Raw genomic sequence first — 144,179 nt, forward strand, 5'->3', positions numbered from 1 at the left:
GTCATGTCCGTGCTACTATACAATACTCCACTAGGAGCAAGGAAACTTTTGAAATGGGTATAGGTTGGACCATACTAAATTGAGAAGTGTATTGATAATAGACTACCATCTCGGAAGACCTTGAAGGGAATGAAGATCTAACATGAATTAGTGGAATTAATATCAAGTTATTTTGTCCACAACCACAATTTTCTGAGGTAGCCATGATGACCCACCAAATGGGCACAAATTCCAAACATGTTTAACATTTAAATTAAGGAAAAACATGATTTGATGAAGTGCCAAATCGGGCCACAGATTACCAAAAGCATGCATGATTAAATGGCCGTGAGTCCGCAAAGCAAGAGAATCTCATGAAATGAAGACATGACTAAAGGAGGCCATGAGCTAGCAATTAGTACGAAGATGCAAGAAGGAACCCTAAGCACCTTGCTACATAAGCCCTCCTAACTTTTTGGACCTCTTTTTGGCTTGGCTCAAGAGGGGAAGGGCTTAGTGATGATTTTCTTCTCAAATTGAATTGCATCCATCGGTTGATGCTCAACTTACTATTTTCATTCCCAATTTTTTTGCCCTCTCTCTCTCTCTCTCTCTCTCTCTCTCAAGCGGAGTATGTAATCCATGGGATTAATGCCTTAGATTTTGTTCTTTCCCGTCTCTTCAATGAGTCTGTTTGTACAGGCCTACCACAGTCCTGGCTAGGCAATACCATAGTACCTATCCACAAGTCGGGGGACCCTATGGAGCCGTCGAATCACAGGACCATCATGATTGGCCACGTTATGGCCAAGATCTATGCATCAGTTTTGGAAAGCTGTATAAATGACCATGCCGAGATGACAGGACTCAGAGCCAGAGGGCAGGCTGGATTTCGCAGGGATCATTCGACACTTGACCACATCCTCACACTCAGGGCACTGGTAGAGGAGGCGAAGTCACGAAGGCAACGGCTTTATTGTTGCTTCGTGGACTTCAGGAAGGCATTTGACACAGTTCCGCGATTCAGATTGTTTCAGAGGATTCGCTAGATGGGCTTCAGTGGAGAGATACAGTGGGCTATCATGGCTTTGTATGAGAGGGTCACTGGTCGGGTTCGGACACGTGAGGGGCTCTCAGAGGAGATATGCAGCACGATTGGGGTGAAGCAGGGTTGCCCGCTCTCTCCTACTCTCTTTGGATTATATATTGATGAGCTAGAGATGTTTATACAGATGACAGGCGGTGTGGGCTCTACTCTCTCAGGATCCTCCATTCCTATCCTCCTGTATGCGGACGATGTGGTTCTCATTTCCTCTACTGCTCAGGGCCTCCAGGCACATATTGAGGCACTCCACAGGTTTTGCCAGGACAGGGGGTTGACCGTAAACCTTGGCAAGACCAAGGTTATGGTTTTCAACACCTCTGATCGTATTTATAGCACGGATGAGTTTTGCTTCACATATGACGGACAGCCCATTGAGCTTGTTAGAGAGTACACTTATTTGGGGGCAGTTTTCAGGGGACCGGTTTTGACCATGACATATGCAGCACGAGATAGGATTAGTAAAGGGTATGCTTCGTTGGCTCATCTTGAGCGTCAAGTGTTTTCAGTCCCACTTTCAGCATCCCGATACGAAATCCTTGCTTTTTGATACATTGGTGAGACCTGCTGCGATGTATGCAGCTCCTTTCTGGGCAGGAGACCTCGGCGCTGCAGATTGGAGACGAGTAGAGAGGTTACAGATCATCATGTTCTCTCGGCTCATTAGGGCCAAGGCTACAGTTCCGCACGAGATCATGCTAGCAGAGTTTGGAGCTACTCCCCTTGCATTGGATGCAGCGTTTCAGTCGGTCATGTATTTGCATAGGGTTAGGGAGTTTGGAGACTCAGCAGCAGAGCTTGGTTGCCATGGTTAGCACTTGCATCTTCTATGGAGTTGGCACGATCTGGGGCCCGATACTGCTGGTACTTCAGACTCACTAGGTGGCTCACATCTCTTGGACTAGACATGGATAGACTGCCTCCCTTCCGATACAGCATAGATGCCCCTCATCTCGAGTTGACTCGCCACGAGCTTAGCCAGGTCACGAGAGCAGACTTGCTGCAGCTTCATACGTATCGCACTTGGATTTATCCCACGCACCTTCCGACGAAGATGGCCACATATCGTGACCACTTCCTTCGGATCTCAGAGCATGGATTTGTCATTCCACCAGGCTATACAGGTATCCACATGTCCCACTCACTGAGGATTGCCCTTGGCCAGCTTAGAGTCTCTTCGCATCAGCTCGAGATAGAGGCTGGTAGGATGCGACGCATGGAGGATGGACGGCGACCAGGCCGAGAGACCAGGATCTGCCCTTGTTGCACCATGGGAGAGGTGGAGTCAGAGGAGCACTTCATTTACAGATGCCCGCTATATTATGAGCTCAGAGGTAGATTCCACTGTCTCTCTACGGATGGCTTTGGACCTCTCTCACGAGTGATGGACTACGAGGATCAGCATTGCCTAGCTCTTTATGTCAGGGAGGCCACTATGCTTCGACGAGACTACCTCAGAGACCATCAGCACAGACCGGAGCGTGATAGAGCCCAGCCTGATAGAGCTCAGGCACACGCTATACCAGAGGACAGAGACCAGGAGGAGCACGAGGAGGTCAGAGCTCACACAGGACACATGCCTCCACCCTATGGATGTACATATGAGATGGTTTGTAGACGCCGCAGGATCTTGTTACATAGGGGACGTACTCGTCGCTTCATCTCCAGACGATCCAGGATGATGGCAGCTTTTCGGAGGAGACTTACTCATGGAGATCTCGCCCCACCAGCCGCTCACCTCACCTTTGCTCAGATTTGTACTCTCATAGCAGGAGGCAGAGTCGATGGACAGGATTTCCAGTATTATTTTGGTTCTCAGACTCCGTGACACCTGGACCTGTATCTTTGCATTGGCATATTGTACTCATCCCCCCATTTTGCACCCAGGGGCGGTTTCCTTGCATCTAGTTTACTTTGTATTTAGGCTCAGATTTGACATTATGTACTTTCACTTGCATTGTATTGCGTAGCACTTAGATGATATTCGACGATGCCTCTTCTTTGTGGCACGTTGATTTTGTGCTATCTTGTATGCAGAGTTCTTGATGTCCCATGGGCCCATTTTGGCCTTTAGTGGACAATAATACACTTTCTTTCTTTCTTTCTTTCTCTCTCTCTCTCTCTCTCTCTCTCTCTCGCTTCCCCTAGTCTCTACCTCCATGATCGCATTTTTTGTGATACATCTTTGAAAAATCCTCTGCTAACCTTTTGAGCAACCACGAGTACAACCAGCCAACATTCTACTTTGTGCTAAAGTTCTTGCATTTGGAGTGCCTTGCATTCAATTTTTTGGTCATCATGCCTATTGAATGTACATTCATCTTGTTCTCATTCAGGTAGTCTCAATTCCCAAAAGCTTTCTCATCTCCACGATGCTTGAACTTCCTATCAAAAAAATCTCCCAATATCCCATGTCACTGAAACAAAGCATCCCTCCCAAATTAACGTGAGTAGATAAGACCAAAGCACTGAACAAGAGAAGGGACCAAAGGCCAACAAGACCAAGGGAATCGATATCCATCCACCCTCGAAATGAAGTTGGCCACCTAAAGTAACCATCAAAATTGGCTACATCTCAAGCCTCATGTTGGTTTGAGTGATGGTAGTGGAAGCAATCCACACCTATGTCATAGCTACCAAGACCTTCCAAGAAAGGGGATTATGATTAGCAAGGCCATAGTAGCCTCAACCTATATAATATAATCTCTCTCTCTCTCTCTCTCTCTCTCTCTCTCTCTCTCTCTCTCTCTCTCTCTCTCTATTTTAGGTAATCCTTGATACTTATCACCTCTAAGTGATCTTTGATGTATTCAAACACTCTTCCCAGAGGGAGCCCTGTTGCCAAGCAAAGGGTATGTCACAAGTAAATCCAATGATTTGGAAGAAAACAAATTATTATTTTTCCTCTCCTCTCAAGACAAATCCAACTAAAGACCCTAGACACTTGCATGCCCAGGATACTGGTAATAAATCCTTTGACAGGGGCTACAAGAGCACAATCAACTAGGGGAAGCTCTTAACTTTGCAAATTCAAGACCAAGTGGAGAAGATTAAGGAAACAAAGTAGAAATCTGTTAAGTAAGAGTGCACCTATGCCTTCTCGCACAAAGGGATGACGAGTTTCGAGTTCATCATGTGACCGTCAGTTTTGCACTTGTGGCACTAGGCCTCCCCCTTTTCTTGGTTGCCTCTAAAGCCCATCTCTTTTCAAGGATTCTTGAGCATAACTTTCTTGTCCTTTTCAATTAATACCTCTTCTTCTGTCTCTTCATTACTATCCATCTCTCATACCAACACCTTTTTTGTCTTCTAGGATTCCATGTTTTTCTTCTCAACTACAATTGCTCTATTGAGAAATCCATCCTATGTCCTTATTGGGTACATAATCTCCATGTTATGTAGCTATGCTCCTTGAGTGACACCATTCATCAACCAAAATTGCAGTGTCATTTTATCTTTCACATTGTTGATCCAATTGGTCAACATCATCATTCGTGCTACAAAGTCATACACCAGATTGAATTTGCTTAAGTAGAAACACTAGTAGCCAATTGAGTAGGCATAATAGTAGGAAGCCAAGCATACACATCCATAGCCATAGTAGCAACAACCCTCCCACAAATAGGAAAAGCCACCAAAAGTGGATGAATGGATGAACCAAGTAGAAGAGCAAGTTGAAGCAAGCATCTCCCCATCACACATTGACCAATCTATGTACATACAAACCTTGCCAACCTTGTGATGAATTGATGTCAAATATTTCAACAAAATGATGTCAAAGGAATATGGAGTTTGTAAGATGACCATCAATGTATTGTTCCATGCCTAGGAGAACTTCAAGCCTCCAAACACAGTAGAGTTTCAAGGACACTATGCCAACCAAGAGAGGAAAGACTCCAATTTATGTTCACATCTCTATTGATCAAGAAGATGAGATGGTAGCTAAAAGGAGCACATGCAATCAAAAAAAGTGCTCAAGCCATTTGCTAAGTGGGAAGGGAGTAGGTGAAGTTAAGGTGCTTTTTAAGGAAACGATGAAAAAGCTAAAGCATGCAAGCTGATGAAGAAAGAAATACCAAAGTTGAACAACAAACCTAGACAAAGTAGAACTAGAAAATATCAACCTCAAGGCATGATTCCAAATTCTAGAATCCCAAGTCGACTAGGCTTGAACAAAGTGTTTGACTTAAGCTAATCAAAGTAGGGGCCAAGTTTTCTTTTGAGGCATCAACAATCTTTGAAGTAACTTATCAACAAGAAGATGATGGCAAGCGATGGTGGAGGAATTATTACAACTTTTGTTGAAGTGAGTAGAGTGCTCTAGATTGAAGTCCAAAAGAGAGGAAGATCTCAAATCCAATGTAGGATAGGCATCCATCATGATGACCCCAACAACCTCAACAATCAAGGCCACCACCACCAAGAAAGCATCCGTGAGCACAAGGCACATCCAAGGGGAGGGGAAAGAGCAAACGAAGGTGACTGAAGAACCAATTTAGGGGTTGCTCCTCAGACAATAACAAATGAAGGAATTGAGGAAGCAAGATTAAATTCAAGTAGTCAACCTCACAAAGGTTGATCCCAAATAATTCGCCAAAGAGACACCAGCCCATCAACCCATGAATTGATAGAAAACCTAATCTCACAAGGCATCAATACGGGCATCGCAAAAAGTGCAATGAGTGAATTGGTATCATCAATTTCCCTTCCCATTCCTTTGAATCCCGAGTAGGTGTGGGTGGCAAAGGGAAAGATGAGTGCAAATAAACAACACATGAAAGCTTTGAGAAGCACCATCAAACCATTGAGCTAGGTTACTAGACACAATTGAGATGAACCAAGTTTGCAAATTGAATGAGACATCCTTGTGAGCTCAAATACTACATAGGATTAGTATTACAAAATGTATAACATCTCCTAAGGTGAGGCAAAATAGATATATAACCTATTTCAAGATTGTTGTGAGCCGCCAATGCCCCACAAAGTGAGAGCACTAAGATCAAGTACATGTTGCAACAATGAGACATCAAGGCAATCGACATGTCTAGAATGACAATTGGGGGGGACTTTTGAACACCTTGAATGAAGGGTTCAACCATATGAATTAAATGTGAAGATGAGTAAAGGGCCGAAGCCAAACAACAAAGGCGCTAGAAAAACCAAGTGCAAAACAAAGAGGGCATTGCGTGAAGCAAGAGAGATCCACTTGCTGAGGTCGACATAGTGTTCAATGAAGCAAGATGAACATTGCTAGAACATCCCAAGATGAGTATATGGGGATACTAGTGTCATAAGCATTTTGGTGACAACTTTAATGGTAGCTACCCCATTGATAGTTAGGTGTGAATAAGCCCAAATGCAGATCTGTGACACCCACCATGCCCTATGATAAGGGAATATATATAAGGGAGTGGACAAGAGGTAAATAAGAGTCTCCTTATTGCTATTGCAAGTATTGGGTCTATTGTGTTCGATCAAAGAGGCAGCCTCCATCATAGAGAAGGATTTCTTAAGTAAAACAAAGAAATATTCTATCATCCCATCTATTTCTCTTTCCATTCATTTCGAGCAACACTTGTTTACTTGCCTTGCATTTAACTATTTGTCTATTTGTTGCTGCAACAAAATCGCGACACGTGCTTTCCATCGACTCACCTTGGCAATTTGGAAACCAAAATTTTCCTTGCAACATGTAGAACAAACATAAACCACAATAGGATGTCCAGACAAATGAATCTTCTTGTTGACCATGATTCATAGTTAATACCCTCTCTGCTTCCCTGTCCATCTTTTTTAGATGCCACGTTCAATCTACCTTTATGACTTCTGCATTTGGATTCGGCTCCTGATCCTTACATAGTCACAAAAGTTGAAGTTGCAGCATTTGTAATCATTCTTAATGGATACCTTGTCACTTGAGTCCATGACTTGATCTACTAGCATTGTTATTAGTCATCCATTTCCTTGGTGATATCTTCCACCTCCTGGGGCTCTATGCGTTGGGCTTGGTACTACTTGATTTTCTCCATATGGGCATCACTTTCTTGATCTCTAGTTTGTTGCCACTTTTGGATTGTCTTCTATGTGAGCTACTAGAGGGGCATCCACTCATCACATATTTCACATTGCAAGTTTATAGATTTGTGCATTTTGACTACTATTATGCCCAATGATGCTCGCCTTCCTCCAAGGTGTGAATTTAAAGAATCTGGAGAAACTTTTCTAGCTTGAGTTCTTAAAGGACATGTTGGTTGGGATAGTCTTCTTTGCATCTGGGTGCTTGTATCCACTTGATATCTTCACTTTTTAAGATTGGCTCATCTATTTTTTGCATTGCTATACTCACCTTGATTTTCTTCATTGCTATCCTCCTAGGTAATAGATGGCTCAATTTTTTCCTCCTTATCTATGATATCTATTATTGTCATGTATTTTCTTTCTAGCTCATACCGTGCTAAACAATCAATGGTAGAGAAAAGAATAAAAGATTAACTTTGTATGAAGAGGGAAGATTTGAGGAAAAAACAAGAGGTAGAGCAAAGAGTGACTCTTTATGGAGAGGTAGAGCAAAGGGTCTCTTTGTATGAAGAGGGAGACATAGAGGTTAAAACAAGAGGGAGATAACTTACGACGTAACAACCTCATCAACTATGTAGATTAGTCACCTCTCGCCACAATTTCCAAATCCCCACCTATAAAGTACCTCCATTTAGGACAATGGCCAACTGATCCATCATAGTACATTCCAATCAAAATTTGGCATGTTCTATGGCCTCCTCGATCTCCTACATATTGTTGTTGTTGGTGTGCTCGAGTTAGAAAGTGTAGTCGGACTCTCATCGAGTTGGTGGTGTAGCCAACTCCATACTCCTAGGAGTCTCACTAGCCCACTATTCCATTGTGCCCAAACAATCTGCATGCATTGCTCCAACATAAGACCATCTTGGTCTCAAATGCTTAAGTGCCCAATGAGGGGCTAATGCTCGATCTCATCCTTGCTCTTGTGGATGGCTTGAATGAGGGTACTCAAGAGATGCCACCACCCTCTCATAAAGCTCCACATCAATGGCGATCCCTCTACTATGAGAGGAGCCACTATGAAGATCCCTCGATGAGAGTGCTATCACTATCCTTGTGTGAAGGGTGTGTCCCTTAGAAGCATGTACTCAAAGCAAGAGCTTCCAAGGTTCAGAGCCTAGAGCCAGACCCCTGACAATAACCTTCACCAACATGGCTATGCTCTACATCTCTACATTAGTTAATACCCATGCCTCCCTTTGCCTAGGGGAGAAACAATGCCTTCTAGGTTACCATGGCCCATGTGTTTCGTGTGCCATACGAGCTTGCCCAAAGAAAATTGTGCATCAAGTGCCTCATCTGCCCCATGCATGCCCGGTGAAAGCACTAGCACGAGGCAATGAACCAAGACATCACCAATAGGACTCCTTCACCACTTGACCAAGGTCCAATAGAGTGCTTGCAATGAACACTCTAGCATGAGATAAATCTATTGCTCCAATGCAATATCCAATCACACTTGACAGCCCATGTATCTTGTCATCTGCCCCCCAAGAATCCAATGGTAGCTAAGGTCAGCACCCCAGGATTAGATCTCCTCAGAGCCTATGCTAAAATTGATTGACTTATTCCAGTTGGTCGTAGCTTTCGATACACCTCTAGGAAGAGGGAACCCTCTCTATGCTCTCAGGTTAGCCCTATATGAACAAAGCTATATCATATGTGAACAATGAGTCAAGAACCTCCTCCTCTAGCCAAGTCCAAAGCCACAAATCCACCAAGCCGGCTAACTTAGAATAGAAGCACCCTAACGCCCCCGCCACAAAAAGTAGGAAGGGGGATGGGGGGTAGCCTTGTCATACTAATTGGAACAGTGAGAAAGCCTCCCCAATGTGCCCCCTATGAGGACTTGGCTAGAGCTACCTACATAAAGGGAAAATTTTCCCCGCACCCACTCATCCAAGAAGCCCAGCCTCCACATGATGCCAATGTTGTAGAGATATGGATGGAGCGTGAAGCTCAAGACAAAAGCTATGTCCAAAAGTGAGATCGGGTGCCATTGACAGAGATCTACTCAATCGCCCTTTTTGGGCTCAAGCATATCCAGCCTTGGGCTAGCAATTGGGGGGAGCAGCCCAAAGTTGAAAATCTCCTAGAAAGCTAATCATAAGGGAGTGCTGATGTGCCCCCCAAAGCAGCGAAGTAATGTTGAGGGACAAACCATCCTCCCCTATATTCTTCATATAGGAGGGTGGCCTCCAACTGTGCCATGATGTCTAGGATGACCACCAAGGGGGTGTGGGCCTAGCTCTCCGCCCATGCTGCCACAACCTTTGGTGTGTCCTCCTCTACCTGAAAGCATTGCCAATAAAAGGAGGTAGTCATCTCCAAGATGTCCTATGGGTCAAAGTGCATTTGGCCTCCCTCCTCTCTCAATCGTTGGAGCTGAACAAATGGATACATAATGTTAAGGATCCCTATACTGGTATCCTGTATCGCCAAGCCCATCCACACTAGACATCCCACTCTGCATTTACCTTATCATACACCTTCGGGGCTAGGGCCTACCCCACTGAGATGGAGAGTAATTCAAATATGTGCAACGTTGCAAAAGGGGCATCACTATACTGAGTGAGTGAACTTCATTGATTAACTTAGATGAAAAGTAGTCTAGATCCATGCAACGCCACATAAGAGGCATGACCAACTTCAAGCATACCTTCAAGGTCCAAATCCTAAGGAAAGAGGTTGCAACTCCCAACTCATTTGCACACTAGTTTAGGGACCCCTGTGATACTTAGTTGAGCTTCTTGCTCCTCTCTAAACAAATCACTACAACCACGTATGTTACTAGGGAAAACAATCTCAAAAATGGCATTCTGACCATGTGCTAGCAATAGCTCCGGACCTATCCATCCCAATCATTCCTCATCTCCATCATCTAGACCTTCTCAAAGAGAGTCGAAGCCCACTGCTCATGGCTTGTGGCTGCAAAGCTAAAATCCTAGAACGAGCAAGTGGAGATACCCACTATTCCCAATGATTGCCCCTCTTTAAGAGTTGCAAGATTAGTACTGCGACTAGCATTGATAGATTGCTTTAGCTAGATGCGACGGCATGGACTCCCTCATGAGAGCGGCATTGGCTATAGCAATAGGTCCTTACTAGGTTTTAAAACTGCTAGCTCTGCCCCATAAAGATTTCCTAATTCTTCTAGCTAGCAGCTCATGGCTGGAGTAAATTAAAGTAGAGGGGACTCGTCATTACGTGATGTTGGGGACCTCAAGATAATAGCTCACTACTTATGGAGTTCTCCAAGAGCTCAGAGAATCTAGTAGTGCTCCCTCATAAAGGTGGCCAAGATGTGATATACCCACTGGGACTTCACTTGGGACATTGTAGCTTGGTTGACAAAGGGACAACACACTTTCTCCATAGAGATGGTCTCTCCAACCCACAAAATTGAAACATAACATTGACATCAGTAAACAGCATACAAATGTGACAAGTTTCAAATCAAGTTTTAAAGAAATACCAAATCAAGCAAAAATAAAATTCCAATTGCATACAAAATCTAATGATTGAAATCCATAGATTCAAAAACACATATACTTGGCAAAACGTAATGGAAAATGTCAAAGAAATAGGAATTAAAATAGTTCATAACTAGCATTAACCAAATCAACCCATGCTAATATTAAATATAAATGTGAATACATTAGCACATATAACATGGTAAAATGATAATAGACAAAACTAATATCACATACACAAACCGGTGACAAAAATGCCACATATAAAAATCGGTGCAAACATACATAACAAATAAAAGGACATTGCATTAAAAACATTTAGTCCTTCCCTCTTGCCAAAGACCTATGTTCTCTCCGGAGGATGGCGTCTAGGAAATGGTGGCCAGCATCACAGCCTGGAATATGTAGCACACTGCGGTATAGTAGTGGGGGGGCAGCAGTTTTGCTTGCCAGCCACCCTCGTCAACGTATGGCATGATATCATCTACACCCTGTAGGCCACATGGGAGCAGGGCAAGGATGGATCTAGGAAAACTCCCAAAAGGCAGGGGCAGCTCTACAAGACATGACATGTCAGCAGTTTTTACATTCTCGCGGATCAAGGAATCTGCTGATTGTACAGCCCGCACACCCTGGTTTTTGGCACCTGTTTCCGTATTGAGAAGCAAGTAGCATAGCAGCCAAGCTTTCCCTTTTGATTGATAATAAATTTTTCTTAACTGTATCGTTTTCAATGGACAGGTCTTTGCTCCTCTCTTTTTTTTGGCTTTCGGAGGCCGGCCGGTCATAGTTCAGCAAGGGATTATTTCTTTCTTTATTATTTGCTTGGCAATTCCAACTTCATGTTGGGCACCACATGTAACCTTAAAAAGGTCACTCTTGCATCCTGTCTCCTGCTTCTTGCTGCAAGAGCCGCAGCATGATGCTGTGTTTCTGGACATGCACAGACAATTAAAATTGCAAACCTCAGGCATGCACCCCTCTTTCATAAGGCATTGTCTCTGCAAGCATTTCTTGACTTTCTGTTATTAATAAAATGTTCCTGCACACAATGCAATATTACAAGATTGATTCCATTATTCACTCTGTGCACTTGAGCATAAGCTTCAAGAAAATTCAAAAGAGAAGATTTTCACAAATACATGCTCATACCAAACTGTGAGAGAGTGTGATCGACTTCACATATATTTCAAGTCCCTGCTTCATGGATTTTTCGGTAAGATATTATTCCACTCAAGTATAAAAGAGATGAAATGAAAACCCAACACCAACGTAGATCAACCACATGTGACATGTGACATGTTCCTGGATGTATTTTTATCGGAATGATCATGAACTTGGAACTTTTCAGTTCTCATTCTGACAGGAAAGGCAGAATCAAAGAGGTAGACATCGAGCCTGCTCAGATCAAAGAGCATGGACATGAGAAAAAATATGTGCATAGGAACTTTGTATCATGACAGGTCTTTTTGAGGGAGAGAAACTTCCCCCACCCAAAAATTTCCACCATTTGTGTCCTGCTTGTCCTATCAAGAGATTTGGTGTTCCCCTTTTCACATTCTTACAGGTGCACGTCCTTTCCTTTCAAACATTGCCCGGCATGACATAGAGGTTTGAGCAAAGTAAATCCTTTTAGACCACAAAAGTGAAGTCCCTGTGTTGCAATTTCTCACACTGCTCCAAGCCTTCATAATAGTGAAGATACATTTCTCCTTTGGGAGCAAACATTTGTCATTTGTACTTAAAACTGATCTGCATGTACTCATGTCGAAGAACAAGAGCCCAGTTCTAATAGAGCCAAACCTCTCATATTAGAAAGGCTAACAAGCAGCAACATGCACCTGGTCTTGTCCTCTTTCATTAAATTATTAGACTAAAGGGCTCTCAATTTCAGAAATCTTTCCTACGTTGTTTTTCCCATTTACAGACAACGTATGACCTTTTCGGCTTTTCTCATCTCAGCCTCATTGCAATGATGGTAATCGTTCGTACGAACAACAAAGAACAAAATGATGTAAAGAGAGAATATAATTCTAACAGATGAACACTGAGATAAGGACAAAATAAAACATCTTGGACAGTAGCCTTCTAATACCAGAAAGTAGTGAGTAATGTTTGCTGGAATCACAATACAGGCTTTGTTGTAGTAGACTACACATATTCTCTCTATCACAAATTTGAAAACTCTTTGTGGTCCCAAATATGAACCTTGATGGTAAAACCCTTACAGATAAGAATGGTTTAGCATGACTGACAATGCAAAATCGTCCTAGAGTCATCAGCAACCCAATTTAATGGCTAATTTGGAGAAATTTTTGAGGGACATGTGTACAACCCACAAAACCAATTCAGGGCATCTGGAGTCAGTACATCTCCTTAAACCTTACAGTTGCTGACTGCAAATGTTTCTGGAGGCATCCAGTGTGGCCTTGTTTGATGCTGCATATCACTGATGGAGCCAAATGCTTGCCAAGAGATGATGAGATCTTTCTCCAGCTACAGAACCAAGCAATTAGTCCTCATATTTGTCATTTATGACCCTCATGACTTGGTAACTTGCCAACATCAAGTCTATTGAACAGCGCAAGGCTATTGAACAGCGCATACTCCTTACAATAGCGATTCAAGGAGAATCATCTAATCAGCTTGCATTAACACAAACTGTTGCAAAGATTTTTGACTCAGTATATCCATGTCAACCATTCTTTTTCTTCTGTTGCAAATCTTTCAATGTGGTTGCCTCTCCAATGGGCGGCAATACAGAGGAATAGTCTCCAATCTGAGTTGACTTAGCAGCACCAAGCAAGCTTAATTGTGATGACAGAGGCTTCGCTGTGCCTGAGGAAGCCTGCTTTGATTGCTTCAAGGACCTAGGTGGGGTCTCTGAAGACTTTATCGACCTACAATCACATATAGTTTTCATCTGGACATGGTCTGACAACGATTTCCCTGTGATGAATAGTCAACCTCCTGACGTTTGATGCCTTCTTGAAAATAAAATGAAATGAATGCTGCAAAAGGACCTCCACCCACAATCTCAAGGATGAAAAAGAAGTAGACCCTACCTTCTTTTGCTGTTGTCCTGGTTTGCAGGACGCAGAGGTGTCCTTGGCATTGTGGCAGGCAAGTCCTGTAAACAAAAAGAAAAGATGATTCCTGTAAACAAAGAAAAGAAGAGAATTAAGGTGAGGCTTAGCATTGTATGATGAGCTGGTTTTGGAAAGTACTATTATCCAAGGATGTTGCAGCAACTCAGCGGGAGCTGCTCTTTGATTCTTGTCCCACCGTAAACAGCACTCCAAAAAGCTAACAAAAAGAGTGTCATTGCATCCCGTAGCTGTTCCCAGGTCTTTAGTCCCAGGCCAATGTTTCTTTCCCCATGAATTGGGAACGATTCTGGGATTGCTGTTGCCATCTGTGTTTCATTGCTAGAGTCAGGAAGATCACAAAGAAGTATTAAATTGAATAATTGCATAAAGCAATCTTTGTTGGTGAAGATGTGCCTAACCAAAGAACATTTTTTTGCGGGTTGCCTGCTCAAGGACTGAACGAGGTGGTACCCCTAGAACCTCCATCATGCATGCTAACTGCTCCACTTCATTTTCCCCTGGGAACAACGGGTAGCCTGCACTTTCATTGAGGCAATCATCCAGAAATCTTCCAGTAAGTATTAACCCTTGCCATAGCCCAGAGCCAAACATGGCCCAAATTGTTGCAAATGTCATCAAAGCTAAGTCAACAGATGCAATATATTGTTTAGAACACAAGGTTACCACGAGATACCATCATACCTGTGTAGAGTTCAGCCAGGATGCATCCAAAGCTCCAAATATCAATCATTGTATCATAGGGTATGCCTGTACGTTTGAAATCATTCACAGAGCTCTCTCTCTCTCTCTCTCTCTCTCTCTCTCTCTCTCTCTATATATATATATATGACAATTCACGAAAGAAGCCAGTCATCATCAATTTCGAATATGTTCAGACAAGAGACAGGATGTCTTAAAACAAAGAGCCAACCTGAAAGGTACCAAGGTCTACATTAATGAGGAGCTTATTGCTTACATTATGCAAATTGAGCAAAGGAAAGAAGGCATAAAGAGGGTCATGGAATCCAAGGAGAAGGGAAAGTGGCCAGTGTACAGAGACGTGAGAGTCATTATCCAAGATAGGAACCCCAACCCCTTCCAAATAGGATACACATCCTGTTGTCACTTGCCCTTTGGAACGGGAATTATACATTGTGGTTCTTGCCAGGCCATTTTGCCAAGACTTTCCAAGGGAAAGATCTCGTTGTATACACTGAGACGCACCAAAGCCCAGAAAGGGGACTACCCATGGTACATGGGTGGGACGTGGCAGTCCAGATAACAACTGGAGACTCATTTGGATGGACTACGAGGGTCTAGAGGAGTAGCAGTCCTTTTCCACTCTCATTCCAGGCACAAATCACAGTCACTAGTATAGATGACCATCCCTGTTACATGTTGGATGCAACTCAGGAGATCATAGACCACGGATGTGTACATAGCAGCATGGTATTTTCCCCAACAGACATCTCACTATGCCAGACTGCCTCCAGGGGTGGAAAGATCTCACCATTCCTAGCACTGTATGAGGATATCCAGAGATACAAGCAACTGGGTGAGGTTCTACGTGTTGGGGACTTGAATGACAGGACCAGGAATTGGCTCGCAGAGATCCCAGATTTCCATGAGGATGTGATCATGCTCCCATCTACACTGGGAGAGCTCAGCTTTGGTTGCAGATCAGAGCATTTACATACCGGGGCCACTGTCACATAGAATGGGAGGTACCTACTGGACATGTGCAACACCCATGAGTTGCTCATTAGAATGGGTCACAGCGACGGCCAGGATCAGAGGGATATACATGCTGCCCTCATGGGGGTGGCCACAATGTGGTGGACTACATCATCGAATCCGTGGCCTTCACTTCACAGATATCTGATCTCAAAGTCCACACCCTCATGCCAGGAGCAGACCACTACAACTTATCCTTCAACCTGTCACTCCCCAGCCTATTTAGAACATTCACAATGCCGCCTTATCTACATACTACCAATATGACTTTGACTACTCACTAGATCACATATATGATAGCTATCTTGCCACTCTCTAAGAGCACATAGATGAGCAACCAGAAAGATGTCAAAGCTCTTCTCCTTCCTAACTGCCTCCAACATCACTGCACGGCATTCCTTTCGTTACACACAGGAAAGCCATCAGAAGGATCTGTACCTCAAAATAATTTTTATGATGAGTGCAAAGTGCTTAGGCATCGGCATGCTCAAACCAAACAAGGACACCCTGATCAAGAATAGACTGGAAAAGAGTGTCGACGGGTCTATGCATCTTGGGAGAACAAATGTGATTCATCAAAAGTAGCCTGAGACTTTTTCTGCCATATTTGGATCGCCAGAAAACTTCCATAAAGACAGACATGAAAGATGTAAGATCTGCCTTAGTGAACATGATCAATGGTAAGTAAAATTGAATGTATGCCACAAGGATGGACTGCACTATTCGAAGACGAACGTGCAAAGGCCAGGTTGCCAGTTTCCAATACTCAAGCTTTTTCCGAAGCTTAGCCAAAACCCAATCAGTTTGTTGTCCGCGAGTGAGTTCCCACCCCAAAGGGTAACCAAGATGACGAACAAACTGAGTGGGTGGAATGATATCCCCGGGCCATAATAGACTATGCCAGTCCTTGGAATGCAAAGGGAGCAGCTTAAACTTCTAAAAATTAACATGAAGACCAGCTGCCAAACCATAAATAGAGAGGGCCTGCATCAAGGCACCAAGATCATGGGGCGTATTCTTCGGGGTAAAGAAAGAGTCATCAGCATAAGCTTGAGCAACCATGCTGGAAAAGAGTGTCGACGGGTCTATGCATCTATCTCGGTGGCGAGTCATCTCATGTAAGAAAGCGGCTAGGCATCGCTGATTCGGGAACTGCAGCATGTGTGGGAGGGGGCCGAATCCATCGCGGAAGAGGCAATGGTACCGGCCTCAAATAGCATAATAGATAGGACATCTGAAAGCAAAGTGCTCCTCCGACTCGATCTCCTGCAAGTCGCAAAGTGGGCAAAGGCGGCCCTCTCGTGGGATACCCTCTGCGCGTCCGCTCTCGATCCGTAATCGGTGTGACGAAACCCTAAACTGACCGAGGGAGATCCAGAGCGCATGTGGTAGATGAAGCTGTGTGTAACCCGGAGGTGTGATGAAGCCCTCCAGTGAGATCTGGAGGCAGTGTCGGCGCTAGAAGTCAAGCTTCACAGGAAGCTCAGGGTGAAGAAACCATGTCCGCCAGGTGTGGAGTTGGAGCAGATCCGCTCGAATGAGCCGGTTGACCTCCTGGTCAGTGGGGGTGAGGGGAGATGGTGGAGCGTCGAGGCTGTACTGAAAAGGAGGCAACCGGTCTAAGTCGAGGCCCAATCGGGTGAACCAACTGGAAAGACGACTATACCAGCATCTCTAGTCCCCATCAACGGATAAGGCCATAGAGGAGGATAGGGCTAGCCAAGGTAGGCGGAGACGACCGTCGGAGGAGGAGCTGAAATCCCTGACTCTGTGTAGATAAGTGATAGCCTGAAAAGCCGCATCGAGCTGTAGGGGTGAGGCGCTGAACTCTGCTAGAATGATCTGGTGTGGTACCGATGGTTTGCTGCGGATCATCCGAGCAAACATCAGTATCTGTAGGCGCTCGACTCGAGCCCACTCTGTGTCTAAAAGGTCGGCTCCCCACCACGGGCTACTGTACATGCCTGCTGGGTGGACCAAAGAATCAAAAAGGAGAGACTTGGTCCGCGGGTCCTAGAAGTAGGGGTGGTAGCACTGTCGCTCCAGCCTGGCAAGAGCGGCGTAGCCCCGACTGATCCTGGCCTACATGGCCCAGCGCAACGTGAAGATCGGGCCTGACAAGACAACGCCCAAGTATGTGTAAGAGTCAACTATCTCAACAGGGTCGCCGGCGAAGAGGAACTGCTCTCGGTGCATAGCGGGTCTGAAAGTGTTGAAGATCATCACCTTGGTTTTCCCAAGGTTGACCTTCAAGTCATGTGTATCACAGAAGACCTGAAGTCCATTCAGGTGTCGTTGAAGACCAGTAGCAGAAGAGGATAGTAGTACTACATCGTCTGCGTATAGGAGAATCTGGATGACAGCGTCCGCAAGAAAGCAGCCTGCACCTCCGAGTGCCCTGATGGTGGTCTCGATCTCGTCGATGTAGAGGCCAAATAGAGTCGGTGACAAGGGACATCCTTGTTTGACTCTGATAGTGCTCATGATCTCTGGGGTCCAGCTGGTGCCAATCCTGACCTAGCCCGTAACCCGCTCATAGAGAGCTACTACTGCCCAGATAACTTCTGAGTCGTAGCCTAACTCCTGCACGCGTCTGACGAGTCGGGCGCGGGAAACGGTGTCGAATGCCTTGCGGAAATCCACAAAGCAACAATATACTCTCTGTCTCCTGTGTCTGGCCTCCTCAATGATCCCTCTGAGTGTAAAAATGTGATCGTAAGTCGAGTGATCCGGCCTGTCCGGATGCCCTGAGCCCCTCTACCTCTGCGCGAGCCCTCTGCGCGAGCACTGACCTCGCCATCTAACACTGATGCATAGATCTTGGACATAACATGTCCAATCATGATGGTCCTGTAATTCCCTGGATCCATGGGATCCCCTGCTTTGTGGATGGGTGTGATAGTGTTCAAGGTCCAGGCTCTGGGGAACCCGTGGCAGACAGCTTCATTGAACATCGTTGCCAGGATAGGGGCTAGAGTTTTGATGCCATAGGCAACAAACTCTGTGCATAGGCCCTCATGATCCTTAGCTTGGCCGTTGTGAAGCTTAAGCGCTGCATGGGTGACTCCCTGGGTTGTGAAGAGGGTGCAAGAAGTGGGGCGGGGGGTGGCTGAGAGGTCGGGAGGAGGCTGATCAGGGATATCATAGAGTGTACGTGCGTAGGAGTGCCAAAGGGAAGTGTCTGTGAGGGGGGAGGGGGATCGGCGTTCTAGGAATTTCCTCCAGAAATCCTTGGAGTTGCTACTAAACAAAATGTTCAGTAGCGTATTCTCATTCTGGCGCAGGAAGGCTAGCTTCTTGCGATGGACTAGTCGACGATAATCCCTGGTGAGATGTGGGTTGGCCCTAGCGTTTCGCTGGGTCGTGAGTCAGAGTGTGCGGCATAATGCTTTACACTCGTCATCATACCAGCTATTGCAAGGGGTGGAGCCAGCGGGTGGAGGGCGGGTGGACCAAGTAGTGGAAGGAAAAATGTGGCGGGCTGCATTGTGAAGGGAGTGGGTGATAAGGACGGCTCGGTGATCTAGAGAGGGTATGGTGTCTATGTGTCTGAGGAGGGAGGCTAGGTGGGCTGAGTAATCAGGTGAGAGGTTATGATCAAAGTGTATATCATGATAGGTAGTGTAGTGCGGGGTGTGGCTGGGAGGGGCTTGAGGCGCAAGGATATGAAAGAACAAGTAAGTGTGGTCGGCTCCTGGGGGTAAGGGTGCAGTACGGAAGTCAGTGATCTGTGGGGCTAAAGCAGGAGATCCCAGAATGTAGTCGACAACACTGGCTCCTCCGCCATGTGGGAAACATGTGAAACCAGAGGAGGCATGCCACCGGTCTAGTTCATTGTAGATGACCAAGTCATGTATATGTCCAAGGTCCAAAAGAGCCTGCCCATACGCAGTAACGGGAGCGCGACTGTCAGCCGAGGAGCGGGGGAAGCCCGAGTCCTCTGTGTCCATCTCAAGTAATAGGACCGGATCTGAGTGGAAGTCCAGGAGTGACGTCTGATGTGCACCTGTCCTTGCGTTGAAATCCCCAACTAGGAGGACCTCTCCGCGTCTGAAGAACTCCACAATGTCTGAGTAGAGATCTAAATAGGGGGATACCCCCGTATCCTCACGTAGCATCCGTGCGAAATGTGACGTCTCAGGAGGAAAGTAGCAGACTGCAATAAAGAGGTCGCGTGTGGAGGGGCGTCGAAATCGGAGCCATAGGTAACGGGCATGGACATCCCGTCTAACCACGGATATCAAGCTCGTGAGTGCTGAACGAAAGAGTACTGCAACTCCGCCTGATCCTCAGACCCCCCCAGTATATCTGGTCTCCTCGCGGAATACTGACTCCCAGGTATAGCCACTGACCGAGGGGAGAGGGCGCTCGGGGCTCTGATGTGTCTCTGTATAGAAAACAATGTCGCGTCCAGTGTATGACTCTGAGAAGTTCCCAGGGTCAGACCATAGGGTACCATTACAGTTCCATATGGTGCATGCCAAGGGTACTGTGTGCTGAGTCTGAATCTCATAGACCATGTCTCCCTATTTGGAGGGGGAATCTGCTACCGTGTCTGAAGTACCTGGTGGGGCTCGACGACGAGGGCCAACTAATAGGCAGCCATCTCGAACGACAGCCCACTTCCCCTCCTGACGGACTACATCTCGCTAATGAAGCAGGGTGCGCCGCTCTTCCACCTGCATAGGTGTGAGATCCTCATCCATGAAGATAGTAGGGTGGTCTCGTAGTGTAGCACGCTGCTCGAGTGCTGCAAGTCGAGCCTGAGTATCCCTCAATCGGATGATGAGTGGATGTGGGCACGTGGGGTCCCATCCTGTGCGCCATGCATGCTCGATCCCATGCTCGACGAGGCCGAGGGTAGAGGTCACGAAAGCAGTCGCGTCCGCTAAGGGGGTGAGTGAATCTGCGCGGGGGATACCTCGTAATCAGATGTTGAGAGCCTTATTGGCCCTCTGTTCCTGCTCGGCGATGGTGGCTCAGACTGCTGCTTTGGGTGCCCGTCTCGCAACGTCCACCAATCTGGTAGTCTCCGCAATAGCAGTCTGGATGGTAGCGATCCGCTCCTCCACCTCTGGTGGTGCGTGGGGCCGCTGTGACTGTAGCAGTGAGAGAGACAACCTCCTGACGGAGGTGAGTGATCTCCTAGCGCATGCTCTGAATAAGCTGATCTTGTGCATCAGACAATTCCCTTTCAGTGAAGGGATGTTCAAGTTCCAAAGCCTGAGCATCAGACAAAATTGGATGAACATGCTGCAAAAGAAGCTGACGTGCAGACACGACCCGAGGAGAAAGAGTATCCAGATGCCCAAAATGAGTGGAGAAGTGCTGCACACATAAATCAGCAAGCTCTGAACGAGATGTTGACCAAGAACCATTAGGCATCCGGATCCGACAGATATTGGCAGCCTATCTTTTGTAGTGTAAACTCTTAAAAAATTGCTTGGAAGAGCAGCCTTTATCCAAAAATGCCCGTTCTCTGGATCAAGTTTCCCGTTTAGCAAGCTTTCTACGATCAGTAGATTGAAGAGAGAATTAAGCCTGACATAAGAGCATGCTTTCCTCTGAAGACAAAGGGCGAAGATGAGCAAGCTCAATCAAACTCTGACATGTAAATTTGGCATGCGCTACAGCCTCCCTTGTGGCTTGCATATAGGATTTGCCATAATCTCGAATAACTTCTTGCATCCGAGCAACAAAAGCCTGCCAGGCATTATCCAAACCAATGCGTATCTGACGAGAGAGAGGCTGAATAGCATCAGAGACCAAGGCTTTAAAGTCAGCATGCTCCAGATAACTATTATTAATTAGCAAAAGCCTTCGGCAAGGCAATCTGTCAGTGGGAAATTCGTTAAGGAAAGCCTCAACCAAAGAGGAGCATGATCCGAATGTGTGAAAGCATGATCAACCCAAATTTGACAAGTAAAGGCATCACAATGATGTGAATCAATCTGATACCATCTGTCCAAGCGTGCCCGATAAGAAGATTGAGCACTATGCTGAAAGGTATAACTCGGAAGCATGGGCCGTAATTCCTTCCAGGCGCAACTGAAGCAAAAAATCAGACCATGCCTGTGTTTCAGAAGCCAACATATGAATGTGGCCTGAGGTGTTGTCACCCGATTGAGGGGCATTATTAAAGTCACCACAAATGAAGGCATGTTGTCGCCATGGATAAGTATGCATGGCAGCCCAAATCAAAGCTCTATCACGAGAAGACTGGGGGGCATAAACCGATGCAAATTCAAAAATTTCCCCTTGAACGAGGCATTGAACAATAATCCATCTACCATGGCGATCATTGAGAGCCACAACAGGTTGAAAGTCATGCTTTACCAAAAAAGCCACACCAAAAAAGGAGTGCTCTCCAGCATAGAAGATATCATAACCAGCAAAATGGCCTATTTGACCAGCATACATATGCTGATTATGCTCTTGCAAAGCAATTATATCAAGCTGCAATTGCCTGATATACATCTAGACCAGTTTCCATTTGCGACCATCACACATTCCCTGTACATTGAGAGTAACACACTTCAGATGATCAAGCATATTTACAGTTATGGGCAGGTATGTACAGCAACTAACGGGCTGTCTATGTCTGCATTTCCACCTCAATGTCCACGCCTCTGCCCTGGGATGAAGCATCAACCTGAGGAGAGGACAAAAGTGCAGCAACTTCTTCTTCAGGAAACAAGGTCCGATTTGCAGTCACAGCAACCCAGGTCAAGCCAACACCAGAGTTTTCAGCAGGTGTTTTCCCATGAGAGGATACACCACTCCAAGTCCGAGAAGGCAAAGGTCGCCTGGGGGAGATCACTTTGCGAGGAGTTTGCCATCCATCAGTCAAAATTTTTTCCCCCTTCCCCTGAGGTGGAGAGGACAAAGGCATAGGAAAAGAAGCATTACCATGTGAGACAGCCGGGGGTTTGCCTTTGTCTTGAACAAAGAAAAATTGTTTGACCCCTTTGTTTTTTACCACAGAAGAGGCATTTGCATTCTTATTCAAAGGCTGAACCATTTCAGCTTGCACTGGCATCCGTGGAGCTCGGGAAGGGCATTGTGAAGCCATGTGCCCAAATTGCTTGCATTCAAACCAAGCACCTGCAAACAGCCCCCACTTGAGCTTGTAAAAGGCACTCCCAATGGAAACATTATTCACAGTGACCGAATATGAAGCTCGAGTGGGATGATCTGTATCCCACAAAATGCAGAAGCAATTCGAATCGTGGTGGACATACCACCTTACCGAGGGAAGCTGCAATTTTAGGTAGAAGAGAAGACAAGCATTGAGGAAAATCCACAACTTCTACCTGAATGCCTGGTAATCCCGGGTGGGAAACCAAGGCAGAACATGGACCATCTGCTGGCCATAGAAAAGAGGAGAGTGCTCTAGCAAAACCTGACGGTGCTCCTCATCAGCCATGATGATCTCAAAAAAGCCCCTCGCTGCATAATGAACTTTTTTGACATAAGAACCACCCAGGGTTCGAGTCAACCAATTCCCAACATCTGCAGCAGCAGGCATCCGTCCTGGGAAGAAAATTATAATGGCATGCTTTGCATACTCCTTAATTGGATCAAATATATCATCCACTTCCACCATAATGCCAGTGGTGGGAAGTGATCTTTCCAACCTTTGCAGGTGTCTTCAAACCCTTCATGCATAACCTCATAAACAAGCTGAGCCTCAGCACAGTCATGAAGGGAATCATCTGAATCCATCACCTGTTTTTGTTTCTTGTTGGAAACCGACTTGTCTTTGTGAAAGGTTTTCTCATAGGAATAATCCGCCATTCGAGTTAAGGAAAAAACTTGGAAGCAGCAATGCTTTACAAGGAGGAAAGCACAGCAGGTACAAAACTGTACAGTGTTTTCTGACTATATGGATGAAATCGTATGGATTTTTGACAGTACGAAAAAAAAAATTTTCCCCCTGACAGGCAAACTGTACGGCCTCCCCAGACTGTACGCACTGTACTGACAAACTGTACGGAATTTTCTAACTGTACAGACAAAATCGTATGGATTTCTGACTGTACGGATTTTCGAAAAAATAATTTTTCTGACAAGCAAACTGTACGGAGTTCCTCGATTGTACGGACTGTACGGACGAAATCGTACGGATTTTTGACAGTACGAAAAAAAAATTATTTTCTGACAGAGCGTACAAGACAGAAAACAGACATCAAAAGGAACCTCGAGGGTGTCAAACTGAGGGAGAAACAAGCAGCTGTAGCATGGGAGCACGAGGGCTAGCACGGAATCTCACTCTCTCTCACACACACACAGTACACAGACACACACATATACCTATACACACACACATACATATATATACCACACACACTTTTTTTTTTTTTGGGTGAAATCATTGATTGATTATATTATGTGTGTGTGTGTGTTGTGTATGTATGTATGTGTGTGTGTGTGTTCACACACATACACACACACACACACTCTTGTTTTTTTTGGTAATATCCAGTGCAGTATATTTATATGTTCATAAATTTACAAGATGGAAAGTCTCCGAAATGGAGAGGATCTCAAAGATCAGAAACATAAAAAGAAAAGCTCTATGCAACAAGTATCCATATCCCCCTCATGGCAGGCATGATATAAGGATTGCCGCAATGAGGCTCGGAAAGATTCATATGACTTGTGAATCTACCAACCTAAGTATGCCAAATTATGCTCACTCCAGATTGTCCAAAGAGCCCAATATCTCACCCAAGAGAGAAATAGTGAGTGTTGAGACAAAGACCTCATAAATCTGCCAAAGAGCCAGAAATGTTTCCCAAAAATGTGACTCGGGAAACGGAGCCAAAGATGATCTGAAATTTTCCCGAGGAGGTTCCTAGAACACGAGCAGTGCCAAAGCAAATGAGGGACAGTCTCTGAAGGAGCCTGACATCTTAAACATGTGGATGGTACAATGCGACGTTTAGCAAGCGTGACTCCCACTGACAATGTGCCTATCATGCATCTCCAAAGAAAAAGTCTTTGTTTCAATGGCATTTTACACTTCCATAATATCCAAAGATTCTTCCGCCACCATGAGAGGGGCTTCCTTATATGCCACAAAGTATTAGCATATTGCTGAATCCATGGAGCAAGCTGAAGAAGGCTGTAGACTTTGATGGAGGTCAAGGCAAGAAGAGGAACAGATGCGTGCATGTAGCAGAGGGTTGCAATTGCCAATCCATAAGCCTGTCTGTGTCAGCCATAGGAGGAACAGGTAGAAAAGGAAGTAATAGATCAGCAATTTTCTTCCATATGGACCTATGGTGCATTCCCAATGCATAGGAAGCAGTGGCCTGGGGAAAAGATAAGACATAGCCCTGATTATCTACCACATCATTTATGTATCTAATTCCCAATTTCATGAGATTGTATGCCCGAACAGGTTCCTGTAAAGCGAGTGGAATGTCAAAGATGGCACTCCAATGAATACTTTCTTTCCTCATTGAATTTGTCCCCGAGCAATTATCAAGAGCCCATTTGACCTTAGAAAGTACTTGCTTCCAGTGAAGTATCAGAGCAGTAGAGAAAGGACAGCCTGGTATCTTCCCTACAAATCTCCCAATGACAACCTCCCAATGATCAGTAGTCCAATGACCATAAGCACAAGTCCTCATGTTGACACACATGGATGCTATCATACAAGTCCATGGCTGTTGTTGGCAGAAAAAAGTATGGAGCATAGTCGCCTTCCTGGCAAGTACATGATATCTTATATTGAGGACATTGAGTCCACCATGCATCCTAGGAGAGCACGCCATTTCCATCTTCATCAGTCTCAATGCTTTCACAGCAATTTTTGTCCTCCATAACATCTCCATTGCTTGAGACATAAAAGCTGAAATATCTCTGGAGGACCAATGCAGTAAATGCAAAAAGAGCTGGACATAGGACATTACAATGGACTGTACTATTCTGAGCCTGACATGAAGTGGCCAAGTAGAAATTTTCCAGTAGTCCAGTTTATGTTGAAGTCTTTGGAAGATCCATTTTAACTACTGCTTCCTGGTGATATGCCATCCAATAGGATATCCCAAATGCCTGACTACATCTTTGGAATGCACCACCTGACCTGGCCAGAGAATAGAATGCCAGTCACATTGTTTCAGGGGAAGCAATTTAGATTTGTCAAAATTGACATGCAATCCCGCTGCCAAACCATACAATGATAGGGCGCTCATCAGCATGTGAACTTCCCGGGGAGAATTATGTGGCATAAAGAAGGAATCATCAGCATATGCTTGTGCCAAAAAAGATGCAGCCCTAGGGATTTTAAGACCAGTCATCTGTCCTGTGTTTGTAAGATGATCAAGATACATTAAGAGGGGATGGGTCGCAATGGCATAAAAGAGAGCACTAAGAGGGCAGCCCTGTCTAACTAATCTGCCCAATGTCCATGACCGAGATAGATGACCCCCAAGAATGCACTGAGAAGTAGAGCCAGAATAAAGCCAGTAAACTGCATTTGCTACCTTGGAACCAAAGCCCATCTTTGTCATGATTTGAGAGATAAAATCCCATTGAACAGTGTCAAATGCCTTAGCAATATCTACCTGCAATATGAGCACATCTTGATGTGAATACTTAGCATATTCAATTGCAGTCAAGGCATTGGAGATATTATCATGGATTTGTCTGCGCGGCACAAACCCATATTGATGAGAATGAAGTCCCGCATTCAGTAGCCCGTGAAGCCTATACACAAGCATTTTGGCAATGAGTTTGTAAACTACAGGCATCAAAGTAATAGGCCTCCAATCTGAAATATGGTCACACAGATGTTTTTTGGGCACAAGTTTGACTATGCCATGCTTCCAAGAGTTCAGCAACTGATTTTCTTGCCAAGCAACATTGATCATTTGCAAGAGGATGTCTTTCAAATCATCCCAAAAGGAAATATAAAATTCCACCGTAAGGCCATCCCAGCCAGGGGACTTGTATTTACTGAGGTGGAACAATGCATTATCAAGTTCTGTGTTAGTAAAAGGTCTCTCCAAGATAAGAACATCATCCATTTCCACTATTTCAGAAACATATTGGAGGAATTCAGTCCTAGCATCAGTCATTTGATTGGATGGGGAACCAGGAGCAGAGAACAATTTTTGGAAGTAATTTTGGCATTCATCTTGGAGATCAGAGAAAGAGTGTGTCCAAGAGCCATCAAGCTTCCTTACCCTTAGACATGAGTTTTTCTTTCGAGTAGCATGTAACCCCTGTTAAAAAGCTTTTGATGAGCAGCCCTTATCCATGAGGGGTTTCATTCTTGCCCTGATCTGCCATTTATGCAATTTCCTCTGATCATTAGCAGTCAATTTAATCTGAGCATGTGATAGGGTATCATTTTCTGAATCAGAGAGAGGCCGCAACTGATAAAATTTAGTCAATTGTTGTGCTGTCCTTTTTGCCCAGTTCACCTCATTCCTCAATTCAGTCATGTGCCATTTGCCATACTCCCTAATGACATTCTGCATACGAGAGACAAAACTGTCCCAAGCATAATTCATGTCCTCCTGGGCATGCAAAGGCTAGGGATGAATTGCAAGTCTGATCATTTGCTGGAAATAGTGATGTCGGAAATGATTGACATTCAATAATTTACTGGAAAGAGGTGGCAAATCATCTAGAGGCATGCCAAGCTGCAAATTCATCCACAATGGGGCATGATCTGACAAGCCCAATGAGAAATCTATAAAGAGATGAGGGCTAAAATCTGTAAATTGTTGTGGGCAAAACAAATACCATCTGTCAAGCCTTGCCCAATATGTTGTAAGTCCATTATGATGAAAAGTATATCCATGCACTGACCCTTGGAGTAGTAGCCATAAATCTTCAGCCTGCACGGAAACAAGCATGCTATCCCATTTCTGCCTTTCCAATGATAGCATATGAGATCTTGAAGCGGTGTTATCTCTTGATAGGGGGAATTATTGAAATCTCCACAGATGAATGCATTGGATCTCCATAGATATCTACATAAAGAATCCCATAATGAAGCCCTCATGGCAAAGGTTTGGGAAGCATAAACTGATGCAAACTCAAGAATATCACCATTAACATTACATTGTATGACCATCCATCTGCCACTGCTGTCATTGAAGGCCAACTGGGGTTCCAGCTCATGTCTAACCAGTATGCATACACCTGAGTAGGTAGTGGTACCAGCATAATATATATCATAACCGCCAAAATAATCATGATGACCAACCTTGGAGTGTTGATTATGTTCTTGCAAACAAACAATATCTGGCTGCATTCTATGTACATAATTCCAAAAAATCCTCCACTTGGAGACATTGCAGAGGCTCTGTACATTATACGTAAAGCACTTTAGTGTTTGGAGCATGAGAGAGGTATATACAGGAAAGTATCAAAATAAAACAAGACATCAGAGAGGCAAAGCCTCTGCCTGCATGGACTGCATTCCTTCATGATCCATGAAAGACACAGCATTTTCTCCTCCTTCTGAATCACATATAGGGATGCCCTTCTTCAATACCCCCACCCAATTTTGAAGGATAGGAGCTGAAGTAGAAGCCTGTCCGGGTGAGGGAGAAGAAGCATCCCATTGACGAGATTGAAGGGGGCATTGCTTCAATACAACCACCTTCTTAGGTTGTTGAAAACCATCCTGATCAATCCCTACAGAGTCTTTCATCTTCTCTTTTTCTTTATCTTTTCCTTTTCCAGCAAGTGGCTGCACCTGATTGATTGGTTTGGCATTCTTTGCTCCATTTCTATTTGCTGTCTTAGCCTGCAAATTCTCTTTTTTTTCCCGTGTTTAGGGTGGCAAAGCATTGGGAGGGGGCTGATGCAGAACCATCGGGCATTCAGAGGCTAGATGCCCAAACTTGTGGCAGGCAAAGCAAGCTCCTGCAAACACACCCCACTTTAATTCAAAATACTTTTTCCCCAATTGTACTCCCTCAACTTCAACTGCAATAGAAGGAGGGGTAGATGTGTCAGTGTCCCAAAGAATGCAGAACCTGTTACGGTTTCCCATGGGCCGTGGAGGGCAAATGACCTGTCCCAAAGAAACAGCCAGGGCAGGCAACTCTTCACGCATATAATCCGGGAAGTTAACAACTTCAACCCATACATGACAATGATGTCGTATAATACTTTGGTAATCCTTGTTTGGGGACCAGGGCATAGCATGTACCATCTGCTTCCCATAAAACAGGGGAGAGAACTCAAGTAGCCTCTGCTTGCACGAAGCATCAGATAAATGCACTTCATAGAAGCCTCTGGAAGCAAAATACACTCCCTCTACAAAGCATCCTCCAAGGATGGACTTAATCCACTATGCAACATCACTAGCCGCTGGGATTCTTCTTGGAAAGAAAATTATGACAGCAGTTTGAGACAACTTCCGGAGAGGATTGACAAGGGATGGCAATTTCAATTTGTACGTGACCTCTGGAACCGGTCTGCCCCATTCCTGTCGTGACTGCTGAAAGTCATCCTTAAGGGTGTCAAACATGTACTGGGCTTCCACACTAAATTCATCATCTTGCGATGCAGGCTCTGAAAGGCGACGCTTAGCATCTACAGGTCTTTCTTTTCGAGCATATGTACAAACTTCCGAATCTGAAGCCATAAGGGAACTGTGGCAAGACAAGAAGGAAGAAAGGAGCTAGCAGACACGGGACTGTATGGGGAAGTACAGGAACAGCAGATGTACGGACCTGTGGACAGGATTGTACGGAAATTCGGAGAAGGGACTATACAGAGAAACCGGGCAGCAACCGTACAGTTGTACGGAAACTGTACGACAGACAGGACAGCAACGTACGAGAAAAAAACTGTACGGCAAACAGCGTACGGGGCTGTACGGAAAGCAGACGGGACGTCAACGTACGGAATCTGTACAGCGACCGTACAGATGTGCGGAATCTGTACGGCTGAAAAACAGAGATCGCACCACAACACACACACAAAAGACGAGGAGCTGCAGGAGGCTGAAGACAAGGCGAAAAAGAAACCAGATGGAGCGATAGAGAGGCAGCTGATAACAGCGGACCATAGGCAGCAGTAGGGGCAGGTCAAGATCACCAACAGAGCCAAGTGAGGGCTGGAATCGGTGCCATGGCTAGAGCTCCTCTCTCTCACACACACACACCTCTTTTAGATGCACACACACAGACACACACACACACACTACACACACTTTTTTTTTTTTAAGTGAAATCTTTATATTTCTGTGTGGGAAACCTCAAAAAGAGGTAAAAACCCACCAATAAGTACAAGGAAAAAGTTTTTACAAGTAAAACCTCAGAGCAAAAGTCATGAGGTAACCAAGTAAAAAGTTACATATCAAGCTGGAGGAGAATCAAACACAGCATCCTCCAGCTTCAAATTGTTGCTCTGTAAAAACTGATGCAGTGATGAAACTACACCATCAATAAAAACAAGCTTTTTTTTGCCCTTATGATTCTTCTTGATATAGGTTGAATCAAAGGGTCAAAAACCTGTTGTAGCATAGGATGGAAAGATTCCAATAAAAAAGGTACTTCTGCATCCCTGACAGAAGAAAACTCTGGCACAGGCATCAAAGCCATAGAAGCTAACTCAACATCTGTGTCTTTCGATAAAGAAGCTACATCTGATGAAATAAGATTTTGCATTTGAGCTTCATTCGGAGGATCAATCTGAATAGGAGCAGGGGCAGTATCCTGAGAAATAACATGCGTATCATCCTGTAACTTGCCCTCTGCAATGGTTACATCCATATCCTGAGTAGAAGAAAACTGATGGTGCTCAAACAGAGTGCAATCCTGAGCTTCTTCAGCAAGAGGAAGATTTGCCTGTGATTTATCAACCTTCCTCCAGTAGTGCTTCGGAGCAGTAGAGGACTTCACCAAAGAAGTCATAGCAGAAACCAGAGGAGAAGGGAGAGTAACCTTGACAACTGAAGAAGGAGCAGGTGGTATGGGCCTGGATATGGAAGGGCAAGCGCGTGCAAAATGGCCAACCTGTCGGCACCGATAACATGCAGTGGGGAAAGATGCAAAATGGAGCCCGATGCGCAACGGATGAGCAAATCCCAAATCAAGATCCAGAGTGGATGGCACGGGCTGCATCATATCCCACAGAATGCAAAGATGAACATCACGAGAGGCTTGCAAGAACTCCTGTCTCGGAATATGGAGAGGCCTTCTCAAAAAAGCTGCAAGATTGGAAGATGCTGAAAAAAAGGCACAGGCAGCACTTTGAGAGTGATCCAAACCAGACAGTGAGTCAGAAGTGTTGCAGAAGGATCAAAAAGTGGATCCCAGGGCATAACATAAGCAAAGAAACCCCCTCCAAGGACACCAGCATCATTAACAAGATGCTCTACCACCTCAGTCGAAGAGCATTGGGCATAGTAAAATCCTTTGCCTAGAAAGACAAAGGAAGAAATAGAATCCAGACCCACTGCAACATCAGCCCAATGACAGAGCTGAGCTGAAGATAAAACCCTACCCATGAAGTAGAGGCAGACTCCAAATTGTTGAGCCTGTCGAAGACCAGAGACCAAAAGGGCAGAATCCATGGAGCAAACAAGCAGGGAACTCGATGAAGGAACTTCTGTGACAGAGGCAGAGCACAATTGGCGAAGAAGATCCAACCGGAGTGAAGAAGAAGGGCCATCAGATCCATCCAGCTTTGCCGATTTGATAAGAGGAGAGGCAGGCAGACCACCATGCTTTCGGCAAAGAAACACACGAGTAGGAGCAGGGGCAGAAGGAGGTGTCAAAGCGGAAAAGACAAAAGGGGGAGGTGGCTGCGCAAAAGACTGTACGGTCATCCGTACATGCTGAACGGTCGACCATACAGTCTGTACGGAAGGCCATACAATAGGGACAACGGACTGTACGGGAGGGTCTGCAAAACACGCAGAAGATACGGGAGACTATACGGGCGATGGTACGGAAGGCAAATCGAGCGAAGATTGTACGGATATCCGTACAACTGACGGCAGCTGTACAAAAGACGGACCAGATAGTAGGGGTGTAGCGAGGGACTGTACGGACGAGGACTGTACGGGTAGAATCAGGGATGAAGACGGGGCTGGCTGCGCAAAGGCGGATAGCTCCATCGCACTCTCTCACACACCTACACTACACACACACACACACACACACACACACAACACACACACACACACACACAATACACATAAGCACGCACACACACACATATATACACATATGCACACACACTTTTTTTTTTTTAAGTGAAATCTTTATAATTCTGTGTGGGAAACCTCAAAAGAGGTAAAAACCCACCAATAAGTACAAGGAAAAAAATTTACAAGTAAAACCTCAGAGCAAAAGGCATGAGGTAGCCAAGTAAAAAGTGACATATCAAGCTGGAGGAGGATCAAACACAGCATCCTCCAGCTTCAAATTGTTGCTTTGTAAAAACTGATGCAGTGATGAAACCACACCATCAATAAAAACAAGCTGTTTTTTGCCCTTGTGATTCTTCTTGATATAGACTGGTACCCGAAATTTTTGAATCAGAGGGTCAAAAACCTGTTGGAGAAAAGGTACTTCTGCATCCCGGACAGAAGAAACTCTGACACATGCATCAAAGGCAAAGAAGCTAAATCAACATCCGTATCTTCCGATGAAAAAGCTGCATCTAATAGAGCAGGGTTTCGCATTTGAGCTTTATTCTAAGGATCAACCTGAGTAAGAGCAGAGGCAGCATCCTAAGAGAGAGCATGCATATCATCCTGTAAAATGCCCTCTACAAGGGGTACATCCATATCCTGAGTAGAAGAAAATTGATGGTGCTCAACAAGGGTGCAATCCTGAGCTTCTTCAGCAAGAGGAAGATTTGCCTGTGATTTATCAACCTTCCTCCAGTAGTGCTTCCGAGCAGTAGAAGGCTTCGCCAAAGAAGCCATAGCAGAAACCAGAGGAGAAGGGAGAGTAACCTTGATAGCTGAAGAAGGAGCAGGAGGAACGGGCCTGGATGTAGAAGGGCAATCACGTGCAAAATGACCAACCTATCGGCACCGATAACATGCAGTGGAAAAAGATGCAAAATGCAGCCTGATGTGCATCGGATGGGTAAATCCCAAATCAAGATCTAGAGTAGATGGCACGGGCTGCGTCATATCCCACAAAATGCAAAGACGAATATCACGGGAGGCTTGCAAGAACTCTGGTCGCAGAACATGAAGAGGCCTTCCCAAAAAAGCTGCAAGAGTTGGAAGATGCTGAAGAAGAGGCACAGGCAGCGCTTTGAGAGTAATCCAAACCGGACAGTGAGTCAGAAGGGTAGCAAAAGGATCAAAAAGTGGATCCCAGGGCATGACATAAGCGAAGAAACCAGCCCCAGGAACACCAGCACGACTGACTAGCCGCTCCACCACATCAGTCGAAGAAGCGTGGGCATGATAAAATCCTTTGCCCAGAAAGACAAAGGATGAAATACAATCCGGACCCATTGCAGCTTCAGCCAACCGACGAAGCAGTTAAGGATTATGCAAAGCGTGCCATTATAATTTTCTTCCCAGGACGGATGCCTGCTGCAACAGATGTTGCGAATTGGTTGACTCGAACCCTGGGTGGTTCTTATGTCAAAAAAGTTCATTATGCAGCTAGGGGCTTTTTTAAGATCATCATGGGTGCTGAGGAGCACCATCAAGTTTTGCTGGAGCCCTCTCCTCTCTTCTATGGCCAGTAGATGATCCATATCCTGCCCTGGTCTCCCACCCGGGATTATCAGGCATTGATTCGGCATCGTTACCCTGTTTGGGTAGAAGTTGTGGATTTTCCTCAATGCTTGTCTTCTCTTCTACCTAAAATTGCAGCTTCTCTCGGTAAGGTGGTATGTCCACCGCGACCCAATGGAAATTCGAATCGCTTCTGCATTTTGTGGGATACAGATCATCCCACTCTAGCGTCATATTCGGTTACTGTGAATAATGTTTCCATGGGGAGTGCCTTTTACAAGCTCAAGTGGGGGCTGTTTGCAGATGCTTGCTTTGAATGCAAGCAATTTGGGCACATGGCTTCACAATGCCCTTCCCGAGCTCCACGGATGCCAGTGCAAGCTGAAATGGTTCAGCCTTTGAATAAGAATGCAAATGCCTCTTCTGTGGTCAAAAACAAAGGGGTCAAACAGTTTTTCTCTGATCAAGACAAAGGCAAAGCCCCGGTTGTCTCAAATGGTAATGCTTCTTTTCCTGTGCCTTTGTCCTCTCCACCTCAGGGGAAGGAAAAAAAATTTTTGACTGATGATGGCAAACTCCTCGCAAAGTGATCTCCCCCAAGCGACCTTTGCCATCTCGGACTTGGAGTGGTGCATCCTCTCATGGGAAAACACCTGCTGAAAACTCTGGTGTTGGCTTGACCTAGGCTGCTGGGACTGCAAATCGGACCTTGTTTCCTGAAGAAGAAATTGCTGCACTTTTGTCCTCTCAGGTTGATGCTTCATCCCAAGGCAGAGGCCTGGACATTGAGGTGGAAATGCAGACGTAGACAGCCCGTTAGTTGTTGTACATACCTGTCCCATAACTATACATATGCTTGAACATCTGAAGTGTGTTACTCTCAATATACAGGGAATGTGTGATGGTCGCAAATGGAAACTGGCCTGGATGTGTATCAGGCAATTGCAGCCTGATATAGTTGCTTTGCAAGAGCATAATCAGCATATGTATGCTGGTCAGATAGGCCATTTTTGTAGGCCATCTTCTAGTGGTTCTAGTGATGCCCTATAGGCCATGGTATGTGCCTTGTACGCATAAATGTAGGCACTTGTAGTGTTAGTGCCTTTTAGGCCACATAGGACACTTAGTTCTGTGTGACACCTAGGACACTTAGTCCTAGGTCTAGGTACAAGTACCTTGTACTCCTATTTTTCATTATCCTAGTTGACGTGACGGCTGATTATCATCGACTCCTTGTATTCTCTCTTTTGCCTATCAATCCTACAGTGGTATCAAAGCCACGTTTGACTCGTCTCCTGCTCCTAGACGTGCACCAACTCCTCTCAGCCTACCTGCTCCTCCATCCGTACAGTCCGTACGACTATACGGACGCTCGTACACACAGCCCACACAAACAACGTACTTGCACCATACATCTACGTACCTGCGTTCCATACTTCGCCGTACTGCATTTCGTACCCGCACCAACATACAGACGTATACTCAGCTCCATACATGAATCACCGTGCATCCGTACATTGTACCTACATCCATGCATTGTACTTGCACCCGTACATTGTACCAAATCCATACGATTGTACTTACACCGTACACTGGACTTGCTCCGTACATCTGTACAACTACACCATACATGTCCCGTACAAAATAGTTGTCCGTACAACTCGTACTTGTCTCGAGAGTTCTGTACAGGTTTGGCACGTGTGAAGTCTTTTGTAGGACATTGGCAAATTTAGGGCTTTCAATACCTTTCATCTCCTCTAGTTGCAACTTCTTGCAAGAACACTAGAGATTCGGGAGTTGGTCTGCAACTTCTTTTTGATTGCAGTAGATTGAGTCACATTTGCAGAACATTGAGCCAGATTTGCAGGACATTGAGTCACTTTTGCAGGACATTGAGTCAGATTTGCATACATTGGTTCACATTTGCAAAAATTTCAGCAAAATTTGGGGCTTTTCTGCATTTGCCCTCTTTTTGGCCTATTTGCCCTCAATAAATTTGGGGCTTTTGCCAAATTTGCTGTTTTTGCAGTGAACATTGCCTGCCACAATCACATTTGGGTCAGATCTACATTTGCCCTTTGATTTGGGTCAGAAATTTCCAGATATTTGCTGTCATTTTTTGGACAGCCAGCTTTTTGCAGTGAAAGCCTTGAGGCTATCACATTTGCTATGGCTAGGAACAATCAAGATTTATTCGGAGTTCTTCGTGAAGATGATAAGTTGGATGGCACCAACTATCCGATGTGGTCTTATCTCATGAAACATTCTTGTTGCAAAGCATTTGTGGAATATTGTTTCTGGGGCTGATCTGAGGCCAGCCAATGCTACAGTGGTTGCCTCTACTGCTGGTCCTTCTGCAGGGGGTACTCCTCCTGATGCCTCTTCCTCTAGCACTCCTGCTGCTGCTGCTCTTCCAACTCAAGAACAGTCAAGATGGGATGCAAGAGATGCAAATGCACATTCATGCATTGCTTTATCATGCAAGAGAATCATTATTCCACACATCTGGTCTTGCAGGACAGCAAAGGATGCTTGGGATAAATTGGCTTCTCTCTATCAGATTCGCAATGAAGCTTGTGTTGCATATTTGAGAAGGCAATTACAGGAAGTCGTTATGAATGAAGGTGAGTCAATGGATGCATACTTGACAAAGGTCAAGGTCCTCATGGAACAACTTGCCAACATTGATGAGGTGGTGCCAAATTCACAGCTTGTTAGTACCACATTGAATGGACTGCCAGATACATATCAAGGGTTTGCTACAACCCTTCGATTAGTAGCCATCGGTAATCCAGACACTATTCTTTTGATCAGCTAGTTACTTTGCTTTTGCAGGAAGAGCAAAGTATAGCTAATAGACAAGCCATTATTCCTGATCATGCATTTGCTTCACAGCGAACAAGAAGAGGCAAGGCTTCCAAGCCTATGGGCAAGCCAAAATCTGCGCATAGCAGCTGCAATTCCTCCCATGCATCTAAAAATACAGCAGATAAGGCAAAGAAGAAAAGATGCAACTATTGTCGCGAGCCTGGACATGACATTTCAGAATGCACGAAGCGCATTGCTTCAGAGAAAAAGAAAGCAGGATTGACAGTTAATGCCTCTCATGCTATTGAATCCCATGAGCCAGAAGATGCTTCACATGCACATGCTCTTCAGGATGATTGGGCATGGGCTGTCCATTGCTCATTTGATCCATCCAAAGCTGATGCATTCTTTACTGCTAATGATGCTCAGTCCTGGTACTTTGATAGTGGTGCTTCCAAGCATGTCACATCTTGCAGACAGTTGTTTCATTCTTTAGCTGATGCACCTCGAGGGGGGACTGTTACATGTGCTAATAATGCTTCATATGCTGTAAAAGGAGTTGGAGATGTGCAGCTCACATCCATTTCAAGCCATCATGTCACTCTGACAAATGTTCTTTTTGTGCCTGGCATTGAAGTCAACTTGATTTCAATTTCAGCAATTGCTACTTCAGGTTTCAGAGTGATTTTTGATGGCTACAGATGTCTAGTTTATGATCTTCGTAATGACAATGCCATAGTTCTCACTGGCACTTTGAAAAAAGGGCTTTATCACCTTGATCATCATTCAGCTGCACTTTCTATTGAAGCATTGGCTATTTCGGATTCACAGCTTGCTGAAAGTCATCTTTGGCATGAGAGAATGGGCCATCTCAATTATAGAGCTCTTGCAAAGCTACATTCACAGCAGATGGCAAATGATGTACCTCAGACTCACACAGTTTCCAAACATGTGTGTGAGGGTTGTCTTTTGGGTAAGATGCATCAATTTCCTTTTCAAAAGAATTGTCCAAAACTCTCACAAAGGAAATTGCAGCTAGTACACAGTGATGTCTGTGGCCCAATGAGGGCAAATGCCTTTGGGGGGTATAAGTATTTCATGACTCTCATTGATGATTTCACAAGATATTGCTGGTTATATCCTTTAAAGGCCAAATCTAAAGTTTTCTTATTCTTTCAGAGATGGCTGAATATGGTTGAGAATGAATCAGGATGCAAGCTTGTCACCCTCAACACAGATAGGGGGGGAGAGTATATGTCAAAGGAGTTTGATGCATTTCTGTCTTCACGGGGCATTATTCACTCATGCACTACTCCTTACACTCCTTGGCAGAATCCTGTTTCTGAAAGGAAAAACAGGTCCACAATGGAGATGGCCAAATGCATGCTTAAGGCCAAGTCTTTGCCCAATAAATTTTGGCTTGATGCAGTAATGTGTGCCAACTATGTGCTGAATAGATCACCTACACGGGCATTGAAGACTATTACACCTTATGAAGCATGGAAAGGCAGGAAGCCTTCACTTTCACACATGAGAGTTTTTGGGTCTCTTGCATATCTCAGCTAAGACATAAGCTTGATGACAAGGCAATCAAATGCATATTTATTGGTTACAGCCAAGAGAGCAGAGGGTATCGGTTATATCAACCAAATACTGGGAAGATTATTGTCAATAGAGATGTAATCTTTGCTGAACATTCAGCTTCTCCTCTTGTGGACTGCAAAGCAAAGCCAGATGTTGACATGTTTGATGCCTTTGAATCCTGGTTACCTCTGCCATCATCAGAAGAGGATTTTCACCAGCAACATGAGCCTCTTGCAGGCCCTCCACTAAGCAGCAATAATCAGCCACAACCTCATGCTGATTTGCAGGTTTCTCTTCCGGCACAAAATGATCCCACTACTCATGATGCAATCATTGAAGAAAGAGCTGTCAATAGACAGCAAAGACAAGTTCCCAGATGGCTTCTTGATACATTGAGGGACAGCAAACAAGATCAGCCTTTTGCTGCCCGGACAAGATCAGGGAACAGACAGCATGGTCACTTTCTTGAGTTTGCACTCCTTGCTACAGCTTGCAATGAAGAGCCTCTGTGCCATAAAGATGCTTTTGACAGCAAAGAGTGGATGGATGCAATGAGAGCTGAGTTACAATCTATTGCCAAAAATGACACATGGGAATTAGTAGATCTCCCTCCCGGCAAGCATGCCATTGGAACGCGGTGGGCCTACAAATTAAAAAGGAAATCTGATGGCAGCATAGATCGATACAAAGCCCATCTTGTTGCAAAAGGGTATGCCCAACAACCAGGCATTGACTTTGAGGAGACATTTGCTCCCACATCCAGGATTACTACCATTAGATGTGTCATTGCCATTGCAGCCCTCATCATTGGCAAGTGCACCAACTTGACATCAAGACTGCTTTTCTTCATGGGGATCTGCAGGAAGAAGTCTATGTCACACAACCTCCTGGCTTTGAGATTGTTAATTCTGAAAATAAGGTATGCCGGCTTAGAAAATCCCTTTATGGTTTGAAGCAGGCACCCAGGGCATGGTATGCCAAAATTCATGCACACTTACTATCCCTTGGTTTTCAGAATAGTCCCATAGAACCCACTCTTTATGTCCGTGGGAGTGGATCTGATTTTTTAGTGCTGATTTTATATGTGGATGATATGCTCATCACGGGCCCAGATACTCAGCAAATTGCAGCTTTCAAGGCTGATTTGCAGCAGATTTTTGACATGTCAGACATGGGACGGCTCCATTATTATTTGGGCATTCAGTTTGCTCATGTTGAGGGGGGTAACATGATGTCTCAGTCCAAGTATATTGGACAGCTCCTTGATCGTTTTCAGTTTGAGTATTGCAAGCCAATCTCTACTCCAGTGGACCCTGGCTTCAAATTCTCAGCTCATGATGGGAGCCCACCATGTGAGATCACTCTTTATCAGCAGGTTATTGGATGCCTTATTTATTTATGTCACACCAGACCTGACTTGCAGTGTATGCTGTATCTCAGCTCAACAAATTCATGCACATGCCCAATTCACAGCATTGGCAGGCAGTGAAGAGAGTCTTCAGATATCTCAAAGGCACTCAGGATTTAGCCCTCTTCTATGGTGATCAGGGTTCACTTACCATGCATGCTTACACGGATAGTGACTGGGCAGGATGTTCCAACACCAAAGTGTCACATACTGGCAATTGTTTCTTGCTTGGCAATTCATGTATCTCTTGGCTCAGCAAGAAGCAACCAACATTTGCCACGTCTAGCTCTGAGGCTGAGTACAGGGCAGCTTTCACCGCTATAGTAGAGTGTGTTTGGCTTCGACAGTTACTTATAGATTTTGGTATTTACCAGACATCCTCCACTATTGTCTACACTGACAACCAGAGTGCTTTGGCCATTGCGCGTAACCCAGTGTTTCATTGAAGTTCACTATCATTATGTTCGGGAGCGGTTGTCAGCTGGAGACATAGAGTTGTCCTATCTTCCCACGGAGGACAACATAGCAGATATGTTTACAAAGGCACTTCCTCGTCCCAAGTTTGAAGGCTTCCGATAGGCTTTATACTTGGTTCCCTTTGATCTGACATCCCTTGTACATTCATAGGTGGCTATATCCTTTTGGATGAACATGTGCCACCATGACCAGAAAATACCAGGTATTCTGAGACGTTTCCAGAGTACTTCAACCCATCCCATGAAGGGGGGTTTGTAGGCCATCTTCTTGTGGTTCTAGTGATGCCCTATAGGCCATGGTATGTGCCTTGTAGGCATAGATGTAGGCACTTGTAGTGTTAGTGCCTTTTAGGCCACATAGGACACTTAGTCCTATGTGACACCTAGGACACTTAGTCCTAGGTCTAGGTACAAGTACCTTGTAGTCCTATTTTTCATTATCCTAGTTGACGTGACGGCTGATTATCATCGACTCCTTGTATTCTCTCTTTTGCCTATCGATCCTACAATTTTGCTGGTTATGATATCTTCTATGCTGGAGAGCACTCCTTTTCTAGTGTGGCTTTTTTAGTAAAGCACGACCTTCAACTTGTTGTGGCTCTCAATGATCACCATGGTAGATGGATTATTGTTCAATGCCTTGTTCAAGGGGAAATTTTTGAATTTGCATCGGTTTATGCCCCCCAATCTTCTCGTGATAGAGCTTTGATCTGGGCTGCCATGCATATCTATCCATGGCGACAACATGCCTTCATTTGTGGTGACTTTAATAATGCCCCTCAATCAAGTGACAACACCTCAGGCCACACTCATATGTTGGCTTCTGAAACACAGGCATGGTCTGATTTTTTGATTCAGTTGCGCCTAGTTAATCTCTGGAAGGAATTACAACCCATGCTTCCAGGCTATACCTTTCAGCATAATGCTCAATCTTCTTATCGGGCATGCTTGGACAGATGGTATCAGGTTGATCCACAGCATTGTGATGCCTTTACTTGTCAAATTTGGGTTGATCATGCTTTCACACATTCGGATCATGATCCTCTTTGGTTGAGGCTTTCCTTACATGAATTTCCCACTGACAGATTGCCTTGCCGAAGGCTTTTGCTGATTAATAATAGTTATCTAGAGCGTACTGACCTTAAAGCCTTGGTCTCTTATGCTATTCAGCCTCTCTCTCGTCAGATACACATTGGTTTGGATTATGCCTGGCAAGCTTTTAATGCTCGGATGCAAGCACTTATTCAAGATTGTGGCAAATCCTATATGCAAGCCACAAGGGAGACTGTAGCACATGCCAAATTTACTTGTCAGAGTTTGACTGAGCTTGCTCATCTTCGCCCTTTGTCTTCAGAGGAAAGCATGCTCTTATGTCAGGCTCAATTCTCTCTTCAATCCAATGATCACAGAAAGCTTGCTTAATGGGAAACCCGATCTAAACAACAGGCTTTTTTGGATAAAGGCTGCTCTTTCAAGCAATTTTTTAAGAGTTTACACTACAAAAGACAGGCTGCCAATATCTGTCGGATTCGGATGCCTGATGATTCTTGGTCAACATCTCGTTTAGAGCTTGCTGATTTATGTGTGCAGCACTTCTCCACTCATTTTGGGCATGTGGATACTCTTTCTCCTCGGGTCGTGTCTACACGTCAACTTCATTTGCAGCATGTTCATCCAATTCTCTCTTATGCTCAGGCTTTGGAACTTGAACATCCCTTCATTGAAAGGGAATTGTTTGATGCACTGAGATCGTGTGGCAAATGGAAATCTCCAAGATGGGATGGTCCTCACTATTGAATTCTTTCTTGCATTCTGGGATCTTCTTAAATTCACCTTGCTGCAAATGGTAAATACAACATGGCAAAATCAGCAGATGCATGTGTCATGGAAAAAGGGTCTTCTCAAGCTGATTCCAAAGAAGTAGCTATGTGATTCACTTGGTGATTGGAGGCCAATCACGGTTATGCCAATCATTTACAAGATCATTGCCAAAATGGTGGTTGATCGGATTAAAGGTTATTTGCATCATGGGTTGCATCCCTCCCAATATGGCTTTGTTCCACGCCATCATATCACAGATAACATTGCCAATGCTTATATTGGGATTGAATATGCCAAATACACGCAACAGGATGGTCTACTCTTGCAGGTAGATATTGCAAAAGCCTTTGACACAATTCAATGGGATTTCATCTCGCAAACTATGCGAGCTTTGGGGTTTGGACCAAAAATGCAGCAGGTTATTTACTGGCTTTACAAAGATAGCGATGCGGCTTGCATTCTTTCTGGGGATATCTCTGATGAGTGGACTCTTCGTTGTTTGGTCCACCAAGGATGCCCTCTCAGTGCTTTACCGTATGCCATTGCTACTCATCCTATGCTGCAATATATTGATCATCCTATGGCTACAGGATCACTTCATGGCTTGGAATTGGATGCTAATCACAGCATGGCTGCTCAAGCTTATGCTAATGATTCTTTCTTTACCCCGAAGAATACGCCCCATGATCTTGGTGCCTTGATGCAGGCCCTCTCTGTTTATGGTTTGGCAGTTGGTCTTCATGTTAATTTTCAAAAGTCTAAGCTGCTCCCTTTGCATTCCAAAGACTGGCATAGTCTATTATGGCCCGGGGATATCATTCCACCCACTCAGTTTCTTCGTCATCTTGGTTATCCTTTGGGGTGGGAACTCACTCGCCGACAACAAACTGATTGGGTTTTGGCTAAGCTTCGGAAAAAGCTTGAGTTATTGGAAACTGGCAACCTGCTGGCCTTGGCACGCTCATCTTCGAATAGTGCACTCCATCCTTGTGGCATATATTCAATTTTACTTCCCATTGATCATGTTCACTAAGGCAGATCTTACATCTTTCATGTCTGTCTTTATGGAAATCTTCTGGCGATCCAAACATGGCAGAAAAAGTCTCAGGCTGCTTTCGATGCGTCACATTTGTTCTCCCAAGATGCATGGTGGATTGAACATCACGGATATTCATGTGCATATTCTTGCCCACAAGGGAAAAATATTGCTGCAATTTCTGCAAGGTGATCAACCTTGGGCTCCCAAGATGCATGGTGGATTGAACATTACGGATAGTTGCTACTCAGATAATATAATCAATCAAAGATTTCACCCAAAAAAGAAAAAGTATGTATGTATATACGTATATATGTATATGTACACACACACTTTTTTTTTCTTTTTTGTGAAACCAGTAGCTATAAAATTAACATGAAATCAATGTACATGACATTAGACTCCAAAAGAGAGCCTAATGGAAGAACTCAAAAACAATGAGAAAACACTTCAAGGCTAGTAGCATCCAAGTCCCTCGCAGCATAACTATCATGCATAACTATCATGTAAAGATTGCTTGAGGGACAGAAGAAAGCATATGCCTGAGGAAACTGTTGTCCCATCCTAAAATGCAATCTCTGTGTCCAAATAGTCCATAGTACCCAAAAACGAGCCCAATGAAAGAAAAGGAGGAATGGAGACATCTGAGATGAGAAGCATCCAAACATCCAAAAGAGTTTCCCGAATCTGATAGAGGAAAACCAAATTCGCAGCAATTGAGAAACATGAGCGATCAATATCTGAGAGTGCGGACAAAACCATAACAAATGGGGAACTGCCTCGCTGTGATGAGAGCAACGGGGGCAGGAAGAGGAAGCAATACGACGTGCTTTCAATTTCACCCCAATGGAAAAAGCTCCCACTATACATCTCCAAAAGAAAAGCCTCTGTTTCAATGGCAGTTTAGCTTTCCAAATTTTCTTGAGTTTTGATTGCCACCAAGATAAAGGCCTATCCAAGTTCCAAAGAGTGTTGGCATGCTTATCAATCCATGGCGGTTGAAGAAGAAATCTGTAGACCATCGAGGATGTCAAATTATGCATTGGAAGTGAACAAGTAGCAGGATACAAGGAAGTCAAATTCCAGTCCAGTAATCTGTCCTGTACAAACAGCGGAGGGACAGGAACAAATGGCTGCAACATAGTTGTAAGTATTCTCCAAATGGGCCTATGATGCAGACCCAAGGGGAATATCCTGCAAGCTTGTGGAAATGAAAGCACATAACCATGTTGATCCACCACATCTCCGACCAATCTTATGCCCAATTTCATAAGGTTATATGCTTTAATAGGTGCCTGTAAAGCAAGAGGCGATTCAAACACCTTGCTCCAATGGATGCTTTCCGAGCGAAGAGAATTACCATGATGGGAGGAAGCACCTGACCATTTAGCATAAGAGAGAATTCTCTTCCAATCATGAATAAAAGCAGTAGAAACAGGACAGCTAGGAATTTTCCCCTGAAATGTGGTCATGACTGCTTCCCAATGATCTGTAATCCAATGCCCATATGCGTGGGACTTCATGTTTCCACACATAGCTGCTAACATAATAGCCCATGGCTGTTTTTCCTGAAAAAAATCAGCAATCATACTGCTCTTTCTTGCCAACATATGAAACTGAAGATTGAGAATATTCAGTCCCCCATGAGTGTACATGTACATGTATATGTACACACACTTTCTTTTTAGTAAAATCCAGTGCAATATATTTACATTCTCATAAATTTCCGTACAGTCCCTCTTGCCTTGTCGTATTTCAATCATGGCTTCAGGTTCGGATGTTAGTGTATATGTACACACACATATATATATGTGTACATGTACATGTATATCTATATGTATATACATATAAATATCTGTGTGTGTGTGTGTGAGTAATAGGTACCCCAGATTGAATTTGCACATATTAATGAATTTGTTTTGGCCAGGGGGGGGGGGGTTATTAATGTAAGCTGTGAGGCAATGTTTGATTAATGTAAGCTGCGATCGAAAGTGGCACGTCAAATAATGAGGACAGTGTCATCGAGAAGCATCGATGGGCCCCCCCGATTCTAGAAGTTGTGTAGCCCCCCTCAACGGGTATATGAGGGAGGGGGGGAGGGGGAAGCAAGGCTGAGCAAGGGAGAGAGGGGAAGGTAGACAGAGAGGGGAGGGCTAAGCAAAGAGGGGGACAGAGAGAGGGGGACAGAGAGGAGGGGAGAGGGGAGGGAGCAGAAGCAAAAAGGGAGGAAGAGGAGAGGAGAGAGAGGGAGGACAACAGACAGGAGAGGGAGTGGAAGAACAATGGATAGACGGGAGAGGGAGAGGAAAGACAGCGGAGGGGGAGCGGCTGAGAGCCATGAGGAGGGTAGGTGAGGAGGGGAGAGGGAGATCTATGAGGGAGGGAGTGGCTCAGAGCTGTGAGAGAGGGAGTGGCAATAGAGGGGAGAGCGAGGATTAATGAGGCGATCCAATACGTTTATTGAGTAAATACTTAGGTTAATTAAGTGAAAGGAGTATGAGCGATTAATTAATTAATGCACTTACGTATGTATGTATACATACATACATACATACATACATACATACATACATATATATATATATATATATATATATGTCATACAACAAGGGCTGATAGGACAACAAGGAGGAGAGGAGAGGGCAAGGGTTGAGGAGAGCAAGGAGAGGAGAGGAGAGGAGAGGAAAGGAGAGAAAGAGCAAGGAGGAGAGGAGAGCAAGGAGAAGAGGAGAGGGCAAGGGCTGAGGAGAGCAAGGAGGAGAGGAGAGGAGAGGAGAGGAGAGGAGAGAAAGGAGGAGAGGCTGGAGAGGATAGCAAGGAGGAGGGGCAGCGGGCTGAGAGGGGAGCTGTAGGATAAGAGGAGAGCAAGAGGAGAGGCTGGAGAGGGAGAGAGTTGTAGGCTGAGAGGGCTGTAGGGTGAGAGGGCTGAGAGGGTTGCGAGGAGGAGACGGTGCAGTGGAGCTGCGCAATCGAGCTGAGATGCCATGTGCACTCCTCGACTCTCTGGTTTATCCAGATGATTTAAGTCATTTTGACATATTGTCTTTTGTCCCATAGGCCCATGAGGCCTCTCGCAGACATTAATATGACTTTCTTTATTTCTTTCTTTCTCGTGCACGCATGCACATACACACATAGAGATAACAGTATCTGTAAGATACGCAGCACTAGATGAAGAACACAAAAGGATGTACTTTTGAGATGCAAAATATGCAAACACTAAGTATTCAACGCCAAAGAGTGTGTATAACCTCTTGAACCATCCAGCCCAATAGCTTAGGAGCCACATCAAGGAAGTTCCAAAAGGCAGGACATAGATATTAATAAATTTACAAATAGGATTTCTTTTTGCATGGCATTAGACCCGAAACACAACAGTCAAACACAGCTTGCTGAAAATGGTTTTCTTTCTATTGTTTTAAAGTTTGTTTATTGACAGATCCTGCGAGTCTGCACTGGACATTAATAGAGAAACTGGTCTTACACAGATACACGCAAACACACACCAATGTTACATTTGAATGAAAGTGTTAGGGGTGCATGGTCATGTATGTGTACACATCTATAACGAAAACTTGCACATTTGCACTGATAGGTTATTTTTCCTCATCAAATTCACAAAGACAACATCAATAATATTTGATTTTAGCTAATTAAACCTTGCAATCATATTGTAGAAAAAAAAAAGATAATCCAAATATAATCCATACCAAGTATTACTTCAGGAGATCGATAAAAACGGCTCTGTATGTAGGTATAAACTGCAATGACAGAACCACCACAGCACACAGGGGTGAGCAAAACAGAAATGTCTCATCTTCTACTTAGATAAGTTGATGTACTAAGATCTTGTCCATTGAGTTAAGACCGTGTAAGAGAGATTTGGATTCATTAGATCATTTATGGTTAAAGACTAGAATGGTCAAGTCAGTAAAAACATCTTTCCATACATAATTGGTTTGGGTTTTTTTAACATACTCCTTTCATGATCAAAACAACTAGAACCAAAATCTATGACTTTGATCTTAGACATAGAAGGATGTTGCAATAAGATGTTTTCAGGCTTCAGATCACAATGAATGACATGAAGCCTCTTCAAGAATTTGAGAGTCGTCAACAGCTGCATAGCAAAGCTTTTTATGACTATCAAGCTGACCCCTTGGAAGTTATTCCTCTTTATAAGCTCATACAAACTGATGTCATGGAGTGAGAACGAAATGCATAGATGGCCACGGAAGTAGAAACTTTCATGGATGGTTACAATGTTATAGCTAGCAGCTTCTTCTTCAGCCTGCAAAAACCTTCCACAAACTGCTGGATGTCAATACATTTCCAAACTTTACCATCAAATGCTCTAGAATACGTGACACACGGTTATAGATCTTCAGCAGTGAACATGGGTATAATGCAAGCAAATTGTTTCTATAGGAGTTCCAAGATTTTCCTCTGGACATGAAAGCTACATCAAATCAAGAAATGGCAAAGACATTGGTAGAAGACAAAGGTTATAGTAGCCCTTAGTTAACATAAATCAGTTTTTTAATCTAATTCTAATGACATTTTAATGATACACAAACCACAAAGCTGATCCATGCAGAGAAAATCCCTTTAAAAGAACACAACCAGAGGTGTGGCAAGTAAGCAGCATTACTATCAAAAAGAATCTCTTTGTTGACTATGGTTTATTAGCCAATTGTTGTTGTCTGAATATTCAAATAATTTAATGTTTTAGCCATTGTATGGATCAAGCTATGTAATAGCTCAAACAGCAGAGCCAAATCCCAGGATACAGCTCCCTAAAATCCTTTGGAATTTGCAAGATATCTAGAAGAGTTCAAACTTCAACAGCCAAGGCATACTCCCAACGTAGTGTACATAAGATAGTGGTTATAGCCGCATAGAGCTCAAGAGAATGAAACAGAAAAAACACAAAGCTACGTAGAAAGGTGGAAACTGAAGGTATTTGACACAATATTTCTCCTCCTTACCTTCAGTCATTCATGTGTCCTGCTCAAACGATCTCAGTAACCTCTCCTCCTGACATCTAGGTACAATTCCCAGTCAAAGCAGGAAATCAAAAAGGCCAACTACTCTCAGGACTTCTTACAATAATGGTGGCAACAATCGCATAAAACTCAAAGAACTTGAAGGTTGTAACTAGATAGTTTTTTCTATAGTGAATCGAGAAGAACTCACATCTAAGCAAGACAAAAGTGAGAATAGTCACTTCTCACCTAGTGAAACTAGCACCAACGACCACCATGCATGTCTAGCTACTAAAGATGTCAGCGCCTCCTAATGGCATCCTCATGAAAGGGTAGTTATTGCAAGCCTTTCCCTGGTCTATTGCAGTAATGTTTGCTGATAAGTTGCCTGAGCGGTAAAGATGGAGGGGTCACAGCTCAGCTTGATCCACCAAGAACACCATTGTCATAATCTCCAGGGGGGCGGAATTTCGAGATGGTAACATAGTAAGGACTTGAAGCAGATCAAGGAAGGACTGGGTGGCTTGTGGTGCAATGGTGTAAATTGCACCACTAGACAGAACTACATAGGTCATAGGACAAACCCGAACCCCTAACTGTAAGGGGTAAGATGTATATTGTGTATTATTCTTCATATCAATGTAGTGTACCATTAGTCATCTTGTGTGTGCACTCCTCTTGGGTAAAACCAAGATTGTAATCTTCAACACCAATGAGCTAAACTTTAGCATGAGGCATCGCTTGGGATAGTCAAATCCTATGTACATTTGGGATGCATCTTCACAAGTGCCAAGTTTTCCATGAAACCGATAGCACAAACACGCTTCTCTAGAAGGCGCACTTTGCTGGTGAGATTAGGGAGACAGTGCTTTCAAGCACACTTCTAGCACGTGAACACGAAGTCACCCTTGTTTGATTCTCTAGTTCGACCAGCTCTGCTACACACAGGTGTCTTTTTGGCGGTAGACCCCCAAGACAATGAGTGGACCTGTTTTGAGAGACTACAAGTCATGATGACATCTCCTATGATCCGAGGGAAGGTGCAGTCCACATTACATTATCTTGGCAAAGTTTGCTGCAAGACCCACCCACATGTATGCCTCATTCCCGATCATCACCTATCTAGACCGAGTCAAACAGCTCGGCTAAAAAAATATAGGTTGACAAAGACTACCAGGAAGGGCCCCTATGATTGGCCTTCAGATCTCCAAAGGGCAGTGAACATATAACAACCAGCAAATACTCAATTTACAGCGACTTAGAACTTTCCACAACAAACCAAATCAACTTAACCCAACACCCAAGAGCTAGATAGCCCCCGTCCTACACCGGACAACAGATTGACCCTAAACTTAGCGCCCCTTTCGGTATTTCTTTATCATTTATTCAGAAGGCATGCAAATACAAGAATCGCACCGCAGTGCATCAGTCCACAGATAGCCAACTAAATAATCTGATCACAGGCACTTCCATCCATCCTCCTCTGCAATCACAGAAAAGGCATCCCAATCCAATGCAACATTCCATGGCAGCCCTTCTTCCGAAACTGGCCGAGGGTTCTAACCTAGCAGCTCTGATACCCACTAGGGGAGTCCTGGCAGGAAAGAAATCAGGCCAATCTGTCTTGGTAGCTCTGACTACCTGTCAAGGGAGTCCTAGCAAGACAGAGGCCAGCAAAACAACCACACCTGGCTGTTCATGGCAAACAAAAGGGCCAGCTGTGCAAATCAAAAGGATCTGAAGATTCTGAGGCAGTAGGAAAGTTCCCGGAAAGCAATCAACCAATAGAAAAGCTCCCAAAACCCTGGGAAAAACAACTAGCAGGGAAAAACGAAATTCCCTGGCAATATCTCTGGCACCTTGGCATATGGAAATCAGCAATAGCAACCTTGGAAGACCTGCTGGAGAAGAATCGCCAATTCTAGAAGCCTCCTGGTGAAATTCGCAGTTCCTGGAAGCATGTGGCTGGCCTGGCAAATGAAGAAAACCTGAAAACGGAGTGCGTGAGACCACAGGAGCAGCCCAGCACAGAGGAAAACTGAAAGTGATTTACCACAACAGCTCTCTGGCAAATTGCAAAATCCTGGAACGAGCAAGGGAGCTCCTACAAACTGCGAAATGGTCTAGAACAGCCCCATGAACACCCAAAACACTGAATCGTCCAATCTGGAAGCAGAAACAGCCTGGAACAGTGTGCAAACTAGAAACGCATGCCCTGGCCACACCTGGATGAATGGCGATTTCTGAAATCAGCTCCCAGAAGAGCTCTTGTGAAGTGTGAATTCTCATAGCAGCCCCTGGAAGTGCGATTTTGCTGTCTTAGACCTGGCAGGGCTCCTAGGTGATGGCAGATTTGACAAACAAGCTCCCGGAAGGTGTGTGGACAGCTGGGAAGCAAGAAAAACTGAGAGAGAGCTGAACCAGCCCTGGCTTAGCCCCCAATCCACTTGAGCCAAGAATAGCTGCCTTTGATTGCATTGCAAGTCACTGGATTTTTACCCCTCTCTAACCCTCAGATCCTTTGCTTTGGCCCATGGAATTAATTGCACTGAAGTGTCCTTTACAGATTTAATCAGTTTGAGGCCAGGTGAGTCACCATAAATTCCTAAAAATTATTCTGAATGAATCTGGGAGGCCAGAGGCCTTTCTTTTATAGACTAGGACTAGCAAAAAGCAAGGCCTTTTTTCTAAAAGCTACTTTTTCATAAAAGCTAAGCTTTCAGGCTTTTCTTCCTAAATTGGAGACTTTAGGTGCCTTTTTAGTCTTGTGGACCCTCTTTTAAAGAGGTGCCTCCTTGTCCTTGCTTAAGAGCCTTGTGGGACCTTCTTTTTGTGCTTTTCTCCCCAATCTTGAGTCCTTTTTGCACTTTCTTGGGTCCTACACATTGCACAAACAAATTACAACACTTTAACCCATTAGGGTTTAGCGAAGTGCATGCATTCCTAGTTCTTGGACTATTTCTAGTCCCTTGTGGGTGTCCCCACAGTTCTCTTTTTCCCAATGCAGGGCAAAAGTAAAACAATAAAACTTATTCCTGGTTAACCAACTTCGCCATTCTTTGACCGAAGTCAATTCTAATAAAGATAACTCTTTATTTTCTTAGGAGAAGTCCCAAATGGTGACAAAAGGTGAGGGGAGGGGCTGAAAGACAGAAGCACAAGGGGGAATGGATGGCAAGGCTGAGGGTGATGGAAGAAGGGCGCTAGCTAGAGCTGGCCGAGCCCTACAAACATTCTTCTTCGAACCATCTGAAAATTAATTGTCCAATTTCTTGAATGTATCCACCATGTCATTCATTACACCACCCCATTTGATGTAAGCAACCATTTTCAATTCTAGCCAAACCATTCCTTTCATCCTACTCACTCCTTTGTTGCATGCACCCATTGCCATGCTATTTGCTGCTGCTGCTCATTTCTGTCTTTGCATCTGCCTACGTCCCACTCCAACGCATCGCCCTTCATCTTGTCACCTCAGCTCCTTTGGGTCTTGCCTTGCAAGCAGTTGCCACTGCTGCAAAGCCACTTAGTGGTTTGTGGGCTGTGCCTCTCTTAAATGGGGTGCTTAGAGAAACCCAACCACCATACTAGAGGCTAGGCCAGCCATAGGCAGCCAATGAGCCCAAAAAACCCCTGGTTGTTTCTGCAATCATATTACGACTACTCTTGGGAGCTTCTACTTTCAGCTTGTAAGGATGACGAGGATTATAAAAACACTCAAAAGATCTCTCTCTCTCAAAAGATCCCTTCGGTCTTTGGAAGACTTTTAATAAACTCTCCTTCTTTCTTTCTTTCTTTCTTTCTTTCTATAGTATGAGCTATATCACAAATTAAGAATTTCTTCAATTATATTTTATCCTAAATGATGCATTACCATAACATTCTTGTATTCAGCAAAAATTCAATTCTTGCTCGTGGTGTAATAATCATAATTTATCCTCACGCTTGGTCCCACATTTTAATATTTAGACATTTTACAATCTCTTTAAGTGGCTTTCCTCTCACAAAATAGCAATGTTCATCAAATAAACTACCATAGTAAGCCCTTACCTTATCTCGTAGATGCTGTAAAATTCTAACTTCGATTAAAGCTTGTTGATGAAATCTCTTCTTGTTCCGAACAAGTTTGATCGCTCTTAGAACCTTGTATTTGTGATCATGGCATTTGACCACTTGTCCAAAGCTTCCCTTCCCTAATATTCCCAATATCTCAAATCGGTATGCTATGTGGTCATGTTCGACAATGGTGTAATCTCCTCGCTCATCATCAAACCCTAAAACAATAAATAAACTTTTGCTCATTATGAAATTTCAAATTAAGATATGCTTTAGCATTCAACAAAAATTTTGTCTCTTATTTCAACTGCATGAACAAGAAAAGGGAAGGTGAAATAGATTGAGATCACTTTATGAATCCAACAACAAGAACACAAGAAACAAGCAAATATATGGATTCATATCACTTGATGAATTCAACAACAAGGATACAGCAAACAACCAAATATACCTATCATAAGATATATACAAAAAACCAAGGGAAAGGCAAGGGTGCCACCTAGAGCTCTAGTGGCAATAGAGTCAAAAACCTATGATGCCTATCATGTTGAGCTAAATACAAGCAAGACACTCAACGGGATTTAAGATAACAAATAAGCACTAAGCAAGATGAGCTAATGGTGTCCCACTAGACCTTTAGCTCAAGTGGGGAGATTCAAAAAGACATCCAATGCCTACCATATTGAGCCAAAGACAAGCAAGATGACAAACTCAACCAAAAGAGAACGACTTAATAGGATTGACACAAAAAGAACTTGAAAAATGCAATGACAAGCCTTGAGAACCTACCAAGAAAAGTAACACGTGGAATAAGACAAAAAGTAAAACTTACTTTTTACATGGGACAATCATTTGATAGGATAGACAAATGTAAGTTAACCTCGTTGCAACATCCATAGAGCTTCTTTAGGTGACATTGAGACCATCATTTCCATATATATACATCTAGGGACACTTGGCATCTAGAAACTAAATGACATGACAATGACATTTACATGTGGCCTTATGGATCTGACCATACTAACAAGTAGGTCTTGATAGTGGACAACTATGAACTACTTAGATAGTATTTTGGTGATCAAGTTATGGCTGAATTAGGGTTTCATACTATGTTAGAGTTTCTCCATCTAGATTCAATTTTTGCCCTTGAGTCTAATTTCAGATGCTATCTCATCCCTTGTTATCCCATCTATTGACAAGGAAATCACCCTATGTTCAGATTCCAAACTTTGTCATCAACTGTGACTTGATTTACGTCATGGCCTGCATGTCAGCTAATTAGGAGGTAGTCAACTACACGAGACCTATTTGGGGTTTATGCCATTGTACGCTCATGTGTTCTCAAAGAGATTAGTAGCACCATTGCATATTTATAGGCTGAAACTTCTACAAACGGTAAGCAAATGTACAAATATGGTACAACTACACAGTGCAGATATCTCCAGTTATGTTTGTGCATGTGCCTAAACAATTTTACAATTCTGAATCCTTGTGTTTTCTCTGAAGAGATGGCTGGGAAAGGACATAATGTTAGCTGATCTTTTTACGTACCAAAATTGCATGTACCAGCTGTGCTGGAAGGCTGCAGTTTCTGGCATTCTATTCCAAGAAAATGCATTTCTGGATATGCTGTGACTTCATTCTGCTCATATTCTGTAAGTCGGTTTCCATATTGCTTCAAAACCACTAGATTCAAAATTCAAGGTTTATGTTTAAATTCTAGTACAAGATTCAAAAGCTTATAACGAACTGCCAAACATTAAGTTGTACATCACAGTGGAATTATCCAAAATTGGAGGAATTCAGAGAACAATTGTGACTAGGCATTAATTTGGTGAGATAAAAGTTCACTCTTGCAATAGCAGGAGGTGAACCCTTGCAATAACAGGTGATGAATGAATCTTGTTTGCAGGCTCTTTCTTTGTCAACTTCGTAATGATAAAACGTTCCTTTTCTTTCCTTCATGTTAATGCTTGTTATTATCCCATATTTGCATTTTCTTTGTGATGTGCACAATAAGGGCCAGCTTCAAACATGAGATTTTTGCATTTCACAACATTCAAGACCAAAATATGCTTCCTTCCTCCTGAAGCTTTTACTTATACTTTCAGTGATTCTTTTGATGCTGAAATGTCCATTCATTTTCCCCATGTAGCTTTTAATATGATACATATCTTTATTTTATCAATTTCTGAGGAGGCTCACTTTCTGGAGTCATGGCAATGCCAAAAGAATGGCCTGAAAATGCAGATGCGTTTGTTTTCTGCACAGACAAATTCCAACCTTGTTCAGACAGAAGTTCTAAAAATATCCTTGAAAATATTAGATCATCATTTTTTAACTGCTGCCCCTTTGTGCTTGCTGTCTTCTTTCTCCAGTTGCCTACATCCACAACAGTATTATGTAGATGCAAAATCTATGTATTTATTTTGTGCAGCATGTACACAAACTGAGTGGCCATGCAAAGTAATTTTACAGATAAACAATTTGATCACTTACTGAATTCCTCAAAAACTGCAAACAAAGGCTATTTTGGAACACAGAGAGCAATAGGATATGTGAGCTTTTTGCTCGACTAGCCTTTCAATCAAGCATTTTGACATTTTCCAACAAACCTAAAACCCCCAAGAACATTACTGCAAAGGAAAGATCTTCGTGTTTTCTCCATGAGCTGCTTATAAGTAGATCTAGCAAACCATCATCAGGCCATCCACTGTGTGCCAAAGTCAACTCTTGACCTTTCCTACACATGGTTAAAAGTGAAAGGTGACCTAAAGACATGATCTCTGCAAAGTTCTTGCAATCAGGGACTTTAAAGAAAGAAATAGAACATTCATGCATGCAGCCCCTAATGGTTCACCCAAGTTTATAAGCTTTCCTCCAAAATGTGTCAGGGAATAAACAAATTACAATGACAGATAAAAACTCTGCATTCGGTAGATGATTGCAATAACCTGTCTAGGGCAAAGGCTAGGCTCCTTTTGAACCATGTTTCTTACAAGAATTTTCATCCCTTAAGATGATATACAGTGTGCGCTGAAGATTTTGGAAAGTGCTATCAAAAATGATACAGCTTTGACCCTTACTCCTTCTACCATTGCACTTCCTGAATCATGACTGATAGACTCTATCTAAGTACAGAATTGTAGCAATTCCGAGCTGTATCTGTTCTGAGATTTGCTAGCCTTAGGTTGCCTTCCCCTCGGGCTGAGCTTTCTGTAACCAGATTTACTCTTTCACTTGATAAAAATATAATTTTAGAATTTCTTTAAAAAGATTGCTGACTCTGCAAGATCTGGCATATGATTAGATGACCTGGATCGCTTGTAAGCACGTCCTTTGCCTTGCCTTATGTCATTATACATAATTTTATAGCAACCTGTCTGCTCCTCTTACAAAAGAAATCTTCAGGTTGACTTGGTATTTGAATTGTAAGTAAATGCTGGAATATAAGCTTTTGGTTTACGAACTAGTGCACCATTTCCACATCAGCTCTTTGAAATATATGTCTTTATTTTTTGAGAAAGAGACGAACATCATGTAATGAAGGCAGAAAAAGGGGCTAATTTAGTGGTACCCTAGTGGGAGTTAGAGGGGAATGCAGAGGGACATTGATCGTCCAGTCTCTAGCCGCAGACGTGACAAAGACCCCAACCCGACGACCGCAACACAACACACGAGACATCAAGGGGACACACAGATCACCTTGGAGGACCTCCCGTCATTGTTTAGACCCGGGATACGTCCCACGGGAGTCACGGTGGCTTTGGTCTTGCGTCGAGCCTCCTCCAGGAGACCGAGACACACGGGACCCCTTGACGGACGCCAGCGCCCCATCACCGGCTATGCACCAGCCAGGGCGACATGACATACAGAGGATTACGTTCCGCTCCAGTCTTTTTTCTTTTCACTGTCATACCCAGATGTATTTGATTACGTATGATCAGACTTAGGATTCAGCACGGACACCCCAAGAGAGAGAGAAAGAAATTTATTAGAGTCTTCGAAAGACCGATGGGTCTATGAGACTGAAAGAAAACCTGATACAAATCCCAGCACGGGTTTTCTTTCAGTCTCATAGACCCATCGGTCTTTCGAAGACTCTAATAAATTTCTCTCTCTCTCTCTTGGGGACACACAGATCACTCTAGGGGACCTCCCATCATTGTTTAGACCCGGGACACGTCCCACGGGAGTCACGGTGGCTCTGGTCTTGCGTCGAGCCTCCTCCAGGAGACCGAGACGCACGGCACCCCTTGACGGACACCAACATCCCATCACCGGCTATGCACCAGCTAAAGCGACATGACATGCGAAGGATTCTACTCCGTTCCAGTCTTTTTTCTTTTCATTGTCACACCCAAATGTATGTGATTATGTATGATCATATACCTAGATGAATCCAGGAACATTCCCAAACTCATCCTCTAAAAACACAACATAGTGCAGTTTCAATCTCATGATAGTCACTCACAAGGTTGAAAACCATAAACTCCATCATGCATAGCAGGGACTAGCTACTATGACATCCCCACTGACGTCATCAGGGCCCAACAGTGGGTGTAGACCATAGTATAAAAATATGCTCTCACACATACAAATCCACACACCCACACATACTTGAGCATCCATTTATACAAAGTCTTCGTACTGAGTTTCTGTCGGCACTCCGGAGGTGAAGGGCAGACTCAGCCATGATGAAGGCTAGCACTAAAGGAGAAGGCTAATCAAAAGGTAGTCCAAAATCTCTTCATTCAAGCTACAACTGCTTGTGAAGTCTAAACATTTTCATTTTAGTCTCTCCCCAACGAGCATCTAAATCTAAAACTAGCTGATAGGGCAACGCACCATTTAAGATAGAAAGAATTATCACAATACCAGCAGGCCGCAACTTCGACGAAAACTTCACAAGGTGAAATTTGCATGTCCGCTAATACGGCAGAAGCATATACCTAGATGAATCCAGGAACATTCCCAAACTCATCCTCTAAAAACACAACATAGTGCAGTTTCAATCTCATGATAGTCACTCACAACGTTGAAAACCATAAACTCCATCATGCATAGCAGGGACTAGCTACTATGATCAGACTTAAGACTCAGCACGGGTGATGATGCTCGTTTAGTAGCTCCACCCTTACTGTGATTTGTATCAGGTTTTCTTCCATTCTCATAGACCCATCGGTCTTCCGAAGACTCTCATAAATTTTCTCTCTCTCTCTCTCTCTCTCTCTCTCTCTCCATGTACAAACTCTACGAGAAGGTACTAGCTGAGCTTCGTAGATGGATCCGATTCCAAAGGAAAGGTCATCATAAGTAGCGATATAGGGATCAAGCAGGGATGCCCTTCGTCACCAACTCTCTTTGGTCTCTTCATAGACGAGTTGGAAGATTGGATAACAAAAAACAGCAAAGGAGGAGCCCAGGTGGCTAGTTATGCACTGTTGCTGCTCATTTATGCAGATGACGTGGTCTTCTTTGCAAAAGGTAAGAATGATATGCAGGCACACTTGGATGCCTTATATAATTTCTGCCAATATTCATCTTTTCAAAATTGCAAGAGCCCTTATGTGCCAGGATCATCCAGAATTTAAGTTGTGCATAATGGGCTCTTGTGGTTCCAGAATAAAATCTACTTGGTTCCAGACTCAATATATAGGCAGCTGGTGCTGAGAGAAACCATATGGCACAACAAAGATGTCTGAGCGGTTAAGGGAAACTTGCTTCTGGGAAGGTCTATGGACAGATGTAGTCAAACATGTTGCTGAATGTTTGCCATGCCAGCAAAACAAAGTGGACAGCAAGTTGCCAGCTGGTTTGTTGCAACTATTACCCATTCCAAAGGGTATGGACACAAATAGTGATGGATTTCACCTTCTATAGATCAAGGATGGGACAACATTTATGTACTGGTGGATAGGCCAACAAAACAAGCCCATTTCATACCCACTAAGACCCCGATATTCAGCACCACAGGATGCTTGGCAGTTCATTGATCAGGTGCTTAAGCATCATGGGTGCCTCAGGAATTTGCTAGTGACTTCTGGCAGGGATTATTCACAGCAGTGGGTACGTTAACTCTCTCCTAGCACTGCATACAGTCCTGAGACTGATAATCAATCTGAAAGGGTGAACAAATGGGTAGAGGAATACCTCAGGCATTTCTATCATGCCACCCAGAGGTCATGGGATAAGTGGCTTGCAGTTGCTGAAGTTTGCTACAACAGCACTAAGCATCTCTATATTGGCATGAGCCCATTTCAGGCAATGTATGGGGGCTGCAAAGTGGGAGTGCCTTCCTCAATTGCAGACATGAAAAAAGGACTTGGAGTGGATGGAATCTCTTCTACAATTGGCTAAAAAGAGCATGCAAGATGCCCAAACCAAGCAGAAGAAATATGCGGACAACATAGGAGATACTTGGTTTTCAAGGAAGGGTGATACGCAGGAGATTATGTGCAATTACGTCTCCACAAAAATCGATATGCTTCATTGAAGGGTAATACCAACACAAAAGCTTGATCATCGGTATTATGGCCCGTACAGGATCATCTGCAAGATTGGGGAAGTAGCGTATCAATTGGAGCTACCGTACACCTCCAAAATCCACAACGTATTTCATGTGTCCTTGCTGAAACCACATGTAGGCCAACATGAGCACATTCTTTTAGAGTTGCCACATATGCACAAGGAAGGTCATATCCTTAATGTCCCAGGGTGTATCGTGGGTTTTAGAGATAGAGTACTTCACAACAAGTTATACATTGAGTACCTCATCAGATAGGACTACCTACGGATGAACAATCATAGCAGCCAGAGAGCATTGTCCAAGAGTACCCCTATCTTTCACCAGCCTGATGAGCATCATTATGTTGTCTCAGCACCCTCGTGTGATAGCCGGAACATGCAATTTTGAAGGACCAAATTATATGGGAAGAGATGGCTGTAATGAAGGGGGGGAAAGGGGCTAATTTAGTGGTATCCTAGTGGGATTTAGAGGGAAAAGTGAAGTGACTCTATAAGTCCAAATCCACCACTCATTGTACTACTTTTGATGTGGCATCTAATCCTATCTACTCTCCCTCCTCCTTCCTGCTACTTGCTTGCTCTCTCTCATATCATCTTCAGCCAAGGGGCTGCAGAGACATCTGGAGGCCCTAGAAGAATTCTGCAAAGAGAGAGAGACTTGACAATAAACCTTGGGAAGACTGTAACCGGCCTTTGACTGACAAAGGGCAGTATTTCTTACTCTATTTTCTCACAACACCAAAATGCAACCACCATGTTCCATTGCCATTGCCCAAACACAATACTTAGAGCATACAATTCCACAGCATAGCATCACTGAACCATACAAAACAAGGAAGGCTAGAATGCCCCTACTCGATAGCATACACAGTGACACCTGTTGGCCCCAACACTTGGCACCCCTTGCGGTATTTATTTATTCTATTTATTTATTCACTGGTTAGTTCAATTACAAGGGACTCCCTTCTTGAACTCACCCGAAGGTGCAACCCAGTACAATGCCAACCTGTGGCTGTGTAAGTGACCAACTCCCAGTGCTATCCTCTTGGTTCGCTTCAGTAGCCAAGCATATCTCAAGTAGAACAACCCAACATCATGCCAAGCAATGCATCCACACAAATCAAAGCCATGGCCATAGCATTTGGCTGTACACTTGGGTCTGCACCCAATGCAACTGTACTAGCAGGGTTATGTACTTGTGGAGCTGGCTGCCCCAATGCATCAACCTGAGTATTATGCCCTTCATGGGCTGCATCTTGCACTCTTATTCCAGGGTGTGCTCCCCTTATCTGCTGCTCTCGCTCAGACTCTAAGTCTGCATCATAACCAAGCCTTATATGCTCCATATTAAAGGCAATGGGTGACTATACCAAGAAAAATCAGCAGATACTTTCTCTGCCCAAGCTGCCCAGGGACTCCTCTGGATGATTTGATGAAGGTCTCGGTAACGGAACCACTGTTACCGGCCTTTGACTGGCAAAGGGCAGTATTTCTTATTCTATTTTCTCACGACACCAAAATGCAACCACCATGTTCCATTGCCATTGCCCAAACACAATACTTAGTGCATACAAGTCCACAGCATAGCATCACTAAACCATACAAAACAAGGGAGGCTAGAATGCCCCTACTTGATAGCATACACAGTGTCCACCCCTTGCGGTATTTATTTATTCACTGTTTAGTTCAATTACAAGGGACTCCCTTCTTGAACTCACCCGCAGGTGCAACCCAATACAATGCCAACTTGTGGCAGTGCAAGTGACCAACTCCCAATGCTATCCTCTTGGTTCCCTTCAGTAGCCAAGCATATCTCAAGTAGAACAACCCAACATCATGCCAAGCAATGCATCCACACAAATCAAAGCATCACTGAGCCCAAGGCTTGCCACTGCTTCCCCAGGAAGAGAGTATCACAACTAGTGCCCCAATCCTCTCCCGGGCCAACAGCAAGGCATCCAATCTTCCAAAAACTCAGCAAGAGTGGCGGTAGCACAAAGCAGAAGGAGAAGACAAGAATTCGGCTAGAAAATGGAGCCTGTTTTAGCTCGAAACAGCCTCAAAATATGGTTGAACAGCAGATAGCAGACTCTCGCAGGAGGGAGCTGTCCTTGACTGCCTTCCAACACCAGAAAAGGTCCAGCAATCAGCAGCAAATCCGCCATGAATTCGTCCACCAGAATGAAGATTCCAGGTCACAGGAAGCTCAGAAATCAGTACGCCTTGCACCAGACAGGAGCCTGGAGAGAGGCGTCCAAGAATATGGCTTCAGACGAAGAAAAGGAGACATTCTGTCGCGAAGAATGTCGAGAAAAGCTTCAGAAAAGGCCTAGAATGGGGACGCCCAGGTCCCAGGAGCATGCCAGCAGCAGGAAACACCAAGGGGAGAAGATCTGTCATGGAGAAAGCTTCAAAAACAACTTCAGCCAGCAAGAGAGAGCTGCAAAAATCCGCCATCTTCCGCAAAAGACTCCTCTGGTAGGGGAGAAGACCCAGAACAGCAGGGTAGACTAGGGAAGGGCTCCAATGCCTTCCAAGTGCTTCCAGATGGGGGACACGTCATGACCCTAGTTCTTGTAACTAGTGACCCTAGTATATAGGACCTCTAGTGGGTCAATTTTTAAAGCACGAACCTAGTGAACTAAACCAATGACCCTAGAGAATAGGACCATGCTAATAGCACTAGCAGATGCACTTGTTGCACATTAAATCATAGGTACCCTTTGGACATTAACTAATGCCCCTAGCTTGGCACCCCTAGGCCAAATTCAGTGATAGTTAGTTTAATCACTTCGCCATCACGCCCCCCCGTGACAAAGACCAAGGTGATGATATTCAACACCTCACGCGCAGTGCTTCACTACATAGCTTCACTTACCGAGGTGAGCCAGTGGAGATAGTGCAGTCCTACACATACTTCACAAGACACGTCTTCACGATGACTAAGGTAGCCAGGGTACAACTCACACGAGGGCATAGTGCTTTGGCCCAACTAGAGAGACAATGCTTCCAGGCATACTTTCAAGATCCCACCGATGAAGGGCTGGCTTTTCGAAACTTTAGTGCAGCCAACAGCCATGTATGGAGCACCCCGATGATAGAGAGGAGGAGATTTGGCGGCGGCTACGGTGAATATGGGGTCTAGGATGATTCAGAGTAAGCCCTCAGTCCCACATGAAATAGTACAAGCAAAGTTCGCTATGACACCTCTCCTAGTTAATGATATCTTTCGGACAATGACATTCATCCACAAAGTTTGGGACTTACCTCACTGAAGACTACCAAGGCTGGCCTTAGCGTCATCCAAACGACTAGCAAAGAGCGGGGCAGACACATGGTATGCACGTATATCCACATGGTTGGCCAAGCATGGTATTCAGATGGACAAGCTTCCCCCCTTTCAGTACAACATGGGCACACCACCTGAGTCGATCCCACGAGATGAGATTAACCGTATCATTTGGTTGGATCTCCTCTAGCTCCATACATCTCGGACTTGGGGAAGGGACCAGGAGCGCCCCACCACAATCCAGTTCTATCACGACCACTTCCTAAGAGTATTGGAGGAGGCATTCATCATCAGACCCCAATATCTCTGTTTGCTTTAGTTTTGTATTGGATTTTGCTTGAGCTCTTGAGCTCATTCGATTAAAATAGCTTAGTACTCAGCAAAAGCCCTGGCGCGCCCTTTGCTCCAGCCCGTGGAGGCTTGTAAGAGTTTTCTTTTTTTTTGTGTACTTTGTCCCATAGGCCCATGAGGTCTCCCGTGACGTTAACTCTCTCTCTCTCTCTCTCTCTCTCTCTCTCTCTCTCTCTACTATGCATAGAGAGCGGTTCACGACTGACCGGGGTTACCGTGGCCCTTGTCAGATGCAGAGCCATTGCCAAGAGGTCACAATGGTCCAAATCCACAAATAGCCGCCAGCTCTCTATCTCTAACCTCATGCCAGCACAGCCCCACCCAATCATGATATCCCACTCCCCCTTTTGGGGCCTCCACTCGTGTATCTAATGTATCTTACCAAACTTCACATTGGATCTGATTTGATACGATGATGTTATAACTATGTAGTACTTAGCATTTGGCACAGGTGACGATGCTCTTTAAGTAGCTCCACCCCTTCAGCTTATTGTATCAGGTTTCTCAAAGTCTCATAGACCCACCAGTTTCGACTCACTTAGAGAGTTCCTGGCCTATCCAAATCAGAGGCAGGTGGCTGTTTTCCTTCTCGAGGCCCAGACACACAAAGATCAGCTCATACAAGCACAGAGGAGAACACATGAGAGACCAGCTGAGCCTAGTTAGAGTATCATGGATTTTTTTCCTGCTGACCCGAGCCAGGGACAGCAGGGGATCAAACACAGGAGAGAGCCAGCGGCGGACATGACTCGCCAGATCCGAACAGCAAGTGGACACTCGCATGAGTGCTGCAAACATCTCCTCTCTCTTTGATGTGGGGAGACAGACCACTGGAGTGACAATAGCACTGGCTATATCACAGCAACCCGAGCAACAACAGCGTTCTATCAATGATTTTCTGTCTCAACATCAGCCCTCGCCAACTTTCAGATGAGCTCCTCGTCTTCCTCAGTCACTGGCCATATCACAGAGACTACAGAGGAGGAGGGATGGACCCAGACAGCCTGAGCGACAACGGCATTCTATCACTGGTTTTAGTCTCGACATCAGCCCTCACAACTTTCAGACGAGCTCCTCGTCTTCCGCAGTCGCCCTCCTCTCACCTACCCCATCTCCCTCCAGGAGCCTGGTATAGATCGACTATCTATCTTTCACGAGCTTCCATATTGGGGCGAGTTACAAATCCAATCACCTCTTGGATCCCATGCATATCTTCAAGAATGCAACGGATTCTATTTGGGCACACTTTGTTGGTGACAAAGACACAAGGGGAGTGCGAGAAGACTTACATGAAATGGGTAGGATGCCTCACTTGTGGCCCCAAGAGCATGTGCATAGAACTCAAGGGCGTGGTTCTACAACTTAGGAGGGTGGTTCAAGAACCCAAGAGCATCCTCCTAGAATTGTTCTCCCGAAGGCACCATGGATCCTTTCCAAGGTAGAGGAGGCAAGGGTCTAGGCGGACACCCATAGGAAAGCATCAGGGTGAATTCATAGGGCACTCCAACGATGATGCTTTTGAGACTAGCATTTTTTAAAATTCTAGCAACCCTCTGGCCTCCAACATGCAGAATGCTATCACGTCTAATGCCAACCTAGCAATCCAATGAGTACAGACTCGATGCACTTAAGAATACAGACTCAAGCAATGTGCGGACACACTACGAAGAAAACTCTGAGATATACTTCTTATACTTCACATCACAACGGATGTCTCCATACAGAATTGAAGAAACTTTTGGTCCAGAAAACATGTATTTTTAACCTATAATTCAAATGCACATGCACGCCTAAGTGCTTGCAACTCTGGAGATGAAAACAAAATACTCCTCAGTACACACACACACACACAGAGAACAGATTGGTAAAGAACAGAGGCAGGGTGTGACAGGTAAATAGAACCAGTGACCTCTGTTTTGGGGCAAGTTTCTTACTTCGCGCTTCAAAATGGGATTTGCCAAAGAGCCTTTTCTTGAAACTCCTCGATCAGTATAAGCAAGCCTCAAATTTCCTTCAGCTCCCACCTGAAATATTAACATATATACTCTTTATTCTCTTTCAGGGTATGATATCAATGTACTTGCGGTTAAACAAATGTGTCTACATAGGCCTTTGAGTGAAGGATTGAAAACAAAACAACTTACGGAGTGAGATGATCGTGAAGTTTGTACATTGTCAGTTGGGTCACCTCCAAATCCTGCAGTCAATTCCCATGAGTTCTTATATAATGGCACCCTTCCGCTCTAAAGGACACTGAAATCCCTCCATATGACTGGAGGACTGGAATTCAAAATTTAAATACACCTGTGACTGCTCAGCAACTAAGGGCATCATATGTAATGTGTGGTCGTCAATCTCATACCTAGAGGTACAGTGACTTGAGCATTTCCTAGTGAAAGCTTCAGAGGTCTAACTTTGAGGCTCTTGGCTTGAAGTTTGTTGACTGCCTCTTTGTTACAGTGACCAGACTCCCCATGGCCATTCTCCATAGCTTTAGGGCATATCCTGCAGAAAGAGAAAAAGTAATTGATTATTCAGACTTATGATAATGTATACGAAGTTAGTGATTGATACTTCAACCATTAAATTGGCTCTGCATATAAAATTTAATGAATCATGGACAAGACAGTAATTCAAAACTTATCTATTAATGTGAAGATCTAGAAGAATTCAGAAATCTAAACTTTGTGTTCCTACCCATGAATAGGGTGTATAGACCTCTCTCTGCAAGACTAGTATAGAGACACACGGGAGATAGCAGACAATTAGTTCATTTCATGAACTGAAAACAATGGATATCTTTAGAGATTGCATGTTAGTTTTATACTCTCTCTCAATGCATTCGCAGGCCAAGCAATTCTTAGAACTGCGTAGGAATTAAAAGATCTGTAAAATTGATTCCTTGCAAAAAAAACCAAAAATGCAGGAAAGGGTATTGCCTTCTGCTCGTAGCTAACTCATCAGTACTGAGATCTTCCTGACTCAGCCTTGCTTCCCGGAGCTTCATCCTATCAATCTGTGTGGAGGCTTTGGCTGTCTGGCTGCCATAAAGAGTCCCAAAGGTTCTTCTTGCACTTGAGTCCTTTGTGGAACTTACGTGCACAGCTTTTTTGGCCTCAGAAGAAGCAAACCCCGTCCTGTTCACCCCTGCCAGGGCTTCTTCTAGTGTGTTCACTAGTTGTAGAGGAAGTCTTTTAGTATCCCACGAAGCAGAATCTGCTTTTGAAATGCTAGTTCTTGTGCTATCCAAACCATTTCCAGCATGCAATGACCGAGAGTCAATGCCTCCTTTTGAACCAGAACTGTCTCTTGAGCTTAAAAAACTTCTGCGTGTCAGACTTGAATGTTTAGAACTGAGTGAATCATTTCTATGATTTCGGTTGCAGAGGCTGGCAGAGGTTAAAGGTAAGTATGTGCATAATGAAATAGAAGAATGGTATTTGGCTACATTTTCCCCTCTGCTTCTTCTGTTCTCAGAGTGAAGGCGGCTTGCATTTGCTCTATCTTCTGCCTTTGCGTTTGGAGTTGTAGGTGTCGACAAGGGACTATCTTTGCTACTCCTCAGAGGGCTTTCTCTACTATTTCTTAAATAGCTACTTAAGCAAAGCCCGTATGTACTTCCAAAACTTTCTCGGCAGCTTCTATCAGTGAGTGAGCCTGAGGCTGCACTTTTTCTGTCAAAGCTTTGTCTGCAGCTTCGATCAGTCCTTTCCACCAATATATCTTGAGCGCTCCTATCCGTTAATGAACCTGACAACAACCTTCTTCTCTCAATTTTGCTCTTTTCAGTTGCAAACCTAGCTGAATGTACCCTTGGAGGTTCTACACCTAAACTGGCCCCTCCATTTGAGGCAAGCTCTGCTTGCTCAAGAAAATTTCTTCTTACCTTCTCCAAGTTGAGTATTGGAAGATTGAGGGCCCTCGTAGAGCTCTTCTTCAACTCACTGATCTTTTTCAAGCTTTGGACTTTGGACGGTGCCGAAGAAGAGCTCTTTGAAGGTAATGGAGGCTTTCTGATGCCTTGCCTGTGGCCGATCATGGTGTTCTGCTGGTTACAGGAGAAGAGCCCTTGTTTAGGCTCAGCGAAATCCTTTCGGGCCATGTCAACCAGATACGATTGTGAAGCATTTCGCCTGTTCCTCTACCGATTGTGCTGTGAGCAAATGTGTCCTGAAAGTCGAAGTCACGACGTTCCAGTTGGCAGTTGGGGTAGCAACGAGGCACTTCTTCGACACGCCAGATCGACCAGCCCGACTGCAGAATAATCCTGGCGATTGATCCACGACTAGGAAATGGCAACAAGGCGATGAAAGAAGCAGAGCAAGACACTGAAAGGAGAGATGGGTCATAGTGGGCAAGGTGGCTAGGCCAAGGTAGAGACATTCTTTATTTTTCTGGTTCGAGTTTTGGCATATGGGACGATGTGGGTCATTGTGAGGAGCAAGGAAGGAGAAGTTCTGTCACTTGGAATGCGCTCTGTCCATGTCTATAGGGGTGCGAAAGGGAGTGAAACGAGAAGCAAGAGAGAAGACATAGAAATACAAAATAATATGTGAGATGCGGGGGGAGCAGAGGTACCCGGAGAGGCTTGGAAATGGTGATGGTGGTGAGGGTGATCAATGGGACTGATTGTGTTGTCTCTGATGTCTCGCTAATGGTGGAAGCATTGTCGAGAGAAAGAGAGAGAGATGGGAGAGGTCGAGAGGGGTATTGGTAGTTGCTCCTCTTGCACATCGTACACCCTTCACCATGCCCGGACATTCATTCCCACAACCCCCTCCTACCCCCACCCCCCCACATCCATATTAGTATATACAAGTGTTACTTAAGAACTAGGTGTGAAACTAGCACCCATGATGGATAGGGGAGGTGGCATCTATGATGGATCCATCCTCGATGCTACGTCTGTGAAACTATGAGAGAGGTATAAGAATTGAATAATAGAAGTCATTTGAGAAGAAGTTATATCGATAGAGGGCGAGGGGGGGGTGAGCTGAGGGGAGAGTGGGGAGAGAGAGAGAGAGAGAGAGACACACACACACACACACAGATTGGTAGTTTCTCCCCTTGCACACGGTACACCCTTCACCATGGCCGGACATTCCACACCTCCCCTTTATTGGCGAGCAAACACCCCCCCAATTAGTAAGGTAAGGGGGCCGGTAGTATGAAGGGCTAACTTTTTGGCCTGCCCTCGAGGAAAGGCTATAGTGACAAGTCCGTTTTGTTTTCATAAAGATGATAAAATTTATATTTTTGCCTTGTTTTTGTGTCAATATGGCATTTGATTGTTTCTCCCCCTTCCTCTCTCTCTCTCTCTTCTTCTTCTTCTTCTTACTTACTATTTTTGTCCCCATTTTTTTCTCCCCCTTTCTCTCTCTCTCTTCTTCTTCTTCTTGCTTGCTATTTTTGTCCCCATTTTTTTCTCCCCCTTTCTCTCTCTCTCTCTTCTTCTTCTTCTTCTTCTTCTCTCTCTCAACTTCCAGGGCAGGCCCTATTGAATGTATTCAACTTGTTTAACACTAATCCAAAATGACCTTCATGAATTCAAAATTCAAATTCGAAGCTATCGCAATTACAAGGTAGTAATAGGGAGTTAAAGTTTATTTAAAAACATGTGGAACATAGAAAACTATGAGAGCTAATGCTTAGGCCAGGTGAGGACAAGTACTAAAGGCACTGTTTGTCCAAAAAATGGTCATCATCTTTTACTTTGAGGAGTGTTGCGTAATAACATGCACAAAATTGGGTGGCACTTGCCTCCCTATCGGAGGGGCTGCTGACATTTTAAAGGTACCCACTTCTTTACTGGCCCCTTTACCCTATGCCTTGGAGTGCAAGAGTCACCTAAGTTGGGGCAACATCCCTTGGACTACCGCCAAACAAGGCAGATGCCTCCCTACTCATTTAGCTTTTCGTGGTCCCCTTAGAAGTTTGCTCACTATTTGCAACCCACCGAGGTTTGTTATCGGCTTTTCTTTTCTTGGCGGGGAGGGGTGCCATATAAACTTTCGTCCATGGATAGGTTCTAGCTCCAATGCTCTTCTCCCATGTCAAGCAGCACCTTTCCAGTAACAATGGTGTCCGTCCCATCTAAACCCACCCTCAAAACAATGTCTATGAAACCTCATGTTTAAGCCAATGGAAGAAGCATTCTTCTCATATCAGTGTCATAATGCTTCGGTATGACTGTTTGCTTGCAAAACAAAAAACCTATGTTTGGCATGTTATTCTCAAATTTCAATCGAGCACATTGTAGGTTATTTGCACATCCTTTTTTGGGGAGTGAAAAAGATGATTATGTATAATTATACAATCATGAGGGTCTCGCTTATTCTAAGGAGGGAAAATGATGATTATGTCTAAACATTTAGTACATACAATGATGAAGGAGAGTGGCCAACTCAAAAAGATGGCATTTAATTAGTAGTAAGACAAAAAACACTTAAAATACTCTCAAAACTAATAATCCTACTCATCATAACATCGTATGATGTGAAATTTTGAGGGGTGTAATATTCAAAAAATAGCCGAATGAGCAACAAAGCCATCATCCCTATATCTCAATGGGTGTCTCTCGATTTAATCTAGATTTCCCACTCCTTCAAGCTAATAGACACGTCTTGATTTGCATATGCCAACACCAAGCTGAGTTCTTGGTTCTTATGCATAAGGGTTTGTAGCCCCCCAACAATTTTAGAGCTCACAAAATAGGCAAGCCAGATGAATATTGCAAAAGGTGCCTAGGGGTAAAAGAAATGTGTGGTGAGAGGGACAATTATTCTATAGTCAAAGTAGTGACTTAAGCTCCAAGATAGCCTATAAAAATAGAGGCTATGGATATGGAGACTAATAGGGTGGTCACCTCATCTTGGCATCCATGACAAATGCACAAGTGATTGTAGATTTGTAATTCCCTACCAAAGCTTTAGAAACTCATGAGGAATCCATTGGAAGAACTTAGTTGACTATTATATATAATCGTTTAATGGAATGGTGCACGGCTTCTATCAAAGTAAGTAGCCAAAAGTTCATCTATGAAAAGGCACATCGAATATAAGATCGATTCTAAAGCATTTATGACTCTAGAAAGGAGAACTAATTGATCACAAAGTGGCTTGTAAAGAGATTCTCAACAATTAGCAATTTACTCACACTTATGCACATGGCTTATATTAGAGAACTACAACAATCATCAAAAGAAATAAAAAGCAAAAAGAATCAAACTTAGCATGGACTTCAACAAACATTGGATAACTCTATGGTGGTGCCACCTATAGCAACAATAGACATTGATACAACATGAGCAACTAATAAGAGCACTAGACTACATCACCACTAAGTAACTTACAACAACTTTAGATGTAGCAGAGCTAAAAAGGTGTTAAGCACTTATTCAATCATAACTACGACCTACTAAAACAATACACAGCACCAAAACAAGCTTTATTCATGAACTATGTGAATGAAAGAAAGCTACATCTTGAGAGAGCGAGAGTGCTCAAGCACATGCACCATATGAAGTAGAGAGTTGGGACGCAGCACTAAAACCACCATAGATTGATCATGAATCTCAGTGAGTACTGCCGGGAGAAAACGTCTCCACCAACAACCTCTAAAAGCCGCCCTAATCTCTGCATGTAGGTGGCCATGCATGAAGAAGCCCATGTGGCAAACTAACCAGCCCCCCTCAAGACCAACCATGGCTTGGTTCCAACACCCCCGTCAAGTAGAGGATGGTGTAAATTACACCATACCCTAGGGCATTAGGGGCAAACCCTAATCATAACCCTAACCCTAACCCGAAGGGGTTTCACATGTATATCTTCATGTTCATGTTCAATACAACTTAGTGTATAGGTAGCTATGTCATGTGCACTCCTCTCTCTCTCTCTCTCTCTCACTTCCACTATCATGGTATCAGATCTGATGGTGCTCCCACTCCCTTTGTGAGTGTCAAGCCCTCCTTCTGTGAGGCATCTTCTATTGAGAGAGTTTCCATTCGAGAGAGAGTACAAGCCCTTGTTCTGTCGAGGCACATAAGCCCTTGCTCCGTCAAGGCATAAGCCCTCCGTCAAGGCCAAAGGGACTCTCAACAACTACCAACATATGAAGCATCTAGCCTTATCCACACTAGGCGACCTACTGACTGTCTCCACATGCTGCTAAACTCCTCCAAGAAGCGGCATCTACTAGACTACCAGCTTCTCCAACAACTACCTCGACCTATGCCTCCATGCTCATGGATGAAGCCACACAAGCTCTCTCCACAACAAAAGCTCCAAGCTCCGTCAAACTCGACCCTCAACCACAAGCAAACGGCTCTCCTGTGGCTACACCAACGAGCAACCCACCTGATTCGGCTCCTTCAAGCCCTTGCGGGCAATGCTCCATTGAGCACACAGGCAACCAAGGCCCTACACAACCGCTCGAAATGAGTCTCACGATAGCTCACGCTAGCCACTCCGTCTCCAAACGACATTGCAAGGTCTCAAAGCAACTCCAAATGCAAGGCTCCAACAACGCAAACGACCATCAACAAAGCGCCTCCATTTGACGAGCAGCTACGCCAAAGCTCCACCAAAAGCTCCAGGCTCGCAGCCTCCAAGCCAATCCATGATCGACCCCTTGGTCATGGCTTCTTCCACAACATCCCTGGCCTCTGCGATTTGCAACACAGAAGATGGCTCAACCCACCTTCTACGTGCACCAAAGCCGTGCGCCATTGAGTAACACCCGACCTCCTCCATGGGCTCCCTAGCTCCTCCAAGGCGACCATTGTTGCTCCCTACATCCATAACAATGACTGGCACTCCTCTAAGCCTCAAGCACCGAGCTCTAGCAGGAGTCTCACAATAGGCAGATCGATAAGTGGCTCCCTCATGCACGACCTCCTTCAATGGCGGCTGACCTGTAGACTCGAGTAGCCAAAGCAACAAATGATGGAAGCACCATCTTCAACTTTATCAACAACTCCATCGCAATAGGAAGCTCTTCCCAGCCATCCTCAAGCACTCACGGCTCCAAAAACTACATCGTCAGCCTGGTGACCACTCCATTAATGTACCTGCTATGACCACATTGGACCATTGAGCTCCACTACTGCAAGCATCAATGGACCTACGGCTCCATAGCACTTCAAAGGTCCTCAACTCTATAGGCTCCTCCATAGATGAGAAGCAACTTCTCAACAAACCTGTAGCACCTCATCTACGCTCCACAGCAACGCAAGTCCCAGCTCCCTCGATATCAGGCTTCACCAACGGAGCTCCTAGCATATGCACGGCTTCAATGCATGGGTGATAGATCTCAACAACAGAAGTGGAATGGAAGAAGGTGAGAGAGAGGGAGAGCTACACAAGTTTTGGTGGGTGTAGAACACCCTAATCTTCTATGTCCATATATATATGTGTTTGAGTATTGTACATAACTAGGGTTGAGGTACAATGGCCTTTAACCCCCACAACCTCCCATTTAAAGGCCAATGTGCCTTTAAGGGAGAACAACCAGTGGACATACTATCCAATGCCCATCAATACATGACTGCTTTGCCATGCCTCTTTGCCCATGCGTCTCGACACTACCGCCTAATCCAAGAATCCAAGTCCTATCATCCAGTTACACCTAGCTTTTTTCCAGCACTTGACAATCCATCTCTTGTTGCTAAACCCATTTTCCCTGCTCTCCCTCCACTTTCCACAAACATCCCCACTTCTACCTTCTCAAATTCACTACTTGCTTCGACCTCAAGCTTTTCCCCTATAACCTCTTCCTCTCCCTCAAGACCACATATTCCTCAGATCTCCCTTGAGTTTTCAATGGAAGATACCATTAATGATTCCATCAATGAGCTTCAAGAATTGGATAATCCAAATCGCACACCCTCACGGGAGTTGCAACAAGATATAGATAGGATTCGCATGCAGGGTAATCCCATTGGTGATTTCTGGTGGAGGCAATACCCAGACATGCAGTCAAGAGGATGATGGGACCTCTCTAGAATTTCAATGAGTATCCACCAAGTTCAAATCACTCCAGACATCAGTGCAAAAAATTGGAGCCACAGCCTGCTTGGTGTAGACCAAAGCTGCTCAACAAAAAGTACCTCCTTGAGTACTTACAAGCTCCATCTTCCTTTCGAATGCATCCCACATTTGATGTTGTACCCCATCGGTACAGGTGGGATGCCAATCATCATGATCCATATAGTGTAGCGGCTCCTCGCAGTTGGCCGTTAATCAATAGAGACTCCAAGATCAAATGAACAAGCCAAGAAACACTCCTCAGAGCCTAGGATAAACATGCATCAATTATGCAAGGCAGTTATGACAAAATGCTCAAGGAAAGTGCAAAATACAGTGAAGTCTTAGTAGTAATCCTAGAGGTGTCCCTCACCATTGATGACCATTTACCCAACCTCAGCTTCAATCGAAATCAATAGATAGATGCTCAAACAACAAGTCACCTCTTTCAAAGAGCCATATCTCTTTAAGGGCGTTATGTGTGTGTGCTCGAAGAAATGGTTGACACTCACTTCTTAAAAAGTGAGCAAGCAATCTATAGGGTTCATGGATTACAAGGAAAAGATCGACAACAAGCCCGCTCCATCTATCACTGATGCCATCTTTACCATACTCATTGGGTAAAGACAACTACAACATAACATTGTCTGTAGACTCAACCATAACTCAAGGACAGGTAATTAAATAAGTTTAGGGGAGTTGTTAACCCTATGGCAATAAGGGCCAGAAGTGCAGTCTAGGACAATAACAATGAGAGCATTGTGTGTGTAGAGTAGCGGCAAAGCTCCGCTTGTAATATCTTGAGCCTAAAAGATGGTGTTTTACGGATGTGCATGACACTAGAGCAAAAATAGTATTTAATGCTCGATCGACCATGCAAAGGATATCCGATGGGCACAACACTTTTCCTACGCCTCAACCTAGGTGGTATTGAAATGTTCTCAAAGAGGCACATCCATCCGATAAGTACTTGGATAACACACCTAAGGGCGTTTTTTTTTGTGGATGTGCATATCACTATGGGAAAAACGGTGTATAATGCGTGATCGGCCATGCAAAGCATATTTGATGGTCACAATACTTTGCACGCACCTCAACCTAGTTGAAAGATACTTGCGTGCAAAGTGGAGCCCCATCTGATAAGTACTTGTTTGAATAACACACCTAGGACCGTGTTTTTTTATGGTTGTGCATTACACTAAGGCAAAAACGGTGTTTTATGCTTGATCCACAATGCAAAGCATATCCGATGGGCACAATACTTTGCACACACCTTCAACTAGGTGGAATTGACTTACATGCAAAGTGGCATTCCCATCGAATAAGTACTTGATCGGATAACACACCTAGCAGCATGTTTTTTTACGGATGTGCATGACACAAGCAAAAATAGTATTTAATGCTCGATCGACCATGCAAAGGATATTCGATGGACACAACACTTTTCCTACACCTCAACCTAGGTGGTATTGAAATATTCTCAAAGATGCACACCCATCCAATAAGTACACAACACTTTTCCTACACCTCAACCTAGGTGGTATTGAAATGTTCTCAAAGATGCACACCCATCCGATAAGTACTTGGTCAGATAACACACCTAAGGGTGTGTTTTTTTGCAGATGTGCATATCACTAGGGGAAAAACGGTGTATAATGCATGATCGGCCATGCAAAGCATATCCGATGGTCACAATACTTTGCACGCACCTCAACCTAGTTGAAAGATACTTGCATGCAAAGTGGAGCCCCCATCTGATAAGTACTTGTTTGAATAACACACCTAGGACCGTGTTTTTTTATGGTTGGGCATCACACTAAGGCAAAAACAGTGTTTTATGCTTGATCCACAATGCAAAGCATATCCGATGGGCACAATACTTTGCACACACCTTCAACTAGGTGGAATTGAATTACATGCAAAGTGGCATTCTCATCGCATAAGTACTTGATCGGATAACACACCTAGTAGTGTGTTTTTTTATGGATGTGCGTGACACTAAGGCAAAAATGGTATTTAATGCTCGATCGACCATGCAAAGCATATCCGATGGGCACAATACTTTTCCTAGGCCTTAACCTAGGTGGTATTGAAATGTTCTCAAAGAGGCACACCCATCCGATAAGTACTTGGTCAGATAACATATCTAAGGGCGTGTTTTTTTGCGGATGTGCATATCACTATGGGAAAAACGTTGTATAATGCATGATCGACCATGCAAAGCATATCCGATGGTGACAATACTTTGCAGGCACCTCAACCTAGTTGAAACAGACTTGCGTACAAAGTGGAGCCCCCATCCGATAAGAACTTGTTTGAATAAGACACCTAGGACCGTGTTTTTTATGGTTGTGCATGACACTAAGGCAAAAACGGTGTTTTATGCTTGATCGACAATGCAAAGCATATCCGATGGGCAAATTACTTTGCACACACCTTAAAATAGGTGGTATTGACTTACATGCAAAGTGGAACGCGCATCCCATAAGTGCTTGATCAGATAACATACCTAGCAGCGTGTTTTTTTACGGATGTGCATGACACTAGAGCAAAAATAGTATTTAATGCTCGATCGACCATGCAAAGGATATCTGATGGGCACAACAATTTTCCTACGCCTCAACCTAGGTGGTATTGAAATGTTCTCAAAGAGGCACACCCATCTGATAAGTACTCGGTCAGATAACACACCTAAGGGTGTGTTTTTTTGCAGATGTGCATATCACTATGGGAAAAACGATGTATAATGTGTGATCGGCCATGCAAAGCATATTTGATGGTCACAATACTTTGAACGCACCTCAACCTAGTTGAAAGATACTTGCGTGCAGAGTGGAGCCCCCATCTGATAAGTACTTGTTTGAATTACACACCTAGGACCGTGTTTTTTTATGGTTGTGCATTACACTAAGGCAAAAACAGTGTTTTATGCTTGATCGACAATGCAAAGCATATCCGATGGGCACAATACTTTGCACACACCTTCAACTAGGTGGAATTGACTTACATGCAAAGTGGCATTCCCATCGCATAAGTACTTGATTGGATAACACACCTAGCAGTGTGTTTTTTACGGATGTGCATGACACTAGAGCAAAAATAGTATTTAATGCTCGATCGACCATGCAAAGGATATCCGATGGGCACAACACTTTTCCTATGCCTCAACCTAGGTGGTATTGAAATGTTCTCAAAGAGGCACACCCATCCGATAAGTAGTTTGTCAGATAACATACCTAAGGGCGTGTTTTTTTACGGATGTGCATATCACTACCAAAAAATCATTGTATAATGCATAATCGACCATGCAGAGCATATCCAATGGTGACAATACTTTGCACGCATCTCAACCTAGTTGAAACGGACTTGCGTGCAAAGTGGAGCCCCTATCCGATAAGTACTTGTTTGATTAACACACCTAGGACCGTGTTTTTTTATGGTTGTGCATGACACTAAGGCAAAAACGGTGTTTTATGCTTGATCGACAATGCAAAGCATATCGGATGGGCACAATACTTTGCACACACCTTCAACTAGGTGAAATTGACTTACATGGAAAGTGGCATTCCCATCACATAAGTACTTGATCCGATAACACACCTAGCAGCATGTTTTTTAACGGATGTGCATGACACTAAGTCAAAAATGGTATTTAATGCTCGATCGACCATGCAAAGGATATCCGATGGGCACAATACTTTTCCTACCCCTTAGCCTAGGTGGTATTGAAATGTTCTCAAAGGGGCACGCCCATCCGATAAGTACTTCGTCAGATAACATACCTAAGGGCGTGTTTTTTTGCGGATGTGCATATCACTACAGGAAAAACGGTGTACAATGTGTGATTGACCCTGCAAAGCATATCCAATGGTTACAATACTTTGCACGCACCTCAATCTAGTTGAAAGATACTTGCGTGCAAAGTGGAGCCCCCATCCGATAAGTACTTGTTTGAATAACACACCTAGGATCGTGTTTTTTTATGGTTGTGCATTTCACTAGAGCAAAAATGGTGTTTTATGCTTCATCGACAATGCAAAGCATATCTGATGGGCATAATACTTTGCACACACCTTAAACAAGGTGTAATTGACTTACATGCAAAGTGGCATGCCCATCCCATAAGTACTTGATCGGAGAACATACCTAGCAGCGTGTTTTTTAACAGATGTGCATGACACCAAGGCAAAAATGGTATTTAATGCTCGATCAACCATACAAAGCATATCTGATGGGCACAATACTTTTTCTACACATCAATCTAGGTGGAATTGACATGTTTTCAAAGAGGCACACCCATCCGATAAGTACTTGGTCAAATAACACACCTAAGGGCGTGTTTTTTTGCGGATGTGCATATCACTAGGGGAAAAAAGGTGTATAATGCGTGATCGGCCCTACAAAGCATATCCGATGGTCACAATACTTTGAACGAACCTCAACCTAGTTGAAACCGACTTGCGTGCAAAGTGGAGCCCCCATCTGAGAAGTACTTGTTTAAATAACACACCTAGGACGTGTTTTTTTATGGTTGTGCATGATACTAAAGCAAAAACAGTGTTTTATGCTTGATCGACAATGCAAAGCATATCCGATGGGCACAATACTTTGCACACACCTTCAACTAGGTGGAATTGACTTACATGCAAAGTGGTGTGCCCATCCCATAAGTACTTGATCGGATAACATACCTAGCATCGTGTTTTTTTACGGATGTGCATGACACTAGAGCAAAAATAGTATTTAATGCTCGATCGACCATGCAAAGAATAACTTGGTGTGTCTATCTGATGAGTACTTGATTGGATAACTTCTCCCACTAATAAATTAAGTACTAAATTATAATAAATGAGTAGATTATTAAAAAGAGACTAATATTTATGTAATTGTTGCTACTGCAGCTTGCTTGCAAAGGACTCTCACAAAGGAGATGGCTATAGATTTTGTTCCAGGTATGGATGTGATTTTATGTAGCAAAAGAGAAGAAGTTGCATTTGCTACAATCCATGATAGTGATCCCAATTCAGTTTGCCGCTTTCGAAGAGTTGGCGAAGATAAGGTGGCAGTTACTGTATCAAAGATTCTTAGCGCACATGTTGAGCTAAAGTATAAATGTGGAGATATGGAAACACTTGGAGATGTTATGCCCTACAATACATCCAACAAATCATTTATAGCATGGGACAAAGATGAGACTTATGCAACAGACATTATCAAGAATACAAAGTGCACCACCTTGGATTTTACTGTAGGGGACAATTTACAAATGAGATCATTTGCAAATAAGACTGTAGCAGAAGGTGAAGTATTGGGATTTGAACAAGTGGAGCAATGGTCATTTGCACAGATGAGGATTCTAAAAGTCACTGATGATGGTATGGTTGATAACATAACATCCTTATGTGATCCCTACTATGAGGTAGGCAAGAATATGAGATGGAGCATGTAATTTTTAAACATGAGAAAGAGGCACGTGGTTTTCAATGATAAAGACAAGGTATACTACAATATCAAAGGACCTAAAAAGCATGCCCATGTGCCAGGCTCTATCACTTTAAATGTGGATGATTTAAATGTACTCAATTATAGATGTGACATCTTATCTGGAGTGAAGGAGTTCATTGGTTCCGAGAAACAAAATGATTTTAGAAGCGAAGCCTTATCTGGGGTGGATGAATTCTTGCACAGTGAGAAGGGCAAAGGTTTCAATAGCGATGTCTTGTCAAGTGTGGATGAGTTCATGCATATTAACAAACCTGGTGTCAATCAAGCTTGTGGATTTGTGAAAGCCATGCAAGATGTCTCAATGAGTGATGTTCTCTCAGGAGTGGAAGAGTTTCAAGGTTCTCAATACTCTCGTAGAATATTGAATTCATTGAATGGTCCTAAGAGTATGTTAAAAATGAGGATGAGATCAACAGAGAATTATTCAATATTTAACTTTGATTGTGATATGGCCAAGGATGCAACGACCAATCATGGATGCTTGGTTACAAACAAATGTGAGGAGAAGAAGTGCATAAATACAGATAACAACGTGCAGGAGGAATGAAAACGGTCATACATATGCATGAAGAGAAAGTGAATCCAGGCAGATCCACAAAAGCAACCAAAGAGGAAGGGAGTAATGAAGGAGGAGAACATGTTCAATGCATTGGGACATCTATGTTGCAAGCGAAGATGTATGCACTTCATTGATCTTGCAGACATCAGGGAATGTAGAGGACACGTGTGGCAAAGAAGAGGAAGCGAAAGAAATGAATACCTTCTCACAAGTCTCTCTTGCTTTCTTCAGAATGGCAATAAAAGGCTAAGTTCAAGAAAAAAAGGTAAAACCTCTCGTAAATGGAAAAAAGATTTGCAATAAGGAATATCGCAATATTACTGGATTATCCCACGGTACATATTGGGATTTAGTCACCAAGGCAAAGGGCGGCAACAAATTTAGCATTCACGGTAATAGAGGAAGGTCCAAATCAAGAATCTCAACTATTAGGGTAGCAGCAATTTTGCAAGACTTCATACATGAAAATGCTTTACCTCAACCCCATATATCTACCAAACTCCCTAACGGTGACGCGATCACTGAAATGCACCTTCCAATGGGCTTGACAAAGCTCGAAGTATTTGACTCTATTGCAGAAAAGCAAAGGCAAAGAGGGGATGCCGTAGCTTCTTCTCATACTTTGTATACTCTTTGGAAGAAGAACTTTGGATATGTTAAAATCCCAAGGAGGCAACAAATGTCAAAGTGCAATGTCTGTGATGATTTAAAGCGAGCGATTGAGAGTGCAACATGTCCAAATCAAAGGGAATTATACAAAAAAAACTGAAAATCTCATCATGACCTTATTCGACATTCGAGACAAAAATATGCATTTTGGAAGGAGCAATCTATTTCGCATCTTGATGACTACATGTGTCTTATTGTAGATGGCATGGATCATAATACAACAACATTGCCTCGTTTTGTTGCCACTCCACCTAAATTACAAGGAAAGCACTTTCTAAAGACACATCTATGTGGAGTGTTAGTGCATGGAATTAAGTTCTTTACAGATATATGGATTGATTCCTTGCATCTACATGATAGCAATCAAGTTATAACATCTGTTATGAAGGCAATTCGCAATGTACATGCAGAAAAACGTCGCCTACCACCGACTTTGAGAATACAAGCTAATAATTGCTGGCGAGAAAATAAGAATGTACTCATGTTTGCATTCTGTTGCATGCTAGTTGCTCATCGAATCTTCAATGAGGTCGAATGGGGATTTTTGTATGTTGGGCATACACATGAGGATATCGATCAAGTTTTTAGCACAGTCTCAAGGGAGCTTAAATGCAAGGATGTGGAGACAATAGATGACTTGGTAAGAAGATGTGGTAGGCAAGTTGGTGGTCGTAAGGAAAGTACAGTATGTGAGAGGCTTGAAAGAATGTATGATTGGAAGAGCTTCATTCTACCTTTCATACAAACGGGTGGTGATGCATTGACAGGTCATACCAATCCACATTACTTTCGTTTTTTTTTTAAAGATGAAAAACCCGTAATGCAATAGCAACAGTATTCTCATGATACAAAATGGGAACCTGAAGAACCTTACAATCTCTTAACTTTAATTCCTAGCAAGGAAAGGTATCCAACATGAGCTCCTATACAAGAATTCAATGAGAGGTCTAACTGTGAAATAGAAGGATTAAAAGCATTTATTACATACAAATAGGAAATGCTTCGGAGATATCCTGATTCGAAGCCTACTTGGAGAGAACACACTACCACTGTAATTAACAAGACACGAAATTTAATAAAGGACCTTGAGAGAATGCGAGGCTCAAAGGATGTCAAGGAAGAATGCAATATGTTTTGGCCAAATGTTCATAACGATTTGCGCCCAGCTCCAGTCTTTGAAAATGAATTTGTATCATTACTCCCACATCCATATTGTGGACTGAAGAAGAGAGAGTTTATGCCACAAGTAGATATAGAGGTCGATTGTTTTGTTGTGGTTCGGCCATCGAATGATGAATATGAGAATGTAAAGTTTTGGGTTGCAAAAGTAGTTGATGTGCAAAGAGATGACCAAGGGAGAGCTACAACATTTATAGCGGTATGGTATGAGCCAAAGGACAGGAAGCAGAATATGGATAACAACACATTGTATACTAATTGTATAATGAAGGAGTGGGTCCCAAATGATGAAGCGGTCTCTCAAGTTTGACAGAGACAATCATAGTGTCTTGGCATTCAAGGGCAAAGAAATCAAAGAAGTGCATGGGATATGAGATAGAAGGAAAAATAAAAATACCACAGCAAAGTATTTTGCATATACACAAATTTTTAAGGATGCTCGCCATGGAGGAAGTAGAAGGAGATAGCACAAATGAAGAATGTCCATGATTAAAGCTTTGTATTGAAGTCCATTGAAGGATTTAATTTGGGTACTAGGCAAGAATCCAATTCAAGACAATTATAATCAGAGTCATTACCTCCTATGTCAAATGAGAGTCAAAATATGGACTGGATGTCACCCAAGGGTCAAGGCTTGGCAAGACAATAGGGAGTTAATGCAGATGGCACCTGGCAAGGGACTGTCACATTGAGCAATAAGACAATGGGGAGTCAATGCACCCAAGGGGCAAGGCTTGGCAAGACAAGTGGGAGTTAATGCAGATGGCACCTGGCAAGGGACTGTCGTGACATTGAGCAATAAGACAATGGGGAGTCAAATTATGCAGATGGCAAGAATTGAGGTTCTTTAAGAGCAACAAGTTAAATTGTAAACATATGTTCAATCTATATCATTTTGGATACAAAGACTCCAGCTGAGACAACGTCTCTCAATGTAAACATATAATGATAGCTATAATTGCTATTATAATTCTTTGGTTCAATACAAGACTTGGGTCTTATGGCATCATGTCTTTTTTCTATTTATTAAAAGTTTTAAAAAATTTGTGCATATTGCGAGTGACAATGTTATTTTCATGAAATATTTAAGTCTCCTTTCATGGATTTATAAATTTATCACGTCAAGGAAAAATATTAAAAATAATTAAATTAACAAATAATTTAGGTATAGCTAAAATTTCTAAAATAGGATTATTTCAAATTCTTGCATGTTGGCACAAAAGTATAGATTGAAAAAACAATATTTTTATGTGAATATGATAGTGCCACAAAGTGAACTTTTGATTTGGGAAGAATATTTTCAGAAAGTAAAATTTTGATTTAGGAAGGATATTTTCACAAAGTAAACTTTTCATTTGGGAAGGATTTTTGGGCTTCGTCCAAAAACAACAGAAAAAGTCCAAAATTGATGAAAGAGGTGTTCTATATCTCTATCATGATATTTCTTAATTTGGGAGGTTGCACTAAAAGGGCAATGCCATGTGGCCCCCGGGCCTTGCGACCTCTCTTATAAAGATAAAGGGCAACACCTACCACTATATAATCATCTCTTCTCTAGATCTCTATCTCTATATTCCTTATTTGTGAGGTTGCACTCAAAGGGCATTGCCATGTTGTAGAGATGAGTAACTAGCCAAGGCAGTTGATACATCACCCATTAAATTATTTCTATTAAGAGCAAGCCACCACATGCTTTGTTCATCATACCAAGCTCTTGTGGAATGGATTTGGAGAGCTTTCAAGTTGAGCAAGTTGAGATGAAGCTGTCTAAAGGCCAAGCAATTTTCCTAGATAATAATAGAGATATCCCCCGTTAGTCTATTACTCTTGGAGTAATAGACTAATGGGGGCAGTCCACCGAGCTTTGGTGGGAGAAAAGATAGAGCCCTTGAAATTCACCGAGCTTTGGTAGGAGGTTGTTGAAAAGAATTTTGCATCATTCATCATACTAGGATTTTGTCTTCATCAATTCATTGTCTACTAAAATAGAGCAAAGATCCACCCAGAGAGAGAGAGAGAGAGAGAGAGAGAGAGAGAGAGAGTTTATACACACTTGGCTCACAATTAGTTTTCACCATCAACTCATTTGCTATGTGTTTTTGTATGTACGTAAGTACGTTATATGAAATTACCATATAAAATATACATGTGTATGTGTGTGTGTGTGTGTGTAAACTTTTAGAAAGAGAAATAAGTGTTTGTCCACTTCTTCAATAATCATTGTTGCCTACGGACATTACTCTGAATTCCCTTCAAGCCTTGACCATTTAGTGTTTGATATTACAAAAGGCTTCTAAGGAAGGTGTTCAAGAGGATAGTCCTTCCCTAAAGAATTCAAACCTATATTCAAAGATTGCTAGAGTTAGGTTATGATAAGCTTTTAGTAAGTGATTGAAGTCCTTTCCAAGTTTTTATCCCCTTCTTCAAGCATCCCCTTTTTGGCCTGCCAAGTTACTAGTGGTAGCCATATTGACGGTGGGTGAGCTTGGCAAAGCTAAAATAATTTTTAATCAATTTTTTGTGCCCTTCTCTAATTTCCACATTCCCTCTTTCTCTCTTTCTATTTCAAGGCAAGGCCCCCTCCCCTCCTCTCTCTTCTCTCTTCTTCTTGCTACACATCCAAGTCCTCTCTCTCTCTCTCTCTCTCTCTCTCTTCTAAGCTGCGCATATGAGGCACGCCTTATGCATATGGCTTTATATGTTTCTTACAAGTGAACTTATCAAGATTTTTGGCCTGCCGTAGGAAGCCTTAGTGAAGGTTATGGTTTTGAGATGGAAAAAATAATATCTTGTTATTACTTATGCTCTCTTAGGTGTTAATTTGTGGTTGGAGCACTTGTAGAGTACTGATGATTTGGGGTCCCCTTGTATGACTTTTGGGCCATCCTCATTTACTCCTCTTTGCACACTCTTAATCTCCTTCCCTTGGGCGTGCAATTTTATGTGCTCTCTTGGGCATTTCACCCATACACTGGGAGGCCTAATGAATGATAGATATATCATTCACCTTGTTTTGATGTAGATGCCAATTGAAAGTTACCATCTTAAGCTGATATTTATAAATAAAGTCGTGAATTGTATTCCTTAAATTGACAGGGAGCCTAGGATAACAACCTTATACCCAACGGAGCAGGTCTCTAACATGGCGTAGACAGGTCATGCTACTCTTATATATAACGTAACAGGTGTCTAACATGTCGTAGACAGGTCATGCTACTCTTATATATAACGTAACGGAGTACATCCCAAGAACTGGGCGAGCCTCTTGGCTAATGGTCTAACAGCTGGGAGATCTCACAAGATACTCCTCAATACAGAATTGTAATTCTCACAGGCAGCCCGTGAGAACATTTTCTTTGCTACTCCATCCCTCGTAGCATTTTCGTTGGCGTGGGAAGGGCTCTAAGCTCTTCAATCCTAGCCACATCCTCTTGCAACTACGCATTACAACGTTTTGCTTAGCCGAATTAGGATTCGCTTGGCAAGTACGGATTACAACGTTTTGTCACTGTAAGAGAAAGGCATGTTAGAACAGCTGAGAAATTCGGGATCAAAGCAGTTCGTCAAAATCTGGAGCAACGGAGACGTGTTGGCCAGTAGCAAGAAAGCTTCAACGCTTGCTCCTTTTTCTCTTGATACGTCAAAATTCTTTTGGGTGGTCCTCTCAAACTATGAAACAATGGGAGGCTTCGGGCAGTATGGACAGAGCGCATGGCCTATGTGAATGTGGGGGAAAAACTAGGTAGCAGGTGCTTTGAAGGCAGGAAGTAGCGGTGCCGAAAAATTGCCCAAAGAAATGAAGATTACGAATGACAGAGGCGAGCTAGCGAAGACAAGGTGGATAGCAGGATCTCATGAGCCACTGTAATTGGGGAAAAAAAAATAAAGCGTGAAGACATCATGTTCGGGGGCAGCTCATGTAGCTTTGTCTTCACGACTCAAAGCCTCCTGTTTCGTTTCTGTATGGCGCTATTGAGCATCTCTGATTTTGGTAAGGCAGGACGGAAATGGAGCCGACTCCTGCAGTATAGGCGGCAAGAATGGTAAAGCTTGTGCTCTCACATCCACTATAGGCGACGAGAAAGGTAAAGCTTGTGCTCTATTTTCAATTTTACTATCACAATCCAAAATCCTATTTGCCATTTTGCCCTCCAATCGGAGCATGTTTATAGAATGGCGATTTAGAACATGACAGAAAACTATGGATGTTTTCAAGGTGCTAAAGAAGACGTATGGAAGCTTTGTTTTCGTGTCGGACACAGTCAGTGAGTTCTGCAACAGTCTCGTACTTTCGAGGAGAGAATTTGTTGACAGTGCTTGATTCCAATTTCAATGCCAAAGCTTCGAAGCGAGTGGTCACGATATTAGCCCCGCTCCTTCCCTTTCTCTAGGCAGGACTTGGATCGTCTGGAGTAACCATCTACCGTATTCTTTCATGGATCATCTGGCAGGTTGCTGGTCTCTCCCCCGAAGGTAATTTATGGAACAGCGATAGCTTACCCAGGGTGGGGCAGTGCTAACAAAGCTATCAATTCTCGGAGAGAAAATTATTTGGATAGCTCTTCTACGCTGACGTTAAAATCAACATCGCGGGCTGTTCTTGGTGGTAGAGAGATTAAAGAGCTGTCTGCTGTATTCCGTAGCCCCTTCAGATTCTCTGAGGCGGAATAACCAGACCTCCAGGCTCTGACGTTATCGCCGGCTGTTCTTTAAAGAGCTGTCTGCTATATTCCGTGGCCCTTTAAGCTGCTGCCCAAAGGGCTACGGTGAAGGAAGCTCTGTGATGCCAAACGAGTTGCTCGAACTCGACACTTCTGAACTTTCATGAGAGCATAAAGGTTCCAGTAGCTTCTGCCGCTGATCATGCCCGTCAATACAAACGCTCCCATCAATGTCAAGCCTTTCAGGAAAGCCTAAGAAAGGCTTTCCATTAACGCAAGAACTCTTTAGCCTTCTTAGCTGCCACAAGAAATAAGGAAGCTCGGTGATGACTGAACTGGATACATCCCAGTATTCAAGACTTACAAGAGAGCCAAAATCCTCTGGTAGCTTCTGCAGCCCATTGCACCCATCCATCGCAAGTGTCTTCAGCTTAGTTAGCTTTCCGAAGGACGAAGGAAGATTGGTGATGCCAAATGAGTTGCTTAATCTCAACACTTCTAGACTTTGAAGAGAGCCAAAATCTTCTGGTAGCTTCTGTAACTGATTGCACGAACCCATGTAAAGCCTCCGTAGCCTTGTTAGCTTCCCGAAGGAAGAAGGAAGCTCGGGGATGACTGACCCAAAAACATTCAAGTATTCAAGACTTTCAAGAGACCCAAAATCCTCTGATAGCTTCTGCAGCTGATTGCACCCATCCATGTGAAGTGTCCTCAACTTTGTTAGCTGCCCGAAGGAAGAAGGAAGCTCGGTGATGCCTAATGAATTGCTTAAACTCAATACTTCTAGACTTTGAAGAGAGCCAAAATCGTCTTGTAGCTTCTGCAGCTCCTTGCACGAACTCATGTGAAGCCTCTGTAGCCTTGTTAGCTTCGCGAAGGAAGAAGGAAGCTCATTGATGACTGAACTAGATAGATTCAAGTGTTCAAGACTTTCAAGAGAGCCAACATCCTTTGGTAGCTTCCCCAGCTGAGTGTACCCATCCAGATGAAGCGTCCTCAGCTTTGTTAGCTGCCCGAAGGAAGAAGGAAGCTCGATGATGCCGGATGAATTGCTTAAACTGAATACTTCTAGACTTTGAAGAGAACCAAAATCGTCTGGTAGCTTCTGCAGCTTAATGCAAGCACCCATGTAAAGCCTTTGTAGCCTTGTGAGCTTCCCGAAGGAAGAAGGAAGATCGGGGATGAGTGACCCGGATATATTCAAGTGCTCAAGACTTTTAAGAGAGCCAAAATATCCCATCGCAAGCTTCGACGACTTTCATTGCGAGCTCCTCAAAACCTGACTCTGGAGAAGGTTTCCTGAAAGCGTTCCAACACAAAAGTCGCAAGGAATCCTGATGACCGAGGGGTTGTAGCTTGTAAAGCTCACCCCTGAAGACATAGGTGAAAGAAATTTCGTGAGGAAATACTCCTCGGTCTCGGGATGTCACGAGGATTCGACTTCCCGGATGCAGGGGTGTTGAATCTATAACTTTCTCGATGGAGGAGAATTCCTTCATGTCATCCAGCAGTATCAAAACCTTCTTTCCCACTAAGCCGAGTTGTAAAAGTGTTTTGCCTTCTCCTTTAGTGCTAGCCTTCGTCATGGCTGAGTCTGCCCTTCACCTCCAGAGTGCTCACAGAAACTCAATACGAAGACTTTGTATAAATGGATGCTCAAGTATGTGTGGGTGTGTGGATTTGTATGTGTGAGAGCATATTTTTATACTATGGTCTACACCCACTGTTGGGCGCTGATGACGTCAGTGGGGATGTCATAGTAGCTAGTCCCTGCTATGCATGATGGAGTTTATGGTTCTCAATCTTGTGAGTGACTATCATGAGATTGAAAATGCACTATGTTGTGTTTTTAAAGGATGAGTTTGGGAATGTTCCTCGATTCATCTAGGTATATATTTGCCTGTTGAGATCTTGTATGGATTTTTCATCTTCCGACTTTACCACAAAGCTTGCGGCATCAAATATCTTTCGATATTTGTGGTAAATATCTTGACGTGGAATGGTCATTTAAAATTTTAGTGAGCCCGTTGATTGTTTGACTGCATTTGCATTTAAAATTACAATGGGCCCGTTTATTGTTTGAGTGAGTGTAGGTGAGTTGTGCAAGAGTTCTCGACATAGTAATAGTTTGCACTAGTTCTGGTTCTTGCCAACTGGTGTTGAAGTCACCCGGGAGTGATTTCTTACAACTTTACTAGGAAGGCTTTAGTTGTTCTTTTCAAAGATTTGGAGATGCCCACGAGTTGCCTTTTATCGTGCATGTCATTTGCAAAAGTTGTGCTAATTAATTCTACACCATTCTTGGCTATGTTTTTGCTCCCAAGAATGTGTTGAGTTTGCTTGTATATGAGGGAGAGACCGCAGTGGTCAAAGCATGACAGCTCAACGAAGACAAGCAGTAGAGCTAGAGTCGGCATTTTATTCTTGATTTCTTGCAAATGCGGTATGTCGATGGCCATCAAGTTGTAGTCAGCTTGCATGTCTTTGCGATGTGCATTGAAAGAGAGAGTGTTCAAGGTTTTGATCTCACTATATGGGATTCGTTATACATTGTGATGCAAGCAATTCCATTTTGTTGATGTTTGCAGCCACGATATCTCTACAAGAATAGTTGTTCGAGAGAGGGTTGTGTATGCTAAACCATGGGCACGGATCTTTAAAGATTGGGTCAAATGCAACACTTGACATGTTAGCCCTTGCAATCTACGTATTTCTACGTTGGCTAGTTATATGGGGAACTAGCTTCATGTGATAGTGTTTTCCCTATTTTAAATTCTTTTGTGGTTTGTTGTATTGGTGTCCATGTGCACGGTATGGCATTGTCATACAGGTGTTGGTTTTCGTATTGCTTTTTTGATCCAATAGTGTTATTTTAAATTATTTTCTAGCCATTCGTGGTTGTTAGATGCTAGAAGATGCCATCGGTGCCATTGACTAGACCATCAAGGATGTATATGTTACCCGCACATATTTTGACTATCATCCCTTCCTTCAACGCCAATGCCTCACTTGTGCATCTTTTGGGGCATAGATATGTCCATTGCATGTCTTGCTTTTGGTGTAAGTGGCTCGCAAGACGTATGCTTCTCCAGGCAAGCTGTCGAACAAGTGTTGATTGTGCTTATCTTTTGGTGCGTTCGTGAAGAAGAGTTGTGCCAAGTTAGTGTCTGAGCCTGGTTTCTTGTAGAAATATGTGTTTAAGTAGTGTGAGTCCTTATCAATTGGTTCCACACTTCTAATTGTATTTAGAGTCTCTATGAATATCTTATTCTTTTGTCAAGTTGTCATTTGCAGTTTGTAGCAATGAATCTTGTTCCACCAATATGGTTGTTGAATAAAACTGCTTGAGTATTTGGGGTTTTGGAAGATCCAGTCATCTCTAACTAGGCTTTCCTGGCATAGGTCTCCACAGAATATAATGTCTAGGATGCCAAGTTCATTGGAATGGCTACACTGGATTGACCAAAGTTTAGTATCGCCTAGGTTTTGTTGAGATATGGTGCCATGTGCACATATTAGAGGCTAAGGTATGGTATGGGAATGTATTAAAGTAGCCACCCTAGGATGTGGACTACATGATGTGAGGATGTGGATTGAGGACATCCACAAGGAGAGATGTGGATCTGAGGATCCCACAAGTGTTAACTATTCTAAGGGCTCTCTCTATATAAGAAGCCTATTTTGTATTGATTGATATAGATATACATTTGCTATCTCCCTCTCATGTTAAGCTTATTTAGTCTACTTTGAGCCTCCTTGATCTCTTGCTTTTCACATGGTATCAGAGCTTAGGTCTTGCTCATGTTCACATCTTCAATTTGAGAGGGAATGCTTAAAAATTCCCCTGTGAGAAAATTTTCGTTCATCTCTTAGATATTCCATCGTTCCTTTGAGACTGAGTTGTTCATTCTTCTTCGAGCGTTTCTTTGCGAGGATTCATGTGAGGTGAGATTTGAAAGGTTTGAGAGAGAGTATCAAAAATCTCTTTGTGAGAAAAAAATCTGTTTTGAGAGAGAGAGATATATAGGGAGACTACTTAGACCCCTAATTCTCCAATGAGAGACTAGACTAGTCCTAGTCTAGGTAAAAAGAGCTGCCATCGACTCAACATAGCCCAAGCCCAAAGCAAGCGACAATTTGCAAGCTTCCCGACTTCAACCAGAGAGCAATCATTAGAGGGGCCTCTAGCCTCTCAACACCTTAAACGGAACGGCACACCGGCTCTGCAACAACGCCATACGACTCTCAAGCTCAGGCAGCCACCGGATTGTAGACTACACTCAAGACATCTACGAGCTTAATGCCCTCAAGCAACGGTGCCCTCTACACCTCACAACCAGCTCGGCTCTCAACCACAACAGCCAAGTTCATCCAAGGTGCATGCAGAACCGCCACAGAGGGCTCCTCATAGTAGTGGCTTTTCACCAGCACTCAGCCTCGACGGGATATCACACCTCTGTCAACGACCATTGAGCCGCCTCAACGCAAACGGCAACCCTTCAGCACCTAAGCTTTGACCTCAAGCTCTAGCACGTAATGCATCCACGGATCTGCACGCCATCGCAGCTCCTCTATCGCTCCACGAAAACTCGGCTTCAGAGAAGCGCTTAACGCTTTCCTTGGCCATCAATCAAGTACAATTGCATCGTGGAACAGCTCAGTTTCACCACGTCACCGACAGAAGACGACCCGCTCCAACCACTGCAACCTTCGCAAAGAGCTCCACTCCATTTCCTTGCAAGTCCAAGGTTCAGACCTTAGGACACGTGGCAATTCCACGTGGCAGGAAGGTTTGGTTAGGGTGTGGCCAAGCTTGGGTTTGGTTAGTTAGGCAGTGGTGTCAAAGTTTTGCCATGTGGCAGATAAGAGTCCCAACTCTGGTCAAGTTAACCACAGTAGCCACCTCAGGCAACTAAGCATAGAGTCCCTTCACAAGCACACTTTGTATGCAGCATATGAATTCATGTGTCACATCATCACAGGCCTCTTTCTTTATAAAACTTCGACAAGCCATAACTTGCAATCCAAGAAGAATTTGCACATGCTCCAAAAAGGAAAAGTGATTGTCTTTTTGAGCTCTACGTGCTTGTCAAGTTAGAATGATTAGCAATTAGACACTACCAGATTTGAAAGTTTCTTCAACTGGTAAAAGACCTTTGCAATGGCAATACCTACCCCAACTATTGAGAAGTTCACTGGGGAAGGATTTCACACCTGATCTACACAAATGAGGTATCTCTTGATGCATCAAAAGCTTTGGAAGACAGTAAAAGAAGACATATGCACTACACAAAATGGAGCTTGGAAGGAAAAAGATGAAGTAGCACTATCACTCATTAGTTTGCAGTTGGGTCCAAACATAATTCATCATATAGACTCCAAGGATCATGCCAAAGATGCATGGGATGAGTTGAACACAGTGTTTGGTGCAAAAGCCAAAAACCAAGAATTTCATCTTAAGATTGAATTCTATGGTTTGCACATGAGCTTCAATGAATCCATGGCACAATTTGTCAACAAAATCAAAAGCATTATGACCCAACTAGAAGGCATAAATGCAAAAGTAGGGGAAAAAGATGCACTTGCAATCCTCCTTAAAAGCATGCCTGCAGAGTATAGCTCACTGACAACCACTTTAAAGAATCTCGCAGACCCAAAGTGTGAGGAATATGTATCCTCTCTTCTTGAAAAAGAAAGAGAGTTGAAGGCATCGACATCGACATCTACATCAACACGCAGCAGCAATAATGAAGACCAAGCATTGTTCAATAAAACATTAACAAAGTGTTACCATTGTGGAAGGATGGGTCACTATCAAAGTGACTGCAGACTAAAGAACAAACCACAGTGTCACCATTGCAAGAAGCTAGGACACAAGGAAGAAGATTGCAGATTGAAGAACCAGTAGGTTAGCTACGTGGAGTCATCATCAAGCCATGAGCAAAATGACAAAAACAACATGTATTGAGAAGCAACAGCCTGTCCACCTTTAGCCTATATTCTTGTAAACAAACCTGACCACCTGAGAGTAGCTATGAAAGCATCCAGGAAAGGATTTGATCTTGTAACTCACATCTGACCACCTTGAAGTAGCCAATGGATCATGGCACCAAGGGGAGGTATTGAGATATGGTGCCATGTGTACATATTAGAGGCTAAGGTATGGTATAGGAATGTATTAAAGTAGCATCCCTAGGATGTGGACTACATGATGTGAGGATGTGGATTGAGGACATCCACAAGGAGAGATGTGGATTAGAGGATCCCACAAGTGTTGAGTATTCTAAGGGCTCTCTCTATATAAGAAGCCTATTTTGTATTGATTGATATAAATATACATTTGCTATCTCCCTCTCATGTCTTATTCAATCTACTTTGAGCCTCCTTAATCTCTTGCTTTTCACAGGTTTAGCATGTTTTGGCCAATTAGTGATGCCTTGTTAAAAACAGCTAGTCTTAGGTTCTTGCATACTATGCTAAGATTGTTAAGCTTTTCCCCCACTAGGTTTGTTGGTGTGTGCATCAGCAATGGGAGGTGCAATGCTGAGTGAATAGTTTCTTCGCGCATGTTGAATGCATCTTTTCATGTGTATGCCATAAGAAGAGCTACTGGCAAGCAATGTTCTTATCGATGTCTTGTGTGTAGTGTTGAATTAGCACTTGGACTAGCATGTGGATGGTTTCGCCAGGACGCAACATGTTCCGAAGCATGATGTGTTCGTGCAGGAGTCGTCATTTACTATTTAATTGTCTAACGCCTTGGTCATAGTCTGCATTTGTCATGTGTTTATATGGAAAGGTTGTTGTTGCTCTGAGGTCTATGCTGCGATATGGCCACTCGATGTCATAATTGTGTTGGTTTTCTTATGTTCTATATGAGTGTTCTGAGGCATCGTCATTGTTGATTAGTGGGATCACTATCTTGGTGGATTTCTCTTTTTTTGGGCTTGTAGTATTTATGTTGCGTTGGTATGTGTTAGACCACATCTCACCTTGTCTCAATATTGTTTATTCAATGTGTTGTAATGGGACACATGATAAGTTATTTTCATTGTAGAAATGTGTGGGGTCCTTGTGCTGATTGAAGTGCACGAAGCATATGATTTGTGCTTTCTCTAGCTTTTTTTTTCTGCCTTTGATTGTTTTGTAGTTACTAGCGTACTCGGTTAGGCAGATGCATTGTAGTGTATGTGTTTGCTGTACTTTTGTATGATGCATCCAAAGAATATGTTTGTGTCATTGTTTGCCAAATTTTACAGCTAGGCAGATGCCTTGCAGCGTAGCTATGTGTTTGCTATACTTTTATGTGATGTCTTTAAAGAATATGTTTGTGCCATTGTCTACCAAAATTTTCAAGTTTTTTTTTCTCTTTACCAAACAGGTATGAAAGTGAATTGCCTTGAAGGCTTGTTGGTGGTAACGATAGTGCGATATATGTAGCTTGTTGTGAGCTTAATTCTTGCGTGTTTATGATTGTATTACCAATTTTGCGCAAGTGCTCAGCTGTGCTGAGGTTGTTTTGGATGCTATAACTAAAAGATTCTTTCAAGGCTTTTGTTGTCATTGTGTCAAGCATGTAGGATGTATAATACGCTGCAGCACCATATGCGTTAAGAATGAATTGTATGTATGTATTTGCATCCCACAAGAAAGACAACTTAGGATCAATGTTTCTGTTGTTAGCTCGTTGTTAGTATCTCAATGCTTCTATATACCTTTCTTTTATTACTTTAAATAGGTCCAACGATTCATCAAAGGAGTTGTTGTGTCATGTTCAAGTTCGAGCAGTTACTTTTGAGATGTTCTTCTCGCTAGCATTTCTAGGTATGGGTGGCAGAACTCGATTTGTCAGTGATTGGATGCAAAATGCAATATACTCGTGCAAGTGGCTTCAGGAAGACATATCTACATGGTCTATTTCCTAACCTCTATGATGGTGATGTGTTTGAACCCTACATAGGGTTTGTTGTTGCAATTGGTTGCTAGCAATCAAGGGATATGTAGTTGTCAATGAAAGATAGTATTTCTTGCATTAATGATTGCTGAAGTCAATCCATTGTAGATTATGATCGTGCCGGCTACCCCTCTATTGGAATTATGTGACAAAGATGAAATCAAGGAGTTTGCCTAGGGTTGTCTCATTGACTTTTAGTTCTTATTTGATTGATTGGAAGCGATGAACATATCTTATTGCTATAAGTGAGTTTGATCTACGGAGATGTCGAATGTAAGAGGATTCGTCTTCATTTTTTGCTTTCTTGATGTGTGGATTAATCCATTTTAGTGTATCATTGCAAATACACTTTTCTTTAGTTTCTCTTTATAGTCCGTTGATGTGCATAGCGCCTCAAAGCCTCTATATCCAATTTTTGAATTAAGTAATCACTCAATGTTTGTGTCATTTTGAACTTGCGCCACATACACACTATGGAGCAGTGTGTCCATTTGCAAGTCATTGTTGTTAGTTTGGGCTCATTAACTCTAATGTTTGGATAGATTTCTACTTGGCTTTGTGATATGGTCAACCCAATGGTCATTAAGCAATACATTGTCCTCTTTGGGTCCTCTCTATACAATGGCTTGGAAATGATATCATGAAGCGCTTTCATCATTAGTAAAGGTTGAACACTTGCACTCATAGAGCAATGCTAAGACTTGTAACTCAGCCTCCGCTTGATGCCCACTAGCATGCATGTGCCATCACTTAGAAATTGTGGGCAAGACTTGCTGTGCTTTGTCCGTGCTTGCCATTACAATTATGGCATTGACACGTAGGTAGAAAGTTCATCAAAGAGAACAATAGGATCTTCTAGGCACTAGGCAGAGCTAAGGATTTTTGCAAAAAGATCAAAGAACAGAAGCAAGAAGGTGCAATTTCTAATAGTATAAAGTTGAATCGACCACGACTCTCAGTGCCAGATGATGTAGCCAAGACCGCCCTACCACAATCTTTGACAACATTATGCAATGAGTACAAGATGAAATGCCATGATGCACTTATCAAACGTGAAAGCTCATAGTTTGCAATTTCAAGAAGAAGCTCATGGACTACCCTCATACTTTTGAGGTGGCCTTGGCCTTGACGACTAAACCTACTTGACACACCACAAAAACACTACGAAGAAATGGTACAATTAGCTGGTTCGAGATTTTAGGAATGCCATCGAAAATTTTAGGATTTTTATCCTTCTCAACAGTAAGATCTAATGACAGAATGCCTTCGCCAAACATAGAGAGGCACAAGATCAAGAAATGGGAGAAGTTCAAAACCTACCCAAAGAGGAGTGTGTCCATTTGCAAGTCATTGTTGTTAGTTTGGGCTCATTAGCTCCAGTGTTTGGATAGATTTCTACTTGGCTTTGTGATATGGTCAACCCAATGGTCATTAAGCAATACATTGTCCTGTTTGGGTCCTCTCTATACAATGGCTTGGAAATGATATCATGAAGCGCTTTCATCATTAGTAAAGGTCGAACACTTCCACTCATAGAGCAATGCTAAGACTTGTAACTCAGCCTCCGCTTGATGCCCACTAGCATGCATGTGCCATCACTTAGAAATTGTGGGCAAGACTTGCTGTGCTTTGTCTGTGCTTGCCATTACAATTATGGCATTGACACGTAGGTAGAAAGTTAATCAAAGAGAACAATAGGATCTTCTAGGCACTAGGCAGAGCTAAGGATTTTTGCAAAAAGATCAAAGAACAGAAGCAAGAAGGTGCAATTTCTAATAGTATAAAGTTGAATCGACCACGACTCTCAGTGCCAGATGATGTAGCCAAGACCGCCCTACCACAATCTTTGACAACCTTATGCAATGAGTACAAGATGAAATGCCATGATGCACTTATCAAACTCGAAAGCTCATAGTCTACAATTTCAAGAAGAAGCTCATGGACTACCCTCATACTTTTGAGGTGGCCTTGACGACTAAACCTACTTGACACACCACAAAAACACTACGAAGAAATGGTACAATTAGCTGGTTCGAGATTTTAGGAATGCCATCGAAAATTTTAGGATTTTTATCCTTCTCAACAGTAAGATCTAATGACAGAATGCCTTCGCCAAACATAGAGAGGCACAAGATCAAGAAATGGGAGAAGTTCAAAACCTACCCAAAGAGGAGTGTGTCCATTTGCAAGTCATTGTTGTTAGTTTGGGCTCATTAGCTCCAGTGTTTGGATAGATTTCTACTTGGTTTTGTGATATGGTCAACCCAATGGTCATCAAGCAATACATTGTCCTCTCTAGGTCCTCTCTATACAATGGTTTGGAAATGATATCATGAAGCGCTTTCATCATTAGTAAAGGTCGAACACTTCCACTCATAGAGCAATGCTAAGCCTTGTAACTCAGCCTCCGCTTGATGCCCACTAGCATGCATGTGCCATCACTCAAAAATCGTGGGCAAGACTTGCTGTGCTTTTTTTGTGCTTGCCATTATAATTATGGAATTGACACGTAGGTAGAAAGTTCATCGAAGAGTACAAAAGGATCTTCTAGGCACTAGGCAGAGCTAAAGTCTTTTGCAAAAAGATCAAAGAACAGAAGCAAGAAGGTGCAATTTCTAATAGTATGAAGTTGAATCCACCACGACTCTCAGTGCCAGATGATATAGCCAAGACCACCCTACCACAATCTTTGACAACCTTATGCAATGAGTACAAGATGAAATGCCATGATGCACTTATCAAACTCAAAAGCTCATAGTCTACAATTTCAGGAAGAAGCTCATGGACTACCCTCAGACTTTTGAGGTGGCCTTGATGACTAAGCCTACTTGACACACCACAAAAACACTGCCAAGAAATGGTACAATTAGCTGGTTCGAGATTTTAGGAATGCCATCGACAATTTTAGGATTTTTATCCTTCTCAACAGTAACATCTGACGATAGAATGCCTTCGCCAAATATAGAGAGGCACAAGATCAAGAAATGGGAGAAGTTCAAAATCTGCCCAAAGAGGAATCTATGGTAAGTTATTGAGGCAACAGGTTTATAAGCAAGTCAAACAAATTTTCAAAATCTATTATAAAGAGTTCTGGCAAGGGAAACCAACAAAAGGAACTCCAAGCCCATGGAAAACAATATGCGTCATAATTCAACTCTCGAATTTGCATAAATAGTATTGTTATCTACACAAGGCGTGCCTCAATTGTGTAAAGTTTTTGTATGGATATGATAGGATTATTTAGCTATAATATTGTGTAAAAATAGCCTAGGCATGTTGCCACCGTTCAAAGATTTGGCACATTTTCTGCATCCATGCATGGTTGCTAAGGTTGCATGTTGGCTACTTTGTTGAGTTGCACCAAGGAGTGCCTCAAAATTTGATTTACTTAGCTTTTTGAGTTGTTTGCAAAAGAATAGATTCATGCAGCAATTGCACGAGTATGAAGGAGTGTCCTTCATGAGCTTTAGGTTTCTATTATGTCTTCTCAGACTAGGCTAGCTAGTACTTTTAGCTTCTTGAATTGTGCTTGGAGGAGGTTCCAAGATCCTTTCTTGTTGGTGTATTCTATAGACTTTGCCATGGATCTGCTTGTCTTGTTGGGACAACTTATGCTCCATGCCATTTATCATTGTATGGGTTACAAAGTCAAGGATACCTATGGTAGAGTGTGATCATGTGTGCATGTGTGTGACCACTCTATGTGTGTGTGTTGACTAGATTAGGTGGTAGAAGGTTCTAGTAGGTGTGATTGAGAGATTCTTGGATCTAATTAAGAGAATCAAGGAGCTTGGTGGCTTCTACATGTGGTCTCATTACATTGTATCTCTTGCTTCCTTAAGGAGGCTTCTACTCATGAATAAACAAGCTCTTTTCTCCTATTGTTGTCTCCATCATTCTTCCGTTGCTACTGCAATTTTTGGTATCGGAGCCTGTTCACCCTCCTTAAGCCACATCCTCACCTTCTTCACCATTTCCTGCATCCTCCACCTTCTCTTCCATTTTCCCTCTTTGTCTCCAAATCTTGCAGCCCTCCATTCTCCCTCTACATGTGGCCATTGCCCGAACCCTTGAAGTTGTAGATCCATCTCCCTAAAGTGCACATCCACCTAGAAGCATTTCCTAATTTTTTACTCATGTTGCCTATGCCGCCATGTTTTCTGCCCAAAAAAGTTCTTCACAGTGCAGCCTGCATAGATCAAACTTTGCCAAACCCTTTGACCTATAGTTAGGCAATGCTATGAGCTATTGTTGTTCAAATTTGAGCTCAATTGGCCCAGCGATTGAGGAGAAATTGTCAAAAAACTAGTTGAGATTCAAGCAGCTTGTACTAGTGACCGGCACACAAGTTTGCCCATCCTTGGCTGAGGATACTCTCTGGTATGTGTCCTTCATTTTTGCATAAAAATCCTTTCAATATATCTTCCAGCTATGTGAATTCAGCCATCCAAGTTCTCTGGAAGCTACTTTTGGAAATTTATGATTCTTCATGCTTGAATGGTCAACTCAACATTTGGGATTTTTCATTTTTTCAATTTCTTTGCATAGTTCTCTATCTGATTTAGCCCTTGTAAGAGACTAGACACTACCCTACTTGTGGATAAGACCCTCTCATGGAAAATGAAAAGATTGATAAGTTTGAAGGAGAAGGCTTTCACACTTGGCAAACCAAGGTGAAATTCATCCTTATGAAGAAGGGCATATGGAATGTTGCTAATGGTAAGGAAAAGAAGCCGACAACTCAAGAAGGAGAAACCACTTGGTTGGTCAAAGATGAGAAGACCCTTGCTATTATTGCTTTAGGATTGAGTGACTCATACATTCATCACATTAATGGGATTTGAGACTTCACCTGAAGTGTGGTACACCTTGATATTATGTTTGGTGCACAAGGGAAGTGCTCTTATTATAGCTTGTTTAGTAAGTTTTTTGAGCTAAAATTAAAAAAGGGAGAATCACTCTCTTCAAATTTGAATACCATGAAAAACATGCTAACACAATTAGCAAGTATCAAGTTTAATATGGATGATGACATTACTATTGCAGTCTTACTCAAGAGCCTTCCAGATGAAGAGTATAGCAACATTGTTACCACTCTTACCAATCTACCAATATCCAAGTTGGTGGATATTGAAGCGTCTCTTTTGGAAGAGGAAAGGAAGATCAAGCAAAGGAGCACTAGCACCATTTAACAATATATTAGAGAATTTGGGAATTCCCAACATGGTTTAGATTTGGCCACATGGTCAAATCTTAACTCCTTACTTGCAAGGGGAATCCCCCCTTAACACTATATTAGGGAATCCTCCCAAGTCCCACTTTCAAATAAGGAGCTATGATCTACCCACATGGTCAAATCTTAACCCCTTACTTGAAAATGGGACTTAGGAGATTTTAAAATTCTCTAATATAGTGTTATTTACAAAGAAGGGGAAGCGTATTTTATGAAGAACAAGAAGGACTTCACCAACAAGAACTTCAAAGGCACTACTAGATGTGGATTTTGTGGCAAGAAGAATCATAAAGAAAAGGATTGTTACTTGAAGAAAAATACAAAGGTTTTGATAGTTGAAGACAATCTTGAAGAATGTGAACTACAATGGTCAATAGTTCATATGTTGTACTAACAAAGTGGAGATGTAGGAGAGGCTGTGAAAATTAGAAAATGCCATCTGACGTATGGGCCCAAGTGTTTGTAACATGAGAATGAGAGAGATATAAGAGAGTACAAGGGTTACCCCTCCCTTTAAAATGTAAGATGTATTTAAGGCCAAAAGCTTGACTTTGGTCTTCATTGTGTACTTGCAACATTGGCAATAGAAGCTTTCTCTTTCTCTACATTCTCTCACTTGAGTCTTCTTGTTTCCAGTACTAGTTGCCTTGTGATTTCCACTACCCCCCTTCACCATTATCTCTCTCTTCTCATCCCCATTCCCTTCCCTCATTCTCCATCCCCTCTTCTTTCTCTCTCTCTTCACTCTCGTGGAATCACTTGAATGCAATCTGGTAGATGCTTGAGTGATGCAAGTGCAAGGCTTATGCATACAGAGCTCCCATAAGGAGTTGTTTGGGAGTGGAGACTTCGACGGCATTCTTGCAAGATCCCCACGACACATGATTCACCATCGGACTACACATTTTTGGCACCGTTGCCGAGGAGTTCGAGGTATGTTTTTGTTTTGCATAAGACTTCTACCATTAAGCACCCATTGCACAATGCTTCTAGCTTAACTAGGAGTATAGTGGAGTATAGGATGGGATTGAAAGGAAAAAGAGTGTTTGAAGTAGGAAAAATAGAAACTATTATTTCTATCCGTAGTGCACATTTTAGCTTGTTTTTTAATGTCAAATCATAGGAATAGCTAGCTTGGGTGATTGCTAAAGTGTGTGTGGTGTCAAATCTCACTCAAAAACAATAAAAAAAGAAGTGGAATCAGATTTGGTGGAAGTGTGAGTGAGTTCCAAGCAAGCCCCTTCAAAAATCTCCCATTTGATGCTTTCAAGTCTAGATTTTTATGATTTTTTAGTTTAGTGGGTTGAATAGGCAGCATAGCATTCCCCTGTGCTCACAAATCCTACACAAAAACTTAAAATTTCACAAAGAGCACCAAAAATCAATCGGTGACATAGCCATACTGGGAGTTGCTACTTTAGGGTTAAAGCAACGAGATTGAGTCGTTGCATTACAATGCAACGATGACTAACATGTGGACTACTAGTTGGCCAACCACCCCTACCCCCCTCACCTAACACTACGTGGCATGTCAACCCCTTAAAGTGCCAGTTTTGGGTGAAACACAGGGTTATACTTGGTCATGTAGAGTCCAAAAAATGGGATCTCCATAGATTATAACAACATCAAACCAAACTTGTCTTAGAATCAAACCTGATTTTGCAAGCACCTAACTAGGACTTGATCTTTCAGGTCCATATTGATGCATCGAAGTTTGCAATAGGGTGCGTGTTGGCACAACTTGGTGAGTTCAACTTGGACTTCTTGATATACGTTGCAAGCCGCCAACTAAACAATGCCAAGATGAATTATACTATGACTAAGCAAGAAGGTACCATGGTGTATGCAGTTAAAAAGTTTTTGCATTACTTGTTGTCAAACAAGTTTGTCTTCTTTATAGATTACTTGGCTCTCCTTTATTTAGTTAATAAGCCATGCATGACTAGATGCATCACATGGTGGATGCTCATCCGATTGGAGTTAGATTTCACCATTGCAGTAAAAAATGGAGGGTCACATGAATGACAATAAGCTTAAACACTACTACAGCCCATTAACGCTTCAAATGCTGCAAGCCATCCATCCAGGCAAGGAGCTAGGGAAAGAAGTCGCTTGAATGAAGTGGCAAGCGATAAAGGAGGCTAGGGCACTGTAGGCTAAGTCTAATAACAATTTGCAAAGCATCCTTGGAAGGGTTAAACCCCATTGAGGATCTCAGCATTGCCCCACTACGGTACAAGTGGACTTTCAATTGTGTCACTAAACTGTTGCTATGTAGAAGGAAATGTGCTTAAGAAAACAATTTTGGCTTGTGGAGGCTTGGCCAATAAGCAAAATCGCTTTCTTAAGCACAATCCTAAAAATGTGCCCAAGAAATTGATTTTGGCTTGTGGAGGCTTGGCTAACAAGCCAAATCATGTTTTTAAGGATAGTTTAAGAAAATGTGCTTAAGAAAGCAATTTGGGCTTGTAGACGCTTGGCCAACAGGCCAAATCACTTCTTAAGCTCATTTTTGAGGATTGCTTTGGGTTCAACACTCTAAAATTATTTATTTTCTTTCAAATCCAAGGGAAAAAGGCAAAGGATGCCGAAAACAGAGGCTAGACTTTACCTCTCAAATTGTGTCCAGGCCCCCCGTCCTGTACCAAGTAAAATCATCACTCTATGTGTCAGGAATCCTAGTCTTCTTGTATTTGAATTTTGATTGAATTTATATACTAAAAAATATAAAAGTGTGCATAAGAAAGACATTTTTCCCATTGGAAGTCAGTCCAACAAGTCAAATTGCTTTCTTGAGTCCAATTTTAAGAAGTGTGCGGAAGAAAGCAATTTAGCCTATTGGACAATCCTCCAATAGACAAAATTGCTTACTTAGGTATTGTTTCAATGTAAAGGGTCTAATAGATTATCTTAAATGTAGAAGGACTCAAAAAGCCTCTAGTTGCTGTTTGATGTGTGCCAAATTACTCTCTTAAGCACATTTTTTGGTCTATTTCTCCTCCACTTTTCGTTGGTCATGCTTTGAAAATATGCCTTCTTTCTACAAGGCTTTTTCTAATTTTTGGAGCTTGAGGATAGCCTGATTGCTGCAATGTTTTGGATGTGTGCCAAATTACTCTCTTAAGCACATTTTTTGGTCTATTTCTCCTCCACTTTTGGTTGGTCATGCTTTGAAAATATGCCTTCTTTCTACAAGGCTTTTTCTAATTTCTGGAGCTTGAGGATAGCCTGATTGCTGCAATGTTTTGGTAGTTTGAAAACTCCTACCTCCTTGTTAGGATGTTTCGTGCAGCTTTTGTCACGATCGTAATGGAATCTATAAAAGCAAGCTCTTTTTGTACACTTTGATTGTGTTCAAGCATTAATTTGTTGTAGCCCTCAACGGTTTCGTATGAGTTGGAGGTACAAAATTGTAGAGCTTGCTGATAGATGTCAGGGCAGTAGAGTGGCTATAGCGGCGGCTGTTGTCTCAGGCTTGCTGTCTCAGACTTGGCATGGATTGCCTTGGCTATGGTGGAGGATTCTGCTCAAGGAGCTCCTGTGCATATCAATAATTTCCTCCCCATCCCCAATGGGCCTCTTTAGCTGGCATTCCCTACATAGTTTTTTTGCATTCTCTACCTCTCTTTTGTGGGCTTCCTCCTCTCTGATCCTCTGGAGCTCTACTTGCTATTGGAGGAGATCATCCTATCTCTTTTTTGCCACTTCCTCATCCCAAAGCCTTTTAGCTTCTACCTCCTCTTGTTGTCACTTGGTGGCTTCTTCATCTTGCTACCTTTTAGCACCTGCTTCATCTTTGTCCTTCTTGCTATGGATCAAGTTAATAGGGATGCCACCCCCTATGTATTTTTGTATTGTAGTTGACGATCGTTACAAGCTGTTTTTCCATATTCCTTAATTTTACAAATGTCTGTTGGGAGACAATGGGGAGCCCAAAGCCATGGCGAGTTGTTTTCAGTATAAAATGATAATGGTGGTACTCTCCATCCACGTGAAGCCTCTTGTTGCACTCGTTGACTAGTTATACCTGTCCATAAATTTGACCACCTGGCACAAATTCAAATTGCAAGGGAACCGGCTAGCCAATATATGTAGACCGATTGCCTAGATTAGGGATACCACATCTGGATCCTGAAGGGCTTGATAAGCATTGGGATTGTGGTAGTAAAGGCGGTGGTCCTTCATGTTGTACTTGTACTGGGAGTTATGACTATGCCTTCTAGCCATTCCTACCCAAGTGGAGAGAACCTTGTGACTTTGCACATCCTATATATCCAAAATCTGTCTCTATTGAAGTTTGTGTGTAGTAGATTGATGTGCCAATGATTTTGGCTCATTAGTAGCCTGTTATATGGAAGGATCCTGCTCCATCTGATCTGGGAGGGAGGTGGAAATGGTGCGAGAAGATGAGGGAGTAATGGAAGGTGGGAAAGTAGATGAGACTTTGTTGGTGGTGTCAAGTTCCTCTATGGAAAAGTGGTCTTGTGCGTTGATGGAGCATGATGATGTGGCTTATATGAAGTAGTAGCGAGAGCTAGAGTGATTTTGGAGGATTTTTGAGGCTATGAAAATTTAGAAAAAAATTTAATAGAGTTTCGATACATTGCCAAGTGAGAACCTGTAGAATGAGGTTGGTTGTTTATATAGGGGACCTGGTAAATCAATGGGTCAACATTAGCATTAGCGCAGTGGAGGCACAGTGATGATTGGCATTAATAGCACAATGATTAGCACTAGCAGTGGATTAGTACAGTGACTCAGTGTTAATAAAGCAATGGATCAGCATAAGTAGCAAATATAGTAGCAGTTGGCATTAGCATGATGGTGTGTCATTGTGTTAGGAGTCGTGGCATTTGTAGTAAAGTAGCGACTAGTGTTAGCATTAGCAGAGCGGATCAAAAGCAGGTCAAAAGCATCACATTGGGCTTATAGCAAAGCGACGATTGAGTAAGTCATTGCATTATCAGTTGTCAGCACATTATCCTTAAAGCAACAACTTGATTTTGTGGGCCTTGTCTTGAATTCTATGAGTGATTGACTGACCTTCATGGACTTCATCTAAGTGAGTGTGAGTGCATGTGGAGTGACATGGAGTGTGCGGTAGTGAAATGTTGACTTTGCCATTATGTAATTCTGGCCGCGTGCATGTGAGTTAGTGACCCTACGATGAACAAAGTGCATGTGGACTCATGGACCCTAATCTCCTAGTTGAATTGATATTAACACTTGGTGAACAAATGAATTTCGCATTAACAACAAGGATCTGTTTTCACCTAAGGATGAGTTGGACTTGATCACTCCCCTTTTTCCCGTGGAGTGTCATCTACCTATTTTCACCTAGACTGGCTGCATGAGTGACAGATTGAAGTGGTTAGGACTTGGAGTACATGGCATCTCTCTAGGCTGCATACTTACTCAAAGCTCTATAAAGAGCATGGAGAGTTGTTCCCTTGAAGTATGCATGAACGGCATCGCCAGCTCATTGATATCAAATTGCTTAGGTTGGGCACTCTCCTTGATCAACAATAAGACAGCTTGAAGTTTAGCATAGACTTGAGGAATCCTTTGACTCTCTGTGGCACCTGTGAGAATATTGGTTCTTGCATCCGATGCCCATGGCGCAAAAGCGACGATAGGTTATAGTGGGTCTATCCCCTTTTTAGGAACAAGTTATTGTGGGTCTACCGCTTTCATTACCGATGCTAAGGTAGAAGTAGAGGCTATCCTTGGTGGTAGGTGGCTCTTTGGAACCCAACAAGCCTCACATTTTTCTTTTATTGTAGCAGATTCTTTTCTTACTGTCCCATTTTTAGGAACAAGTGCTTGTGTGACTACTACAACTGCTCATGTAGCTATTTCTTGTAGCATAATCACACGAGGATACAAGGGAGTTCCCTGTGGTCACATCTTAGCCAAATTTTCCTTTGAGGTCCCAGTAGTAGATTCTTGTGTGTTTAGCTCTTTAGAGATAGGTTTTTGTGGCACTACTACAACCCTTGCTGTAGATGACATCAGAAGCTTCTTGGCATTAATAGAAGATTTACTAGGGTATGGGGTTGTCATAGCTAGAGCTTTGGGCACCTATACGAAGTTGTTGCCCTTGTAGATATCTTGATCCTATAGCAAGCTCTTGGGTATCCACCGCGAGTGGTACTTTTTTTTCCCCTTGGTTGTCTTGCATCTTTGCGAACGAGATATCTTTGGTTGTGTAGCTTGAATCCTTGTTGTTGTGCATTGAGTGAATGGAGAGAAGTTGCATGATGACTCTGACCTTGTATAGACTGAGAGGTTCATGTTGGAGGTATATCCTTTGGATACCATTGTAGGGATTGGCAGAATGGCTGCTGAACCATAGATTGTGCTTAAGAAAGCAATTTGGCCTGTTGGCCAATCAAAATCACTTTCCTAAGCACATTTTCCAAGAAAGCGATTTGGCATGTTGGCCAGGCCTCCACAAGTCCAAATTGCATTCTCCACATCGATTCGTGATGGCATACCGCTTGACTACTGCTCCATTGCCTGGGAGATTGTTGCTATTGGTATTGTAGCCTCGGAGTGGATGAGGATGAACATACATTGTGGAAGACAAACATTATCCAAAGCATCAAAATTTGTACTTTCTTGATTCAAAGGCACTCGTAAATGTTCACTATCTACCATATTATAAAGATGCTAAATAACATTTTCAAAGTCCTCAATTTCAGCATTCAAAATATATAACAAAAAAGACTCTACCACACATAGAAGTTCATATGGTGGAATCCAATCTTCTAGATCTAATTTGTGTGTAAACTACTTTTGTTCAAATGTGCTTAAAATAATGATTTGGGCTGTTGGGCCATTCCTCAACACTCTGAATTGCTTTCTTAAGCATATTTCTTTAGTTTTTACTTGGTTTTCAGGGGCTGGACTTTGTCTCCAAGCTTTAGAAGGTAGTTAGTGACTTGAAAAATGCAAGGAGGCATTTGAAATGTGCTCAAGAAAGAGATTTGGGCTATTGGACCTATCACCCACTCTACAACTCGCTTTCTTAGGAAGATTTCTATAGTTTCTCCTATTTTTTGGATTTTGGGTGTTGCTCTTTCTCTTTAACCTTCCGAAGGTAGTCAGTAACTGTGAAAGGAGCACAAAATGCACACATATTTGAAATTTGGGAGGCATATTTGAAATGTGCTCAAGAAAGCTATTTGGGTTGTTGTCCCACAGGATCCAACAACCCAACTTTTCTCTCTGAGCTAGACCAGGAACTACAATGCAGGGAATTGGAAAAGGCTGAGGCTGCAAGAATCCATAGTAGTAGACAAACATGGCTCCAACTGGGGGATTGCCCCTCGAAATTTTTCTTCCAATCCCTCAATAGAAAAATGCAACAGGATAGGGTGGATAAAGTAGAATCCCCTAATGGGGAGACAGTGATTGAATACTGGTATATTGCCCAGATCTTCCTAAACCACTTAAGAGCATAGTGGAGGCCCCAACAACTTAGAACGAGGAATAGGACCATAAATTATTCGAGTGCTTAAGCAAGATAGAGCCAAGAGTGCTGGAGGCCCAAAGGAACCTGCAACCAAGTTCATTGACCTAGAGCTCCTTGAGGCCCTAAAAAAAATGAAGAAGCATGAGTCACCAGGCTCTGATGGCCTAATGAAAGAATTCTACCTAGCATTCTGGGACATCTTGGGCCAGGATCTGGTCTCCATGGCCAAGAGGCAGTTTGAAAAGGAGCTTTGTCCAAAGATGTCAACATAGGATTATTGAAGCTCTTTCCTAAAAGAACGAATAGAATCCTCCCGGGTGACTGGCACCCCATTACCATGTTTAATTCTTCCTACAAAATAATAGCCAAGGCGCTTGCCATTAGGATCATACTGATCTGTAGTCAAGTGGTGGATGTGGAGCAAATGGGGTTCGTTAAAGGCAGAGATATATTTGACAATATACTGAATGTTAGCATGGCCTTGGACTATGCCTGTGCTTTGAACTAGGATTGCATACTATTTGGGATTGACCTATACAAAGCTTACGATAGGATACACTGGGATTACATCGAAGCGGTGATGAGCAAACTAGGGTTTAGTGCTACTTTTGTTGCAAAGGTAACAACATTCTTCGGCAATGGCCCTGCGGCCCTATGGGAGTGGTGGGGTCACACTCTCAAATGCTCGATTCGCCAAGGTGGTCCCCTCGCCCCTCTTCTGTTTTCCTTAGCCTCAGTGCCCCTCATCCATATGATTAAATGTGCAAGACAACAAGGCCGATTGAAAGGCCTCTCACTTCCATCTGGAATGCAGCTTGGCATTCAAATGTTTGCCGATGACTTATTGGCCTTTTGCAAGGAGAACACTGACTTGATTGCCTCCTTAGAAGATTGTCTACGAACCTTCTATATTGCCTCAGGCTCAGTTTGTAGTTGGAATAAATCCTTCACTGTCCGGACGGCACATAGGGAGTTGCAGGTGGATTTGGTACCATGCCAATTAAATGGATTGCTAAAGGAGAGGTGATTCGCTACTTAGGTGTTGCTCTAACTCACATAGCAACAACGCTTTACATGGTCCAAAGAGAAATTACTCTCAAAGCTTAGAGGATGGGGTGGTCAATGCCTGGGTTGGAATGCTAGAGCATTGGTAGTGAAAGACATTTTTTCAGCAATGCTCACCTATGTGGCATCAGTTTGCCTCTTCAACAAGACATAGTGGCTCTCAATCGAACGAACTCTGAGGTCCTTCCTGTGCACAGAGGATGGAGGCACTAAGCAAATGCACCTCATCCCTTGGAATGCAATGAAGCTTTCAAAGTGAAGAGGAGGCCTAGGGCTCCCTGAACTCTTCCTAAAAAACATGACCCTCATCAGTAAATGGCTTCCTAAGATTTCAAACAATAGATTAGCTTGGGTCGAAATCACACACTGATTCATCGAAGTAGGTACGAGTTACAAAGTAGGAGTCTGGAGGGATCTGAATTGGTATTCATGGAAATTTTTGGATTTCCCAGTGTCCATCTGTGATTCCACACTAATTCATGGCCTGGTGGTGGCTTGGAAGACCACGATGGCTAAACTCTCCTAGAAGCCAATAGGTGGCGGTCTCAAAGGAGATGCGGGGCTCACCGAAAACATTTGGTGGAGCAAAGCCCTCGAATTAAATGGGAAGGCCCTAGCTTGGCTGGACATCCCTAGTGCTCGGAGCATCTTCAAAAAGGGCTTGTGATAGTGGCAACAAATCTGGCTGCCTAACCAAGGGAACTGGTGGTATCCATGCGACATCAGCTGCAACTTCTCCCTGATAACAAGGGAGATGGCCCTAATACACAAGATATTGGCCCTCGGATCCTATGTCTAGCCCTCGAACTGTATCCTATCGGAGCATAGAAGAACCCTCCACTGGTTCTTGGGCAAGGTGAAACTCAAAAAAACCACAGCAGGGCAAGTTTACAGATCACTCCTTAAGGACCTCGATGTGAAGATTGACCTTAAAAAGCTCTAGCTGCTGAGGCACTCCCCCGCTTGGTGGGAAAAATGGTTGAATGCCATCTGGAGTGGCTGTCATATCAGAAAGTCTGCCTTCCTACTTTGGAAACTGATACATAACTGGCTCTCAGTCCGGGCAAAGTTGGCTCGAAGGTTCATAGTAAACCTTCTCTGCCCTTTCTGTGATAGTGCCCTAGAATTGATCCGCCACCTATTCTAGAGGCCAGATAATGAGCCAAGTGTGACTCACTATAGAAAAGGCTCTAAGGGCCTCGAGGGCAAACCCCTACCTCAAACTGAACTAAAAAATGATGCTGCTTGGTGATACTATAGAATGCTCCTCCACCCTAGCAGCGTCCTAGCCTTTGGTGAGAGGGACGGTCTGTTATGCCATTTGGATCAACTGCAATCAGAGGGTCTTCAAATTTGACTAGAATTAAAGATGACTAGCAAAATCGATTATCGGTTTAGTGTCGACCTACCTGATGGACGCCTGCCTGATCAAGGCGAGTGGTGATCTGGCGGTGCTAAACTTCTTGAATAAATTTAGGGCGGCCCTTTTGAGATTTATTGGTACCTGAGCGAACACTCCTCTGCTCTTTGAGCATAGGCCTTGTCTCCCCTTGTAGGCCACATTTTTGTATCAAGATTCTGTAGGATTTAACCCCCCCTTTTTTCTACCCTTTTAATACCAAAGTCGGCAACTTCATTTAAAACCAAAAAAAAAAAAAGTTCTTCTATAAGAGGTATGAAACTGACTCAAGACTGTTTGGTAAAGCAAAGTGGGTGACAAATGTAACAATTATTGTTTCTATTCTTAGGTAAGTGATCCTCTTTCTTAAGTGATGGATATGGGTTGAGTTTCTTGATTAAGTGATGATATGGACTGAGTTTCTTATACAATGCACTAATAACATGCTATATTTTTACTAGCATGTATAGAGCACGGTTAAAAGAGTAGCATCAAATCGATGTTCTTGTACTTAATCCTTGCATCTCTCCCTTACTAAGAATTCCAAAGATAAGTTTCCACCTTGACCATCGATTAACGATCCGTCTACACCAGCACACTCCCACACTCATGTGGAACAATCCTAGTTCCATTCTTAACACGATGGCCCCTTCTACACTAACACATCTCTAACCCCCCTAACATTTTTACCCCTTCTTTGGGAACCTATATCTTGGCCATTTGAAGGCCAAATCGCACCTAGTCTAAAGCCAAGATTCACACATGCAAAATCTAATATCAAACAATAACTTTTAAGTTTTTTTCCTTCATTTTAGTCTCGGTAGTTACCATTACATAGGTAGTGATTTCAACCCGTCGATTGCATATTTTTATCCCTTTTTGGGCTACGAAGGTCGAAATCAATTGTAGATTTCAAAGTCATACAATCACTTGAAAGATATAATTAAGCATTATGTATGCACCTCAGATTTGGATGAAGACTAGCACTTGTATACTTTCTTGAACTTTCTTCTGCCCTCGACGCTCTCCAAGAATTTGACCTCTCACCATTGACAAGCAGCATGGAGGACCTAAGGGTTGAAGAAGAAATACATAACGACGATCTACATCCTAAAAATTATTTTTGTCAACAATGCAACTACAGCAACAACAATAATGGCAAAAGACACTTTGGAAAATTGAAAATGCCAAAGTATAATGGACAAGGGGATCCCGCTAGGTTCCTTCAACTCTTCGACACAGCATGTTGTGCTAAAGGTGAATAGTCCAATGAAACCAAAGCTGCCTGGTTTTTGATGGCCCTAACCAATGAGGCCTCGGAATGGTACCTCAACCTTCTCGTAGAAGGAGGAGCCACAAGGAAACTACTATCTGAGCGGTTCAGAAGAACGTTCCAAACAGAAAGGGTGCAAGATGGCCCCACATTATAACTAGGAAATATAGCAATGCACAACAAAGAAAAGATCTAAACATACTTAGGAAAATTCGCAAGGACATGAAAAAAGTCAGTAGCTATGCACATTTCAGCCATGCTCATGAAGCTGCAATTGACATTGGGGATGGCATGATCGATTCTAATAGCAATATTGATGGTTATAAATCAAGTCATCGCAATAAGAAATCTTCGAAGAAGGGAAGCACTTCCAACAAGGATTGCACCACCGAGGACAAAGTGGAAGCCATGGCCCTAAGAATAAAAGATGAAATGATGCAGGCCATCGAGTAAAAGTTGCATGTCTCTCAGCTACCACAGTACCCACAGAGAGAAAATGTTTGGTGCTCACACTATATGGCCAACCATACAACCAATGAATGTCCAATGCTAAGGAATAGACTAAACCCACCAAAAGTGGCTGAGCCCCCATGGTTATCGTGTCCCACAAGGCATGATGTAAATACCTATTTTTATAATATGAGGGAGGGTGGAATTAGATAGAGATTTATTTCTATTTCTCTACAAGCTTATGGCCAGAGTGATGCCAATTTTATTTTAAACCAATTTTCTCACATAGGTAGCGAAAGGTATCCTCCTATAGGCATTATAGTTCTATACAATAATATCCTTGAAGCCCTTATGGAAAATGATTCAAATTGGCATAAGCCAATTTGATGATTTTCATGTGGCCTACCCCACTAATGTACGTGAAGAGGATCTAGATATGGCTTGGACAATATTTAGCACAACACCACAGCCACCACCACCCTCACAACTTGGCACCAACCCCAATTCCACCATCAATGGCACCAGCCAACCATCACAGCCATCCACATCACGGCACACCACCACAGATATGCACCAATAGATGGTTAACTAGGATGATATGTTTGAAACACATTTTTGGAAGCCACTCCACTCGTTTTTCTGCATCTCCCACAAGACCTTTAATTGTAGAGAATCATGAACAATGTCTTGAGTCTAACATGATGTACCAAACACAATCTAGGGATGGATTGTGAACAGGAAAGGGGGCATATTAGCCACAACGATTAATAGTTCATATGTTGTAGATTATGACAATTCAATCAAGACTACTTCTTCAAAAGAAAGCACAAGTGCCTCTACCTCCGCCAAGCAATGAGCAGCCAAGCTCATCCACATCAGCACCCGAGCCTCAAATAAAAGAATCTCCATACCTAAATGTACAGAAGGCTGGATTTCATGCACTTCAACAATGGGTACAAAAGGAACAAGCTCAATTTGAGGCTGAGAAACAAGCACAAGATCCAATCCCTGACTTGTACTTGAGCCTCTGTTCCAACAATAGAATTTGCAACATAATGTACCTTCCTGCCAACTTGAAAGAGCCGTGCTTTCTAGCATTCTAAGTTTTGTGTTAATTCCCATCGAAATCCTATTATGGAATTGTCCCAATCTCTAGGAGAGTTTCAAAGGTTGGATTGAACTTGCAAATCCCCCTCCACCTATGGAAGGCATAGAAGATATCCATGTGCAGATGGGTGAGAGAGATGACATACACAACATCATTGTGCCTTTGATCCACAAGGCATATAATGAAGTCTAAGCCATAGTGGATGGTGGATCAGGTGTAAATGTCCTATCCAATGAGCTCTATGATGAATGGGTTCTCCTGCCAATGCAAAAGGCGAATTCAACATATGCCTTGCCAATGATTCATGGGCAAAACCCTTGGGAATAATGAATGGCATGTCAACAAAAGTTGCAGGAGTCTGGTTTTCCTATCAATTCACAATCTTGGATCTTCCCAAGAAATCCTATCAAATCTTACTGGGACATCCTTGGTTGCGGGAAGAATCAATCCTCCATGATTGGGGAACTGATAGACTGACAATTCAAAATCATGACACTGCAATCATGGTGAATGTGGGGACAGGAGCAATAGAATCAATTGTGCCTAGAGCATTGGATGAAACCTCTTCAATGACAATCTCAAGCAAATTTGCTCCCCTGCAACAGCATGCCATAGTGGGCGATACACAAAGCAATGTCAATAATTGGATACAAACATTGGCGACCATTGACAACTGTAATTCATTAGACCCCATCTTCTCGCAGATAGATGCTATGGTCATGCAGGTAGATCCTCCACTCACACATGAAGAACCAATCGATCTAGATGTGCCATTCTTTATGGTTGACCTCGAGTGGGACAATGAACCTGAAGAAGGTACCCATACCAATGATGAGTCAAATTTTCCTTGGGACCTTGAAACTGAGGCTGAGAATGCTGACATTGAAGATCAAGTCTTTGACAATGATGCAGCCATTCTACATGTCCTAATGGCAATCGAGCTCCCAAAAGTTGAACCTCCAAAGTTTAATAGTAGAAGATCCCGCAAGAAAGCTGAAGGAGGAAATCATTGAAAAGCCAAGGCTGAACACTTCAATGAATTCGAATGAGTCCAGTCAAATTGTATCTTTCCAAGCCAGCTCCCTCAACATCTGAGCCATCTCCTCTTGAATGGTCCCTTGAGGGATTGGAAGGAGTATGCACAACAAATGAACCCTTACTTGGGAACACCTTACCAGTGGAAAAGTTACCCCATAGTTCCCAACTTAAGAAGTTTTGAAAGTATAAGCCACATGTGCGGATGAAGATTGATCAAGAGACTTTATAAAAATAAAGTCACCAAGAGCCTAAGAAATTGGTTAATGATACTATGCCACCCAGTACCCATAGTACGTGTCAGGCTAGTTTAACACCATCAGAGGTTGATCTTCGAGAAGTGCCAGAGTACTTCAAGAATTACACAAGTGGTAGTGTTTCCATAGCAATGCCAAGACCACTAAGAGAATCGGAAGTTCAAGAAACTGATAGCATTGGAGAGACTCCAATCTATAAGGGACTGACAAAAACTCGAACAATAAACCTCGCCCTTGAAGGGGAGAAAGAAAAATTCGTTTTCATTGGGAAACAGCTTCAACAAGAAGATGAAACCAAGCTCAAAGCACTCCTAATAGAATACCACGACTGCCTAGCATGGTCATACAAAGAGATGAAAAAACAAGCACGCCTGTTGTTTGGGATTTACTAAAGGTTATATTTTTTGGGGGTTGTAGCTAATCCTAAACCAATAAAAATGCATTTCCTTGCTAGTGCCTACCTCCTCTAGCCATTGCCTACCAATCTCTAGCGTTAACTATCATACAACTACCTGTCATATTCATCAATGTAATGTGTGGGGAATCTATCAGTACACGGTTCTCCAAATATGGAAAACATCTCACTGGATTGCATCATTGAGCATGTCCAGACGGCTTGATTTGATAGATTAGAATATGTAAACAACTATAGCTTGGATAGTAGGAGAGAAAACTAGTTTAGAAACCCGTCAGGTCTTGAGTGAAGGAAGAGCGGAGGAACAAAGATGGAAAGCCACAATAGCAATGACATTTTTTCTGCCGCTTGTCCTAAGCTTCATGAAGCCATTTTGCAAGGGGTCCGTGGCGGCAACCCAAGATTGTCATAGATGAGATTGATTGTTTGGAGGAGAAAACTTAACACGATACCTATAAGGGAAGGTGCCCACCCTAAGGATTGTGGACCTTATCGAACAAATCCAAATTATTGTACCATGGTTTATGATGAACTGGAAAAACCCTTAGATGCCGGATTCATCTATGAGATAGAGCACATTGATTCGGTTTCACCCATCATCATCATGCCTAAATGCAACAAGAAGCTTAGAATATTCGTAATCTTAAAGAATGTGAATACTGCAACAATTAGGGATCACTATCCCCTACCCTTAACAGAAATAGTGTTGAAAAAAGTGGTAAGTTCCAAGATATATAGCTTCTTGGATGGCTTCAGTGGCCATAACCACCTGCAAATTGCTCCTAAAGAACAATCAAAAATAGCATTTGCTACAAAATGGGGTATTTTTGCCTATAGAGTCATGCCATTCGGCCTTTGAAATGCCTCGTCCACATTCCAGCAAGTCATGTTCATAGCTTTCAAGTCATGCCATTCAGCCTTTGTAATGCCCCGACCACATTCCAGCGAGTCATGTTCACAGCTTTCAAGTCATTTCTGAATAAGTTTTTACAGGTGTCCTTGGATGAGTTTTAAAAAGATGAGTGCTGTGATTAGGCGCCGCTTTAAAAGCTCAAAGGCTTGGTCGCACTCTTCTACCCATAAGAATTCGACTAATAATTTGTAAAGTGGCATGGCTATCATGTCATACTACAAGATAAATCTTCTATAATAGCTAGCATGTCCCATAAAGACCTATACACCTCTGGAATTGGTAGGAGGAGGCAATTCCATGATGATTTTGACTTTTTCCATGTCTGTTGCAATCCCATGTTGAGAAACAATGTGTCCCAAAACAACTCCGTGGGAGACCATGAACTGGTATTTTGTTGGATTTGGGGAGATGCCATACTCCCTGCATTTGATTATAACTGCTTCAAGACATTTGAAGTGGTATTTTTTGTTCGAGTGGTGGTCAAAATTGAGGAATTGCCCCACAAGATGATATAGCTCAGTGCACAACTGCAACCAATATATGTCCAACAACAGTAGCAACCAGAGCCTGACACACTAGAGCTTGAGCTACATTGGCACTAGCACGATGCCATGCTAGTCCATGAGCCACAAGGAGAGCTAGTGCCAGATCAACGGTATGACTACTATACCCAAGTGAATGAAATACCATTGGAACAATCCCCAACAAGTACTATAGAATCATCAGGATGGCTATATGGGCACCAATCATATCAGTAGTATTGCCAGTCCTCATCACCGTCTGTCATTCTCTATCATCAAGCTAGGAAAATGTTGCAAATGTCAGAACTATTCACTAGCTTGGCCAAGGAGGAACATGCACGAGAATTGGAAAGACAAACTGCAGCAATAATCAAAGACCAATTCTAAGGAATCGCCAGAGAGGTCAGGGCACTTCAAGCACAAATAGATGAAAAGGAGGTTGAAGAAGTGCGCATGAACCCATCTCTCATTGCCTTCTCTTGAGCTTGGAGAGCTTTGACCTCCAACCTCTACCAAAGCCAAATACAGTTGACAACACTAGTACAAGCTATGGCAATCCTATAGACCTCCTATAACTCCTTGACCTCCTCACATGCTCAATAGACGGAGGTACTAGCACAATCTCGACTCACTCTAATCCACAAAGAAGAAGAGCTCCAAGATTTCTAAGACAAGCTTGAAGACATGCAATAGTCTTTGGTAATATGCACATTCAACATTGAAGAGCTTACAAGGGACTGTAGAATATTAAAGGACCAACTTGCTACCGCTAAAGAGGCCAATACTTCACAAGCACAAGTCTTGGACCAATGGTCCAATACCACTGAAGTCATTCCTTAACAAGCGCAAGTCACCTTGCAAATGAGAAAGCTTAAAGAGGCATATACATCCATCTACCATAAATATAACGAAAAAATGGATGAGATGCAATCCCAAAAGATAATCATGTCCAAGCTTGAACTCCAATTGCTAGTGCACACAACAATCAGGCAATGGAAGACAACATCAATTAAGTCCCACTATAATGCACAACGGTGCTACACTGAGAGCTTGTGGCCGCTCTACAAGTGGAAGATCACCTCAATGCACGAGTGCTTATTCAATGGAAGCAACTCCAAATCATGATCATATCCGCTTATCCAAAAATCAAATGGGAACATTTCATAGGGACCAGAACTCTGTGCATAATTTGCCAAGACTTGTCCAAAGATGAGAAAAATATATTTTGCCTGTCTACACATGCTGAGTTTATAGCACTCAGGTCGGATGCTTTCATCGCATACGTGCGCCTCATGGGTAGGGTTATTGCTGGTTTGTTGCCATTGCTACAAAGGCCATGACTATTATTCACAAGGCATGACATAACTGACATCCATCCTTGCAGGAGCGGATGATCCCATCGCAATAGCAAAAAGAAGTGTCGAAAGATGACAGGGCCTATCTCACATCCAGCTTCCCATATTTAACCACTCTCTCTGCCAAACTCATAACCTCACTTATCCTCATTGCTACCACCCTCTTAACCTTCCCTGAGCTCCATTCTAACATCTATTCCCTTAATTGTCTCTTTGCTCATGTCTCCCACCACTTTACACTAACCCAATAGTCACAAACTTATGAGCCCCTCACACGTAGCTTCTTCCCTTCCCTTGCTAATCCTACCCTCGAGGATTACCACGCTACTCAAACCATTTGCCCAATTCTTCCCCCCCTCTCCTCTGCCCCCCCTTCCACAACTAACACTCCTCCATATCTCTCCCCCATGTCCCTAGATTCTGTCCCTAGCATGTCATCACCTCCAACACTACTTGTGCTATCATCAGCAAAAAATGACACAGTATTTGATTTTGAATATCAGGATTCGAATAATCCAATTCGTACTCCCATGCCAAATTCCAATGATGGGTATGATTTTGATGAAATACCACGTCCCAGTAACCCCATCAAGGAATTTTGGAGCAAATATCCTGATATGAAAACTCAAGGTGGATGGACCTTGGACAACTTCCCTACCAACCTTCATCAGCATTAAATTAATGAAGATTGGGTAAGCAAGTTGGATCCCCAACTTGATTGGCACCATCCCAAGCTCTTTGATGTAATCTTCTTAAAAGAGTATCTACATGTACCTCCATGTCTCAGAACCCATCCCAAGTTCTATACAGTTCCACGATGTCACAGATGGGAAGCCAACATACACACTTTGGGTGAAGATCACACCATTAATTGGCTAACGATCAAACCATACTCTGGTGTAGAATGGAATATCCAAGGCACACTTATTCGGGCACTTTAGGAGCATGAGCAAATAATGTGCAACAATATTGACTGCTTCCTTCACCAAAGTGCTATCTTCTACAAAACATTGGAATACATTTTGGAGGTCCCCAGCCACATCGACCACCATTTTCCTCTACTTAGTTTCAATCCCAATGAACAGATCGATGCTCAAATTGCAAGCCAACTCTATCAGTGAGTCATCTTTCTAGAAGCACGCCACATATCTCTATTTGAACAAATGGTGGATATAGGCTACCTGGAAATAGAGCAAAAATTGTATGGTGCAAAGGCTTTACAGGAGGATTGACTGGCACCACACAAGTTCCACAGCCACTAGATTTCATGCATGGCATCCCAGCTACGTGATCACAATAAGCCATAACCCGAGGATGGGTAATAAAATGGATCTAGGAGTATGTTGTCCCTATGCCAACATGGACTTAGGTAGTACAGAATGTGTGTGTAGAGTAGTGGCAAAGCTCTACTTATACTTGCATAAGGGTAGGAATAATCTCTCTTAGGAATCCTCAACATGGAAGTTCTACTTGCAACTCCTACATACATGTTCTACATGCAAGTCCTATATACGATTCCTATGTGCATGTTCTACATACGAGTTTTACATGCAACTTCTAGATGCAAGTCCTACATGCGATTCCTACATGCATGTTCTACATGCAACTCCTATATGCAACATGCATGCAACATGCAAGTTTTACATGCAACTTCTTCATGCAAGTTCTACATGTAGAGAGAGAATGTCGTATATTTCCTACATGCAGAGAGAGAAGCTCTCCAACTTGTATAAATATCCTATAATGGAATGAAGCCCGCACTCTTTGGGACATTGTGTTGAGTTCTACTTTGGTATTCCAAGCAATTGTCTCAAGTGTCCATGCTTCCTTGCACTCCATGTCCAAAAGCATGTCCTAACCTTGCAACCCATCCTCTCCCTCTTTTCCTCCTTCTCCTCCTCCTCTTTGTCCTCCTCCCTTCTCCTCCTCGTCCTCCTCCCTTCTCCTCCTCCCTCCTCTTCCCTCCTTCTCTATCTCCTTTCCCCCCATGCTCTTACATCTTCTTCCTCTCCCACTCCCTATGCTTCCCCTAAACCCTTAGTTCCTCAACCCTTAACCTCCATGATCTACGAGGGAGACAAGTTCTCCACCATGTACTCTACCTTGAACCTTGGATCTTCCTTCTAACCCTTGAACCTCTTCTAAACTCTGGAACCTCTCTTTGAACCTTGGAACCTCCTTCTAAACCTTGAACCTCCCTGTAGCCCTTAAACTCCTCCTGAACCCTTCAACCCCCAATGAAGGCGAAAGCCTTCATTACCCCAACCATGATGATGCACATTCCTTTCACAGATGCATGCACTATGTTTTCTTACCACACTTAAGCCTATGTCTCTCACCGAAATACGACTCGAGGTCCTAAGCTACACATATACTACAAACGACAACATCGATATATCTGTAGGTAATAAAAAGCCTTGGAACACTGCATATTGAGAATACCCTGCTCTTCCTATAGAAGCCATGGGAAAGAGCAAACAATCAAAAGAAGCTATCATGGAGTTTACAAAATTGCAAAGAGCTAAAGGGCTCTCTGTAATGAGGCGCAATGATGATTGATCAAAAGTCCAATGTCGCTCAACCCGTGATGATTTCGGGAGTGGAGAGATGAATTGGAAAAACACTTGTGATGATCCTAGCAGTGTGCAAAGTTCCAACCCATGATGATTCTGTGCTTGCCTCTCCTGCAACTCCCTCTTATGCAATTGCAAGCTTTTAAGTCGTCTTCTTGTGGTTTGTGCAGTCCTACAAACACGAGTATTTTTGTCTTTTCCCTGTTCTAGCTCTGCTAAATCCTGATTAAGACTAATTTAAATTGAAATCTGGCACATGATGTAGCTAGGAAAGTTCCTTATGATGCAACTGCGATCTCTTCCCATTTGTACCTCTACTTGGTCTGCCACATGTCTAAATTTACAAAATTTGCGCCTCTTATCTGTGAAATTTTTGGTTGTCTTAGCCGGGTCTTGTGAATGGTGATTTTTTAGAACCAAAACTTCTTTCAAATTGTCAAATTCATTCGCATGTGAATGCTCAACTCCACAAAAAGCTTGTACATCTGGCCCAGATCAGCTGGATTGCCATGGGAGTACAACGGAGTGAGATGAGCAGAAGGATTTCGCACGTAGAAAGCTACGATGTTATGGCCCCTTTTGGTGTTCAACCACTGCACGTCAATGTTGTCTCGATCCGGAACATCAAAAAGCTTCAATCCACCAGTGATCTCATCTTTGACGATGCAGTAGGAGGGAGGTGTGGGAGGGAAGAAGGCGAATCTTACCGCAACAAAGGAAGTGACCACTCCCATGGTTAGGACGAATGGAGGCCCGACTACAATCAGGCAATCTTCATCGCAAGCTTGCCCTGAGATGCTTGAAAGCGAGCGATAGAAGAGATCTCGTGTGGCTTTGAGAACCACGAAGTCGATTGCGAGTTTGCAAATTGCACCCTTAATCAAGACTATGAAAAACACAAGGGAAATAACTAAAGAAGGGTGGAGGGGGAGAAAAAGCGAACCTCACAGGCTCCTTGCTACTATTGACAATGAAAGCTATCAATCAACGAACTGACAAACCAAAGAAGTGGAACATGAAGGTGAGTAGAGGCAGCAGCAGAGAGTTGGAGACAACAAGGCACAAAGAAGATGAAGACTAGCTTGCAATGGGTCAAAGCAAAGGAGTTCACACAATACCGCTATGCAAGCAACCAAAGAATTCGGACCACTTCTTGAATTAGCAAAAAAGCAAACCGTAAAGCAAACCATCCTCACGACTTGAATTAGGGTGACATGTGGCTCAACCACGGCTTGGGATTTTGTTTGGATCCTGCTATGTTGCTTGCCTAAAGATTAAGATTTTTAATTTTATAAATTTTTGATGAAAAGCTTGAATCCCTAAAAAGAATATCATTGCTTTTGAAAGAAAAACCAATCGTAAGGAAGACTAGCAATTTCCTACTTGTGTCTCTTATTTCTCAAAATTCTCCACCATATTCTTGGATTATAAATTGTTTTTAACATAGGGAAGCACAATAGTTAATGATTGGTGTAGTAACAAGGCAATGCAATCCCAAATTCTTGACACTAGTTCATTTGCAAGAGATGTCAAAGCACTTTCTTTCATTTTTTTAAAACACGTTTTCCATTTAGATATTAACTTTATGAGATATGCAAGGATCATGGAACCAAACACTACGTTATTGGCCCCTCTCCTATGGTTAAAAGAGAAGTAGGTTCATAATGGAATTTGATTGTTAGGTACTAGAATCATAAAATATTTGGCAAGCCAAAGCACTCTGAACAAGGTTAATAATGATAAAAAGCATCATGCTAAAGAGACCCAATAAAATTACTCTTTACTAAACCCAAGATTAGCGAAAGCAAGGGCTTACATCCCAAGTCTTATATAGTTTTAAAAAAATTTATTTGAAGAAAAAAGTCTTACATAGTTAAGAAGGGGATTAGGTTGCCAAGAGCACAAAATGCAAGCAAACTCGAGGTTTAAAACAAGAGTGCACAAGTGCGCATGGGCACTAGCTTCTTGTATAGAGAGGAAATGAAAAGGCACTTTTTCCAAAGCTATGTAGAATTATCTCTATAAAAAGCAACCCAACTCAATTAACTTTTTTATAAATTTACACTTAGAAATTGACAAAGGAGAATCCAATTCTCCACGGGTAGCACTACGTGTAAGGAGGTAGCGCTAAAGAGAAGGCTACACTCCAAAGTCGGACATAACACAAGACATTAGAATAAAAGCATGGCTAGAGGATGATCTTAGGAGAATCAAACGGTGCCATTATGGTTCCAATATTCATTGATCATCTCTTTGGTTCCATTACCTCTGGGCTCTAACAGTGCCCCTATACAGATAATTAAGACTAGACCCTTTCTACCCGTGTCTTTACTAATGTGCCATCTCTCTCTTCAAAGGTGATGGACTTATTCGCAGCCAATTCGTCCAAATCCAAGCGGATGGAAGTAAAGTCCTCTTTTCCATGTTGACCATCTTCCTTTGTGACCACACCAAATCTGAAGAAGGTGGCATGGCTGTCAGCAGCTAAATTTCCTTCTTTATTGGACGGCACAGTCAACCAGACCCTTCCCCATACTTGTCTGGTCTTCTCCCTCACCACGATTGTCTTGTCTGTCTTGTTTACTATGAGTGTAGTCTGTTTTGAAGGCCACATTGTAGACGGCAGTGTTTCACAACTCTCAGCTTAAATTCCTGCAATTCAGTCCAGAAAGCTACTCAGCAATTACAATATATAAGAGCATTGAAACTTCCGAGTTCTTTATGATTCCCCTTCTCAATTGCACGCAACCATTCAATCAGTTTCAATAAAATCAACCCAGGAAAAGGCGAGGAAATGTAAAAGATTTGGCGTGAATGATCCTGCCGTTTGATAAAAGCAAGAGATGTAACCGATTATATACATAAATACTGCAGTTTCGCAGAACAATCTTGGAGATAATGGGTCAATTAACCTGCAATTTTATTTCAATCGATAATCCAATGCTTCGGGGCATTTATTTTCAGCCAATTACGTCACGCGGAAACCTGAACCCCAGACAAGCCCGCCCGGAAGATAAGTGGATTTCGTCGACCTTAAGGGCAGTTGAGTGTACTAAGATTGTTAACCTCAAAAGGAGAGGGCTTTGGCCATTGGGGAGGGTTTCTCACTTGCATCCAACACTAAAGCCAAGCTCTTCCTAAAAACTGAGACGCTAAAGAAATGCAACGGTCAAGACTCGAGGCCTGATTGCCGAATAAAAAAAGCGATTAGCATTCCGAAAAACGGTGCCAGTACCCAAAATGAAGCCTAGAAAACCTGAGAGCTTGATCTGGGCATCGAGGGAATGCCCTCTTAGAAGTAAGAAGTGGCTAAATCTTCCGATAAACGTCAACAATTGACGGGCATTCTCTCTCTTTCCACATCTGTTTACAACAAAGCTGATGTAGCGAGAATATTCACAGGAGACGGAAGAAAAAACGGATCAAACCTGATGATGCACAAGAACAGCAATTGGAGAAGGTACGAGCTACAGAGCGAAGAAGGGATAGAGCTTCGAAAAACAGGGAATGAATCAAAAACAATTGGGAGCATCCGATGATTAAAAGAGCAGCTCAGCGGAGGGTAGAGAACGGATCAACTCAATCCAGTCAAGAGAGGCATTGACTTTTAGCCCTCTCGTTTCCTTGGACCTTCCACGTGAGTTCCCGCAACTATCCTTTAACGTTTCTTGGCCCATTAGAGTAGCTCCCCGCGCTCTTGCCAACTCTGCCACTCCAATAGTTGAGACCATAGATGCTATGCCACCATTGCAAAAACGCACGTCCCATGTAGGCTTGTGTGATCCCATCTTGTGATTTCTAGGCACCCCACAAGGATTTTGCTGGTTGCTTTAGCCAATAAGAAAGAAGATGATGATGTCTACGAGGGAGACAAGTTCTCCACCATGTACTTTACCTTGAACCTTGGATCCTCCTTCTAACCCTTGAACCTCTTCTAAACTCTGGAACCTCTCTCTGAACCTTGGAACCTCCTTCTAAAGCTTGAACCTCCCTCTAACCCTTAAACTCCTCCTGAACCCTTCAACCCCCAATGAAGATAAAAGCCTTCATTACCCCAACCATGATGATGCACATTCCTTTCACACACATGCATGCACTATGTTTTCTTACCACACTTAAGCCTATGTCTCTCACCAGAATACGACTCAAGGTCCTAAGCTACACATATACTACAAACGACAACACCCATATATCTGTAGGTGACAAAAAGCCTCGGAACATTGCATACTGAGAATACCCTGCTCTTCCTACAGAAGCCGTGGGAAAGAGCAAACACTCAGAAGAAGCAATCATGAAGTTTATAGAATTGCAAAGAGCTAAAGGGCTCTCTGTGACGAGGCATAGTGATGATTGATCAAAAGTCCAATGTCGCTCAACCCGTGATGATTTCGGGAGTGGAGAGATGAATTGGAAAAGCTCCAAAGTCAAATTTGATTGATCAAAAGTCCAATGAAGGCAAAAGCCTTCATTACCCCAACCATGATGATGCACATTCCTTTCACACATACATGCACTATGTTTTCTTACCACACTTAAGCCTACGTCTCTCACCGGAATACAACTCGAGGTCCTGAGCTATACATATACTACAAACGATAACACCCATATATCTGTAGCTGACAAAAAGCCTCGGAACACTGCATACTGAGAATACCCTGCTCTTCCTACAAAAGCCGTGGGAAAGAGCAAACACTCAGAAGAAGCTATCATGAAGTTTACAGAATTGCAAAGAGCTAAAGGGCTCTCTGTGACAAGGCGCAGTGATGATTGATCAAAAGTCCAATGTCGCTCAACTCGTGATGATTTCGGGAGTGGAGAGATGAATTGGAAAAACTCTTGTGACGATCCTAGAAGTGTGCAAAGTTCCAACCCGTGATGATTTTGTGCTTGCCTCTCCTGCCACTCCCTCTTCTGCAATTGCGAGCTTTTAAGTCGTCTTCTTGTGGTTTGTGCAGTCCTACAAACACGAGTATGAGTTTTTTGTCTTTTTTCCTGTTTTAGCTCCACTCAATCTTGATTAAGGCTAATTTAAATTGAAATAATCTGGCACATGATGTAGCTAGGAAAGTTCCTTATGATGCAACTATGATAGCTTCCTGTTTGTAGCTCTACTTGGTCCGCCACACGTCTAAATTTACAAAATTTGCACCTTTTGTCTATGAAATTTTTTGTTGTCTTAGCCGGGTCTTGTGAATGGTGATTTTTTGGATTCAAAGCTTCTTTCAGATTGTCAAATTCATTCGCATGTGAACGCTCAACTCCACAAAAAGCTTGTACATCTGGACCAGATCAGCTACAATGCCATGGGAATACAAGGCAGTGAGACAAGCGGAAGGATTTCGCACATAGAAAGCTACGATGTTATGGTCCCTTTTGGTGTTCAACGACTGCACGTCAACATTGCCTCGATCCAGAACATCGAAAAGCTTCAATTTACCAGTGATCTCATGTTTGACGACGTGGTAGGAGGGAGGTGTGGGAGGGAAGAAGGTGAATCTTACCGCAATAGAGGAAGTGACCACTCCCATGGTTAGAACGAACGGAGGCCCAACTACAATCAGGAAATCTTCATCGCAAGCCTGCCCTGAGATGCTTGAAAGCGAGCGATAGAAGAGATCTCGCGTGGCTTTGAGTCAAAAAACCACGAAGTCGATTGCGAGTTTGCAAATTGTGCCCTTAATCAAGACTACGAAAAATACAATGGAAATAACTAAAGAAGGGCGGAGGGGGAGAAAAAGCGAACCTCAGAGGCTCCTTGCTACTATTGACAACGAAAGCTATCTATTAACGAACCGACAAACCAAAGAAGTGGAACATGAAGGTGAGTAGAGGCAGTAGCAAAGAGTTGGAGACAACAAGGCACAAAGAAGATGAAGACTAGCTTGCAAGGGGTCGAAGCAAAGGAGTTCATGCAATACCGCTATGCAAGCAACCAAAGAATTCGGACCATTTCTTGAATTAGCAAAAAAGCAAACCATCCTCACGGCTTGAATTAGGGTAACACGTGGCTAACCACGACTTGGGATTTTGTCTTGATTCTGCTATGATGCCTGCCTAAACATTGAGATTTTTAATTTTATAAGTTTTTGATGAAAAGCTTGAATCCCTAAAAGGAATATCATTAACTTTTGAAAGAAAAACCAATTGTAAGGAAGACTAGCAATTTCCTACTTGTGTCTCTTATTTCTCAAAATTCTCCACCATATTCTTGGATTATAAATTGTTTTTGACATAGGGAAGCACAATAGTTAATGATTGGCGTAGTAACAAGGCAATGCAATCCCAAATTCTCGACACTAGTTCGTTTGCAAGAGATGTGAAAGCACTTTCTTTCATTTTTTCAAAATAGGTTTTCCATTTAGATATTAACTTTATGAGATATGCAAGGATCATGGAACTAAACACTACTTTATTGGCCCCTCTCCCATGGCTAAAAGAGTAGTTTCACAATGGAATTTGATTGTTTGGTACTAGAATCTCTTTATTCTTTAAGGAAGTCACTCACAATATCTTATAATCTAAGGCCACTTTAAATGATGTTACCAGTCATAGAAAGTATCATATTAAAAAGACCTAATACAATAAAATATTATATAATCTAAAGCAAGCCAAAGCACTCTTGACAAGGTTAATATTGATAGAAAGTATCATGCTAAACAAACTCGATAAAATTACTCTTTACTAAACCCAAGATTAGCGAAAGCAAGGGCTTACTGTTAGATATCAATGCTCGACTCTCGTGTAACTACGCAGGAATCAACTAACTCTATTTGTAAGCCCCCCATATGAGGAGAAGGCATTTGAGTAGCTCGGTTATCCGGTTTGAACACCAGATGGGGGCCATGTGTGGCCTGATGGCTGGATGGAGTTGGCACACTGCCAACTAGGCTATATTTAAGTGTGGGAAGGCATCCCTTGACTGACCACACTGAGGGTAGATGGAGCATTTCCCGAGGCAGGCCACTCTCGAGTTGGGGGCCCGTTTGGAGTCCCAGATGATCCTGGATGGCTATGGGCCGAACGGGTTCTATCGTGTGGTCGGTGGCCTATTTCGGGACTGACCCCCAGTCGGCCGTTTTGGGCAGACTGGGTTGGTCACCCAATTCGATCTAACCGACTACGACTGGTGGCTATATTAGAGCAAGCCCGTGATGCCCATTTCGTCACTAGCTACAGCAACCCTGATTCCTTAGCATCCAACCTCCGTCCTCTACTGTTTTCAGCTCGCCATCGAAGCTTCTTTCACAGGAGTGCACGGCTGGGAGGCAGCGCCATCTAATGTATCAGTTCTATAGTAATTAAATTTTTGATTCTCCATACTATCTACTTTTCTCTCTTGCGTACGAGATCTTGTTATCTATTGAGCACATACATTGTATTGTTTTCTTACATGGTATCAGAGCTTGGGCTCTAGTAAGAAGATTTGGTAGTGTGTTTCTGTTTGCGAGCAGATTGTGAGAGATGGCCCAGCCCGCAAGACTGCGAATCCCACCATTCAGTGAAAGTGGAAAGTTGGATGGCTCTAACTATCCACTTTGGAAGTTCAAGATGAAGACCATCCTAAGCGCATATGAGGTTTGGGATACTACTACTAGGGTGGACATACAGATAGTACCACTTGCGGATGAGATTCTCGCATGGACAAGAAGAAATGCAGATGCGCTGTGTTCTATTGTTTGTAGTGTAAGTGATTCCGTTAATTCAACATGTCACCACAGCGGAGGAGGCATGGATGGTCTTGAAAAATCAGTAGAGACCACGAATCAAATGCGGATTCAAAATCTGGAGACTCAACTCGCGAACGAAAAATTGTCTGAGTCTGAAGCGGCAGAGAAGTTCATCACCAAGGTGAAGAATCTGCGCGATCAGATGACTACGATTGGCATCACCATCACCAACGAGAATCTAGCATGAAGGTGCATACGGATTCTCCCACCAAAGTACGATGGTCTTGTTACGTCGCTGAATACGCAGAACAAAAATCCGCCCCTCAACTTTGAGGATATCAGTGCGATGCTTCTGGAGGAGGAGATGCGACAAAAGATGAGGACTGGAGAAGATTCGGCTTTCTATGCTGGATCAAAGAAAGGTAAGGGTAACGACTCTAGTAACCCATCTTCTTCTGATGATAAAAAGAGAAAGAAGAAGATCAAGTTCTTCTATTGCAACAAGGCAGGGAACAAGCAGAATGAGTGCCGAAAGAAGATTGCAGATGAGAAGAACGGAGTAGAGAAAGAGTCCAGCAACAGCGTGCAGGCAATACCAATAGAGCTATTCGTAGCAATTGAGGAGATTTCCACAAAGGCAGTTCATGTACCTGCGGATGAACCTTGGATCATTGACAGTGGTGCATCGCACCACATGACTAGTCGGAAGGATTGGTATACCTCTCTACAGCCAGTGGGGAATGACATCCTGGTAGCAGTCAGCAATGATGCAAAATGTCCAACAAAAGGAAAAGGTACGATTGCTCTTAAGTCAAATGTTGTAAAACAGTTGTCCGATGTTCTTTATGTGCTTGTTGCCCATTTCTGCAATCACGGATCGGGACCTCAAAGTTCAATTCAATAAGAATGGTCCACAGATTCTGGATTTTCGAGGGAAGGTCATTGGTAAAGATACACTGCGCAACAACATCTATGAACTCTCAGCTTTTAGTGCTTGATCCGATGTGAACTAAGCTGTGGCATGAGAGGTTTGGTCATCTAAACCTTAGTTCTTTAAAGGAGATGCATAAAAGTTGAATGATTGCAAACCTACCAGAAATTATAGATCTACCCGATGTATGTGGAGCTTGCATGATGGGCAAGCAGCATCGGCAGCCCTTTGCTAAAGAGGCCGGTAGGGCAAAGGCTCCTCTAGAGCTCGTTCACATGGACCTCTGCAAAAAGATGGAGACGGAAGCTTTGGGTGGTTCCTACTACTTCATGATGCTGATCGACGACTACGGTAGAAGGATATGGATATACTTCTTGAAGACTAAAGATGAGGCTTTTAGCAAGTTCAAGGAATGGCATGTAATGGTCGAGAAAGAAACGGGAGGAAGGTGAAGAAATTGAGATCAGACAGAGGTGGAGAGTTCACATCAACTGAATTTGAAAGTTACTGCAAAAGTCACAGGATCAAGAGCTAGAAACCCCCGCCACATGCATCACAGCAAAGTGGAGTAGCATAGCACAAGATGCACATCATCTACGAAATGGGCCGGAGTATGATAAAAGGGAAAGATTTGCTAAAGACTTTCTAGGCTGAAGCATGTAACACGGTAGTTTACATTCTCAATCGTAGCTACACGAAGGCTGTGAATGGGATGACTTCACTGCAGGCCTTTTCTGGTAAGAAACCTTTAGTTGCACATTTCAGAGTTTTTGGATGTGACTGTTTTGTGCATGTCCCTGATGCTAACATGACCAAATGGGAACTGAAGAGCCAGAAGTGTATTTTCTTGGGCTACAGTGAAGAGGGGAAGGGTTACCATCTCTATAACCCTGTTACCAAGAAGGTAATAGTAAGTCGCAATGTGGTCTTCTCAGAACAGCCGCATCAATTAGAGGAGGATGCTTCCTTCCCAGACAACTAGGATTAGGATATCTATCCAGTACCACCAGCAACAACAAACTGGACTCCCCCAACAGTGCTTGGGAGGATTCAAGATAAAGAAGATGAAGAAGAGCCTGTAGAACCACAACGGCAACGGCCATTCCCGAAGTGGGTAAAGCAGCTTTTGGACGGCAAAGAACCTCTAGCCATTGAGGAGGAACCATCCAAACACCGCTGGTCCAAGAGATTAGAGGAGCAAAGAAGGGCTCTGGAACACTTGGTTAACTACACGTTGATGACGGAGGTGATCCGTGCTGATGAACCCAAGTGTCTCGAAGAGGCACAGGGTGATGATAGGTGGATGGAGGCTATGCAGTCAGAGTATGGATCCATAATGAAGAACAACACTTGGGACCTTGTGAATCAACCACCAAAACGCAAGGTAATCAGCATCAAGTGGGTGTACAAGATCAAGTACAAGTCCGACGGCACATTGGATAAGTACAAGGCTCAGCTCGTGGCAAAAGGATTCACACAGGTACATGGTTTTGATTATCAAGATACTTTTGCTCCCACACTCGACTAACCACAATTCGCAGTGTTTTGGCTTTAGCAACACAAGGAAGTTGGGCCGTGTTTCAGATGGATGTAAAATCCGCCTTTCTGAATGGAGATCTCAAGGAGGAGGTATATGTGGAACAAGCACCATGTTTTGTGATCCTCGGTTCAGAAGGTAAAGTCTGTAAACTAAAGAAGGCACTTTACGGGCTGAAATAGGCCCCATGAGTGTGGTACCAACGGATTGATGCCTACTTTCTGCAAAATGGGTTCAGGAGGAGCCCATCTGATGCAAATTTGTATATCTTTAGAGAAGGAGGTAGGTGCATGTTGTGGTCCTTTATGTGGATGACCTTGTCATAACAGGGAACCATGAAGAGAAGATCTCGCAGACAAAGCATTTGCTAGGAAGAGAGTTTGAAATGATAGACCTTGGACTGATGCATTTCTGTTTGGGGATTGAAGTTTGGTAAGAGCCAAAACAGACCATCTCACAACTGAAATATGTTGGAGAGATACTGAAGGCATCTGGCATGGCTGAGTGCAAGACAGTTGGCACCCCTATGGAGGTTGACGTGAAGCTCTCAAACGAGGATTCATCACCACTGGTGGATGAAGCGAAGTACAGAAGGCTTGTGGGTAGTTTCATTTACTTGTTCAACACACGACCAGACATCAGCTTTGCGACTGGTGTACTAAGCAAGTTTTCCCATAAGCCCCGGGAGAACCATTGGAGGGTAGGGATGCGGGTGCTGAAATACATCAAAGGCACACTTGATTATGGCATCACCTACACCAAGGGCAACATCTTGACCAGATTATGTGACTCAGATTGGGCAGGAGACGTGGACAGTAGGAGATCAGTGACAGGTTACTGTTTCTTACTTGGATCTAGACCTGTGTCATGGGTCAGCAAGAACCAACCTACTGTTGCTCTTTCTTCTACCGAGGCTCAGTACAAATCAACATGCTTTGCTTCTTGCGAGGCAGTGTGCTTGAGGAGCATTTTAGGGGACATGGGCGCAGTGTAGAACAAGCCTATGTAGTTATCATGTGAGAATTAGAGTTGTATGGCGATTGCAAAGAACCCTGTGTTCCACGCTCGTACAAAACACATTGAGATTCAATATCACTTTGTACGCGAGCTCATCATGGATGGAGAGGTCGACTTGGTGTACTATCCGACTACAGAGAATGCTGCGGACATCTTCACGAAGGCTCTTGGAAGAGACCTGCTAGAGAGGCATCTTAATCGACTTGGCTTTGGGCCGAAAAAGTAAGTTCACTTGTGGGTGGACATTGAGGGGGGTGTTAGATATCAATGCTCCACTGTCATGTAACTACGCGAGAACCAGCTATCTCTACTTGTAAGCCCCCCATATGAGGAAAAGGCATTTGAGTAGCTCGGTTATCCGATAGGTCCTTGTTTGAACACCAGATGGGGGCCATGTGTGGCCTGATGGATGGATGGAGTTGGCACACTACCAACTAGGCTACAAGCAAGTGCAGTAAGGCATCCCTTGACTGATCGCACTGAGGGTAGACAGAGCATTTCCTAAGGCAGCCCACTCTTAGGTTGCGGGACCCGTTTGGAGTCCCAGATGATCCCAGATGGCTATGGGCTGAACCGATTCTATCGTGTGGTCGGTGGCCTATTTCAGGACCGACCCCCAGTCGACCGTTTTGGGCAGACTGGGTCGGTCACCCAATTGGGTCTAACCGACTACGACTGTTGTGGCTATATAAGAGCAAGCCCGTGAAGCCCATTTCATGACTACCTATAGCAACCCTGATTCCTTAGCATCCAGCCTCTGTCCTCTACTGTTTCCAGCTCACCATCGAAGCTTCTTTCACAGGAGCGCACGGCTGGGAGGCAGCGCCATCTATTGTATCAGTTCTACAGTAATCAAATTTTTGATTATCCATACTATCTGCTTTTCTCTCTTGCGTATGAGATCCTGTTATTTGTTGAGTAGAGACGTTGTATTGTTTTCTTACACTTACATCCCAAGTCTTAGATAGTTTTAGAAAAAATTCTTTGAAGAAAAAAAGTCTTACATAGTTAACCAGGAAATCAGGTTGCCAAGAGCACAAAATGCAAGCAAACTCGAGGTTTAAAACAAGAGTGCAGAAGTGCGCATGGGCACTAGCTTCTTGTATAGAGAGGAAATGAAAAGGCACTTTTTCCAAAGCTATGTGGAATTATCTTTATAAAAATCAACCCAACTCAATTAAATTTTTTATAAATTTACATTTAGAAATTGACAAAGGAGAATCCAATTCTCCACGATAGCACTGCTAAAGAGAAGGCTACACTCCAAAGTCGGACATAACACAAGACATTAGAATAAAAGCATGGCTAGAGGATGATCTTAGGAGAATCAAACGGTGCCATTATGGTTCCAATATTCATTGATCATCTCTTTGGTTCCCCTATATAGATAATTAAGACTAGTCCCTTTCTACCCGTGTCTTTACTATTGTGCCATCTCTCTCTTAAAGGTGATGGACTTATTCGTAGCCAATTCATCCAAATCCAAGCGGATGGAAGTAAAGTCCTCTTGTCCATGCTGACCATCTTCCTTTGTGACCACACCAAATCTGAAGAAGGTGGCATGGCTGTCAGCATCTAAATTACCTTCTTTATTGGACGGCACAGTCAACCTGACCCTTCCCCATGCTTGTCTAGTCTTCTCCCTCACCATGATTGTCTTGTCTGTCTTGTTTACTATGAGTGTAGTCTCTCATGAACGCGACATTGTAGACGGCAATGTTTCACAACTCTCAGCTTAAATTCCTACAATTCAGTCCAGGAAGCTACTCAACAATTACAATATGTAAGAGCATTGAAACTTTTGAGTTCTTTATGATTCCCCTTCTCGATTGCACGCAACCATTCAATCAGTTTCAATAAAATCAACCCAGGAAAATGCAAGGAAATGTAAAATATGTGGCGTGAATGATCCTGCCGTTTCATAAAAGTAAGAGATGTAACTAATTATATACATAAATACTGCAGTTTCGTAGAACAATCTTGGAGATAATGGGTCAATTAACCTGCAATTTTATTTCAATCAATAATCCAATGCTTCGGGGCATTTATTTTCAGCCAATTATGTCACGCGGAAACCTGAACCCCAGACTAGCCCACCCGGAAGATAAGTGGATTTCGTCGACCTTAAGGGCAATTGAGTGTACTAAGATTGTTAACCTCAAAAGGAGAGGGCTTGTCGCCATTGGGGAGGGTTTCTCACTTGCATCCAACACTAAAGCCAAGCTCTTCCTAAAACAAACTGAAACGCTAAAAAAATGCAACGGTCGAGACTCGAGGCCTACAATTCCGATTGCCGAATAAAAAAAGCGACTACCATTTTGAAAAACGGTGCTAGTTTCCAAAATGAAGCCTAGAAAATCTGAGAGCTTGATCTGGGCATCGAGGGAATGCCCTCTTAAAAGTAAGAAGTGGCTAAATCTTTCGATAAATGTCAACAATTGATGGGCATTCTCTCTCTCTCTCTCTCTCTCTCTCTCTCTCTCTCTCTCTCTCTCTCTCTCTCTCACCACATCTGTTTACAACAAAGCTGATGTGATTTCTAAGGGCCCCACAAGGATTTTGCTGGTTGCTTCAGCCAATAAGAAAGAAGATGATAATGTCTCGGGACAAATCTCAAGGCTTGGATATTGGGCTGCTGGGCTAGCAAGGCTTTAGAGGCTAGCGAGTAAGCGCTAAGTTTTAGCAATGTAACAAGTGTGCCACATGGGTAGGTGCTCTTATTCACATTCGGCTAGGGATCATTCACACAAGAAGTTGCACTACAAAAATGCAGTGTTTGCCCATCGAGCGGCCTACCTTAGACAAGAATTCGGATTTGTTGTAATTGTTTCTACAACTTGAGTTCTGACATGGGAGCTAGCTGAATGCCCCTGTTGGGTGCAAATGTTTCGACGGCTGTGAAACCCACCTAAAGCAAGTCCCTTTAAGGAGTTTTTACGACCTCAAACACCTTTTATCAAGTCAATATACAAATAATAAAGCCTTCACTTAATGACAAGTTTTAACATTCCATGACTTCAAAAATTCTTTAAACTTGTGATTGAAGTCACTATGGCTTTCTGCTCCTAAATTTGAATATTGAGAAGGCATATGATCGAGTAAGTTGGTCCTTCAAGGTTATGAAAAAACTAGGATTCAGCCATGGTTTCTGTAGAATGACTAAGACCCTCTTTTCTAACGCTTCTGCTACTATCACAATCAATGGGTATAATTATGCCAAGGATGTACGCTTGCACCTCTATTATTTGCCATTGTTTTAGAGCCCCTATTGTGTCAATTGGGGAGGACTAGCATGTATATGTCCCACTATAATGCACAACGGTGGTGTACCAAGAGCTTGTGGCTGCTCTACAAGTGGAAGATCACCTCAACACACGAGTGCTTATCCAATAGAAGCAACTCCAAATCATGATCATATCCGCTCATCCAAAAATCAAATGGGAACATTTCAATGGGACCAGAACTTTGTGCATAATTTGCCAGCACTTGTCCGAAGATGAGAAAAATATATTCTGCCTGTCTACACATGCTGAGTTTATAGCACTCAGGTCGGATGCTTTCATCGCATATGTATGCCTCATGGGTAGTCCTCCCCTCAAGGTTATTGTTGGTTTGTTGCCATTGCTACAAAGGCCATGACTATTATTCATAAGGCATGACATAACTAACATCCCACCCTTGCAGGAGCGGATGATCCCATCGCACCAGCAAAAAGAAGTATCGAAAGATGATAGGGCCTATCTCACATCCAGCTTCCCATATCTAACCACTCTCTCTGCCAACCTCTTGATAAAAGAGGTAAATTTGGTAAATGATTGAACTAAAGGGAGAAATCATAAAATTCGGCACTCTTGAAGATCTCTAATATCAAAATACCAAGCAGGTCACAAGCACTAGAAAATATCATTTGGACCATAAATTTGCTAAAAAAGAACATCATGCTTAACAAATCTTAACCCAATTCACTCTATGTTAACAATTAAACACATGTTGAGGTATTATCCCAGTGTACACTGAAATAATATCCTACATATGCTAAATTGCTATTTTAGTGCACACTAAACTAGTCGGTTGACTAATAGTAGCATTGGTTGACCTGAATGCTAGGGCTTGCCTAGGTGTCCATCTGCATTGATTCACCTACAATGCACCTAAGGTTTAGAAGGGTGCTTGCATCTAAGCCTGAACCAAAAGATAGTGCTTCCAACAACATCCTATCTAGCCAAGTGCCTAGCTTCCAATCCAGGAATTCAACACTAATCTCACATGTGTACACAGGCCATTCCAAGTTGATATCTCCAACTCAAAAGATTTTATGAGTTTTTATGGAGAGAAGCATGAAAACCCAAAACTTGGAGCCTCTATGGATCCCAATTCTAGCTTGGTTTGACTCCATTCCCCCACCCCTTCTACTATAGCCTCATGGCTCCAAGAAACTTTTCGAGTATCACAGGAGGTTTGGGCCATCATAACTAGGTAAGATGGTAAATCCATTTGCTAGGATGAATTGAGTGCAAGAGGAGCCATAAGGCCCACCACAACCAACCATGATAGAGGCTATGTGGAGTTCACCAACTCCCACCATACCGGTGAGCACTATGACATCACATGCCTACTTCTACAAGGGAGGACAGTGATACCTTTGAGCCAAGGATGCTAAGTAAATATTGGCCACAAAATATGATGGCATAGATGAAGGAGCAGAATGAATCCAGGGAGGATACATTTCCTAGAATGTTGTCTTCCCAACCGCCATGATTTACTTGGGGAAGTGGCTTAGAGAATACTCCCTATCCGATGGTTGATCCTTATCGACCTATGCCCAACCTAAGTGTGCCTATGGCTAGGCCACTACCAATGCAGGCCATAAGACTGATCATGTGACTTATACCAACCCCAAGGTATAGTGAGTCAGGAACTACCAATCCCATCTTTGTCCAACCCACCACTTTTTATAATCCTCCTACAAGACAAACCACTTACGGAGCAGTGCCTTCCCCACCAGTAAATCCTCTTGTGCCACAAACGGTGCTTACTGTGATGAAGCTATGAGGATCGTAGTGCATACTCTAGGCTCCTCAGTGCCACAAATAAAATGTTTACAATCCCTGGATTTGAAAGGATTATAGCACATTTCCAACCAAATTCAAGGTAATCAATGTTTAGTATTTCAATATATCAAACTAAGGCATGTCACCTCCACATTTGCTTAGAGCACATAGCACAAGTATTACTTACAAAAACATGTAGTTGCCCAACTTTTGATTTAAAAGATCTCAACATCAACATGCTTGAACATTCTTGAAAGAAAATACAACTAGCAAATCTCATGGAACAATATCATCTGCACTTGGTAAACAAAGACCCAACAACAGTCTACAGATCTCAAATTAATCATATCTAGACAAACGCATCAATTACCAATAGTTACATTGTAATAACTCAAGCATACTAGACTGACCATAGTCTTTTTTACATTGCATATCAATTTCTAGTGTGCATATCATTATTTATGACACCTTAGAATTCCATGCATAAGTGCCTAAACTGGAAATGATCACATCACACTTCTACCACAAAACAATCTACACACCTGCAATCCACCATGTCTAGACAAATGCATCGATTACCAATAAATACTTTGGAATGAAGCTTTCACCTTTTCGCTTAAGATTTGCATCCATGGCTTGTTGCATCCATAAAACATATGTAGGTGTAAATGCTTTGTGGGTTGAGTGCATGCACATGGGTGCATAATTGCATGCATATATGTGTAAGTTCATGCAAACATATGTATGGAAAGACTCAATGCCATGTATGTAGATGCAACCTAAAGAATATGGTGAGACATTCTTGTAACATATTCTAGTAAAATCCAAAGATTCGGAACTAGGATGAACAACGTAAGGGTGTGATTGCATGCACATGAGAGATATATGTAGGTAAGTTGTGTGTATTTATGTATCTAAAATCCCACAACATACGCTAATAAAGTCATAATTAAATATGTACTCGCAAAGAGAGCACATTAAATAAATGTATTTAAAGAACCTAGGATAAGGTTACTCACTTATATTCATATATTTCACTCATCAAACTTTCTTCCTTATCTTCCATGACATAAGCAATTGCATAAGTAAGACCTCTACTCATAGAGTACTATGTTACAAAGATTTGGATTATGCCCTTGTAAATGGGGCATCCTCCAAAAGATAACCAGAGAAAACATAGTATGCATCAAATTGCATACATTGCATGCTCCTTCTACATTATTTGAGAAGATTGTGAGCACATAAAATGGACTTAGATGCAACCAAAAGAGGATGGTGATACCTTCTTGTAGCATATATGCAAGTAAAAAATAAATATTGGGAAGTGAGAGAGAGAGAGAGACTCTAACACACTTTAAATAAGTGTCTCACTCACATATAAGTAATCATGCATGCCAAATGGAGTCAACTAATAGAAATATTCATGCATGCTAAATGGAATGCTTGACAATGAAAAAGCCAAAAAGAACCTATAATTTCCCATTGTAATTTTCTAGAATGAAGCTTTCACCTTTTCCCTTAAGATTTGCATCCATGGCTTGTTGCATTCATAAAAATGCTTTGTGGGTGTGAGTGCATGCACATGGGTGCATAATTGCATGCATATATGTGTAAGTTCATGCAAATGTATATATGGAAAGACTCAATGCCATGTATGTAGATGCAACCTAAAGAATATGGTGAGACATTCTTGTAACATATTCTAGTAAAATACAAAGATTGGGAACTAAGATGAACAGCATAAGGGTGTGACTACATGCACATGAGAGATATATGTAGGTAAGTTATGTGTATGTATGTATCTACAATCCCACAACATACGCTAATAAAGTCATAATTAAATATGTACTCGAAAAGAGAGCGCATTAAATAAATGTATCTGAAGAACCTAGGATCATTCAAGGTTACTCACTTATATTCATATATTTCACTCATCAAACTTTCTTCCTTATGTTCCATGACATAAGAAATTGCATAAGTAAGACCTCTACTCATAGAGTACTGTGTTACCAAGATTTGGGTTACAGCCTTGTAAATGGGGCATCCTCCAAAAGATAACCATAGAAAACATAGTATGCATCAAATTGCATACATTGCATGCTCCTTCTACATTATTTAAGAAGATTGTGAGCACATAAAATGGACTTAGATGCAAGCTAAAGAGGAGGGTGACACCTTCTTGTAACATATATGCAAGTAAAATACAAATATTGGGAAGTGAGAGAGAGACAAAGACTGAGGGACATAGAGAGAGAGAGAAAGAGAGAGAGAGAGAGAGAGAGAGAGAGAGACTCTAACACTCTTTAAATAAGTTTCTCACTTGCATATAGTGATACTCCATCAATTGTAGCTCACAGATATCCATGTATTTCTATTTACATGTAAAATTTCACATTAATTTGACTTAGATTGCCACATATATCAAATAAAGATAAGAAAGGTCAAAAAATTTTATTATTACAATTGAAAACCAAATACAGAAGTTTTGTGTGATAGGCACAAAAGGCTATCCTACTAAATAATGCAAATAACATAGAAGAACTTTGCGATCCTTTACAAAAAGCAAAATTAAAGTCCCAAAACCATCTCAATTTTCATGAGCTCTAACATGCTCCAATGTATGGATCATCCTTGTCATCAAGGCTATTAGCCTCTTCAAACCAATTTTGAATGTTGACACCTCGGTGCACAATAGATCAACTTGCTCTTTTAGCTTGTCAACTTGCAACCTACATCCTCTATCACATACTATTGCGCCTTCGCCATCCCCGCCTAAAAGTTGTCGTACATATTGGTTCGTGTCATTTACATCATTCTCAATATGAGCAATCCTCTCAATGAGAGATTCAAAGGATGCACCTACCCTCTGTTACCACTCCATCATTGTTTGGATAGACTTCTCTCCATAAGGATGTTAGATATCTTGTATTCATAGCATTCACATCACCATTATACTCGCATACATTTTGAATGGGCTTCAAAGGATGTGTAATAGAGAGATCATATTGCCTTGAAGATGACAGACACTTCCTTGCATGCTTTGTTGCACAGGTGGAAGGTCCCTCCCCTTTAAGTCATTTCATTATAGCAAAAGTGCGATGTTCATGGATGAACTCAATAGCAATACCATTTTGTTTGGCGAAGCATTTAACTGTCTGATTTGTCCCATGGGTGGAAGTCCTTGCTCTTGCCACTCATTTCATTGCACGAAGACTTTGCCATTCACAAAAAGATGACACGACAATGTTAGAAATCGTAGAACTCTCTACCCTTACAACTCGTTGCATTGCACACACACTTCGTCGTTCGCAAAAGGACGGCATCACAATGCCAAAAATTTTCTCTTCAATGCGGGGAACAATGACAGAAGTCATCCTTGAAAACTGTGGCCGAAACAAAATAGAAAAACATTTTCAGGGATGTATATTGACTCAGTTGTCAAACTACATTAGACTCAAGGCTTAAAAGATTGAGAGAAATCCCATACATCTATCAAATCCTCCTACATTGGATCCTTAATTGATGCTCAACTCCGTATTGAGGAAGGGCATCTCCTTTAAGCTATGATGCAAGCTATGCCGTTTTGCAAATGCTTCTTCTACATCCCATCCTCATCTACAAGGACATTTCCAAGGTCTACATGCCCCCCAACAACGTCCTTCTTCGTCTCACCCCTCCCAACATCCCATTTGGCAACCCAAACTTGCTCTGTGTGCAACATCATGGCTTTCTCATCACCGGCCACAAACAAACTTTTCAACCCTACTACCTTCCCCACGAATCATCATACACCAAGTCTAATTACCAACACTACCTAAAATTTATGGAATTGCCACCACCCTTGTTGGCTTTGTACACATCTCTATCTATTCCTAGACATCTCTCTCTACCTCCCTCATCTCCTCTGACCTCCTCTCTTCCCTCCCACGTCTCTATATATTATTATAATGTTAAAAATATTAGTTGGGCATGGACAACCATTTTCCCATGAACTCATCGTCTACCCTTTGCTCGATAAATGATTCATGGATGTGCTCAAAAAATAGGAGCGGCCTGGCATATTATCTTTAAAAATGCCTTAAAAATCATCTGAAAACATGTTTTTCAAAACATTAGAAATATTAAGTATTATTATCGAATTGCTTCATTAAAAACATCTTTAAACATAGTATCTTAAAAACATAATAAATTTCTCTTTTAGATTAAATTTAGTATCTTAAAAACATACTATAATATTATTATGTTAAATGATTATGGAACTAATATGATCATAAAATATAATTATAAAATTTATAAAAATATATTAGTAAAACATTACAAATATTAGTATCAAAAAATGCCATAAATGTTTTTAACATGCTAAAAATTTATTAAAATATATTATTAGAATGTTAAACATATTAAAATCTCTCTCTCTCTCTCTCTCTCTCCACATTCAAAGTATGTTTATAGTACGTTAAAAATATTAGTATCTAAAAATGCCATAAATGTTTTTGTTTTAAAAACATGGACATCCCCCTCACCTCTCCTTGCATTCTCTCTCTTAGTCCCTGCTCCACCTCTCGCTCCCCTCTCCTTGTGGTGCAGCTACTCCCTTAGCCTCGCACCTCTACTCACCATCACCTTCTCATGGGTTTCTCTCTCAATCCCCTTCAACTTCACTCCACCTCTCCCTCTACCCCTCTCATGGCGACTTCCTCAACCCCCTCACCTCTAATCACCAACCTTTCCTGGTGGGGCTGCCCCCCCCCCCAACAAAAGAAAAAAGAAAAATTTGTGTCCTCGCCTCTCCTTATGGCTTCTCCTTCCTTCTCTCTCTCTCTCTCTCTCTATATATATATATATATATATATATATATATATCTCTACCTCCCTCATCTCCTCTCGCCTCCTCTCTTCCCTCCTGTGTCTCTATATATTATTATAATGTTAAAAATATTAGTTGGGCACAAACAACTATTTTCCCATGAACTCGTCATCTACCTTTGCTCAATAAATGATTCACAAATGCGCTCAAAAAGTGGCTTGGCATATTATTTTTAAAAATGTCTTAAAAATCATCTTAAAACATGTTTTCAAAACATTAGAAATATTAATTATTATTATCGAATTGCTTCATTAAAAACATCTTAAAAAATATTATCTTAAAAACACAATAAAATTCTCTTTTAGATTAAATTTAGTATCTTAAAAACATACTATAATATTATTATGTGAAATGATTATGGTGTTGAGATATCAAGCTCTATCCCCGACATATCTCCTGGATGACTATCATTTATGTCACCGCCTATGTTAGTTGTACTCGTGGTGTAGTTAGACTACCACGTATGTTTTTGGTTTGGGTTCACATATGAACCACGTATTCTAGGTTTTGACATATAGGGTATTTCCCTCTTCTATTGTATTGTTGTTGTGTGCAAAAGTGAAGAAAGGCTTCACCCTCCAACCTTGTGTCCTCTCTCTTTTGTGTGTTGTGAAGAAAGCTGAACTTGAGTCTCCTATCTCTCTCCCTTATTCTTTACATGGTATCAGAGCCTTGTTCGTGGTAAGGAGCTCAAGAAAGCTAGCCAAGTTTGTGGTGTCCTGGTAAGAGGACCAGTGTAGCTTTCCTATTTCGAGTTTGGGAGCAAATCTCTGCAGGTAGCACAGCCAGAAGTGCAGGAGTGCACTGCTTCAGATTGAGAGGCCCTTCGCGGTGCGGCGAGAGCGCAGTATATGCTGTGGGCAAGGGCGAAGCCCTTGGTGACTTTATTTTTCTGATTTGAGGCCGTTTCGGGGCCCGTTTTGAAGGCGGAAGTTCTTCGCAGGCACTCAGAAAAAGGCCCTGTTTTTGCTGTGCGACCACCGCGCGGCTAGTCGGTGGAAAGGTGCCATAGAAATTGCATCGTATGCTTATGTGCAGAGATATTGGGAGTTGCAGATTCATGCCTGTTGCCTGTTGATGCAAAATCGTCACGAGGAAGTGACTGTGTGGTGAAATACCACTTTCGTCAGTGTTGCAGATCTGCCCTTGTGAGGCTCTTTGCAGAAGTTTTGCTATTTGCCCTTCTGAGGCATTTGCTGTGTTTACAGGTTGCTGTTGCATTTCGTGATTTGTAAAATGTCTGAGAATCTGTCTACCATTGTCAGTGAGAAGCTTGACAAGAACAACTTCCAAGCATGGAAGTTCAGGATGACAAACTTCTTTATGGGAAAGGGAGTTTGGGATTACATCAGTGGTGAAACTACAAAACCAGTTTTGGGTGCTGCTCCCACTCCTGCTGAATTGAAGGCCTTTAAAGAATGGCATGAAAAAGCCAGAAAATGCCTGTATTGGCTGTCCGTTAGCATTTCAGATTCTATGATTGTGCATATACAGGATCTAGAGACGCCTAAGGAGGCATGGGATACATTGGTGAAGCTGTATAGCACAAATACCAAAGCACGAAAGATGCAGCTAAAGCAGGAGTTGCACAATGTGCAAAGGAAAAATCTGAATATAAATGAGTATTCCTTGAAGGTGAAAGGCCTTGCAGATTCTCTTGCCTCCATTGGAGCACCTGTTGATGATGAGGACTTAGTGTCCGTGACCTTGAATGGTCTTGGGAAAGATTATGCACAATTTCGGACATCCATTGGAGTCCGTGAAACATTTCCTGATTTTCAGGAACTTATTGCTCTCTTGCTGAGTGAAGAGCAAAGGAATGGTGGTTCAGCCACCTCAACTTCTCAAGAGACTGCTTTCTACTCGAATACAGGTAGAGGCAGAGGTAGAGGAAGAGGCCGTTCTGGTGGCCGTGCAGGAAATCAGAACCAACATCAACAACAGGAAAACCAGTCCTATGGAGGAGGACGTGGTAGTTCTAGAGGCAGGGGGAGCCAAAGAGGCCGTGGTTCATGGCAAAGGAACCAGCAAGTAAATAGCAGCACAGAATGCTATTATTGTGGAAAGCTTGGACACAAGGAGAATACATGCTATAAAAAGCAGAATGACATCAAAAGTGGAAAGTTGTAGCAAAGCAACTATGCATCATCAAGTGGGCATGGTGACGACAGAAATGAGCACCTTTTTGTGATGCAGCATATGGTTAACTCCATGTCAGGAGATGCTGCAGCTTGCAATGATGTTTGGTATGTTGATTCAGGTGCCTCTAACCACATGACCAGTCATGCTGAGTGGTTTCATGATGTCAGAAATTTGGATAAGCCAGGTTATGTTGAAACAGGTGATGATACTGCGCACCCAATTATGCAGGTTGGTAAAGTGCCATTGGCTATGCAGGATGGCAAAACGAAGTACTTGGCAGATGTACTTCATGTTCCAAAAATCACTAAGAACCTGGTTTCAGTTGGCCAGATGGTTGAGCAAGGTCTGCAGGTTAGATTTAATCCTGATGGATGCTTCATTGAAGACCTGAAAAATAAATGCCGCTTGGTTGCGAAAGGCAACAAAAATGGAAGAATGTTCACCTTGGATGTTGATATGCCTGAGGTGAAAGCTGCTATGTTTGCGCATGGGAGAGGTGTCATTGCAGATATTGAGATATGGCACAAGCGCATTGGGCACGTGAATATACAAAGGCTGAAATCTATGCAAACGAAAAACATTGTTGCAGGTTTGCCTAAATTCAGAGTTGAGGGAATGCAAAAGGTATGTGAAGCATGCCAAATGGGTAAGCAGGCCAGACATGCATTTCCTAAAAATGCTAAGGTGAGCAGAAGACCTTTGGAAGTGATCCATTCAGATGTTTGGACAACCAAAGCTGCTTCTATTGGTGGATGCCATTATTATGTGACGTTTATTGATGACTACACTAGGAAGGTGTGGATTTATTTTATGAAGCACAAAAGTGAAGTGTTCAGCCATTTCAAGGCTTTTAAGGCCATGGTTGAAAAAGAGAAAGGTGTGCATATTAAAGTGCTAAGATCTGATGGAGGGGGAGAGTACTTTTCAGAAGAATTTTGTGAATATCTGAAAGAACAGGGAATTCAAAGGAAGTACTCATGCAGGTCTACCCCTCAGCAGAATGGGGTTGCAGAAAGGAAGAACAGGCATATTGCAGAAGTAGGACGGGCGATCCTAAATGAGAAAAACATGCCTGATTATTTTTGGGCTGAAGCAGTAGCAACTGCTGTTTATATTATGAACAGAACCCCCACTGCAGCTGTCCATGGCATGACGCCTGAAGAAATGTATACAGGCCAAAAACCAGATATTTCTCACTTGAAGGTATTTGGTTGCATAGCTTATGTTCATGTTCCTGATGAGAAGAGAACAAAGCTGGATCCAAAGGCAGAAAAATGCATCTTTATTGGATATGCTCAGCACCAGAAAGGGTATCACTGTTACAACCCTTCCACCCGCAAAATGCAAGTGAGCAGAGATGTTGTTTTTGATGAAATGAGCAGCTGGTATGCACCAACTGTTATGGTAGGAGATGCAGATGCAGGAAATGGGAATGCTGCAATAAATGCAGAGCAGCAATCTCAAGCCTTGAGTGGACCCAGAGAGTCCTCTACTAGTGGATCTAATGCATGGACAGGGAGATTGAGATCTAGTGAATCGTCACATGGCAGTCCTGATAGTGTTGTGCAGGTATCACATAAGGGAAAAGAAAAAGTGGACCATGCTCCAGTGTTTGATGTGTCTGCTGGTAGCTCTCATGTTGATGGAGAGTCAAGTGGCTCTGAAATGAGCCTTGATGAGGAACTTGGGATTCCTTCTGTTGTTACACCTGGTGCAAGGAAAAGCAGGCATGATTTAAAGACTCCTGCAACTGATCCAGTTGTACGGAGGTCCACTCGTATTAAGTATCCAGTTGACAGGCTGAGATATGATGGGTATACAGCACATCACTATGCTTATATGGTCAAGGTTCTAGAGGAGCCAGAGCCCACATGTTTTGAGGATGCAGCAGGGCATAAAAATTGGGAAGCAGCTATGGATGAAGAGATGGCTGCCTTGGATGCAAACCACACTTGGGATTTGATGCCTTTGCCTCATGATAAGAAGGCTATTGGCTGCAAGTGGGTTTACAAAGTAAAGCACAATGCTGATGGATCTGTTAGCAGGTACAAGGCAAGATTGGTTGCCAAAGGTTTTGCACAGACTTATGGAATTGACTATGAGGAAACTTTCAGCCCAGTTGCAAGGATGGCAACCGTGAGAGCAGTAATTGCTATGGCTGCTGCAAAGGGATGGTCTTTGCATCAGATGGATGTGAAAAATGCCTTCTTGCATGGTGATTTGCAGGAAGAGGTTTATATGATGCAGCCAGAAGGTTATGAGGATAACTCACACCCCGATTTTGTATGCAGGTTGCGCAAAGCCTTGTATGGCTTAAAACAGGCGCCGAGGGCATGGTCAGACAAGATAGGACAATATCTTGTCACTATTGGATTTCAGATTTCCAATTCAGATTTTTCACTTTATGTGAAAAGGACAAACAGAGGGATTGTGCTTATAGTCATCTATGTTGATGACTTGATTATTACAGGTGATAGCGATGCAGACATTAATGAAGTGAAGCTGCTGTTGAAGTAGAAATTTGAGATGAAGGATTTGGGAGAGCTGCGTTACTTCTTGGGCATTGAGGTTATTAGATCCCCGAGTGGGATATGGCTGTTGCAAAGGCAATACGGTTTGGACATGCTGTCCAAATATGGGATGACAGGCTGTAAGCCTATCTCTGTTCCATTGGAGCAGAATGTGAAGCTCAATGCAGAGTCAGGTGAGCTTCTTGAAGATATTACTATGTACAGGCGCATAGTAGGTAGCTTGATTTACATGACTATAACCAGACCAGATTTGAGCTATGCTGTGGGGCTGGTGAGTCAGTTTATGCAGGCACCGAGGAAGCCACATTTGGATGCGGCTAGGCGCATACTGCGGTATGTGAAGTCCACATTACATTATGGACTGTTTTATGAAGCTGGGTGTGCATTACAGGTACATGGATACACAGATGCTGACTGGGCTGGTAGTGTCTCAGACAGGAGATCTACTAGTGGTTTTATGTTTTCCCTTGGGAGTGGTGCCATCAGTTGGAGCAGCAAGAAGCAGCCAACAGTTGCCTTGTCGAGCACAGAGGCTGAGTACAGGGGTGCAGCAATGGCTGCATGTGAGGTAGCTTGGTTACGGAAGCTACTTGCAGATATGGGACAGTCAGTTCATGCAGCAGTTGTCATTCATTGTGACAACATTAGCAGCATCATGCTTGCTAATAACCCAGTTTATCATGCTAGAACGAAGCACATTGAGGTGCATTATCACTTTGTGAGAGAGAAGGTTCTAGCTGGTGAGATTGATCTTGTCTATGTCAGCACTGAGGAGCAGGTGGCTGATATCTTTACGAAGGCATTGGGTACCGAGAAGCTTCGCAGATTTAGGAGCTTGCTTGGTGTACGTGAGATGGATTTGAGCTTGAGGGGGAGTGTTGAGATATCAAGCTCTATCCCCGACATATCTCCTGGATGACTATCATTTATGTCACCACCTATGTTAGTTGTACTCGTGGTGTAGTTAGACTACCACGTATGTTTTTGGTTTGGGTTCACATATGAACCACGTATTCTAGGTTTTGACATATAGGGTATTTCCCTCTTCTATTGTATTGTTGTTGTGTGCAAAAGTGAAGAAAGGCTTCACCCTCCAACCTTGTGTCCTCTCTCTTTTGTGTGTTGTGAAGAAAGCTGAACTTGAGTCTCCTATCTCTCTCCCTTATTCTTTATATATGGAACTAATATGATCATTAAAAATGTCTTTAAAATCATCTTGAAACATGTTTTCATAACATTAGAAATATTAATTATTATTATCTAATTGCTTCATTAAAAACATTTTTAAAAATAGTATCTTAAAAACATAATTAATTTCTCTTTTAGA

At 42.8% G+C, this 144,179-nt stretch overlaps 2 protein-coding genes across 2 annotated transcripts; both read right to left on the minus strand.

Moving 5' to 3' along the window:
• Positions 1–12,751: 12,751 nt before the first annotated feature.
• LOC147899617 (uncharacterized) lies at positions 12,752–66,165 on the minus strand. Its single transcript, XM_087377823.1, has 14 exons — positions 64,426–66,165; positions 63,849–63,991; positions 63,631–63,683; positions 63,421–63,510; positions 53,524–53,581; positions 52,870–53,004; positions 51,313–51,536; positions 46,256–46,568; positions 45,988–46,038; positions 14,424–14,489; positions 14,141–14,257; positions 13,860–14,047; positions 13,698–13,762; positions 12,752–13,532 (listed from the first exon to the last, which is right to left on the minus strand). The coding sequence occupies exons 1-14, from the start codon at positions 65,586–65,588 to the stop codon at positions 13,328–13,330; spliced, it is 2,871 nt and encodes a 956-aa protein (XP_087233949.1). The 5' UTR covers positions 65,589–66,165; the 3' UTR covers positions 12,752–13,327.
• A 17,283-nt stretch (positions 66,166–83,448) lies between these two features.
• LOC147899618 (uncharacterized) lies at positions 83,449–85,285 on the minus strand. The gene has a single exon (XM_087378650.1). The coding sequence runs from the start codon at positions 85,208–85,210 to the stop codon at positions 84,182–84,184; it is 1,029 nt and encodes a 342-aa protein (XP_087234776.1). The 5' UTR covers positions 85,211–85,285; the 3' UTR covers positions 83,449–84,181.
• Positions 85,286–144,179: the final 58,894 nt, after the last annotated feature.

Source organism: Dipteris shenzhenensis, chromosome 8 (genome assembly GCF_047967505.1).
Source record: "Dipteris shenzhenensis isolate YYH24624 ecotype China chromosome 8, Dip_SZ_1.0, whole genome shotgun sequence".
In the NCBI taxonomy this organism is placed as follows: Eukaryota; Viridiplantae; Streptophyta; class Polypodiopsida; order Gleicheniales; family Dipteridaceae; genus Dipteris; species Dipteris shenzhenensis.

Excerpts from the sequence above, each read along its gene's own strand:
- LOC147899617 (XM_087377823.1), bottom strand. The coding sequence starts at position 65,588 with ATGGCCCGAAAGGATTTCGCTGAGCCTAAACAAGGGCTCTTCTCCTGT. Across the intron at positions 63,992-64,425 it reads GAGTTAGCTACGAGCAGAAG|GATATGCCCTAAAGCTATGG; the intron begins GCAATACCCTTT and ends CTCTTTCTGCAG. Across the intron at positions 13,763-13,859 it reads TGCAACATCCTTGGATAATA|GACTTGCCTGCCACAATGCC; the intron begins GTACTTTCCAAA and ends TTTTGTTTACAG.
- LOC147899618 (XM_087378650.1), bottom strand. The coding sequence starts at position 85,210 with ATGGGTGCTTGCATTAAGCTGCAGAAGCTACCAGACGATTTTGGTTCT.